Source organism: Leptodactylus fuscus, chromosome 6, assembly GCF_031893055.1.
Source record: "Leptodactylus fuscus isolate aLepFus1 chromosome 6, aLepFus1.hap2, whole genome shotgun sequence".
Classification (NCBI taxonomy): Eukaryota; Metazoa; Chordata; class Amphibia; order Anura; family Leptodactylidae; genus Leptodactylus; species Leptodactylus fuscus.
In genome coordinates, this window is record NC_134270.1 from 150,864,422 (window position 1) to 151,008,600 (window position 144,179).

Sequence of the window (144,179 nt, forward strand, 5' to 3'; positions counted from 1 at the left end):
ATTTTATATTGTAGCACATTTTTTTAGTTATACATAGGATGTGTAAAATACTGCCAAATTTTTGTTCCTTTTTTTTTTTCCTTTTTTATTTTTACAGTATGAAAATGATTTCTATCTGTGCGGAGTCATGAATTTATTCTATTTTTTTTTTTTTTGTCATAATTTCACCTTATTCTAAATTGTTTGACGATAATTTTATTTATGAGAAGAAAAAAAAAAAGATACAAAGCGGATTTCTGATTTAATAATAAAATTGCTTTTTATGTTTTTTTTCGATCTGCACTGAATTCACGTGCGGTCAGAATATTCATTTTGTTTCACAATTGCTTATTTGACTTTTCTTTTTAATAAAAACATTTGAAAAACAGGACAATGATGGCGTTTGTTTCCGATTCTTTAAGTCGTATGTAATGTGTCCTGAGTAGAGATGAGCGAATACTATTCGAAATGGCATGGTCACATAGACGTAAATAGCGCCATACCAACAAAGCTCAGGACTAGAGATGAGCAAATACTATTCGAAACGGCAGTTTCGAATAGCACACTCCCATAGGAATGAATGGGAGCGGCCGGCGCGCAGGGGGTAAAGCGGCCGGACACCAGCGCCGGCTGCGTCCATTCATCCCTATGGGAGCGTGCTATTCGAAACTGCCGTTTCGAATAGTATTCGCTCATCTCTAGTCCTGAGCTTTATTGGTATGGCGCTATTTACGTCTATGTGACCATGCGTGATAAGGTCAAAGCCTTGTTTATGACTAAATGACCAATAATCCTGGGTAAGTCGTCATCCTAATTATTTAGGCTGAGTGCCAGCAGTAAGGAAATGACACCAGGCACACAATGTTGGTACAGGGCAGGGAGGTATGGATGATTTGAAATAACAGTTACACACTCATTTTTCAACGAAACTCAAATTCAATTTTTTCAATGTGTAGCTTGGATGTTGCCATTACAAAAATCAAAGAAAAACAAAAGGAAAAAGAAATTAAAACATTGATTACGGCCGAACATCGAGGGCTGGCTTCAACTGCTTGACGCACCCTTTCGATGTTTTCCGGGGTCCGTACCGTTCAGTCACTTCATCATGCAGTTCTGGGTCTCAAAGAACCTATTCGTTGACGCTCGTGGTGTTCATGTGACCACTGATAGTCCAATCACAGGCCTCAGCTGTGGACGCATGATGTCCCCAGGAGAGAGCCGGATGCCACAAGAAGGCCAAAAATAAAATAACCGATGGTATGAATGTTTTTTTATTTCTGTCGCCTCTCCTGGGCCTTTACTAATATACTATAGGATCCGAAGAAACCCCAGAGTATAATGGGGCAGCCATTTTTATTCATTTGAAGTCAATCCCCATCTGTTCGAATTTGATAAAAACCGAACAATTTGGAATATATAGGTCGAATCTGGTTTGTGACAAGGTGGTATGCTACTCTCTAGTGATGACAAGAACACCAGATGTGAAAGAACATGGTGGGACTATGTGTCCTGATGTGCTGTATTCTCTAGTGGTCCACTGGTTATCACTGACTTGCCTTGCTGACTTTAGTGATCTTTGATTGGGCAAGCTTCCGATCCCTACTCTTGCCACATGCACATTTTTTGCAACTGCTTTATTTGCATTCCCTACTGTACATTAACTTTTGTCATGGTTACATAGTTGTTTAGGAAAGTTCGCAGCTTCCTATTCTTGCTTATCTCACCTTATTTATTGAAATATAAAGTAACCAAATTCTATTTATTGTGCAAGTCATAAAAAAAACCCTAAATTTGGTATCATCATAATTGTGGATTCAGGAAGGATTTTTTTCCCCTGAAATAGGGAAATTGGCTGGAGCCTCATGGGTTTTTTTGCCTTCCCCTGGATCAACACTGTAGGGATTGTAGAGTTATAGGTTGGACTTGATGGACTGATGTCTTTATCCAACCTCATCAAACTATATGTAACTATGTATCAACCCACAGAATAAAGTTTACATTTCATTTATTCTACATAGTGTTTGCCATAAAAAAAATTAAAAAAAATAAAATGCCAATGCTTGAATTTCTATTCTATTTTATCTCATATTCCAAAAAAAAATTGAAAAAAAGCGATCAAAATGTTATCGGTACCCCAAAATGTGACCAATGCAAAGTACAGCTCAACCTGCAAAAAACAAGAACAAAAACACCACCTACAGGTTCTAGTGATGGAGAAATGAAAAAGTTTTGGCTCTCATGGCACAAAATAGAATATATTTATTGTGCAAGTATCAAAAAAAATTAAAAAAAATGTATATAAATTTAGAATTATCACAATCTTGTCAGAGGTTATCATGTGATTCATACTACATGGTGGATGCTGTAAAAAAAAAAGTGAATCACTAAATGGTGAAATGGAAAAATGCAACAAATCCTGCAAAAACATGACCTTATATGGCTACATAAAAAGAAAATTGAAAAAATGAAAAAAAAAAAAAATCTGCACCGTAAAAGACAAAAATGGTGAACTGGGTGACATCAGACATCTACACCAGAGTGTATCTAGGCCTTTACACTATTTGATGTTGATGGATCATTTTCTATCATTGCTTTAAAGGTAAAAAAAAAAAGAAAAAACACACTTATAAACTAATCTTGAAAACCCCTTTATGAGATATCAGTCTAATTTTAGAAGTAATGAAAGAGAAAAGTAAAAACTATGAAAATGAGTAGCAGCTCTAATGTGCTAAGGGAGGACACGTTCCAATCACCTAAAACTACCAGAGACAGAAGTGGGACAGTTATACAGTGTAAACTAAGGGTGGAATGTATCATGAGGGTTATTTTTTTGTCCACTTTTTGTCATTTCATTTTGTTTTGTCTTGCACAAATCTTAGAAAGTGATTCAAGTGGTTTGGCTTATATTTTAGATTAAAAAAAAAACAAAAACTTGTTCTTCGCTGTCTGAAAATACGACAGTTTGCCATGCAGAGCCACACCTCTAATGAGGTGAAGTGAGGAGGCGGCCTCAGGCGGCACTTTGGAGAGGGCGGCAGCCGCGGCAACTTGATTCTTTTTACTTTAATTTTTCTAAATTAGTACAGGACAGGGCCGCTTTGAAAACAACCTGAGCGGCCCTCGCCTGCGCTGGTTTAGATCTCTGCGTCTCAGTGGAGGCGGCGTCATCATGCTGCCTGGGCTGAGACACAGACGTGTTAATGTCGGGTGAAGTGAAGAGGTGGTGGCAGCAGGAGCAGCGGCAAGCTAAGTAGGTAACATACTTAATAGGCCGCTACCTGCTGAAGTATCCCCAGCAGGGAGTAGCCTATTTACCTACCTCCTCGGGCCTGCTCATGTCCACCCCCACTTCCCCTTCTGCTATAGTATGCGGAAGGCGGCCATAAGCAGGCCCAGGCCGTGAACCCCGACTACCTGTCATAGGAATATAACTACAGTATCTATGACCAGCATGAATAGCTAAGTAATGAAAGTCAAATAAACTGTAAGATAGTTGTATCTATGGAGGCTAATAAAATAATTATGGAGGATAATAAAATAATTAAGCATTTAAAAAAAAAAATCTAAAAAAACCAAAAAATTTAAATCACCCCATTTAAAAGATGACTTATGCTTCCCTATGCACAGAAATAGAAAACATTTTTTTTAAAGGGGTGTCAAACGTAAACATAAATAAATCGTACCGACCCTTAGAATATAGGCGACTTGTCACTGACTGCACTGTGAACACCGTGAAAAAAACTAAGCCCGTAAGAAAGTCACACAGTTGCAATATTTCTCCAATTCCACCCCATTCTGATTTTTTTTCAAGCTTTCCAGTACACTCTATGGAATATTAAATGGTGCCAATACAAAGTACAGTTTGTCCCGTAAACATTAAGCCCTCATACGGAAAAAAATGGGGTTTGGAAAACGGGGAGCCAAAATTGAAAAATACCTGTAGCATGGGTGTGGTTGAAAGCCATATATTTTGAATATTCGGGTCAAACCCAGCTTGTGACGAAGTGGTTTGCCCATCTCTATCTGATGCATAAAATATATCACTATTTCAAATGCCACAAGGTGAGTAATGGGGCCCAGGGCTTTAGTGTATTTATACAAAGTTACCAGATAACATGGGTCAAACCAGGTAATAAAATTCGTAACTCTCCCAACCATGAGGTTGGATGGTGTCTGGAGGGCTTAGGGTGCTTACAAAATGCTATTATCTGTAGACACCCCAGGACAAGAATAAACGTTAGGCGGCCAAGAGAGATTTTTTTAAGGTTTTCTCTTTTCTGTTGCTCTTCCTATAACAGGAAACGTGTGGGTTTTGCTTTACAAGAACAATTAATGGGGTTTGAGTTAAAGCTTTCAGTGTGCTACAAAGTTGGAAACCACATTGACACAATCAGATATTTGCACGCATGTTATTAGTTGAATTAACTCTTTTTTGGACTTAAAAAGTCCCAAGGAAATCTAGAAATATTGTATACATTTAGGATTCTTTAAGATACACACCATGCAATAATAATAATAAGGAGGAACCTTCTATTGGATGACACCAAGTGTTCTGAAGTGGAGGTGGTTGCGGTGGTGTGAGGCAGTGGCGGATCCAGGCTTTGCGGGGCCCTGGGCAATTGACTTTGAGGCGTTTTTTTTTAACTAGTTAGCTGTGTTTGACCAACTTATAAAACTGACCTTATTTGTGTACTATTAGCTGCATCGTGAGTGCGCACGCAAGGTCAGCGGCATAGAAGCAATGTCATCTCGCCGCTGGCTTTGCATATGAAACCCCGCCCACCAATTTACGCAAGAAAACCAGGAAGAAAGAAGAGTTTACAGCAGCGAAGACTGGTGTGTAAGGGACATGGGAATACCCCTGGGATTCCACGTGAACACATTCCGTCGCGGCTTTCTGCTCCAGATTAGGCCCAAATGAATGGGCCTAGTCCAAAGGGTGTTGTCGCGAGGTGGACGCCGTGGCTGAATCACTCGCAGAATCCGCCTGAAGAAAGGGCAGCTCACTTCTTTTTTCCTTGAGCGGGAACAAACCACTAGCAGAAAAAAGAATGCTAGCGATCTACATAGACCTCTATTGTGAGGGGGCGGATTTTGAGGTGGATTCCGCCCCCTCTTGCCCCGTGTGAACTAGCCCTTATATGTCTGCCATCATCTCAGTCTACTCCTGGCTTTGACTCAAAAAGCTGCAGGAAAACCTGCAACAACAAGGCCCCACGTTGCGAAAACGCGGCATTTTGGCCGTAGTGGAATCACACATTTGCAATAAAAATCAACGTTTTTGGAAATTACAGCATGTCATTTATACCTATGGAAACGATGGTGTTTTCCATATATTTATAATAGAGGCAGAGATCTGTAGAGGAATATTCTGCAAACTTTCTGTGAAAAGCGCTACGGAAAAACCGTGATGTGTTTCTGCCACGTTTTTTTTTCCATGACACTATATGGCTCAATACGCAGGGCCAAAAGCAGCTTTTGCCTTACTGACAATATCTAAAAAAAAAATAAAATCATTGCATAGATCCAGTATGGAGGAAAAAGAGGAATAAGACCAATAATAAAAAAAATATGACAAATTCATGTATGTTGGTGAATAAAAAATATTCTCGGTCCGGTGATGGAGTCTTGGGTTAGTCTATGCTTTGAGGTGGTATATACAATAAGTTTATAAAATTTATGATAAATTGAAATAATACGACTGCATATACATTAATAAGAATAGAATGGAGAGAGTATGAAATAAGATACTGGTTACCAGTGAACCAGGGAGATCAGTATCAGGCAGCTGCTGCAAAGCCAAATATAATCGCATGACTCATGCAAAGAGATACAGATCTGATGTAAGGTGTCATTGTAAGGGATGTCATTTTCAGCTCCATATAGTTACATAGAAGAGGGGTTGAATAGCCCCTACTAGTCCAGCTGTGGGGGGAGGAAGGGTATTTCGTGGTAGATTTTACGACTAGTCAATATACAGGGGCGAGGGCCAAATGTTCTTCTTTTACTTGCTTGTTGCGATATTATTTTGTTCAATTGTTTAGTATTTTAGTTTCCGGTAAACTAAGCATCAATGTCAGGTGGCTGCTGCAAAAGCAAGCACAATTTTAGGATGGACATAAAGATAGATAGATAGATAGATAGATAGATAGATAGATAGATAGATAGATAGATAGATAGATAAAAATTGTGGATTCCATATGGTGACATAGGAGAGGGGTTGCATTGCACCTGTCGGTCCAGCGGTGGAGGGAGGAGGGGTACATCGGGCTATATTCTGTCTCTACTCAATATTCAGGGTCTAGGGCAGAATTTTCCTATTTTACTTGGGCCTTGCAATAAATTTATTTCAATTGTTTGACATTTTAACAACACATTTGAATATTTTTCTCCACTTCTGAGAAACATTATAAGATCATTTCCGATATGAGTTTCACACGAGGTTTCGTAAGTGAAGGTTTTGAGGTTATTATAAATAGGTTAGTCTCTAAGTGACTTAGCAAACAGTGAACATATTACCATAGGTTATGCAAGGAATTTAGTTCAAAGGAATGAAGGAATCCGTGAAAAGTATGTCAGAATAAGACGGGAAAATGGCGATTTCTCTTTGTTTCTTCTATTGTTGTTTTTGTGTTTTTTCACCAACATATCTAAGGCTGAATTCACAACCAATATGGCTCCTAAGTGCGGTGTTAGACTACGGTTACATGTGAGGTATACAATCTCAGTCGGAGGCTAAGGCCCCACGTTGCGCAAGCGTTGCAGATTTTGTTGTGGTTTTTTGAGCCAAAGCCAAGAATGGTTACAAAAGGAATGGGAAATATATAGGAAGTTCTTATACTTCTGCCTTCTGCTCAATCCATTGCTGGCTTTGGCTCAAAAAACTGCAACAAAATCTGCAACAAAAAAAGCTGCGTTTCCGCAACGTGGGGCTTTAGCCTTACACTACTACATTGCACCTAATGATAGCAAATGCTTTTGCGTAGAAATCTGGCAGGGTTGTATTTATGCCGCCCTGCCATCAACACAACTGCATTCACTAATATAGGCACAATATAGTGTAGCGACTGCGAATACCCCCACCAATCCTGAGAAGGGGGTGCTATACCACATACATCCAGCCTGACGGTGGCCGCCGGCTAGATATAGGCAGGCCCTACATACAGGACACGCTCCCTTTGTACTTTGGCTATCTCTGGTGCTCCTATTAAAGTGAATGAGAGCACAGATGCGTCCTGTCCATGAAGGGTCACACCTTCTGTGGTCAGGATGACTGTATAACCGGGGATAAAGCACCCCTGTTCTCAAGATCGCCACAGATCACGTATTTATCCTCTATTTCTCGTGGTATAACGCCTGTAAAGGAATCCTATCATTGGATACCCTTTTTTCTGACTAACACGTAGGAATAGTCTTAATAAAGTCTATTCTTCTCCTACCTTTAGATGACTTTTCCACGCCGCCGTTCGGTAGAAATCTGGGTTTTCTTCAGTATGCAAATTAGTTCTCTCACAGCACTGGGGGCGTCCCCAATGCTGCAAGAGAACTCTCCAGCGCCGTCTTCATCTTCTTCTGGAACGCTCTCTCCATGTGTCTTCTTCCGCCCTGGGTTTCAATCTTCTAGGCCTCGGGCCTCAAGGCAGAGCTACATGAAAAAGGTCGCTTACTCAGTAAGCTGTGTAAGCGGCCACAACAAAATGGCTTACTGAGTAAGCGACCATTTTCTTGCAGCTGCAGGCATGCGCAGTCACTCTGCCCAAGGCCCAAGGCCTAGAAGATTGAAACCCAGAACGGAAGAAGACACAGGGAGAGAGCGTTCCAGAAGAAAATGGAGGCGACGCTGGAGAGTCCTCTCGCAGCATTGGGGACACCCACAGTGCTGTGACAGAACCCATTTGCATACCAAAGTAAATCAAGATTTATACCAAACGGCGGTGCGGAGAAGACATCTAAAGGTGGGAGAAGAATAGACTTTCTTAAGGCTGTTCGTATGTGTTAGTCAGAAAAAAAGGGTATCCAATGATAGGATCCCTTTAAAATTTTATAATCTCACAACTACATGTCCCCGTGCAGCCCTAACCTAATTCTGGTGAAACCGGCCTAATCTGTAGAGTAAAATGCAATGACAGGAAATAGGAAATCCAGATGTGCTACAATAAGCCAACTCAGCTCTGCTACATCTGACAAACCCAATGCTAAATGTGTCATTCTATTGTTATAAATAAGACGTATTATGCAGCATGGCGGTTACTGAATATAGATACTGGAGACCATTGCTACATGTATATGTCACAGTCCAGGTCCATAGATGTCTGCAGACATGTATAGGTTAATTGCCTCGCTATGGAATTGTGTATAAGTGACAGTCACATGAGAAATAGAATGCAGTGAGATGTACCAATGTGATATTCTGCAGTGCAGAATATCTAATATGTATATATATATATATATATATATATATATATATATATGATAAATCTCTCTCTCTCTCTCTCTCTCTATATATATATATATATACATGTATAGAGAGAGAAAGATACACATATCTATATATAGATACATACATACATATAAACATATATGTATATACTGTATATACATATATAGAGAGAAAGAGAGATATATATGGTGTATATATACTATATATATATATATATATATATATATATATATATATACAGTATATCATATAGCATTGCAGAGATACTATGGAGCGGCATAGAGAGCGGCAGGCTCGGCAAACAATAGGAGCTAAGAAACTAGGGCGTAATATATAGGAACTGCAATGCTATACACTTAACCAGTTAAATGCCAAATAGACCAAGCAATAGGCACAGCAGCAGGTTCCCCTTTAGCCGCCGTGAGAGATTCAGTACATATTTCGGACACAAACCACTTAGATTTCTGTCCTACTCAATATTATCTTCATTGTTATATAGATCTGAATTGTTCCCAGATAACAGTAAAAATCAGGGTTGGGGAGGGAACAGAAATGTAATTATGTTGGTCTCATTTTCCATTTTTACTGATGGAAAGAAGGATTTCTGAGTCTGCAGAAACAATTCAATATACTCTGAAAAAAATGACAAAAAATAAATTAAACAGTAGATGAGAAAAATACTCTGAAAATTAAACAGTGGGATGTGTGTAGCACTAGCTCCCCTTGCAGGTCACAGGGAGAATGGCATGTCAATCAACAGTCATTCAAAAAGTGTGACAGGATGGTTAATGTAGTATCTAGAGACCATAGAAAATCTGCCTTTCTGCCTAATATTTCGTTTCCAATGAACCAACCACATAGAAGCGTAACCTCATGGTGGCGCTATACGTCCTATAGGTTCATGACATGGCTTAAAGGAAAAGTCCAACATGAAAACCTGATCATTTCTGCTGAAAAGGTGGCAATGGGATGGATATTCCTAGTGAATAAGGAACCTTGCCATGAATAAGGAACCTTGCGTTCTGAAACGCGTTGGCGTTTTATAGATGTTCTTTTCTTTTTTCTATTTTTTCTTTCTGTTCACTCAGCTTTATTTTTAACATATGGATTAATGGTTAATTTTTATTGAATGCTTCGGAGAGATGCCGTCCTTCTTCAGTTTTTGAATCTCTTATCATTTTCCTACGAGTCCAGGAATTAGATTGTGCACCCCGAAGCCTCAGCCCAGTGGACATCACGGTGAGCTCCCACACAGCACGTTTTGTAACTTATTACCTTTATTTAGGTGGGAATGTCACTCACCCAGCTCTTTGGGGCTCTATCTGGTCAGGATCCCTGTCAGCTTATGATATGCCATTTCCCATAGGAATGCATTGACCAGCGTTGATTGGCCGAATGCCATACAGAGTACAGCATTCGGCCAATACTAGTCAGCAGTCACATACTAGTGACTTGTTAAAGGGGTTGTGCTATTATGGACACTTATTCCCTATCCACAGGACAAGGGATAAGTGCCCAATCGCTGGGGGCCCAATCACGGAAGGACGGGTTGTGCCATTATGGACACTACGATCGCTTGGGGCATGATCATGGAGTCCCCAGTGATCAGAAATCCCCCTAAAGCCTCCTTGTGAATGGAGCACCAGTGCAGTTGTGTGATTGGCACTCCGTTAACTTGTATGGGTTGCTGGGACTGTAATCTCTAGCATGACCCGCAGTCCCATAGAAGTGAATGGAGCATTGGCGACACTGGTGCTTCATTCACATGGAGGCAATAGGGGAATATCGGTCCCACATCCTCCTGATCTGACCCCTAGCAGTCACTTATTCCCTGTCTCGTGGATAGGACAATCCCTATAACGGGACAACCCCTTTAATAAAGACCAGGATGACTATTGGAAGGCCCCATTCTGCTGAAAAGCTGTATTTTACACAACCAGCATAGGAAATAAGATTTCATCTCATCCACATATGGCTGAAAAAACCACGTGTTTTATAAAAATGTAGAATATTAATTTTAGCTTCGGAATCGCAAACGTTTTCCCTATAGGCTTAATAGGGAAAGTTAAAAACGCAGATCTGAAAATGTCGCAAAAATTCGTGACATGTTTTTGTCTACATCTTTCGCTACCTGGGGCCTTAACCTATAGTGTTTGGGGTTTGTTGTTTTTGGTTTTACTACATTTGCAGCTGTTTTTACACCCAAAAATTCCCAAGTCCTTTCACTCCGCCGCAAGACGTACCAATTCTAAAGGAAGGAACCCGTCTGAATCAACAGAATTGACTATACGAGGAAGTGATGGCGACGTTCCAATAACCGTACCCATAGATCTTGCCAAAAGACGCTTTATTTATACGGATTTTTATTTCATCCTTAGAGAATTCATCTGAATCGCTATCATAGAGAATCAGAAAGGTCAGGCAGTCAAGCGGGGGGCGAGGAAATTTTCACTTTGACCAAACGGTCCTAAGACGATAAAGGAAAAATAATGTTATTGTATTATTTTCCTAAAATTGCCATAAGGGAATGTGAAAGACAGAAAATGGATTTTTGCCTAATGATTTGCGGATCATTAACCCCTTTAGAAATGGTTAAAACGCAATTCGGAGGAAAAAAATGGACACGAGCTTCTTAACATGTCCCGTATCGCCCCACGTAACACATGTTCTTCCTACGGATGATGCAAATTATCTACCATCGCTCCAGATCTGTGTCACCGCCTATTATCCTCAGCGAGACGAAGATTTATTGCGAAATTACAGCCATAATGACACAGAAACACAAACCCGAGACCTTGCTTTGGCGCACCTGCGTAGTTTTTCTAGCATTTTAGCTAAAAATCATGCAACAACAAAAAAAAACCTACTAAAAACAGCGCGAGTAAATCCGCCTTAGGCCGAGCAGTCTACTATAATTTACGAAATTATTAGCATTGTGCATGGAGTTTAGAAATCACTTGCAATTTTTGTATTGAAAGGTAAAGAAAATAACAAATTTATCCAAAATCGTATTTCCTTAGGCATTTGCTTCTATGATTTGACATGACATGTTACTATGACAACAGCACACACAAAAGAGATGGGGATGGGGGATGGGGCCTGTATAGTATAGGGCGCGGATATCATGTTTATAGGTGCTTATTAGGGTAATTATATGCACCCCTCGCTGCCTCCTGGGCTATTTCTGCCGCTATTACAGCCGCTCCTAATGTATTTTGTCTTCAGGCCTCAGTTTCGGTGTCGACATGGCGGCGCCGATCAAAGTAGATTTTACTGTAATTTATCCGAGGCTTTATTATCTCGTTGACAAGAATATCTGACTTTGTTTACCAAGGCAACCAATCACAGCACAGCTTTCATGTTCCAAAGCCAATATATAAAACAAAAGATGTGCTGTGATTGGTTGCGATAAGACAATACATTTGCCCCTGTAGAGCAATAGATGAGGCCAAATAAATCACTACGTAACGGGGCCACACGGTGGCTCAGTGGTTAGCACTGCAGCCTTGCAGCACTGGAGTCCTGGTGTTCAAATCCCGCCAAGGGCAAAAAATGGGTGGGTTTGCAAAGTGTCTGCCCATGAGCGTTTTGTGATCTCCTCAGCGAAACCAATTTTTTTTAACCGGACACAAAGTCGGACTTGCAAGACTTTGTGTCCGGTTAAAAATAAACTGTTTTGCCGCGGAGACCACAAAACACTCACGGGCGGACACTGTCTGCCAGGTTTCCGTCTCCTGTCAGCAGAAGACAGAAACCTGAAAGCCGGGGCGCAGATGTGAATCCACCCTAACATGCGTAAAATTTGTACCCGGGCCCCCCAATTTTTATGTATCGTTTATGGTATTGGTTTCCTCATCCTGGGCCCCCTAAAGCTCCTGGCCCCTCTCTGCACACCCTCAACTTATGTCCTTGCACTGAGCAACAGGAAAGTTTGTGAAAATTTGCTTTTTTAGGTTTCACACCCAGGTTCGGAATCCCACAGTGGGCCCCTGAAACAGGTGGGCCCCAAGCTCACCCTGGTATGGCACAGTAGTCTCACTGTACGTCATATAAATACTGAATGTACAGCATACCACATTAAGGGGGACATTATACTATGGGGGCCACATTATAATGTGAGGGCCATAATTTAGGGGGCAATTATTATAAGGGCTACAAGAGGTTATATTTTGTGGGTACCACATGGGGGCATTATACTGTGTCAGGGCCACTAAATGGGTACTGTACTGTATGGCGACACAAAGGGACATGGATGGGAATGAGTGGAAGTGGGTGGGACTGGAAGCGGAATGTACAACCCTAAAATTCACATGGTCCAAATTTTGTCCCTCATTCAGTCCTTTGAGTGTTGGGTGGTGTGGTTGTCGCCTCCTTAACCCCTTAGATCCTAGGGGCCCCTTATGACTATGGCGAGGCATTGACTCGTAGCATTATATATAACGATGATACTGTGAGTCTGGGTCTCTGGACAGCGTGCAGTCCAGGAAATAAGGTGGATATATGGACCGTGTTTTATGGACCGAAAATAAAACTTGTGTGCAGCTGGACTTCAAAAAATGGCAGGAGTGAGCAGAGAAATGCATTATATTCAATGGGGAAGATGTAAAAATGTCCCACGTAGGCCAAGTAGAATTAAAGGGGCTGTCTAGTTTAAATACCCTGAAATACCCCATTAGGTTAATCTCAAATAACAGAGAAGTTGCTTTGGATACATTCATGTGTTACATCGACAGCCCACTGATTTTAATATCAAATGCGTAATTCTTAATTTCACCTGCGGGAGCGCTGTAGGAAAACTGAGCACAGATTACAACTGATCTGTAATCCTGGTATACTCCACTGGTAAAATATGCCACAAATAGCTATCAACTAGATACTAGAACATCTTGTTAGTAGTGAATTGTAGAGTTCACATCTGTTTGCTGCAAATTTAACAAATACAGTTAAAAATTCTGAAAATGTGAATGCAGCCCAAGACAATATTACTAAATCCTATGCAGACATGTGTCTTTCTATCATAAAGGATATATCTCTAATATATGAATTGGAATTGGACGGCCTTCTTATAGTATAAAGATGAAGATATGTTACCGAGCGCTTTTGGTTGATTCCAGTAGAGATCACGAGGGGTTAACCCCTGTCAGTGATTTCTCCCATTTAGATGAGTTTAATATTTCTGTACCTTTCCGCGGAGCCCGCCCTTCTCCCCCAATCACTTCACTCCGGTTTCCATGACAATGTGATTTTCCATTCTCTGTATAAAACAAAAGATAATATTTTTTCCAGGCCTCTCTAAATAGGAAAATAATAAGCAGATTTACTGATCGTCTACAATAGGCTTCTCCGGAGAAACTTTGCAAGGATCAGGGAAGCATTACAGAGCAGAGACATGGTATATAGAGATTGACCAGTATATACCGGGCCAGCGGCGTCACTTATACTGAGCTTTCCTAGATTAAGCATGAATATATAGACACAATGACACGTCTACCTATAGTACAAATACCGTACGTACAAAGGGGTGAGGGCTACAGGCGGTATATACTCTGCAGCTTCTATAACAGGGGGTCTGTACACGGTCACTTTGGTCCTCAGATCTCCTGATATGTCCATTTTGTATTTCCCATGAAATGACAAAGTTAAAACATCTTTTCTGGGATCTTTTATGTAGTTCCTCTGCGAACTGCAAGGGGTTAAGCGTTGGCTGCCTGCGCCGCGCGGCCGTTCCTATTCATTCCTATGGATCGAGGTATTTGAAATTATAGTTTCGAATACTATTCGCTCATCTCTAGTCAAGAGGAATGGCAACATTCAGCTGTCAATTTATTTTTACCTTTCCAAGAAGAACAACAGAGGGACGGCACCGCACACAATTTTTTATGAAGAATACATGTATTCCTAAAAACTTGATACATGTATTTCCTAAAACTAAGAGATAGCGAACGTTGTAAAGGGGTTGTACAATGAGCACTAAAGCTTACCACTTACATTCAGCCCCCTGGATAAACCTCATTACTAGTATATAAGCGGGTGCCCCGTAGACCCGAGAACTATAGCAGAGGATGTGGGAAGTCTAGGCCTGCAGCCTCCTCTACTGATACTTGGGGTCTCTGTGACGTCACTGACTCTGCTTTACTCCAGCCACTTGTCCATAGAGTAGAGCGGAGTCAGTCATATGACCAATGCCACAGGCAGTAGGGAAGGTAGAGGAACTAGACATGTGGCCTCCCCTGCTGCACTCAACAAAAGTAATACAGTAAAACCCAGTATCCAGTATCCATTGACTGCGGTAAGAGGCAGGCTGTTGTACTCCTGCTTGTCCGAGTTTGCTAAAAAAATAGAACGTTTCCCCGAGGACAGGCAGAAGATGCACACGGGCGGTGACACTTACAAATCCATTCAAGTGAAGGGACTTTAAAACTGACCACCGTGTTTCCATCCCCTGTCCAGTTTTGCTGGGGCTGAAGACAGAAATCCGGCGGAATGCACAAACCGGACACAAGTGTGAACCCTCCCCCCCCCCCCCAACATTTTTTTAAAAATTTTGCTGAATATTTTTTTATTTATTTTCTTTAGTATTTTTTCTAAACAAGGCTACATTCACTTCTGTGTTGGAGTTTTTGATGAAAAGCGGTGAAGGAAAAAGTCCTGTACGGAAGATTTTTCCCTCCACTGTCCTCCATGTGTTACTGCTGCTTTAGAGGCCCGCTTCTCCGTTGTTCAAGTCCATCAGGACCGTACTTGTCTAGAATAAGGACAAAAACATATAAAGATGCCCTAAGGATGAGAGAGGCGGCTGTATCATTCAAAGTTTGAACCTCAACTTTTGGTGTCCATGGTGTGTCTAGTGTATAGAGATGGACGAACCTCACAAGATTCATTTCGATGAATATTTGTGATTCCCCCCAAGTTCATTTCTGAAAGTGTTAGGCTGACTTCACATGGGGTATTCTGGTCAGGATTTTGAGGCAGCCTCCGCCTCAAATTCCGGACCAAAGAACCCTGTGTCAACCTGGCCTTATTATTGTATTTTGGGGTCTCAGTCCCTGGATTATGTCACATGCCCCCGGGTCAAGTCTGAGGCCTGTAAACGCTCCTCAGCCATGAACCGGGAGCGTGTGATGTCACCAAAGGGCTGGAAGAGGCCTGAAGAAGGTGTCGGGGACTGTCAGAAGCTCAGGACAGGTGAGAAATCCATGTTTGTCTTTATACATTATCTTTCACGGACAGAAAAAGCGTGGCCACATAGACAATGGAGTATGAGGTGCTGAAGGTAAAACAAATTCAAAAGTACCGTATGTTATTTGACATCTGTTTTGTGATCCGAGGTCTATGGGGATACTGAGCGACACGTTTTTCTGTGTCAAAACAAGTTTCCTCAGAGTAAATATAAAAGGTAATGTGAACGGTTACTAATATTGGTACAACAACTCCCTTTTTGAGGGACACTGCTCACATAAGAATGTATCTACTTTTATTACATGTTATTATGGATTAAATACACAATACACGAGCCATATATATGTTTGCATTTACCGATCACCATAAATACCGTCATCGCTGTATTGTTCACGTTGTTATGGATACCGCTGCACCTATTAATGTATGTCTAGGTTATGTATTGTTTCGTGATGTTTATTTAATACATTGAATTATTTTTTTTTGTTTATCGTAATTTTTTCATGTTATTTCTAGTAACATAAACTTTACAGAAGAAGGAAATTTTACTTTTAACCTCTTCTGTACCCGGCCAATTTCCTTGGTTCAGGACCAGACACATTTTTGAGTTTTTTCATACAGGTGGTTTTGAGGGCTATAACAAATTTTTTGTTCAGGTTAAACAAATAATTTTTGCTTTTCTTTTGTCGGTGACATATAAGGACTTATTGATATGTAATTTTTATTTCTTTATATACAGAAAAATATAAACAAAAAGGAGGGGAAATGGTTCTTTTTTCAGAAAAATCGAGTGCGCACGCCCACTGGCCACTAGAAAATGGCCGTTTACACAGTATTGTAAGTGGCAATTTTGTTGTGGCAGTCGGTTTTGCCCTAGGCCCAAGGCCTAGAAGTTTGAAGCCAACCCTCGAAGAAGACACGTGAAGAGCCCGCTCCTGAACAAGATGGAGGCAGCACTGGAGAGTTCTCTGGCAGCATTGGGGACGCCCCCAGTGCTGTTTGAGTGCTGAGGACAGCCCCAGTGCTGCGAGAGAACTAATTTGCATACCGGCGAAAACCGGTATTTCTACGGAACGGCGGCGCGGAGAAGACATCTAAAGGTAGGAGAAGAATAGCCTTTCTTAAGGCTATTCCTACGTGTTACTGAGAAAATATTTGATACATACCAACAGAGCACAAGTTTGTAGGAACCCATTTGCAGATCTTGTATTGGTGCCAATGAGCTTCAAGTTATGCCTCTGAGCAAAGTGGAACCAGGGCAACTCCAACTCCAGGGCAATTCCACTCACACCCCAAGTTCATGCCAAGTACACTTCTTTGTCCCCCTCCCAACAGCTACTGACTTGGACTAAACACATTGATCGAGAATCAGCTTCTCCGCTCCTTTGGACCCGACCTTTCCTCATGGGCTTCGATATCGGGACAGCACGAACCAATTTCCACTAAGTCATGACTGTAGTTGAGTCATTCTGAGTTCTCCATGGTGGTCTTTACATTGTGTTTGTTGTCTGTGTCTGCCCCAGTGGAAATCCTTGCACTGGTTCTCTCGGAGGCGACACCATTCATTTATTCCAATAATTATGACCATACGCTGCAATCCATTAATATGCAGGCATCATGAGTAGACTCATAGCTGGGAGCAGTAGTTCATCATTCATTAACGTCACCTCCAGTCCACCAGGGACTGACCTGACAATAGACTATTATGTGGCGTCCCACTGATATTTACAAATCAGATATGTCAAGCCCCGCTGTCCACATGAATAATGTTATCTGTACAGATCCCGACATGTCCTCTAGTAAATAGCCCAAGAAAGAACATGGGCTTATAGTATTATGTGTGTTGTTAAATATCCATACACAGAGTTTAATGGACAATCTGCCGGGTGATGGATCCAGTCCCATGAAATATTGAACAAAGGTATAATTAATAAGGCACAGATGAATCGCAAGAGAAACAGGGGTGAAAGTAATGATGCTTTTCCCTTGCACTGACATGTCCGTAATAGAGAGATAAATGGTCGTCCGCACTCACATGAGACAGTGTATTGATCTACTACAAATACGGATGGCTTATGGGCAGTAAACAGATTTAATCTATAATGCAGTAAGGCAAATAGATTCGGGGCCTTAATGCTCCCAAGCCATAGTGAAGAAGCTATACCAGATACATGTTCATGTATACTAGCTGTATACTGCCCATTGACATCTACTGTATACTGTTTTATTGTCAAGGCCAAACTTCTGGAGTATATGTCAGGTGTCAGCAAATGCTGGATCTGTGCAACAAATATGGCAATAGACACCAGCTTCTGGCCTCAGTGCAAGATCTATAAAGGAGTCCTAGATCTACCTTGTGCCATTTATAATACTCAAGCACAACTTGGGTACAACAGCTAGCTCTGCAATCCTAAAAGCTATGCCCCTCATAGTGCTGGCAAAGCCTTATAGAAAGCCTCAACATCGGAGAGCGTGCCCACTAAAACAGTGGTTACCCATGGACACCCGCAAATGGGGGCAAAGCCTGTACAGTACTCTGCTACATCAGTACATATCAGGTTTATATCCTAATCTATGTAGTATGAAGCAAATGTGCTGTGAATCAGAAGACATGAAATGTCCCACGGTATTTACTATATAAAAGGGCAGATAAGATTTCTCCTGTTCACGAAACACTTCTAACATTCAGGGCACATCTGACCTGTTATTTGCTGGGGAAGAAAATTAGCATTGTCAGGCAATTATGGAAGAAAGAGAATAAATGACACCTGATTATTGGCACAATTTTCTACCAAAATGTGATCGCGACACCTCCGAAATACAAATCTGGAATGAGTATTTGCTGTAAGTCTGTGATATACTCTGATCATGAGCCCAGAAAGAGGTACTGCTGTAAGGGTGTAGAGGTAGCAGACGTGTCTGGTTCCTTGTAGGGGTGTAGAAGTAGCAGATGTGCCTGGCTCCTCGTAGGGGTGTAGGGGTAGCAGATGTGCCTGGCTCCTCATAGGGGTGTAGGGGTAGCAGACTTTCCTGGCTCCTCGTAGGGGTGTAGGGGTAGCAGATGTGCCTGGATCCTCATAGGGGTGTAGGGGTAGCAGACATGCCTGGCTCCTTGTAGGGGTGTAGAGATAGCGGACGTGCCTGGCTCCTCATAGGGGTGTAGGGGTAGCAGATGTGCCTGGCTCCTCGTAGGGGTATAGAGGTAGCAGAGGTTCCTGGCTCCTCATAGGGGTGTAGAAGTAGCAGACATGCCTGGCTCCTCGTAGGGGTGTAGAGGTAGCAGACACTCCTGGCTCCTTGTAGGGTGTAGAGGTAGTAGACGTGCCTGGCTCCTCATAGGGGTGTAGAGGTAGCAGACACTCCTGGCTCCTTGTAGGGTGTAGAGGTAGTAGACGTGCCTGGCTCCTCATAGGGGTGTAGAGGTAGCAGACACTCCTGGCTCCTTGTAGGGTGTAGAGGTAGTAGACGTGCCTGGCTCCTCATAGGGGTGTAGAGGTAGCAGACACTCCTGGCTCCTTGTAGGGTGTAGAGGTAGTAGACGTGCCTGGCTCCTCATAGGGGTGTAGAGGTAGCAGACACTCCTGGCTCCTTGTAGGGTGTAGAGGTAGTAGACGTGCCTGGCTCCTCATAGGGGTGTAGAGGTAGCAGACATGCCTGTTCCTTGTAGGGTGTAGAGGAAGTAGATGTGCCTGGCTCCTTGTAGGGGTGTAGAGGTAGCAGACACTCCTGGCTCCTTGTAGGGTGTAGAGGTAGTAGACGTGCCTGGCTACTCATAGGGGTGTAGAGGTAGCAGACACTCCTGGCTCCTTGTAGGGTATAGAGGAAATAGATGTGTCTGGCTCCTTGTAAGGGTGTAGAGGTAGCAGACATGCCTGGCTCCTTGTAGGGTGTAAAGGTAGTAGACGTGCTTGGCTCCTCTTGCTTCAAAGGGTCAAAAGTAGAGATGAGCGAGTAGTGTTCGATCGAGTAGGTGTTCGATCAAATACTACGGTATTCGAAATACTCATACTCGATCGAACACAAAGTTTAAGGTTCGATGCAGAACCAGCGTTGAATGCTATACATTCTGCCAATCAACGCTGGTTCATCTCTTACCTTTAGAAGTCTTCTCCGTGCAGCGTCTCCGCGGCGTCTTCCGGCTGGAATTCACTCTGCCTAGGCATCCGGCCTAGGCAGAGCCGACTGCGCATGCACAGGCATGCCCTCGCATGTGCAGTCGGCTCTGCTCAGGCGTTGGGCCGGGCAGAGCCGACTGCGCATGTCCGCGCATGACCGCGCATGCGCAGTTGGCTCTGCCTAGGCCCCGATGCCTAGGCAGAGTGAATTCCAGTCGGAAGAAGACGCGGGGACACTGCACCGGGAGAAGACTTCAAGGAGAATCCAGCCCGACCGTCACTCGTGGACTTGGTAAGTATAATTTTATCGAATTTTGCGTACCCCTGAAACGAACTTTTCCCCCCATAGACTATAATGGGGTTCGAAATCCGTTCGAACAGTGTGCGGCTGTTTGAATCGGATTTCGAACCTCGGACATTTTAGTGTTCGCTCATCTCTAGTCAAAAGGCATCTCATATAAGTAGATACTACATGGTGGGTGTGTAGCCTGTTATAGGTTTTGCATTGGTGCCCAAAAATGTTTATTTCATTGTGGGGTGATTCATCACCTCTTTGTTGTTCAGGTTCGGTGAGGGAGCTCACGAACAATTGAGAGGCAGACTGCTAAAACGGGGAACACACAGAGTTCCACAGACCCCACTGACTATGATTGGGGTCCGTTGGGTGTTCGTCATGATAAAATTGAAACCAGTGAACCTGGCCATAGATATTTGCCAATGCCATACACTACGGCAGATTATACACATTAGATAATTATCCAATCCTACTTAGATAATGCAACACTGCTTAAAGGGGATACCTGGTTTCTAACACTATCCTTAGGGTAGGCCATCAATATTAGTTCTGCAGGGGTCCCCCGTAGATCACCAGTGCTGGTAATGGGCAGGTGACAGAAGACCCTGCTGGTGGGAATAGAGCTAACACTTACCTCCAGCCAGGGCATGAGTGTGTACCATGAGGCATGTGCCACACACAGAGATGCCTACCTGGGAGAGTCCTTCACAGGGTGATTTGCAAATGGCAAGTCATGGTAAAAAGTGGCCTTTATAAAAGTTACATATATCCAGACCCCCTATAATAATATTATACCCCAGATTGTTACTGATTAATTAAAATAAACATAATACACAATAAGTATATTATTCAGTTCGTCCATCTCTAGTGCTCCCTATTGACAGCGCCTACAAACTGCACTCACTTGTTGGGCCCCATGAAGTTTGGGAGAAGGGAGACTGTAGATAAATCTGAATATTTAGGTTTGGAGTCGAATGAAATGGAATAAAAAGTTTATGTTTTGGGAACATTGAATAAAACATGTCTGTGAATAATGAACAATAAATTAGAAAACCCCGCCGTGTACGTGGTGAATGGTGCGGTGATTTCAGGTGTTTAGTTCCAGGCTCTTTGGGAGATCTGATCAGTTTCTATTTTGGCGTCTATAATGAGAATGTGAATAGACGGCTTCGTGGATTCTCTGCCACTATATTCATTACAACACTGCCCTCTAGTGCTCTTTTTAGATTTTTACGCGCGTATACGACTTTTGTGTAGGACACAGTTTGGAGAATTTTAGAGTACAATAAAATGAAGGGTTTCTTTATGAACCTGACTGCAAACCCATAACCCGAAGCGTCTCCTTACTAACTCAGCTGCGTTATCTGCTTACACTGTAGGTTCGCCCACATCTGTATACATAGTGAGCAATGATAAAGGCCGGCATGCCATACTGAGAGGGTATGTTATATAATGCAGGGTATGTTAATGCAGTATTTTTTGCATGCATGGAATGTCTCCTGTTGTTTTCGATAGGAATCTGCGCTACAGTTCACATAACATGGAATTTTCAGCGTGTTGATTTTAAGGGTGTGTTCACATAGACATGCCACCTCATTGTATGTACCTTACACAAACTAATGATAGAATGGAGACTTCACTGCCATCCTGGGTTTCAAGCATTGGCCTGCACCTTCAGGCTAAGGCCCCACATTGCAGAAACGCAGCATTAAAGAGGACCTTTCACATCCTCGGGGTACATGCGGTGTAATACACTGTTAGAAATCTGACAGTGCGCTGAATTCAGCACACTATCGGCTTTGCCATTCTGTGCACCTGGTGAAGAGCTATCGGTGCCAGTACCGTAGCTCTTTACTGTCAGAAGGGCGTTTCTGACAGTCTGTGAGGAGCACCCCTCCTGACAGTAGAGTCCATAGTGCTAGTGGCGTAACTACCGCCATAGCAGCAGAGGCAGCTGCCACAGGGCCCGGAACATTAGGGGCCCGGTGACAGCTGCTACCACCAGCCGCTCTTTTCGGACCCCCGATTATAATGATTGGCGGACCGGGAGAGGTAAGAAACATAAACACTGTTACTTACCTCTCCACGATCCTGGCCAGGCCTCCTTCCTATTTGTCTGACATCACATGAACCCAGCCTGCGTCCTGGGTCATGTGACGTCTGACGTCATTGAAGAAGGACAGCAGCGGAAGCCGACAGTGGAGGAGCCGGGGGACAGGTAAGAAACAGTAGTTTCTTTATGTTTTTATTCCCCTGGGTCTCCGATTATTATACTCTGGGGTCTGAAAAGACCCCAGAGTATAATAATTGTTTATGGGTGTCCACAGTGGGACATAATACTGAGTGCAGGGGCCACTATGGGGGATAATACTGTGTGGAGGGGCCACTACAGGGGATAATACTGTGTGCAGGGGCCACTATGGGGGATAATACTGTGTGGAGGGGCCACTACAGGGGATAATACTGTGTGAAAGAGCCACTATGGGGCATAATACTGTGTGTAGGGGCCACTATAGGGCATAACAGAACGTGCAGGAATGCGTAGGAAAGAGTCAGTCGAGGTCATCGGGGGGGGGGGGGGGGCATGTCAAAAGTTCCCCACAGGGCCCCGCCATTCCTAGTTACGCCACTGCATAGTGCTATACTGTGAGAGGGGACATTCCTTACCTCCCAGCCATGACGCTGAGTGGTGAGTAAGCGCCTCCTGAGCGCCGCACCTCCCATGAGGCAACCTGAAGCGACTGCTTCAGGCGGCGCTATGCCAGGGCCACGGGGAAGGGTGGCATTTTTGCTTACCTAAGCCTACAGCTTACCTACAGCTTGTCCTGGACTGGCTTAGCGTCACCGAGCGGTGGATTGGGGAGGCCCTGTGGACGCAGCGCTGCTCCAGCGGCCTCCCCTCACACTCAGGCAGAGAGCAGTTACTCAGGAGATGGGCTGGAGGAGACAGTTGAGAGTTCTGGCTACCATAACAAGTGTTACTGCACCGACTACTATTCTCATGCTGTGGATTGGCTCCAACGGTTACTGTGTATTGAACATGGCCTTTATAAAGGTCAGTGGCATAACTAGTACAGAGATTTAAACCAGGACTTTGTGGAGTGGTGCCAGTGCAGTATCCCAGAACGGGATGTTAACGTTCTGTTTGTCATCATTATGTCACCATATTGTTTGGTATCTTTTCAGGTGGTAATTTCTGATGTCAGCCATTCTTTTTTGTGTGCTGTATATTGTATTCATACCTCCCAACTTTTGAAGAACTGAAAGAGGGACAAAATGTGCGGCACGCATAGCGCGCCGCGGCAAATCTAGCCCCGCCCACTTTTGTGTTGACCCCGCCCACTCGTTAATTTTTCATGTGCCCGCACACAGTATAATCCTCCTACAGTCACCTGTACATTATATGTCCCCCCTCTATCTCTCCCCCAGTTTCATATACACCCTTCATCTGCCCCCAGTTTCATGTCCCTCTTCCATCTCTGCCCCCAGATTCATGTCCCTCCATCTCTCCCCCCAGATTCATGTCCTCTCCATCTCTGCCCCCAGATTCATGTCCCCACATCTCTGCCCCAGATTCATGTCCTCTCCATCTCTGCCCCCAGATTCATGTCCCCACATCTCTGCCCCCAGATTCATGTCCCACATCTCTGCCCCCAGATTCATGTCCCTCCATCTCTGCCCCCAGATTCATGTCCCTCCATCTCTGCCCCCAGATTCATGTCCTCTCCATCTCTGCCCCCAGATTCATGTCCCCACATCTGTGCCCCCAGATTCATGTCCTCTCCATCTCTGCCCCCAGATTCATGTCCCCACATCTCTGCCCCCAGATTCATGTCCCACATCTCTGCCCCCAGATTCATGTCCCCCATCTCTACCCTCAGATTCATGTCCTCTCCATCTCTGCCCCCAGATTCATGTCCCCCATCTCTGCCCCCAGTTTCATGTCCACTCCATCGCTGCCCCCAGATTCATGTCCCTCCATCTCTGCCCCCAGATTCATGTCCCCCCATCTCTGTCTACAGATTCATGTCCCTCCATATCTGCCCCCAGATTCATGTCCTCTCCATCTCTGCCCCCAGATTCATGTCCCCCATCTCTGCCCCCAGTTTCATGTCCACTCCATCGCTGCCCCCAGATTCATGTCCCTCCATCTCTGCCCCCAGATTCATGTCCCCCCATCTCTGTATACAGATTCATGTCCCTCCATCTCTGCCCCCAGATTCATGTCCCCCCATCTCTGTCTACAGATTCATGTCCCTCCATATCTGCCCCCAGATTCATGTCCCCTCCATCTCTGCCCCCAGATTCATGTCCCCTCCATCTCTGCCCCCAGATTCATGTCCCCCATCTCTGCCCTCAGATTCATGTCCTCTCCATCTCTGCCCCCAGATTCATGTCCCCCATCTCTGCCCCCAGTTTCATGTCCACTCCATCGCTGCCCCCAGATTCATGTCCCTCCATCTCTGCCCCCAGACTCATGTCCCCCCATCTCTGTCTACAGATTCATGTCCCTCCATATCTGCCCCCAGATTCATGTCCCCTCCATCTCTGCCCCCAGATTCATGTCCCCTCCATCTCTGCCCCCAGATTCATGTCCCACATCTCTGCCCCCAGATTCATGTCCCACATCTCTGCCCCCAGATTCCTGTACCTCCATCTCTGCCCCCAGATTCATGTCCCACATCTCTGCCCCCAGTTTCATGTCCACTCCATCTCTTCCCCCAGATTGATGTCCCTCCATCTCTGCCCCCAGATTCATGTCCCCCCATCTCTGTCTACAGATTCATGTCCCTCCATATCTGCCCCCAGATTCATGTCCCCTCCATCTCTGCCCCCAGATTCATGTCCCCTCCATCTCTGCCCCCAGATTCATGTCCCACATCTCTGCCCCCAGATTCCTGTCCCACATCTCTGCCCCCAGATTCCTGTCCCTCCATCTCTGCCCCCAGATTCATGTCCCACATCTCTGCCCCCAGATTCATGTCCCCCATCACTGCCCCCAGATTCATGTCCTCTCCATCTCTGCCCCCAGTGCCATGCCATCCTCTCCTTCATCTGCCCCCAGATTCACGTTCCACCTCCACATTAAACTTACCTTCTCCTCCGCTCCCTCGCCGCTCTCTGCCCGCCTCTCTCGCTGACACATGCGGCTGAAGCAAGGAGCTGACACAGGTCAGCTCCTCGCTTCGCCGCTGCCCGCCTCTCTCCCTGACACACGCGGCTGAAGCTGCTCACGTGCTCGCTTCGCCGCTGCGTCTCTCTCTCTCGCTGACACATGCGGCTGAAGCGAGGAGCTGACCTGTGTCAGCTCCTCGCTTCGCTGCTGCCGCCGGCTCCTGGCTTGTACATCGCGTCTACAAGCCAGGAGCCGGCGGCAGCGGCGAAGCGAGGAGCTGACACAGGTCAGCTCCTCGCTTCAGCCGCATGTGTCAGCGAGAGAGAGAGACGCAGCGGCGAAGCGAGCACGTGAGCAGTTTCAGCCGCGTGTGTCAGGGAGAGAGGCGGGCAGCGGCGAAGCGAGGAGCTGACCTGTGTCAGCTCCTTGCTTCAGCCGAATATGTGTTCAACTCAGATCTGCGTCCTCTGGACGCAGATCTGAGTTGAAATCGGGACATACCTCCCTCCAACCGGGACCGCGGGACATGTCACCCAAATCGTGACTGTCCCGCGGAAATCGGGACGGTTGGGAGGTATGTGTATTGTACTGTATTACTTAGCATACACTTAGCATTGTCTGCAGCAGTGTAGAGGTTAACTAGCTTTGCACCTTGTTTTAACTTTGCAAACCCACATGTTTTAGCATCTTGCAACTTCAGTCACATCTTTTGCTCTCAGCCTATAGGAGCACAAGCTGCTTCTAGGGTGAGCTGAGACTTGTCCCAGTCCAGCCCCTGCGTTCACAGTAAGAGGTGACTGCAGAATGGAGTCTAAGCCTGGGCTCCAGCCAGTCCACATGTCTGCCAGCATTGCTCCAGGCTGGTGAGAACCTCACATGGGCTACATACAGCTACCAGTCCATCCCGACTACTGAATTCCTGCTAGTCCATGCCTGGGAGATCATCCTAAAGTCAAATCCTGTCCTATTGGCCTAAGTCAGAGGATTAACCTGTTGGATAAAGAAGTCCTCTGCCTGGATCCACGTTTCTCATGGGTTGTATAGCACTCAGGCCTGTGACACAACCATGACTACTATCCCCATCAGCCCTGGACTTCCACCGCCATCGTGCACCCCTTTGCTCACTACACCAGCGGAACCACCTCAGGATTAATGCTGGGAAGATGGTGGTGGACTTTAGTAAATGGAGAAGTGCTACAAATCTGGTGACTATCCAGGGGACTGGCATTGTGATAGTCAGGACCTATAAGTACCTGGGTGTGATCCTGAATAATTAGCTGGACTGGGCAAATCACCTGGAGGCACTGCACAGAAAGGGCCACAGCAGGCTCTACCTACTCAGGAGGCTGAGGGCCTTCGGAGTTCAGGGGCCACTTCTTAGAGCCTTTTTCAACTCTGTGGTTGCTTCAGCCATCTTCTTTGGCGTGGCCTGCTGGGGAGCAGTATATCAACCAGGGACAGAAATAGACTTGACAGGCTGATCAGGAGGGCCAGCTCTGTCCTGGGGAGCCCCCAGGACCCAGTACAGGTGGTAGGTGACAGAAGGATATGGTCCGTGGTGACCTCCATGCGGGAGAACAAATCTCACCCCATGTATGGGACCTTGATGGGACTTGGCAGCTCTGTAAGTGACCGACTGCTTCACCCCAAGTGAGAGAAGTAGCGCTAACGGAGATCCTTCCTCCTAACTGCGGTCAGGCTACATAATATACATCAGAGAACTAAATGATCCTGAGTCTTTCTTTTCTTTTTAGTTGCTATGACTCCTAGTATCTCTTCTATCTGCTATAAGCTTGTATGTGTTCTTTCTTGAATATATTACTGTATTATCCATGTTGCTGTAACACACTGAATTTCCCCATGGTGGGACAATTAAAGGATTATCCTATCTTATGACTACAATGGGATATTATACAGTGTGGGGCCACATGGCAGCATTATACTGTATGAGGGCTACAAGGGGGCATTATACTGTAGGAGAGATACAAAGATGCAGAAAGATACATTACAAAGAAAGTCATTTCACACAATGGGACTGAGGGCCCTGCTCACAAGAGCTTACAATCTATGAGGTAGAGGGGGTGACACAAGAGGTAGCAGGGGCGGCATTGCTTATACAGAGGTCAGACACTTTTGTAATAGAGGTTACTGTCATTACACAAACATAAAACTTTATGAGCCATCACTAGTCGTGTCCTTTAACATGTGGATGGAGCTTGGACCTATAAAGTTAGCCTGAGATGGCATCATATCATGTGGGGAAATGTGGGAGCGGGGACAGAGGAGGGTTAAATTTTGGGGATTCTAATTATAGTACGGAAGGGTTTACGTTAGAAATTGTGATAGGCCTGTCTGAAAAGATGTGTCTTTAGTTTGCGTTTGAAACTGTAGAAATTGGGAGTTAATCTGATTGTCCGGGGTAGAGCATTCCAGAGAAGTGGTGCAGCTCGGGAGAAGTCTTGTATACGAGCGTGGGAGGTTCTGATAATAGAGGATGTAAGTGTTAGGTCATTGAGTGAACGGAGAGCACAGGTTGGGCGGTAGACAGAGATGAGGGAGGAAATGTAGGGAGGTGCGGCATTATGGAGAGCCTTGTGGATGAGAGTAATAACTTTATATTTTATTCTATAATGAATAGGCAGCCAATGTAGTGACTGGCACAGACCAGAGGCATCGCTGTAGCGTCTAGCCTGATAGATGAGCCTGGCCGCTGCATTCAGAATAGATTGTAGAGGGGAGAGTTTAGTGAGGGGAAGACCGATTAGTAAGGAGTTACAGTAGTCAAAGAGAGAATGAATCAGAGAGACAATAAGTGTCTTTAGTGTATCTCTGGTGAGGAAAGGGCAAATTCTGGAGATGTTTTTGAGGTTGAGGTGACATGAACGTGCGAGTGATTCAACATGAGGGGTGAAGGAAAGGTCTTCGTCAAACATGACCCCGAGGCAGCGGGTATGCTGCCTAGGAGTTATAGGAAGGCCTGAGACTACAAAGGATATATCAGGGACAGATCTATTAGATGGTAGAAAAAGTAGTAGTTCAGTCTTGGAGAGATTTAGTTTCAGATAGAGCAAGGACATGATATTAGAGACAGCAGAAAGACAGTCACTGGTGTTCTGTATGAGTACAGGGGTGATGTCACGGGAAGATGTGTATAATTGGGTTTCATCAGCATAAATATGGTACCTGAAACCAAATCTGGCGATGGTTTGTCCAATAGGGGCTGTGTAGAGAGAAAAGAGCAGGGGGCCTAGGACCGAGCCCTGAGGAACCCCAACAGCAAGGGAAAGAGGGGAGGAAACAGAGAATGATACACTGAAAGTGCGGTCTGAGAGATAAGAGGAGAACCAGGAGAGCGCAGTGTCGTTGAGGCCGACTGAGCGGAGCATAGTGAGGAGGAGTTGATGGTCAACAGTGTCAAAAGCTGCAGAGAGGTCCAGAAGAATAAGAAGAGAGAAGTCACCATTAGATTTAGAGAGAGATCATCAGAGACTTTTGTGAGAGCCGTTTCAGTAGAGTGCAGAGCGCGGAAACCAGATTGTAAGGGGCCAAGCAGAGAGTTAGAGAGATAGCAGATTAAATGAGAATAGACCAGGCGTTCCAAGAGTTTAGAGATGAAGGGGAGGTTAGAGACAGGTTGATAGTTAGCAGCACAGGACGGGTCCAGGGAGGGTTTTTTCAATAACGGGGTTATACAGTCCTATGAAAAAGTTTGGGCACCCCTATTAATCTTAATCATTTTTAGTTCTAAATATTTTGGTGTTTGCAGCAGCCATTTCAGTTTGATATATCTAATAACTGATGGACACAGTAATATTTCAGGATTGAAATGAGGTTTATTGTACTAACAGAAAATGCGCAATATGCATTAAACCAAAATTTGACCGGTGCAAAAATATGGGCACCTCAACAGAAAAGTGACATTAATATTTAGTAGATCCTCCTTTTGCAAAGATAACAGCCTCTAGTCGCTTCCTGTAGCTTTTAATCAGTTCCTGGATCCTGGATGAAGGTATTTTGGACCATTTCTTTCTACAAAACAATTCAAGTTCAGTTAAGTTTGATGGTCGCCGAACATGGACAGCCCGCTCTCAAATGATCTGAAAACAAAGATTGTTCAACATAGTTGTTCAGGGGAAGGATACAAAACGTTGTCTCAGAGATTTAACCTGTCAGTTTCCACTGTGAGGAACATAGTAAGGAAATGGAAAACCACAGGGACAGTTCTTGTTAAGCCCAGAAGTGGCAGGCCAAGAAAAATATCAGAAAGGCAGAGAAGAAGAATGGTGAGAACAGTCAAGGACAATCCACAGACCACCTCCAAAGAGCTGCAGCATCATCTTGCTGCAGATGGTGTCACTGTGCATCGGTAACAATACAGCGCACTTTGCACAAGGAGAAGCTGTCAGGGAGAGTGATGAGAAAGAAGCCGTTTCTGCACGTACGCCACAAATAGAGTTGCCTGAGGTATGCAAAAGCACATTTGGAGAAGCCAACTTCATTTTGGAAACAAAGATTGAGTTGTTTGGTCATACAAAAAGGCGTTATGCATGGCGTCCAAAAAGAAACAGCATTCCAAGAAAAACACTTGCTACCCACTGTAAAATTTGGTGGAGGTTCCATCATGCTTTGGGGCTGTGTGGCCAATGCCGGCACCGGGAATCTTGGTAAAGTTGAGGGTCGCATGGATTCCACTCAGTATCAGCGGATTCTTGAGAATAATGTTCAAGAATCAGTGACGAAGTTGAAGTTACGCCGGGGATGGATATTTCAGCAAGACAATGATCCAAAACACTGCTCCAAATCAACTCAGGCATTCATGCAGAGGAACAAGTACAATGTTCTGGAATGGCCATCCCAGTCCCCAGACCTGAATATCATTGAACATCTGTGGGATCATTTGAAGCGGGCTGTCCATGCTCGGCGACCATCAAACTGAACTGAACGCGAATTGTTTGTCCAAAATACCTTTATCCAGGATCCAGGAACTGATTAAAATCTACAGGAAGCGACTAGAGGCTGTTATCTTTGCAAAAGGAGGATCTACTAAATATTAATGTCACTTTTCTGTTGAGGTGCCCATACTTTTGCACCGGTCAAATTTTGGTTTAATGCATATTGCACATTTTCTGTTAGTACAATAAACCTCATTTCAATCCTGAAATATTACTGTGTCCATCAGTTATTAGATATATCAAACTGAAATGGCTGTAGCAAATACCAAAATATTTAGAACTAAAAATGATTAAGATTAATAGGGGTGCCCAAACTTTTTCATAGGACTGTAACAGCATGCTTGAAGGAGGATGGGAAAATTCCAGAAGAGAGAGAGAGGTAAATATTTTAGTAAGGTAAGTCATGACAGCAGGCGACAGAGATTGGAGAAGGTGTGAGGGGAAGGGGTCACTACTGCAGGTTGTAGGGCGAGATGAAGAAAGTAGCTGGGAGACTTCCTCTTCTGTAACAGGTTCAAAAGATGAGAATGGACAGTCTGAAGTGCGGTTGGTGAGGGGATCAGTACTATGGTAGGTGTGGGAATCAATGCCACCTGGGGCTTGGGCAGTTATTTACTGATGGATCTTATCATGGAAGTAAGTGGCAAGGTCATCGGCACTAAGGTCTGTGAATGGCGTCTGCACCTTGGGTGTGAGTAAGGAGTGAAAAGTTTCAAAAAGCCTTTTAGGGTTGCTGGAGAGAGAAGAGATGAGGGTAGTGAAATAGTCTTGTGGTTAATGAGAGAAACTGTGAGGCAGCTGGGGAGTGAGGGGTGTCAATAGGTATGTTAAAGTCACCCATGATGAGGGTAGGAATGTCACTGGATAGAAAGTGGGGAAGCCAAGAAGCAAAGTGGTCCAAAAATTGGTAGGGTGAGCCAGGTGGATGGTAGATCACAGCTACATGTAAGGAAAGTGGGCGGGAAAGTCTGATAGCATGGACTTCAAATGAGGAGAATGTGAGTGAGGGTACTGGTGGAATGGCCTGAAAAATGCACTGTTGTGACAGAAGTAAGCCTACCCCACCACCCTGCCTGTTGTCAAGCCTAGAGGTATGTGAGAATTGTAGGCCACCATGAGAAAGAGCGGCAGCGGAGGCCATATCTGACTGCTGGATCCAAGTTTCAGTAAGGGCGAGCAGGCTGAGGGATTTACTAAGGAATAAGTCATTAATATATTCTAGTTTGTTACACACTGAGCGGGCATTCCAGAAAGAGCAGTTAAAGGAGACAGGGGAGAGATGAGGGGAAGGAACACGGTAAATATTGATGAGGTTTGTAGGCCTTCTATGTGTGCAGGAAGAAGAGTTAGTGAAGGAAGGAAAGCCGGGGTTAGGAGAGATGTCCCCAGCAGCTAGGAGGAGCAGAATGGACAGAGACAGAAGGTGGTTCAGTGATTTATGTGGGCGCTTATGTTTGGTTTCACTGCTAAAAGAAGTAAAAGGGTGATTAAAGAGACTGAAAAGTGTGTGAGAGCTGTACATGGGAGAGGGAAGTAGAGAGGGACTGACATGGATGGTGTGTACTGGTGGTAGAGATGGAGGAGAGATCTGCAGGAAGACAATGGCTAAGATAGTAAGAGACAGTGCAGCTATAGGATACCATGTGGTAAAGCTTGTTGTTTTAGGTTGTAAGTTACCTGGTGTTCTGCCATGGTTAGCCTGTTCCGTGCCCTGTTCTGTGACATGTATAAGTGCACATTGATGAATCTGCACGTCGGTTAAGATGCAATTTGGTTAAGATGCATGCTGCAAATGAAATGCCCCCTGCATTTGAAATCTATATTGTATGAGGACTACCAGGGGGCATTATACTGCATGAAAACATTATACTATATTGAAGCCAAAAGAAGCATTACACTTGTGAGAGCTCTGAGTGGCCATCATACTTAGGGTATTAAAGGACCATTATATGACAATAAGGTGGATATTATACTAAGTGGGGGCACTAGGGACATTATACTATGTGGGGACACTAAGATGGTATTATACTTCGTATCACTGTGTTTAACTCAAAGCAGGGCACTATTACATATTGTACATGTGCCAGACAGTGGGTGAGATTGGAGGGGTTAAAGAGGCAAGGGTAGAACCACGAAGGGTTAGAGCTATGGTTTATCACATGTAAATTTTCCGATTTTGTCCTTCATTCCGTCCTCTGAAAGCTTGACTTGTATGATAGAAAGAATACAAATAACTAACTAGTTTGCTTAAATTTTTTGCAGGATGGCAGGAGTCCAATGAACCGCGCCAGGGACACTGCTGATCTATAAGCCGACTGTCATGTCTGTGTTAATATCTGAGACTATTAACCCTTCACCTTTTATTTACATGAAATGATTATACGATTTTTGAAAGAAATTCTATACGGTGATGTCTAACAGTCTCCTATAGGGCAGCATTGTATGACATTACTAAGAATAGACGTACAGTTTCCTGGAATCTAAAGAAATAACCAGGATCCGAGCCTGTAAGTCACAGCAACAGGAGATGGGGGTAACTGAAGGGGGTTCCCATCATCCACAGCCACAATCTGACAATTCGACCACAGCAGCACAGCTGTACTTTAATTCCCCCAGAAGTCTTTGCAGAGGAATCTCTTCCGGATCTCGGCTTGTTTGGGAAGGTTCATTCAACTCCCTGCCAGGGACAGAGCAGGTCTCTGAACGGATGCTGGCAGGGCCTATAATACAAAGAGCAACTACTATCTGATAGTAAAAAGTCCAGGACTCATGTCCTCCAATCACACAGGTAGGTACAGGGTGGTCTTTGTTCTCCGTCTCTCCAGATAGATGAATGCATGCTCTGTGAAGAACATTGATGTCCACAGTTCAGTGATATCTCCTCCTGCTGGGATTAATACAGACCTAATAGACTGCAGTATATCAGTATAGAACATCTAATGGTATTATCATGACGGAGTAAAATACAGTATATGTATTTGTTGATTTTTTGCTATATGCTATTTTCATAAATATTAATTAGTTAAATTCTCTAAAAACCCTCGTATTCACCTGTAAAATAAGTATAGCGGATGGTACAGGTCCTCTATCAGTGGCGTAACTAGAAATGGCGGGGCTCCATGGCGAACATTGACATGGCCCCCTCCCCCTTCCTGACCGACATCGAAGACCTTGACCGATCAACCCCCGGCCGCATTTCTGCGCGCTCTATTATCCCCATAGCGGCTCCTGCACACAGTATTATGTCCCCATAGTGACTCCTGCACACAGTATTATGTCCCCATAGTGGCCCCTGCACATAGTATTATGCCCCATAATGAACACCCATGAACGATTATTATACTCTGGGGTCTTTTCAGACCCCAGAGCATAATAATCGAAGACCCGGGGGGATACATACATAAAAAAAAGCACTGTTACTTACCTACCTCCGCTACAGTCCTTGGTGGTGTTGGCCAGCTTTAATTATGTACAGACATCACATGACCTGGGACGTCAGACAACTAGGACCGATGCCTGTATGGCGCGTGGAGAGGTAAATTACACAGTTTGTTATGTTCTCTTACCCCTCCCGGGCCTTCAATCATTATACTCGGGGGTCTGAAAAGACCCCTGAGTATAATAATAGAGCTTTTGGGTCCCACGGCATCATTTACTGATCCCGGCCTCTGCCAGAATGGGTAAGTAAATAGGACCCGTTACCAGCTGGAGTAACTCCAGTTGGTAATGTCCTATTAAGAAAAAAAAAAAACTCCGCAGGGGTATCCGCTGTCCTTGGGCCCCTAATGTCCCAGGCCCTGTGGCAGCCGCTAGTCTGGTATTTACGCCACTGTTCTCTATACAAGTCTAAGTTTTTGGAATTTTTGAAAGCCCAAGATCAGGCTTTGTCTCACCCATGTGCAAAAATAGTTAGAGAAGTGCCACACAAAAAGTGCACAAAGATTTGTTCCATTGCACATTGCGGTCCAGTGCACAAAGATGCGGTCCATCCTAGCCTTCCGAGGCAAAAAGCCCTAAAAAGGTCCGGGACTATAGTTACCCTGCACCAAAACTAAGGAGAACCCACTTGCTCCTGGCCTCCACTTCACCACAGTGTCTTCTAAGGAAGATGACTGTTTGCATCCCCTCTTCACAGAAGCAGAGAGGGGACCAGGGCCCTTTTGATCACAAAACTCCTCTCCATAGACATCGAGAGGGACCCTAAAGGTCATCCGCATTTTATCAATCCTGTGACAAACCAACTATATAAAAAACACAAACTGAAATAAAGGAAGGGTGCCATGAATTACAGCCTAGTCTATAAAAATTCCTCATTGTCAGGCTAGAAAAACAAGCAAATACAGTCCAATCACAAGTTGTGAAAGAGGAAACACAGTGCAATGCACCCGGCTCAATAGGACCCATCCCCAGTGCAGTACTTACTGCATATATTTGGCACCCTTCACATTGGACGTCTTCTTAGTCGGAACCCCCTTTAATTCATAGTTTGTACTATAGGGTAAATCGGAGCACTTTCCAGCATCCAATACAATTTGTGGTCGCACTAATTTGCACTCCCCCCCCCCCCCCCCATTGACCCATTGACACTTTTCTAAGGTCGGTATTTTATCAGTATTTTCCATCAGTATTTGTAAGCCAAAACCAGAAGTGGAACAGAGAAAAAAGTATCATGGAAATTTCGACCTCTTCTGTGTTCTGGAACTACTGGTTTCATCTCACAAATAGTGGCCCTTAAGCCATGTGGGCCACTTTGATGAAAACCAGTAGCCCCCCCCCCCCCCTCCCGAGCTGCATCAAGAGCATCTCAGATGGCTAGCCAATACCAAGCCAAACAAGGACCCCAAAAACAGCTGACTAAAGATGGGTGTCCGGGTTGACTGATATCAAATAGTTCTATTTCTGCTTCCCGTCTTGTAAGTCACCACTAATGTCGTTGTCTCAACAAAGACCTAGCTACTAGTAGCAGGTTTCCATGTGCACCCAAGGTACCCCCGAAATTAGAGACATGTCCATGCCAAGCTTCATGCACCCCCTTTTGTGACATGGGCACAAAATGTGCTGGTCATGCTCTCTTTTTCTGATGCCACCTGCACATAAAGTGCTGATATCACATATAATGTGACCCAGCAGCCCAATCTAGGGGAATTGGCAGGTATAGGTCATATACAGAACCCATTTTCACAAATTTCGTTTTGGGCCACCTCTCTTCTAGATTAGAGGAGTAGTGACATAGCAAATACCTGGCACAGCTTTATTGTCTAGAACATTGCAGGGGTTGCACAGGAGAACAGTCACACATGTGCTTTGGTGCCTGATAAAGCCCAAAAGGCCTTTTTGCCGCATAAGAAGATGCCCTATTATAAATGACTTATTGTAGTAGGATGTCCGTATTAAAGATTTTGCATTGGAGCACAGGAGACTCAAGTTACAACTCTGCAAACATGTATGCAAATCCAGAAATGTACTTAAAGGTTTTGTGCAGGATTAGAAAACATGGCTGATTTCTTCATCTCAGGAAGTGACATCATGTGAAGTGACGTGATGTCACTTCCTTTAAAGGGATCCTACCATTAAACTACCTTTTTTTCTAATTACCACGTCGGAATAGCCTTAAGAAAGGCTATTCGTCTCCTACATTTAGACGTGGTCTCTGCCGCGCTGTTCCATAGAAATACCGGTTTTAACCGGTATGCAAATGAGCTCTCCGCAGCAATGAGGGCGGGCCCCAGCGCTGAAACACCGATGAGTGCGTCCCCATTGCTGCCCAGAGCTCTTTCCTGCGCCGCCTCTTTGTTCTGCAGCAACTCCGCCTCTTCTGGCTTCTCTTGCAGTTCTATACAGGAGCATAGAGAGGCCACCACAAAATGGCCGCCGGCTCCTGTATTGAACTGCAAGAGCGGCTACCCCAAAATGGCCGGTGGCCATTTTAGGGTAGCCGCTCTTGCAGTTCAATACAGGAGCCAGCCGGCGGCCATTTTGGGGTGGCCTCTCTATGCTCCTGTATCGAACTACAAGAGCAAGAGAAGCCAGAAGAGGCGGAGTTGCTGCAGAAGAAGGAGGCGGCGCAGGAAAGAGCTCTGGGCAGCAATGGGGATGCGCTCATCGGTCTTTCAACGCTGGGGCCCGCCCTCATTGCTCCGGAGAGCTCATTTGCATACCGGTTAAAACCGGTATTTCTACGGAACGGCACGGCGGAGACCACGTCTAAAGGTAGGAGACGAATAGCCTTTCTTAAGGCTATTCCGACGTGGTAATTAGAAAAAAAAGGTAGTTTAATGGTAGAATCCCTTTAAAGTCAGAGGTCAAACTCCCACAAACCCTAGGGAATGTATACTGCTGTGTTCACTGTCTACCATGCTAAGTAATGTACTTTTGTATGAGCCTGTGGGTAGGAAGTGATACAATATCTCCTCTGAGTATAATTTAGTCTCATAAGAATGGTTTGTCTGGCAAACTATATCCCTTGAATAGCCTTACACGCTTTAATAAGGACCAGCCACTACTTCTGAGGCATCTGGTTTTGTAGACACCTGCATCCCCCTTTAAGTATCAATTGCGGAACATCTTACAACTTCTTAAAACTATACTGTTCCTCTGTTGCTCCTTCTAAATAAAATTGTTATAAATTGATAACTGTTGCCCTGTATGGGAAAGAGGTTTCTTGGACCCACTCTCCAAAAACTCCTACAAAATAAACCAGATTTGGGTGTATTCCCTTAGAATGTTATTGTGCTAAAGCCTGAGCCTACTGAAGGATCTATTGGTGGGCCAACCCGATACTGGAATTATCATTCCATTTGTCTGACACTGTCCACACTGATTGATCTATGGCATAGTGTGTAGCAACACATCCCCAATTGGTAACACCCATTTGTCAATTTATTTAAAAACTTCACCCAAGATAATCATTGGAACTGCATAAAGCAAAATTATAAGAAAAGATGCTCCAAAATTGATAGGATACATTCCCACAATGGAAAGAGAAGAGAACTTCTACCTTAAGTTCCTCCCCACCTTCCGGCTCTTCGACTTTCTGCTACGGCTTTCACCCACTGATAATACCGCAACACATATGGCCAATGAATTCAAGTGGGTCCCATATATCGTAGATACCTATGAGCATCCTCAGGTATGAGATTACAGAGAATTCTCATATTAAAAAAAAATTCTAAATATACATCTTTATTTGTAAAATTCCGTATTTAAAGTATAATAATGATATTTGACAATATTTTTGACTTATTTTTTTATTTTAGAGATGGATACAGTTAATCGAGTACCGACCTACAAGAAGAGACGGGACTCAACCCTAGCAGAAAAGGTGAAGATTCTAGAACTTCTCCAACAACCTAAGGCATCTCAGTCATCGGTGGCTCGAAACATGGGACTTTCACAGTCAACAATTAGCCGCGTCATGAAAAAAAGGGAAGAAATTTTAGAACGCTGGAACCATAATGAGAACCCAAGCCGTAAACGTAATAGACCATTTAAACATGCCAAGGTGGACGAGGCTCTTCTGGAGTGGCTACTTTTTGCTAAAGCCAATAAGTTGCCCATTTCTGGACCTATACTTATGAGACAGGCTGAAGCAATTGCAAAGGAAATTGGATGCCCACAGTTTAAACCATCAAACGGTTGGTTATGGAGGTGGAAAGAAAGGTATCGACTTTTCTACAGAGCAGAAGTCTTACCAGGGGAGAGGAGGCTTGGGAGTATAGGTCAAGGTAAGTATGTAAAGCTCCTACCTAAGGCTACACAGATGGTAAGACTGGAACTAAACAGTGGAGCAGAAGGAAGAATTACTGGAAGCCACTTCAACTCTAGTGGACGGATTCAAGGAGAAAGGGATGACCATATGATGTCAATGCTTTGTGGCCAAGCTAACCAAGTAGATGTTTTAAGTAGATCTGCATTGCTTGCTCGAATTGCTAAAGATTACCCTTTGGAAGACATTTTCTGTGCTGTAGGGTCTCCGTTTCATTTCAGAATTCTGGCCAAGCAAGGGATGAATACCGAGCCAAAGGAAACCGTCTGCATCTGGTTCTGCTGCAACATAAATGGGACTGAAAGACTTAAATTACTAGTCACTCACAATCTTCCTTCAAGGTCTCTTGGAACTCACTGTCTTTCTCCAGTGTCTCTTAAAGCTAGTGGTAACGGCCATATGACCGATAGTTTGCTCGTAGAGTGGCTTCTCAACTGGGATGCGAAACTTGATAGACAGGAAAGAAAAATTCTTCTGGCCTTTACAGCACATAATACTGGACCAAAAGTTAAACTTAGAAATATCTCATTGTGTATTTTCCCCAAAGAACATGTTTCATCCAACCATCACTTTGGCGAAGAGCTGGTCAACGAATTCAGTATTCTCTACAGAGAACTACTTCTAGAAAGACTGGAAGAAGAAACCACCACCAGTAAAAAGGCTGAGGTATCTCTGCTTCAGAAAATGTGTGAGATATCCCTTGTGGAGGCTAGTTACACCATGAACAAAGCATGGCTACGAGTAACACCTCATACTATAAAGTCCTGCTTCCAAAAACAGGAAGGCATCCGAATTCTTTGCTCGGCCACACATGATCCACCAGAAGCTAGATCTCACGAAGACATGTCATTCCCTATTTTACAAGAAAGCAACAGTAACTCTGCAAATTACACAGCTTTAACAACAGGTCTCATCTCCTACCGAACACTTACTATCAAGGAAGAGGAGGATGAAATACTTGGACTCGAAACCACATGTAAAGGACCACAATATCCAAATCAAAAACAAAGATCTCACATTTCATCCAAAGAGGATCAAGCCTCGTACAGTGGTTTAGAGTCTTATCCAAAACTAGCTGGCACTGAGGAAATATCCACAGTGGTGGTTAAGTCTGAAGACCCAAGACAGTGCGTGAGTGTTGAGGAGATCAGAGAAGCTTGTGATATAATCCAGCGGTTTTTGTGCAATGAAAACCAAGATATGAGTATTTTTTGTGCATTGCAAAGTCAAATCGAGAGATGTCTGACCAATCCAAGTATGGCAATATCTTGTAATAAATGATGTGATGACTAAATAGTGCAAGGAGACACATATGGGTTCCATCTTCTTCTACGCTCAAGCCTGGTGGACATTTGAGTCTATAATTTGATGGAAAGGGTAACCTTCAAAAACCATAAACTTTAAAGATGTATGCATGGACTATACAAAGATAAGACGTTGCAAGGAGAATAGGACATAATATGGAATAATGTGTTACCAGCTGGACTTCACTTTCAAGCTGCGGTGTAACGACGCCATTCATCCAAAACTTTTGTAAAAAGTTATTGTCCTTTTTTTAACACAATAGTGCTGCACTTGCTAAAGAAGAATCTTTCACTAGAAGATCCCCAGAATGTCAAGTGTTCTTCCTTTATAAGTTGGGAACGGAAGAGGTTGTAAAGCAGCTCACTGCACGGTGCACTTCAGCTTTAGGGACCGCCTTAGGTGCACTTGTATTTCAAAATAATGCTGATACTACAGCCATTTCTATAGGTATGCATAAAAATCTCTCTTAGCGCTGTCAGGAGGTTTGCAGAGTCTTTGGGGGGAATTTATCACCGGGGCAATTTTTGAAGTCGGTTTTGCCAGAGCAGGCACTGGCGTCATTTGCCCCAAATTTGTCAAATGTCATATAATGCTTGATAAATTTGTCCTTAGACTTCATTCCACTTTCTACGCCTCCCCATTACAGAAGTAAGATTGCAACTATTTTTGCAACTTTTTGAAAAGTGGTATCTGATAAATCTGGTGTATATGCAAGTAGATGGGCCTATTGTTCCACCAACTTTTCAAGGGAGGACCTTATTAAGACCAGAGCATTGTACTCTGGTCTTAATATCGTGAACCCTGGCTGCAGATGCATTAGAATTATTAAGAGGACCGGGTCCTAATAGGTTTCGTACACCACGGGAGGTCTGGTGGAACTCTATGTCAATCTATGTTGGTTAGGGACTGGTGTAGACTTCAGCTATAAGGCTGAGTTCACATTGGGTATTTTGGTCAGGATTTTGAGATCGTATCTGCTTCAAAATCCTGACCAAAAAGACGGCTCCCATTGATTTCATTAGTCAGTTCGTTTTCCCGGGAGCTGTTTGTTCCGGCTCCCGGAAAAAAAGAAGTAAGATGCTCATTCTTCAGGCGGAGTCGCCTCGCGAAGCCCCCTTTAGACACTCCTTCCCCACTAGGACCATTCATTGGACCTAATCCGGAGCGGAGAGTGCGACTGGGTGCTGGTGCACTGCACCAGCATCCAGTCGCAGCTACCTTTTTTTTTGGTCCGGAAACTGACGCGGCCTCTGCCTCAGTTTCCAGACCAAAAAACCCTGTGTGAAACCAGCCTGAGGGCCCCTTCACACGGAGTTAGGGTGCATTCACACGGAGTAACGTGCCGCGTGACATGGCACGTATACGCCGTGTGAAATTTTGAGCGCCGTATACGCTCCCATTGATTTCAATGGGAGTTAGTCTCGTATATGCTGCGTTATTTTGCGGCCGTGATTTTGCGGCGTATACGAGACTAACTCCCATTGAAATCAATGGGAGCGTATATGGCACTCAAAATCTCACATGGCGTATACGTGCCAGGTCACATGGCACATTACTCCGTGTGAATGCACCCTAAACGCACGTGTATTTTGGCAAAATACACGTGTAAAAATCAGACTCCCATTGACTTCTTCGGCATTTTTTTCACACGTGTAAAAAAACACGTCAAAATATACATCAAAATACACGCGCGTTTACTCCGTGTGAAGAGGCCCTAACTCAGCTTCGGTTTTTAGCATGAGTTAGATTAAATCCCTTGGGTACAGGCATCCATTACCCATTTTGATCCCCACCTTGGTCCGGTAACGTTATTGAATTCATAAAATGAACAAATAAGCCCAAAAAGTAAAAAAAAAAAAAAATCAACTTTTTTCTATGAATTGTGGAGCACGGGGCTTGATAAATTCCCTCCTTTGTTAGCTGCTAATAGTAGAACAGGAAAGCCTTGTAACAAAAAGACAATTGTAAAAAGAAATATTCAGTGTCAGGGAACTCTGTATTTCCGCATTTCCTGCTCATGTATCCGGCTTCTATCTGGTCATTTTTTTTATGGGTCATATTATTAATACTGCCAATATGACTGTGTTTTACTGCCTTCTTATTGCCCAGTATTGTCACTAATGGCTTTGTATTACAATATATCGCATTATTATTACGTTAGAGCTGCTGTACATAGAGACTTTGTATTCAGTTGACATTCCTTGTTCTTCTTCCTTACTGTTGGAATAAAATCTCCTTTGTTGTGGAGCTGCAAGTATTAAAGAGCATTCTAATATGGAAGCCTATGTGGTCAAGAGCGAGCGTTACCAACATGAATCCTACCACACAGACTGGCGTCACCGACATCAGTCCATCATTGGTTTACTGTCACTTACTGCCACTCAGTGGCGTAACTACCGTCATAGCAGCAGAGGCAGTTGCCATAGGGCCCGGGACATTAGGGGCCCGGTGACAGCCGCTTCCGCTGCTATCATTATACTCAGGGGGTCTTTTCGGACCCCCAAGTATAATGATTGGCGGACCAGGAGAGGTAAGAAACTAGACCTCCTTCCTAGTTGTCTGACGTCACATGAACCCGGCCTGCGTCCCGGGTCATGTGACGTCCGACGTCATTGAAGAAGGACGGCAGCGGAGGCCAACAGCGTAGGAGCCGGGGGACAGGTAAGAAACAGTAGTTTTTTATGTTTTTATTTCCCTGGGTCTCCGATTATTATACTCTGGGGTCTGAAAAGACTTCAGAGTATAATAATTGTTTATGGGTGTCCACTATGGGCTATAATGCTGTGTGCAGGGGCCACTAATGGACATAATACTGTGTGCAGGGGCCACTAATGCACATAATACTGTGTGCAGGGACCACTAATGGACATAATACTGTGTGCAGGGGCCACTATGGGGCATAATACTGTGTGCAGGGGCCACTATGGGGGATAATACTGTGTGCAGGAGCCACTATGGGGAATAATACTGTGTGCAGGGGCCACTAATGGACATAATACTGTGTGCAGGAGCTACTATGGAGAATAATACTGTGTGCAGGGGCCACTATGGGGAATAATACTGTGTGCAGGGGCCCCTATGGGGAATAATACTGTGTGCAGGGGCCACTATGGGGGATAATACTGTGTGCAGGGGCCACTATGGGGAATAATACTGTGTGCAGGGGCCCCTATGGGGAATAATACTGTGTGCAGGGGCCACTATGGGGGATAATACTGTGTACTGGGGCCACTAAGGGACATAATACTGTGTGCAGGGGCCACTATGGGGGATAATACTGTGTACTGGGGCCACTAAGGGACATAATACTGTGTGCAGGGGCCACTAAGGGACATAATACTGTGTGCAGGGGCCACTATGGGGACATAATACTGTGTACTGGGGCCACTATGGGGACATAATACTGTGTACTGAGGCCACATGGTGAAGTCAATGGAGAGAGGTGAATATGGGTTGCTACCACTATGGCAGCAGTGGTTACGTGGCTCCTGTTCTGGTACGTAGGTCCCAGATATTTATGGGATAAAACTGCTAGGTATAGGGAACAAAATGGATACAGGGAATACAAGAATTGAGTAAAAAAAAAACATAGTCTAGAATACGAACAGGTGCTCTTTAAGGTGCAACATACCCATCTTAATTTAACGGACCATTTATCATGGCTGTCATAAAAACCTGTTTTATGCCTGTTAAAAAATGGATTAGGGGGTTGGATCAAAAAGAACAGCCTAATGAAATTCAACTTTTTTTTTATAAAAATGGATGACTCTTGGCCATCAGAATCAGACAAATGGAACAAAACGGATACAAAAACGGACATGCACAAGCCAAATCTTCAAGGCCGCGGGCCCCATGAATAATGGACATGTAACATTTAACATCAATTAAAAATCAGGTCAATTCTTGTCGCTTGTTCCGGCCTGATGGATTCAATACAAGTCTGTGAGTCAGATTTTAACATCCCATTGTGGGTAATGTATCAGATTCATTGATGTTAAAAATGGATGAGTGGGTCAGGTAAAAAAAAAAAAATGCAAACAAAAACTAAGGCTGGACTCCACTGCACCTAAAATTGGCAGAGGACTTTGCAAGGAGGACTCTTCTCACCGCCGGTTTTATACTGAAACCTGGCGGAAACCTTGAGGACTCCATTATGGTCTATGGGGTCAGCGGGTTTTCACGTGTAAACCTTTTTAAGCAAATAGGGTCTCCGTCTTTCGGGTTCCCATGCAGACCTGAAGAACAGAAGCTCAAACACTAGTGTGAACCTAGAGGAGCAGTTAAAGATGGAAGACAAACGGGTGCAAGACGGACGTAAAAAATAGTTTTGCACCTCGGTCGTGTGAATCTAGTCTTAGTGCACTGTCACATGGATAAGGCCTTAGTCACTAGCCCACTGACCCATTATTTTCTTATGTCCCCATACACACATCTATATATTATCACGCATCCATGTTGGAGACTATGAGCCTAGTCCAGGCTCCTTAATAAAATGAATGAGTCCCTGCACAGTGTTCAGATATAGGCACACCTTCAGTCCTGCAAAATTTTCACATATTTTAGGAAAGGGGGGGGTATATAAAGCCACAAAAACACCCCATGTGTACTAAGGCTTATCTAGCCCATGTTTTTGTCCCCCTATAATCCACTATGCTTTGTATAAAATTCAAATAAACTTAATGAGAAAAAAAAAAATCTTAAATATTAAACAAAATTTTGGAAACAATTTTTATTATTGGCTTATTTATAATTATAACAAACCAGAGAAAATAGTTATTGTGCGGTTAACAACGGGTTTAGAATTTATAACATCAGAATAGAGCCGTGAGCAATGGACAGTATAATGTGACAGCCTCTTTCCATATCCTCTGTAGCGCTGTGTATATATATATATATATATATATATATATATATATATATACTTATTGCTTTATGACACTTATAATAATACAGCGCAATTCTTACACCTTTATACTTTTTCTGTAGGAGTTGTATACATGTAGGCCTCGTGAGCACAGCAAAGGTTTGTAGGGGACCCAAGTATATGACCTCCTAGTGAGTACCGTACCTATATAGCCTCTATTTTTTTTGTTGCACGACACTTCATAAAAGTTTGAAAACCATCACAAATAATCTCTGTACGTCTTAAGATGGTCCAACTTACTTGAATAGCTGCATGGTCATGGCAGGGATACAGGTGGGCCCCCAATGGGCATCATATTAAGAATGTCATAATACAGCTGTATACATGAGGCCTAAAGGTGAGTCCTAACTCCATGAAAAACCTACCATCATTCTGACAGGTCTCCAAGACGCTAAGATCTATGATGTTGTTTGTAGGTTCTAACATGGACAGTAGGTTGGCAAAATAGAGACATCCTTTTCAACTCTTCTGAGCCATAACTTTCTTAAAGGGATACTATCATTAAAAGGCATTTTTTTGTCCCTAACATGTTGGAATAGTCTTAAGAAAAGCTAATCTTCTCCTACCGTTAGATGTCTTCTCTGCGGCGCCATTCGGTATATAATCTGGTTTTCTTCGGTATGCAAATGAGTTCTCTCACAACACTGGGGCGGGCCCCAACACTCAAAAAGCACTGGGGGCGTCCCCAATGCTGCGAGAGAACTCTCCAGCGCCGCCTCCATCTTCTTCAGGAATGGCCTCTCCCTGTGTCTATTGTAAGTGGCCATTTTCTTGTGTCCGCCAGGCATGGGCAGTCGGCTTTGCCCTAGGCCCTAAGCCTAGAAGTTTGAAGCCAACACCGGAAGAAGACGTGAAGAAGACCCGTTCCAGAAGAAGATGGAGGCGGAGCTGGAGAGTTCTCTCGCAGCATTGGGGATGCCCCCAGTGCTGCGAGAGAACTCATTTGCATACCGATGAAAACCGGATTATATACCGAACGGCAGCCTGGAGAAGACATCTAAAGGTAGGAGAAGAATAGCCTTTCTTAAGGCTATTCCTACGTGTTAGGGACAAAAAAAGTACTTTTAATGATAGGATCTCTTTAAGCAAGAAAAAGAAATTTGCCCATGACCAGACTGTTACAAAGATAATCTCAGCATCCTGGATCAGGTTGGCATTTGAGTGAAGATAGGCCTTAAAGAGGTTGCTCAGGATTACAAAAAGAGTCTGTTTTTCCCTAGATATTGACCCACTCCAGCCCATGAGCTCTTTCTGGTATAGGAACTCAATGCTGTTCACTTAAAGGGAACCTGTCACTTGAAAAATTCTGTACAATCTACAGGCATCATGTTATAGAGCAGGAGGAGCCGAGCGGATTGATATATAGGTTTATGGGAAAAGATTCAGTATAACCTGTCATTTATCCATTGAAATCTTTGGGGGCGGTTCTTTCACTGACTGTGCGTACAGAGATAGGTGTCAATCACTGAAAGGACCGCCCCTTAGACTTCTCAACCTAGAAATGGCGGAGATTTCAACCAATAAAGCACAAGTTATACTGAATCTTTTCCCATAAACCTATATATCAATCTGCTCGGCTCCTCCTGTTCTATAACATGATGCCTACAGACTGAACATAATTTTTCATGCGACAGGTTCCCTTTAAATAGAGCTAAACTGCAATACAAAGGGAGTCCCATCATCGAAAGTCTTAACATTATATTTTAATATTCTCTATATTCTTAAATTTTGATTCTGCCCCCAAAATGGCTGCCTTGACTGCCCATCATGTGCTGATCATCAAGACCCCTTTATACATGACCAATACGAATATATGGCAAGCAAATCCTGCCAGCCAGTAGAAAGCTGCCACCTCATATGGACCAAAGATTTATTGGACTATTCAATCTTGTCAAACGCAGAGTTTTGACTGTAATAAAAATTAAATATATCTGCTCTGAACTCTGTATGGATATACATATATATATCTTTATATATACTTAGAATAAAAACCACAAATCGAGTCAAGAGTGAAAATAAGATTCCGGCATAGACTACTATGTATTCCTGCAGCTTGTGCCGAGGACACTTGGTTGTAAGATTCGGCTGAAGGCACGGACAGTTCGGTCTCCTCCGGGCGAGAACATCTCTCTTTACAAAAGTGGACATCAAACTCAAACTAGGCATAAGGCACTATATTGCTGGGAGAGAAGTTCACGCACCACGTAGCCATCTTCCACGGAGTGGTTAGTACGGTAACCTGTAGCTATACCACCATCCACAGTTACATAGCCTATCGGTCAATCTCTTCTTCTTTCAGGTTGGGTTAGTGCATGGACCACGTCATCCTCTCCAGACTCTTCCATTTAAGATAAAAGACCAAGACGAGATATCTTGGCTGACAGAAAAGAGTGAATGATGAAGACGATGGTTTTGGGACAAGAATGAAGGTCCAGTTGCTAGAAGAAAAAAGAAACAAACCAAAATAAATCCCTAATAAATGCATGCATATGAGTTATAGGATAAGTCAAGGGAGTATAAGGAACACTAGAAGGATCAATGCAATGCAATACTGATGAATTCCGCACTTTACGTACAATTTCTCCTTCCGGTTTGCCAAAGTCCAGATACAACATTCTGGTTCCATCGTCAGAAGACATCCGAAGTCTCTCAAAGGGTTTGTGGAGATGGATGACCCTGTTTAGTCCAGGTTCTTCAGTGAACAGAGTGAATCCTTGGTCAATGTGTATGGAAAGCGCGCACTCTTTACCTCCCCATGTACACGCTGGGAACAGACAAGAAGAATCAGGGTGAAGGTGCAGTTTTTGGCCACATGTTCATGGTTATTCAACTGCCTGGACATAGCTGCTGAACTATGAGAGTCATTTATGAAATCCAATATGGAGGCCCTACCTTCATACTGTAGATCAGGGATAGGGAACCTTTGGCTCTCCAGCTGCGATGAAACTACAACTCCCAACATGTTCCATTCATTTCCATGAGAGTTCCAAGAACAGCAGAGCCAGTATGCATGCTGGGAGTTGTAGTTTTGCAACAGCTGGAGAGCCGTACGTTCCCTACCCCTGCTGTAGATAAACTACCAAACCCTTTACGTCTTTTAGCCTTTGATATAAAAGCATTTTATAGGATTAGAACATTTGGCTGCTAGCTAATCCAAGCTGGCATTGTAGTTCAGTCCCATTCACTTAAATGGAGACGTGCTGCAATACCCGACACAACCAGTAACAGATGTGGCGCTGTTCTTGCACCAAATTATTGCCTGTTCTATATGTTGGAATCTTATATTTAAAGGGGTTGTCCCATCACAAGGATCCTATCTATACTGCTGGTTAATGTGGATGTAAGACTTTTCCTAAATACACTGCTTCAGCAAAACTGCTTTGTTTGTCCATATCTTACTTTATTCATTTTTTTGGGACACATCCCTTGACTTATCTGGTCATAAGTCAAGTGATGTATCTGCTGCTCTCAGGGGGGAGGGAGGAGTGGCTAAGTGCAGGGAGCGAGCCTGGATGGGGGGGGGGGGTAGTTTACCCTTTGGGGGGAAGGGGCCACCAATACAGACCCGGCATCCGCTGTAATAGAGAGGCGGATGCCAGGGAGGGTTAGACGCCGGCACAGATGCCTGCAACATCGCTATGCTCCTGCCAGCAGCGGCAGGAGCGATGCTGCTATTCCGGGGAGGGGGAGCGGAGTAGCAGCATTGCTCCTGCCGCTGCTGGCTTCATGCAGAGCAGGAGCATAGCGATGTTGCAGGCATCTGTGCCGGCGTCTAACCCTCCCCGGCATCCACCTCTCTATTACAGCCTTCTGTATTGGCATTGTGAAGGCTAGACTGGTCTCACCATCTATGAGCACGCACGCAGGGCCGGCGGCATCTCGCCGCTGGCTTTGCATATGTAACACCTCCCACCAATGACGCAACAAAGCCGGAAGAAAGAAGATTTTACAGCAACGAAGACTGGTGAGTATGCGACGTGGGAATACCCCTTTAAGGACAAAGTAGAAATGTCCTTACAAAAGAGGGACACTCTTTTTGTAGGAAGATCTGTACAACCGTATCCCACCCCTTTAAGAATATCCATATCACACCTACCTGTGGTCACCTCTTGTATGAGTTCTGCCGCATTGTGACATCCATCTACTAAAGCCCGTGTCCACTCCGCCAGCTCTCGCTGGGTCTCCACACTGAACAAATGTGTCTCTACCCCCTTCTGGGTACCGGAGCGGAGGGCAAAGGTCAGCTCTGTGTTGTACAATGAGGTGCTTTTTGGAGGCCCAGAATGTACAAGTCTATGGGAGCAGAATAAAGCAGATTATGAAACCCCTAAAACCCATAAGAATATACCATAATGCAGTAGCCTAATCCAGTCACTAGGTGGCAGTATATTCACACAATCCTAGCCCAAATTTTTTTTCATGGTGAAAATATGAAATTCTAGAAACTGTTTATGTTTTTATTCCAGTTTCCTACAAGCGATGAGAAAACTGAAATTCTCCCAAATATAAATTTCTGTTCACTGCAAATCTCAGAAAATGTTTCTCTTGGAGTGTTTTATTATTCCGTGTGGGAGACTTTCCTGTTTTTCACCAGTTCTCTGAGATGGTCATCTGGTAGTCCAGGAATATGGGATTATATTATGGAAGCAGTGGCGTAACTACCGCCATAGCAGCAGAGGCAGCTAGCTACCACAGGGCCCGGGACATTAGGGGCCCGGTGACAGCCGTTACCGCTGCTATCATTATACTCGGGGGTCTTTTCGGACGAGTATAATGATTGGCGAACTGGCAGAGTTAAGAAACATAAAAAACACTGTTACTTACCTCTCCACGATCCTGCTAGGCCTCCTTCCTTGCTGTCTGACGTCTCTGACGTCACATGAACCCAGCCTGTATCCCGGGTCATGTGACATCCGACGTCATTGCAGAAGGACGACAGCAGAGGCCGACAGCGTAGGAGCCGGAGGACAGGTAAGTAACAGTAGTTTTTTATGTTTTTATTCCCCCGGGTCTCTGATTACTATACTCTGGGGTCTGAAAAGACCCCAGAGTATAATAATTGTTTATGGGTGTCCACAGTGGGACGTAATACTGTGTGCAGGGGACACTATGGGGGATAATACTGTGTGTAGGGGCCACTATGGGGGATAATACTGTGTGCAGGGGCCACTATGGGGGATAATACTGTGTGCAGGGGCCACTATGGGGGATAACAATGTGTGCAGGGGCCACTATGGGGCATAATACTGTGTGCAGGGGCAACTATGGGGGATAATACTGTGTGCAGGGGCCACTATGGGGCATAATACTGTGTGCAGGGGCAACTATGGGGGATAACACTGTGTGCAGGGGCCACTATGGGGCATAATACTGTGTGCAGGGGCAACTATGGGACATAATACTGTGTGTAGGGCCCACTATGGGGATAATAGAACAAACAGGAATGCGTAGGAGGGGGGACGGTCGAGGTCTTCAGTCGAGGTCGGGGGGCATGTCAAAAGTTCGCCACGGGGCCCCGCCATTCCTAGTTATGCCACTGAATGGAAGATTATCCATATTATTATACAGATTATTAGGAGTAGAAATCAAGTAATCTGCAGAATGGGCTTCAGATTCCAGAATACAGGCTGTCATAAAACAGCCAGTAATCTGCTGACCATGCTGCAGAAAAGCTGCAGGAAATGTGAAATGCTCAGTAGCCCTGCAAAATATTAGGAAGCCCCATTATATCTATAAAAAATGACTTAAAGGGGCTTTACTTCCACTTGGGAATCTCTTCCCTGCCACATGCTGACCTGGACCCACAGGCTAGTGTTTTACCGTGTCATGACAACTCTGTTTGGACAACCCCATTGAAGGTGCGCTCTCTTTTGTTTAGTCCATTCTTATGGTCATTCGCAGGACCAGAGGAATGGAAAAAACAGTCTACAACAGATCCCAAGACCCTACTGTCTATAATAGGATCCACTGAGTATCTGTTATCTCACAGGCAAAAAAGTCTCAGTCGGATTCTGTGCCAGATGCAAATGTATCCGAACCTGTCCAAAGGATGTAATGTGCCAACAATTTCTGAACGGCTCCGAACTGCCCCCTACAGGGCACAAACACTTTGTGTGCCAGAGAACAGCGCAGAATACAATGCAACTAATCCACAATAGTAACCTGACGATTGTTCTCAGCAGGTTACATTCGTGTTAGACCAAGTTCACATCTGCTTTCGGTTTCCGTTGACCTCCGGAACGGACACCTATACACAATAAAAAGCGGTTACCTAAGGAAACCACATGGACCCCATAGACTGTAATGGGGTCCGTGTGGTTTCCGCTTGAATCATGCAGAAAAAGGTGCTGCTTACAAGACTTCTCTCTCCGCATGTTTCATGCAGAAACCACATGGACCCATTATAGTCTATGGGGTCTGCGGGTTTCCCAGGTAACCGCTTTTTAATGCGCATAGGTTTCCATTTTGGGGGTCCCCAAGTGGACTCCCAAACGCACATGGAATAGGGCCTTAGATCTTCACATTAGCATTGGCGTTTTTCCCTTACCTGGTGGCGATCAGCGGGTGGCAGAATACAGGTTTACTGAAGCCGTCCCTGGTGTGGGGAAGACTACTGTACAATAAAAGATCTTTCTCTGTAAGAACTGCCAAGAGTTTCTGTTTTTCACCGTTTGGCAGCTGAAAAAAAAGAAAGAAAGAATAATTTCATCTATAAAGGAGAGATCGTCCAACTCCTGTACCTGGTGATAAGCCCCGCACGTCACACAGGAGCCGTACCTGCTCTGTCAGCCAACCCATGTGCTTAACATCTTTGCCCACAAGCTGTTTGACATCATCTCGGACCCGTGGTATCAAAGCATTGACATTGGCATGAATGGCACTAAACCAGGACTGGGCCGTACCCTCATCTTTTGCTCGGAGGAAAAGAACATCTCTTCCATCTGCTGAGCAGATCTCCAGATATCTACAGAAAATACACACAGGAAAGGAAACCATTATAGTTATAGGGATAGTAGAGGAATAATGTGCACAGTCATGTCATAGTATAGGGATTATACACACAGTGATGTCATAGTATAGGGATTATACACACAGTGATGTCACAGTACAGAGCTCAGCTTCTCCCCCTCTATCATATAACCCTATATCACAGAGCTCAGCTTCATATAAACCTATATATCAGCGATCAGCTTAAATGATTAATTGAAGAGATGAAATGAAAAGACGATCTGCAAACGCTCCAGAGCCTTTAAAACATTCAATCCTTTATTCCATATTAGTTAAAAACGAAAGTTCTCAAAAAAGGGTGTCCGTCAGAAATCACACATGGTGCGTTAAAAAGAGACGTCTCTTTTTAACGCACCATGTGTGATTTCTGACGGACACCCTTTTTTGTGAACTTTCGTTTTTAACTAATATGGAATAAAGGATTGAATGTTTTAAAGGCTGTGGAGCGTTTGCAGATCGTCTTATCATTTCATCTCTTCAACTGAATTCACCTCATGGTCCGGAGGATAGATCTTGTACCTCCACGAAAAGCCCTACAAAGTGGTAAGACACAGCCCTGATTTCTTTTTTTCTTTAAATGATTAATGACCTAAGACTTTTGCCTCTATGTATAAACATTAAGCGAAGCTACTGAAAATATCAGAGTCTGCCAGCATATACTAACACGTATGGGTAGCTCATAGGATATGCCATTTATCCCCTCTAAAGAGCACTGGATGGATTATATCCTCATTCCTCTTGTGCTGTGAACTGCAACAATATTTGGCTTCCTAACCAGGTAACAGGAGAGATCCCATGACAGGGACCTGATAAAAAATAGGATGGAAATTGATGAAAACCACATAGGTATTATTTCTGGAAATTTTTGTGGAATATAATAAGAAATATATTTTTTTTTAAATGTGCTTCATGCAGTAGATTTACAGTCAGAAGGTGATGGTTACACATGATCCAAGGACATATGTATCACAACCAAGGTGCCTGCTATAGGGCCCTTAGAAGAAGCGGTCCAGTTCAGGGTGGTCCAATAATCCTTGGCCATGGACAGTGCGGACCTGCACAATGCTTCCCTATGCACAAGTGCAGCAACATATCACCCAGCTTTCCCAGATGGTAATATTTGTCTATTCCTACAGATACAGAGCCACATACTGACCTAACTAGATACTAGAATGCCACCACCTGAAAGACTACAGCCCCCTATGCTCTCCTGAAGCAGACCTTGACATGGACAGAATGGCTTTTTATTATTGTTGGGGCATGTATGGGTTAATATGGCTTATTAGAATCTGTCATACTATACATGATATAAAGTTTAGGCAGCAAGTCGCAGCTCGTCCTTCCAGGGGCCAAGATCTGTGCACAGAAAGGAATGTGCTCTGCATCTGCAGGTAAAGGGGCGTAGGGCTGTAAGGGTTAATAGTCCTTACCTCTTATCACAACCAAGTAATACCAGAGTGTGTGAGTATATATATATATATATATATATATATATATACTGTATATACAGTATATACAGAGGTATAACTAGAAAAGACAGGAACCCCATGGCAAGATTTTGACTAGGATATACGCCGTTTTCTGGCCCCCACACAGTATAAGAGGGCGTTCACACGTTGTAACGCGGCACTGATTCTTGCACGGTAACTCACGTAAGGATCTGCGCTGCAAAACAGAATCCCATTGACTTCAATGGGTTCCGTTTAATGCATGTAACACATTGATCACTGGGAGGCCTTTCATTGATGTGCCATGATCTGTCCAGTCTGCTTTACCTCTGTCCACATTGTGTCTCATACGTGCTCTCTTTGGGTCACTAAATACTGTATGTGTACACGTCTCTATATATTTCTATGTACTAGAGAGATTTCTGCAAGCAGTGTAAATCTATGTAGTAAGTATCTTTATAAGCAGTATGTATAAGGTGTGGGTACTGTAGATAAATATATGTATGTGTGTATATACATATGTATACATACCATTATAACCATAACGCTATAGCCACATCATACCAAACCACATTACAGTACAGCACGTGTCATAAAATATAGTGCAAGACACACAAATCACCTTAAAACATCAAGGCCCCTGCGTGGGCTGATATGTGGCTACTAGAGATGAGCGAGTACGAGTATTTTGAATACCTAATCGATCGAATACTACTCGCTCATCTCTAGTGGCCACCTATATATTGCTCCATGCTTTAAAAATTCAGGGAACTTTTGTACTTAGTTTATTATGAAATAAGTTCCTGTATACAGTATGTATAATAGGTGCCTGTATTGTATATACGTATATAATATAAAGATATCATATATGTACCAATATATGTAAATAATGTCACTTCTGTATATACGGTATGTGTCAGGTTTGTGTTCAGTTGGTATTACGCTCTGGAGGTCGGTGCGAGTATTTCATTTCGACCAGCCATATTAAATGCCAGTCATTTTTAGGAAATTTTATTTACAGGAAGGGGGAGATTGGTTTGCCAGTCCCGATCATATCTGGATGGGTTCCCTATGTGTATCCAGCTCTACCTCAAATTTAGGGAAAATGAACCAAGTTGGTGTCAGAGGACTACGAGACATCTCTCTTTTTTTGTTTTCTTGATGCTTGAAGTGTTGTCTACAGGATTGTACGTTATTGGGCTACCCAAGAAGCCCCATCCCACTATTACATTGTGTAAGCCGATGGCCGGCCAGGTAATGGAGGGGGTGTACATCTCACCCAGACTATTAAGGTGAGTGAGATGAGAAAACTCCAGAAAGAACGTTTCTCAGCAGATAACTATTGTCTGCTGTGGGTTATTTCAAAGTTCCGGTTACTGGGCTGGATTTTTAGGAATGGCAGGTAGGTTGGTAGTGGGACCTGTCATTCCACCCCCCTCCAGTCCACACTTTGGGGATGTTCTGGCAGCGACTCAGCTGTTGAGAGTCTCCTCCTCAAGGAGGCTTAAGAAGCTAGCTCCAGCAGCAGACTGGGGGCAGAGTTTGGCTGGGAAGCCAAAGAAATGGGTCATATTTTTGGAGCTGTGTCCTGAATGATTCTACTGGCTTTTGGATTTCTGTGATTCTAGGTGAGGTAACCTATTCTGTGTTTAGTTAGAGCCTAGCCGGGCAGGTATTTATTTCTGTATTGTTCCCTTTTGTTGCTGCACTACCTTTTTGAGTGAAAATAAACTCTACCTTTGTTTTGGACTAAAGAATCTGGACTTTTGTGTCTATTCCACCCCACCTAGCAACCCCAGACCCTGGCAATTGTCAGATCCTTGGAGTCACCCATATCCTCATCACCTCATCCTGTACCCACACCCACAAAACCATACCTGCTTTTACCCATATAAACGTGACCATTATTTTTGGTTGGTTTAAAAGAGTTGCAACCCTATGAGGTATCAACCAGCATCATCAAGGGTCCCCTTACTATTCAGGATCTATGTATGCTCCGCATAGGGTTACTTATTTCTCTCCTCACCTGGGCTCGGGATCGGCAGGTAAGAATGTGCGGGATACATAACACATCTTCAGTGGTATGCTCTTCCCATCCTTTATATCTCGAGGAGGCAAGGCTGGGGAGCTTTTCTTGAGAGGAGTAGGTGGTGCACTGCCATCCCAGCTCACTGGTGCACTGGAGGTGGAGCCTTTGAAGAAGGGAGATATCTCCTTCATATACTTCACTGTGGATAAGGATAAATAAGTAGTATGTTAACAATGTGATGTGCCATACACCAAGTATAGAGTCACTCAGCTGCAGCTCCAAGCCTGTACGGTATAAATAATAGGTCTGCCTTGGCGGTGACATCATCGGTTCAGGTCATGGAGATGGTTGTTCTTGTCTCATCGTGACATTAATATACATAATCCAAAATATTGAGGGCATTCACTTTTATATCTATACCAGGTCCTGCTGTAGATGGGGGTAGATATTGCACATCTTTTGTGCAAAGCCTTTTTAAACCAAAGATGAGCCACTTTGCTTTGTCTTAAGACCTCAGAGTATAATAAATGGACTCCCCAGGGAGGTGTGGAAAGATAACAAACACTTATACTCACCTCCCCTCTTCCGAGTTTTTCCAGCTTCTTGGGTGATGTCATGCACCTTAGGTCAAACCTGAGACCTGTAAATGATGCTTGTGTTAAAGTGCCATGATGACCATTGAAGCCCAATAACAGCCCTCAATGGTGACCCTGAGGAGCATGACAACACCCAGGAGGATTGAAGAGGTGCGAAGAAGACCCGGAGGGAGTGTCGGGCACTACAAGAATGCCCAGGAGAGGTGAGGAAAGGTGAACATAACAGTTTCCATACTCTCTTGGACCTCCAGATATTATACTCTGAGATCTGAAGTGACCCCAGAGTATAATAATAGCACTTCTGCTTCATGATGATCGTATTTGACCCCAAAACAACCCACTAAAGAAAACAAATCTTCATGGCTTTGCCTATCTCCACTCTATACATCTCACACCCGGAGGCGTATGGATTAAGACTGGCATAGAAACACCAGTGTTAGTACATTTCCCAACTCTGCCTAATCCTCATATACATAGATCATATCTAGGGCGACATTTTTTTTACCACATAAGTTCCTTTGTGTCGGTGGTGATATCAGCATTGTCTTATGACAGTATTTCAGAATGTGCACATTGTCTATAGGTAATACATGGTACAGACCTATCATGGAGAATCTTATACCATACAGAGAGAACTCTATAATGTAAAAGACCCCCAGAGCAGCCTTGCTTGGGGGTCTCATGGCGCCATAGTACCAATAAAAATTATATTTTATGAATGACACTTTATGTTTCCTCAGGTTTTGAATAGTCAGTCAGATTAGTATATTTCAATTTTGAGTATAAATTAAGCGCCAATTGGCTGTTTCTGGGCATTTCGTCAAGATCTTCAATCAAGCTAGAAGATGGAAGACCTGCTTCGTCAGCTCCTGTGGAAGGCGGAGAGTGCCGGCGGGGAAGAATGGCTGAGGCGCTGTCTCAGCGATACGCCGGCACCAGTGGCAGCAGCAGAGGCTTCGGCAGAAGAAGCGGCGCCAGCGGATGTCCTGTCGATTGGAGTTCCGGCAGAAGAAGAGGAAGAGCTGCTGCGAGAGGCCGGCACTGAGGCGGAGAAGAGAAGCGGGAGTGGAGGTGTGTCTCCTGCATGGCAAAAGAGCAAGAAAGAGCTGGAGATCATACACGCCCCCTCCGCCCTCTCTGAAGCGCAGCAGGTGTAGCGGCGGCCAGCGAGCAGCTTCTTCTGTGAACCGCAGGTCAGAGGAGGCAGGCCTAGCTGAGCGTTGGTCGGAGCGGGCAGCGGCTGAAGCGGGGCCGGAGCATCGGGGGGACTGTTGGCAGGAGGGAGCGTGGCGAGCTGGCATCATAGCGCTGGTCCAGTCGGTGCCGGCCCCCTGCAAACACAGAGGCCTGAAAGGAACAGGTACAAGCTGTCCAGCTGCAGGGATCGACACACAGCCGCGTCATTGGCAGCAGAGCTCCAAGGCAGCAGGTCCAGCGTTGGCAGCGGTGAACGGAATGGAGGTGAACCAGTCTACTGCAGCGGGTGAGAACATCCTTGTTTCGTCCGTCCCTAATAATAATGATTTTGTTTCACAGTTTTTTACATTAATGTCACATTGTATGAAAATGGCTAAATCGGATAATCCGTTAGCGAAAGCCTGGTGTCCTGACGCATCGGTGTCGGCCACTCCTGCGCCCACTTTAGTTAATCTCCCACTGTCGAAGAAGTGCAGTGGAGTGGCGGAGACATAATACAGTTAAGGAAAAAATATGGAAGAACAAACTTATCGATTTATTGTCTTTGCTGCCTTCTGCGAGAGAAACTATCTTGCGGAGTGACAGGAAAGAGGATAAAGAGGACGAGCGTAAACGTATCGTACCTCGCTCCTTCAATAACTGGCTGCAGGCCTTTTGTGTCTATGCAACAGTGTTGGGGGATAAGTTTCCTAGTAAATGTAGCGGTCTTTTCCAACACGTTGATATAGTCTTAGAGGCTTACAGAAATTTGTGGGGCACTGCATGGTTTGCTTACGATGAACTGTTTCGTCAAAAGATGGCAGTGCATCCAAATTTGCGTTGGGGTGTAAAAGATGTTGGTCTGTGGATTAATTTAATGATGCCACAGCGCTCTGCACTAGCTAGACAATCAACTGCAAATCAGACTCCTTTTAAAAAGGGTGTCTGTTTCGCTTATAATGATTCTATCTCTAAATGGTTACAACATTGTAGATACCAACACAAGTGTTCCTTTTGTTCCGGAGCACACCCGGTATCACGATGCTTTAAGAGAGCAACAGGGCAGCAACAGCCTAGTACTAAGGAGTTGTCGGCAAAAAGTATTGACTCCGGTGAGGGTATTAAACATGCTTCCATGGTTAAACAGGTTCCCAGACAAACAGAAGGCTGAGTTGCTATTTGAAGGGTTTTTAGTGCCAGAATTTAAAGGCACGGGTTGTATTTGTTATAGGAATTTGAAGTCGGTTGAATGTTATAAAGAAATTGTTAGGGATAAGTTGTTTAAAGGAGTCCAAATAGGAAGGATAGCGGGGCCTTTTGCATCCCCGCCCTTTTTGAATTTCAGGATTTTCCCTTTAAGGATAGTCCCAAAGAAAGAAGAAGGAGCCTTTAGGCTCATTCATCACTTGTCTTATCCGCCTGGCAATTCATTCGTTGCTTCAGTTCAGTATACGTCTTTTGACAATGTAATACCAGGTTTGAAGTGCTTTGGAGAAGGTGCATTGCTAGCTAAGGTGGACATAAAATCTGCTTTTTGGTTGCTGCCGGTCCACCCGACAGGTGATAATTCGCTGGGTATGCAGTTTGAAGGGTTTTACCTTTATGATAGAATGTTACTAGAGATGAGCGAACACTGTTCGGATCAGCCATTCCGAACAGCAGGCTCCCATAGAAATGAATGGAAGCACCTGGCACGGCGACCGTCGGCCGGCAAAGTGTACGTGCCAGCTGCTTCCATTCATTTCTATGGGAGCGTGCTGTTCAGAACGGCTGATCCAAACATTGATCGCTCATCTCTAAATGTTACCAATGGGTTTTTCCTTGTCTTGTTTTTATTTTGAGTCTTTTTCTAGTTTCCTGCAGTGGGTTATAGAAGATTGTTTGCCGGATTGTTGTATATTTCATTATTTGGCCGATTTTTTATTTATTGGAGATGCAGAATCGCAATTGTGTTATAATTCATTGTTAAAGTTTATGGAGATATGTGAGTTGTTTAACGTTCCTTTAGCTTTAGATATACGGTTTTTCCTTGTAGTGAGTTCGAGTTTTTAGGTATAGTCATAGAGTCCATTAAGTTTGAATTTCGGTTGCCAGAAGAGAAATGAAATAAGATTAAGGCGTGTTTGGTAGAGATGTTAGCAAAGAATAACACTACATTAAAGGAAATGCAATCGCTGTTAGGTCTTTTAAAGTCACTTAAAGTCTCCTAGGAGTCATATTAGGTTGACTCGTTCATTAAAGGATGATTTGGACTTATGGCTGGAATTCATTGAGCAATTTTATGGCAAAAGTTGTGTACAAGATGATTTTAAAGATGCGGATGCGTTAAATCTATTTACGGATGCAGCAGGGAGCGTGGGATATGGAGCATTTTATAATAATCAGTAGTCAGCAAAACGCTGGCCTGAATCCTGGGTTATGAACAGAGTAACGAAGAAGATTGTGGTATTAGAATTGTGTTGGTGGTGATTGTCATTTGGAGCGACGTCCTTCTCCACAGCAGCGCCTATAGCGCTGTACAGTGTGAGCGGGGAGGAACTTCCAGTGCTCGTACATAGACAAGTATTATCAGTAGGGGAGAGGGGCGTTCCTCCCCGCACGCACTGTACAGCGCGATAGGCGCTGCTGTGGAGAAGGACGTACCTGACACCGATAGCGCTTTAACCGGGGCACAGATCGGGAAAGCCGACAGTGCAATGGATTCAGCGCACTGTCAGCTTTCCAGCAGTATATAGAACTGCCTGTGCCCCAAACCATGAAAGGTCCTCTTTAAGAAATTGGAGTTCTTAACCAAATTTATGATGATGTAACAATGTAGCAATTATTCCCATACACTTAATGTATATCACTGTATCCCATAAATCTTGCATTGACTCACATGTGTGTCATCCAATGCACTCTTAGAAAACCAGCATTGGCATCTTCTCTATGGAACATAAGCAAACATTCGAATGCGCATCAGATGTGAGGCATAATGCAGTCAGATGACACTCGGACAGACATCCAAGTGCATTCTGTGATGCCTTCACATCTACAGGGGTTTCCAATCTATTCGGATGACACGGAGCAGGATCGGATCTTCTATCCTGCTCCATTTGATCGGAATGGATCGGAAGACCCCATAGTTGTGAATGCATCACAGAATATACTCGGATGTCACTCTGAGCGTCATCCGACAGCAATCTGCCACCTCACATCAGATGCTCAGTCGTGTGCAAGGCATAGTAAATCTCCCAGTCTGTGACATCTGTATGGCGTGTCCGTGAGATCTTGTGGTTGGACCACCAAAGTGTGTGGCCGCACAACAGATGTAAATCCATATACCAATCATACACATACATAAAGCTACATACATACAATAATAGCAAACTTGTAATGGATTTCTGCCTAAGTGAGACATATTGGATCCCTTTTCCCCTCAGTCCTGTGCGCTCCTATCCCTGCATAAATAATTGAAAAAGTGAATCTAGAAAGTCACTTTGAAAAAACAGCTCAGGGCGTAACATGAAGTGTGTTGTGAACAGCGGACAGCTGGATCCCTGTGGCACACACACAATCTGGATGCAATAACTACACTTACTCATCGCACAACTATTTTATTTGGAAAGTTCAAAGTACAATCTGACTTTACAGATCCGCAATATACAGAGGAAGGAAAGGGAAAAGAGCACATGAAAAACACTGTAAGGCTATGTTCACATCTGCAGCATGGTCTCTGTTCTACCGGTGCTGCAACATTCTGTCTTATGGTGGAAAACAACAGATCCCAAGGAGCTCCATTGATTAGAATGGGGTCCACTGGTCGTACTTTAATTTTTCCCGGACGTAGCTGGACATAAAAAACTGGGCTTGCAGGATTCTGTACCGAAGACTCCAAATAGAGAATTCGGAGCAAACATAGCCTGACACATATTATGTGATTGCATCAGCCCAGGGCCCCACAAGTATTTTAAATGACCCATAGTAGGTCCTCTTACAAATTTTCAATTCGGGCTTAGGAGCCTCACTCTACACCCTGTGCACTTACAGTACTATAGGGACAATGTATTAACTACTTCCAGACCACCCATTGACTTTTTACATCCAAGTTGTCCACTCTTAACCCTGCAATGATAGAAGGGCCGGCTGTTCCTTTTATAGGGGAGGCAGGGGTAAGGACGGTTTATTACCGTCCCTGCCTTCCCAATCACCATATACACAGTTCTCAATGAGCCCCACAGCTACGGGAGCCGCCATGATGTGTCATTACCTCCAGCCCTATCGTCACATGAGCACCAGGGGCCAATTACCGCACGAGATGCTGGGTTATGATTGTAGGAGTTATGCCATATGAAACATGTATTCTCTGTCAAAAGTGGTCCCAAAGAGCTGATCCATGCAGAGGTTGCCCACTTTTAGTCTATCCTGAGGATAGGCTGTCAGTTAAAATTCCTGCCCCACCCCTTTAATAAGAACATGTGTAAAATACGGTACAGAGGCTACATAGGAGAGTGGAAAACATGCCGATGATGAGTGGTACTGAGCTGTAGGGGGTCTGCGCAGACCCCGTGCACATGGCATCATATATACTAGGGGCACGGATGGGGTTCCATTTGCACTTTTTATATCCCATATACCTAAACCACAGATTTCGGCCATCCAGTTCTCCCATATTGAGGCTCCCATATCTCTTCGATGTCTTATATGAAGGTTTTGGGTTTACTCTAACTTTATTTAGTTCTCATAAAACTCCTCTGCAGAATATTGCTTTTGGACTCGCTCTCTTCAGCTAAGGGAACGTTCTGATATTATTTCTGCGCTGCCTTCAAATTTCACATTCCCCGTGCCGCCCCTGTCCTATTTTTGGATAATCTCTACAGGGGATTGGAGTAATTGCTTTTTACTGTTTCCCCTGATGTGATAATGTGTATAGTAAGTGATAAAATGTGGGTCTGGTGTCCATTGGTGTAGATTCCCTATGACGTGGCCTTCCTTACCTTTCCTACTTGCTTAAGATATATGAGTATAAATGATTAGCAAGAGGTCAGCAGCAATGAAAAGAAAAACTTTTACATTACATAAAATGGCTGACTGAGTAATGCATTTTTTTTTCTTAGCTGGTCATTTTTTATCACTCATCTCCGCATATCATGAACTAAGGCTAAGGTAACATCAGTAACTGATGTGCTTCACTTTATCATCTGGTGTTTTCATTTTAAAAGAACAGACACCCAACAGATCCCATTATAATCATTTGAAACTGTTGATATTTGCTATTTTAGCAGTCTGTCTGTCCGTTGTTCTGGTTCTCCAATATACCCACTGGCATAGGTGTGAACTTCCAAACCCTCAGCACCTCCTGCCACCTCAAACTCAAGAACATCCATAAAATCCGCTCCTTCCTCAACTAATGGTCTACAAAGGTGCTAGTCAATGCCCTCTTAATCTCCCGCTTAGATTACTGTAAAACCCTTCTCCATGGCCTCCCAGCTAACACCCTCGCCCCCCTCCAGTCCACCTTAAACTGCGCTGCTCGCTTAATTAACCTTGGCCCCAGTTCTTCATCAGCTGCTCCCCTCTGCCAGTCCCTCCTCTAGCTACCCATTGCCCAGTGAATTGAGTTCAAGTTACTAACACTGACATACAAAGCCATCCACAACCTGTCCCCCCCATATATCTCTGACCTAATCTCCCACTACCTGCCCACACGTAACCTCAGATCCTCCAATGACCTCCTACTCCGCTCTGCTCTCATCCGCTCCTCACACAACCGTCTCCAAGATTTCTCCTGTGCATCCCCCATACTCTGGAACTCCTTACCACGACACATAAGACTGATCCCCACAATCACAGGCTTCAAGAAGGCCCTGAAGACTCTCCTATTCAGGAAGGCCTACACCCCCCCCCCCCCCCCAATAACACTATCACCGCACGGCCATCTGTACAGTCTCCCCCTCTCCTTCTGTCTCTATCCCTCATAGATTGTAAGCCCTCGTGGGCAGGGCCCTCTACCCCACTATAGTGATAGTGATGGCGCTAGTTGGTGCTGGTGCTCCATTCAAAAGGAAGCTTTTGGTGGACTTTTGGTCCCCCATACTCTTGATCACTGTGGGACCTGGTGATCGACCTCTAGAAAGCAGACACTTATCCCCTGTTCTGTGTATAGGGGATAAGTGTCCATAATGGCACAACCTTTTTAAAGGGGTTATCCAGCAGCATAAAATCGCCAGATGTTTGGAAAATTAATAAAACTTACTAATCCATTTTTAGTAATAGTTTGCGATAAATTAAATAAAGGAAGTTAAAAGCATTGAGCATATACAACCGCACAATGTGTTATGACAGAACATTGTCTACAAGTGAAATGGGTCATAATGAAAAGTATGAATTAAAATTTTCCATAAGCAAAAAAATACTAAGAAGAAATGGAGAATGGGTCTGCAAGGACACCTAGAGATGACTGATGATGGAAGGACAGAAATGACAGTGGTGAAGTTAGTTTAGTCCCCTGAATAGTTAACTCTCGGCCTCCGCCAGTCATGCAATTCTCTAGGCTCTTCCAGGCTCAGTCAGATCATTAAGCCGTTCACAGCTCACTGGACAAGAGTGTCACGGCTCCCGCGCTCCCACAGTCACAGCTTTATATGGCGGGAGTTAATACGAGGTAAATGATGGTTTTGTTATATCTACTAACCTCATTACATAGGGACTTAACCCAAGAAGGTCATTAAAAATGGGTTCCGTGGTTTATACTAAAAGTACTAAAAAAAACTAAACACACGGGAATCACAAAATCCTAATATTCTTAAAATGCACAAGGAACCAATAATGGGCCCCAAAGGCTCTTGAGTGGTGATGAGAGAAGAGGCCACTGCCAGGGGGTTCTTATCTTACTGAGAACAAAAGGAAGGGGCAATTACAATCCAACTGCTTGATTCTTATCTTCCCACCAGCTGTCATTGGGGTGGAAAGTTGGAAGACCCCCATACAAATTGGATAGTTGGTCAGTGCAACCAAAATTGGCAAGATCAGCCAATAAAAGGTATGACCTTAAAATGAACAGTGTTAGATTGGGTTGGGTTCTTCTTGCACTGTCTGAACACTGCCCTATTCTTTCACCTTGATAATTGATTTTCCACCACACCCATCTCCTTCACCTTCAGTTTTCTCTGCTCCTCTAATGGTTAATCTGGCCTTGCCCTGTGATTGACAGCCGCCTTCCTGTCAATTCCATGGGCGGGTTCTTCTTCCCTGTTTAGCCTTGGCTCGCATTCACACCAGTGCTTGCTATTGCCTTGTGTGTACCTGCTCCTTACTGTCACTATTTTTGCTTGCATTCTAATCCTTGACCTCTGGCTTTCCCTACTGACTATTCTTTGGACTCCGATTTGGCACTGCATCACACGACTGTTACTGACCCCTGGCTAGCTGACCTCTCTTTGTTGTTGTCCGTCTTGTCTGCGTTTTGTGTCTCACATATCCAGGAAGGGACTGTCTTCGTGGTTGCCGCCTATTACGTAGGATAGGGCCTGGCAATAGGAAGGGTCAGTTGGGGGCTTCAGCTTAGGGCTCACTGTCTCTTGTGTCCCGTCCCAGGGTTCAACAGCTACCGGGGAATTGCTGTCCTAGCAATTCCCTAACAATAAATGAGAAATATATAGAAGGTTCTTATACTTGTAGGGGTCCATCCTCCAACATCCCCTTGGAAATAGACCATAGAACCCTTTAAAAATTGGTTGTCCTCTGATGGAGGTTTAGTGTGTTAGGGTCTGGTTCTATTGGAGAATTCTCTAATACTTAGGTGAGCTAGTCCAACACTGAAAGTAAACATACACATATTCTTTACAGATGAAGAGTGGGTCGTGAGAGTTCTTTGGTGGGTCTACCGTCCCAGTTGATACTGCTGGGCCATATGACAAAAAGAGGCCTATATAGATTCCTATGGATATTCCCATGGGCTCATCATGAATTATCAAAAATTCTAGATTATCTTACTTTCATAAAAAAAAGTATAAAAAAAGGCTAAATACGTCCTATCCAACTGGTGGAAGTTCTGAAAAAGCTGACAACTAATAAGACAAGTGTAGCAAGTGTAGCTCCTACTAGGGTTCTTACCAGCTTCTGAGAGTTCAGAAGTAATCCTAGCATCCAGCAGAAGAGGACAACGTATATTTATTGGAGATTGGTTCTGGAAAGAACTGACCTGTAAAATATGTCCCTATTTTTATCACACTTTACTACTAAATGGGGCTGACCTTTAAATAGGTCACTGTTCTAGTATGTTGAGGCTAACCAACATGCCACTGACACTAGAAGATCTTGGTGTCATCTAAACGTTCTCTCTAATGAGAATATGACCACGGTCTATAAAAGAGGACCTGTCACCAAGTACGAAATGCTAAATGACGTTCATCATATGATAGCCACTACGATGGCTGAATAGACCACAGAGTATAATAATTTACTGCAATAATTTACTTACTTCCACAGTAAGTAAGCGGCCATTTTCTTGTGGCCTGTGGGCATGCACAGTCGGCTCTGCCCGAGGCCTAGAAGTTTGAACCCAGCTCCGGAAGAAGATGCAAAGAGAGGCCATTCCTGAAGAAGATGGAGGTGGCGCTGGAGATTTCTCTCGCAGCATTGGGTATGCCCCCAGTGCTGTTTGAGCACTGAGGACCACCCCCAGTGCTGCGAGAGAACTCATTTGCATACAGATGAAAACCGGGATTTCTACGGAACGGAGAAGACATCTAAAGTTAGGAGAAGAATAGCCTTTCTTAAGGCTATTCCTACGTGTTCTTGAGAAAAAATGTGATTTTAATAGTAGAATCCCTTTAAGGTTGAGGCCACACATTGCACAAAAGCTACTTTTTTTGTTGCAAATTTTGCTGCGGTTTTTTGAGCCAAAGCCAAGAGTGATTACAATATAAATGAGAACTATATAGGAGGTTCTTATACTTGTACCTTTTGCTCAATATACTCCTGACTTTGGCTCAAAAAATTGCAGCAAAATCTGCAACAAAAAAGCTGCATTTCCGCAACATGGGGCCTCAGCCTTGAGTGGTCTTCTAGAGGGTGGTGGCCTTCTCCAAGAAGATGGCCCGTATGCATAACATGACAGGACTGAAAATTGGTGACAGTACTGCATATCTGGTTTGGATTAAAGGGTGGTCTTGTCACTGAGGTGGTCCTTTGGTGCGGTCATATACAGATATGCTAGGGGACTTGTGGGAATCCAAAAAAATAGATGATTTCTATGGAAAAAAACTTCAGTCACACCAAAATATATCCCTGACCTCTGCTCTAATGATATGCTGTAACTTAGCATGGAGGGCGAACCCTTTTAATCTGATGTTCCATCATTTTATGATGCACCAATAACTCAGCTCTATGAGTCAGGTAGTGTTAGTCAGAGCTGGACACCCATGAAAGAAAGCAGAAGTACTCTCAACCATTTCCCCATCTCCGTCACTATACACACAGCACTCATTGTTAGCTTTGCCAGCGCTGTTTCCTCTTATATCCAGGTTATCCTGTGTACCAGCTTTAAGTACCCTTCAGCATATAAGAGCCACTGAGTCATAAGTATCCAAAAATATCATTGTCTGAAATCAATGTTTTTGATTGTTCTACCGATTATTGGCCGTCATTGTGTGCAAACACGCCAGATCCAAGTTCTGCGATGACGTAGTCAGGCTGGAGGTTCATGACTTTAGACCAAGGAAAACGTTTGTTTTTGTACCGTGTTAGCCAGTGAGTATGAAATATACACGTGTCCGAGCACGGTGCTTCAAAACAGAGCCCATTGATTTCAGTGGGTGCCGATATACGTGCGCTACCCATTGAAATCAATAGGTGCAGCCCCCTGCTGTACTTAACATAGACATGTGCATGGTTGTAAATGTGACAGTGGATGAGCAACTGGCCATCCATCCGTCAGCCAGTTAGCTCATGACTATGGCCAACTATAAAACTGGTGACATTGACTTCGTTTGTCATGTGATAAAAATCATAATATCGTCCTGCAACTCCTTCACCAATGTATGAGAATGGAGTCACATTGAGACCACGAGGGTGCGGCGACTGCAATCTCTAGTTGTATAATAATTCAGCAATGCCTGATCAAATAGAGACGAGAGGTTACAAAAAGACTTCATTCTCTTACATCGGACCACGAAAATGGATAGTCGAAGCAGCACAACAGCGGTCACATACAGGACCCAATGGACCCCATTAATTATAACGGGGTCCATCAGGTATCTGTTCTTTTTAACTGAATTTGCCAAACAAAATACTCAGACTTCTTTGTCCGGTTATTGTTTGATGCACACTGCTATGGAATCTCCAAACGGATACTCCTAACATAGCGTGATCATAGCCTGATCTTTGGTCAGTGGCAAAGTTGCCGTGTAGCCCTAGCCTTAGACAAGGCATAACATGGAGTGTGACAAATGGTTATTTACCCCTTTAATTGGAGCTACTATTATATAGCTTTCCATATACTTATCATAGCTATGATTTGACATATAGGGGGGAATTCATCATTCCCTCTATGCCGGTTTTCTGGCATATACGGATGATATTGTGGCACACATTTAGCACAATGCCCTTTGCGTCACCAGAACCAGCATACCAACCCAGTCCTGCAGATAGATAGGTTAGGATTACCAGAACCAGCATATCAACCCAGCCCTGCAGATAGATAGGTTAGGATCACCAGAACCCAGCAGGTCAACCCAGCCCTGCAGATAGATACTGTAGGTTAAGGTCACCAGAGTCAAATGATGTTTTCACCTTGTGAATCAATGTCTCCGTTACAAATATATCATTGTTTTTGTCTATATGCAAATTAGCTCTTTGGAGCAATGGGTTGATATGTTGGGTTCTGGTGACCCTAACCTATCTACCTGTGGGACTGGGGTGATATACTGGGTTCTGGTGACCCTAACCTATCTATCTGTGGGACTGGGGTGATATACTGGATTCTGGTGACCCTAACCTATCTACCTGTGGGACTGGGGTGATATACTGGGTTCTGGTGACCCTAACCTATCTGTGGGACTGGGGTGATATACTGGGTTCTGGTGACCCTAACCTATCTGTGGGACTGGAGTGATATGCTGGGATCTGGTGACACACTCCCTTTAAACTTATCCGAACAGGTGGATTTTGTTGTAGATCCTCTGGAAAGTAGCATTTGCTGCCAGGCCATGGACCCACAGAGGGGCACAAAAGTCCCTTTGCCACGTAAAATAAACCTCTATGGTAAATGGCGCAAAGTGGGGGGGTTCCCATTACAGATTTTGCATTTAGGTCCAGGAGCCTCACATTTTAATATTTAGCAAACTACCTAGTTTCTTATATAAAGCATTATGTCGCTGAGATTATATCTAGAGAGGAAGTCATCTGGACCCCTATCCTCTCCCCTGGGCCCCGTCTCCTTTACTGTCCCTGCAGAGCCCCTATCACTACTCACCATGCTCACAAATCTAACTGGGTCCTAGTCTAAGGCAAAAGCAAGTCAGCAGGCTATTGAGAGGGCCACAGGGCCACGTTGAGAGGAAGGTAATATTTGCATTAATGTGTATAGCGGGCCCCAGCATGAATGCTACAGGTGGGCCCTATTCACGCCAGTCTGACACTGTATCTTCCCATGTATAAATCCGGGTCCCAGCACTTTGCGTTTCAGTTCTGAGCCTCCCACGTTCCCCTCCCATCATCCCAGGAATGTGCAAGTTCTCTTAACAGCTGTGAGGGAATCATCAGAGTCAGGAGGAATTCCTGGCCACAACATAGCAGCGGGGGGAGTAAAACTACAACCAAATATCCAATTCTCACGCCGCTTTAAATATCTCTTCTTATTTCTACCCATTGCACCCATTTCTTAGCATTGTCCCTATTCCCACAATCATTGCCTTGGGCCCATGGACTGAATGGACACTTACCTTCCAGCACCACCTCTCTGCCGGTCTTCTTGAGAGCTTGGACGGCATCATCATGGGTGGCTTCAGATAAGTCGGCTCCATTCACAGACAGGATGGCATCGCCCACGTAAAGAGCACCTGTCAAGTCAGCAGCCAGGCCCTTGAATATCTTGGAGATGAGAATTGGCATCTTATTTTCCCGGCCACCTGCATTACAAAATGAGATAATTATTCCATAAGTAAGATGTGTCTTACACAACGTAGCCTGATTTGTTATTCAGATGTGTATCATGTGTCACCCGTGTATCGGGTAGGTTGGGCAATGTTGCATGTTGATAGAGTCATTATGAGGGTGAAGCAAAGGGCAGATCTCCACCTTCACACCTTGTTATGTGATATAATAGGGAATGGTTAATCCCTAATATATTATTTTTACACACAGGATTTTCATCGACATGAACGTTGAGTCAAATGCTGAATTTGTTAGACCTGAAATACCCATAAGCCATGTATATTATAATTAGAAGCTCTCATAGCTATGGGGACATTATAGTATGGGATGTTACTTATGCAATTCCCTATGGAGTTTCTGGCTTAGGAAACGCATATTCACATACTCATTTAGGACCGCCATCAACTAACTAGAGTGGAAAGTGACTGCAAAGAGTCTCGAGAGCCCAGTATGTCCATGAATTATATGATCAGCTGAATTTACTTTAGTAGGTATCGGGCAATGCCTCAAATTCATATCGCCATCCAAATGTGGCAGAAGCATCAGTGATGTCATCAGATAAGGGTCACAGTATCTACTCGGTGCACTTGTGATGTCACTGATGCCATTGTAGAAGGGGTGAAGGCCAAGCTTTCTGGGTAACAACTAGGGATGAGCGAACCAAATCAGATGAAACCAGATTCTCAAAAAGTCTCCCACTTTTCTCCCAATATTTTGTCCCCCCACACAATATTATTATACTCTGAGTTCTCCTCAGACCCCAGAGTATAATAAATGGAGTTGAGTAACTACAACAAACAGTTCTATTCACCTTACTGCTTTCGGGCGTCCGATGGTTCCCTGGCATCCTCTTCAGCCTCTGGCTGATTTCATGACACTGGGTCAAACTGTCGTGATGTCATCAAACCCCACCTAAAGCCTATGATTGGGCCTAGGTGGTGACCTAAGGGAGCATGACGTCATTCGAAGGCTTTAAGACGCCAGTTAAGGATGCAGGAGGGTCCGCCAGGGACCACAAGGATGATCAGGTCATCAGGAAGTGATGTGTGGGGGTCCGACACCCGCACCCTGCACAGATCAGCTGGTCAGCTAGCGTCTGGTTGTCGGAAGTTACAGCAGTGAATGGGCAGTGTGTGCAGGCTCTCCTATGTAATGCTTAGCGATGGATCTGGAGTAGTGTGGCACCGCTCCTGTAGATTTGGGGCCACAACAGTCAGAAACTCTGCCGCCCCTGTCCATAGACTGTATCTTGAATTACACCACCGCCCATTGCAAAGAATAAGAATAATCTGCAATACCAGACCCGACCCATGAACCACAGAGGTGCTGTTTTTGTTAAAAAGTAGTCTGTTTTTGTATTCCTATGGGATCCTCTAGGTTGAAACCTGTTGAACTTGAAAAACGACAGTATTCTGCTTTAACCCTATGTCTACGCTGGCAGATGTAGATCAGTATTTTATAGGGTTATATTTTTTTGTCTTTAGTCTTTTTTAACCAGTCGCTAAATATTCCACTTAAAGTAAGAAGAGGATTTGTACACAATACCCAGGGCAGAGCCAGAGCTAAATATATCCATGTAGGCAAAAGTCCCTTAAAAGGCTGTAACTGCCCTCCTGAAAAATGCAGAGCAAATTAAAGATATTTGATAGGAAAGCATTTTTTCTATATTAATATTTAAGGACGCCATTAATATTTAAGACACTAAAGGCACAAAGACACATAGTATGCCCAGATTTACATCGGCCTGGATTCTGGCTGACATTTATTAGGCATGTCACAAGTATCACAGCACAATGGCGCTTACACCGACAAACCACTTACACTGCAGATCTCACAGTCACGTTTAGTATGACAAGCGGCTCTGCAGAGCAAATGACTTCCGAGGCATGTCACTGCCATTTAAGAGCAGCTGACCTCTGGAAATGTCAGGCTCAGTAGTTCACCGTGGTCTCAGATCCAGAGAAATGCTTTTCCTATGTTGTTAGGGTCTTTCACTTTAAGGCAGCTACGGGGGGTCCACATCCCAGTCGGTACCCTTCAAAAAAACTTATTGCACATTCTGGGTTTTGCACATGAATTCCAAAATTTCTTATTTGTTATTTTCAATTTAGGCCAGATTAGTGGAGTATATCATCCGAGGGGCGTAACTTGAGCGGGTGCAGAGGGTGCAGTTGCACTGGGGCCCAGGAGCCTTAGGGGGCCCCATAAGCACTGGCATCAGTATTGAGGTGGCAGCTTCCATCTGGCCCATAAGCCAAGGAGACCCACAGATCCCCTCACCACACTAAGGTGGATTATTCTCCTTAATACCCGTAACCATCACTATCAAGAATTTGCTGTAGGGATAAGGTAGGACAAAAGATTGCATCGGGGCCCACAAAGCTATCGTCACGCCACTGTATCATCCCTACAAGCTGGGGTAGATTTCATTGCAGGCACACATAGCAGAAGAGCTATGGGCCCACATCCCGGTCGGTGCCGCTAAAGGGGGAGTGGCAGCGGCAGGGGGCAGGAACAAGGATTGGTAATAAGGGCCGCGGCACTGAGAGTATTGTTGGGCGAATCTCGTGAGAATCATCTCCCAAGGTTCATATTAGTGATGTAACCTTTCAAGTATTGCATCCTCCTATGGAACGAACAACTATATATATATTCCCGCAGTAATGTTAGACCTTGTTCCTCCGCCTGCCAGTATGTCTGGGTTGTGGCTGGCACAGTTATGGGTTCAAGGGTCGAAGCGTTTTGGTGGCATGACCTATCTAGTAAGAGAATGGGCATATGTAATTTTGCATGTAAAATGCATCACATATCATCTCCCTCTGAGATAAATTTGCATCGTGTCTAAGGACCCCAGCCCAGGAAAATACCAAAGGATAGCCCAAAGGACCCAGGCACATACATGATCTGTATACATGGAGGTGGGCTCCTAGAATCAATCAAGTATGTTTAAGCGGTGTTGGGGCGGAGGGGGCGACTTATGAAACCTTTGCGCTGGGCCCACCTCTGTATAGGGTTAACATTATAACGTGGACCAACCCCATGAAATATCAGTCTGGCTGACTATCTGTAAGAAAGGACTGAACCATAGAGTAACGGAAGGGTCAGGACAATTATTTTTTTGTCACAGTCGCTCCCTCCATCACCCCTCACTCTCTCTTTTGCGCTGTCAGTCTCACGCTCTCTATATATGTATATGACAAGGATGACCTATTTTACGGTAAGAACATTTCCTGCTTCCATCCATATTTCTCGTAGTGTGTAAAACACGGTAATCGAGCATAAAAACGGACAATGAAAAGCTTTCTGGATGCAGCGCCCATTACACCCCAACTGAATGACCCCAGAATTATCTTATTAACTCTTTACTACAGTTATCTCTTATTAGTAGATATTATGTACAGGACACTAAAGCTCCAATTGGGAAAAATTATTGGGAAATTGCATAGTGCCGGGGGCAAACAGTCTCAGTGCCCAAAAGAGGTGTCTCAGCATGTACCATAACCAATAACACTCCCCTCCCTACAACATCACCTCTACATGTAGGGGCTGTTCACATGTATCACTGAATTTGAGTCGAAATCTGCCTCAAAATGTGCCTCAAATTCCAACCTGAAATCTGCCTTCCGTTCATTTGAATGGTAGGCAGTAGCTGATTTTTCATGGAAAAAATAAGGTGGAATTCTCTTGACAACTCCCTCTGAAATGATTGGCTAATGGAAAATACACATTTCCAATCGGTATGGAATTTGACATGGAATTGGATGTGGAATTTGGCTCCGCCTAAAATTCAGCATCAAAATCCTCTTCAAATTTAGTGTCAAAGTCCTCATCGGTTTCTAAAGCAGAAATTTTCTGCTTGACAAGATCAGTGTGAAATTTCTACATGTCAACAGGTCCTTAGGCCGAGGCCCCACGTTGCAAAAATCCCTGCGTTTTACATTAACTGCAAAGTGGATGGGATTGTGGCTATTAGTAGTAGCAGTAGATAGAGTAACTGGGTACACTGAGCACCCTTGAAATAGAGAAACCCGATTTCATTGTGGCAGGCACTGTCTACTACAGGGACCCCGAGCATTGAAACCCCTGGGACGTGCAATAGGAGGTGGGAAGATTGATATACAGATGTAGCAGAGACAACCTGAACTTTTGCAATTGGTTAAACTGCTGCAGAATGAAAGTTATTGGAAAAACATTTAGCATTTACTTTTCATTGGTTTTTGTTGTCTTCTGTGATAAGATATCGCACTGCAGAAGTTTAACCAGTTGCAGAAGTTCAGGTTAACTCTGCTATATATGTACATAGAGGAATATACCAAAATAATTTGTCGATTTCTAGGGGCAGCAAGGTGAAGATAAAGACAGGTTTGGGTAGGGGTCATCTTGTTCTATCAGATTTACCACAAAACTGGCATGGGTTATACCTGAAGTCTATGCCAGAGCCCAGAGGCAACAGGTTTATTAAAGGAAAAAACCCCACAAAGATCCACTGATGTGGCTACCACAGCAATGGATGGGAGACAATGCAGTCTGCTCCTAGTCAAGTAAGGGTCGGTTCACACTAGCTTATGTTTTCCATCCAAAAGGAGTCCGCATGAGGACCCCCCTGGACGGAATACAAGCTCAACTGCAAGCGCTGTGCAGTTAAAGCGCATGGACCCCATAGACTATAATGGGGTTCGTGTACTTTAACTGCACAGTGCTAATGCATCAGTGCCCTAATATAAGAATAGCTTCAGCGCCATCCGTCATATAGTGGTGGCACCAGGGAATTGCAGCTCTACTCCTACTTAAAGAGGACATCTCACTACGGAGATGTGCGGTATTATATACCGCCAGAAAGCTGAATTCAACCCAAGAGCACAGTAAATTGAAGAGTACTGTTGAGGGGGCGTTCCTCACTGCCCAGCGACGACACTAGGCTGTAAGGCCCGCCCTTCTGACAGTGGAGAGCTATCGGTGCCAAAATTAACGACATCTATATCTCCAGCACTGAGGCGCATGCCGACAGAGAGCTTTCTAGCGGTATATATTATTTGTCTTCCTTAAATAGGAGCATAGCTGTTTACGTGTCCCATCCATAGCTACTGGTACCTGAAGGCAGCCAGGTCAGGGGACATGTGTGGGGTACGGGGGTATTGGACCCCAACAGATTAGTATTAATAATGTATTTGGGGCTGGAAAAACCCTTTCAGACGCCAAACCCTACCACTAATTCTGGCAGATCTGCCGCCAGCGCTCTCAACAACGAACCACAATTAATAAATAGGTTTGAGCCGAACTTGAGATTTCAGGATTGATTTTACAATCTGATTTCCAATCATCTTCCAGCTGATCTTGATCGTGAAATTTGCTCGATTGCCGATTGAAATCCGATCTTTTCCGATCCCGATCACTCAACCCTAGTCAATGCTTCTCTATGGGAAAAGTCACTTTTAGGGTTCAGCCGAGATTTCAAAATTCGATTTCTGATCATTTTCCAGACAATCCCGATTGTGAAATTTTCTCGATCACCGATCAGGATCCGATCTTTTCTGATCCTGATCGCTCAACCCTATTACTAAACCTTCCCCATAGTTTTTTTTTTTTTCGTGGGGAGGTTAAATTTAATGTATCTTGTACTTTATTGACATCTCTGCTTTTGCTATGCTTAGGAGTCCAGTGGGCGGTCCTATTTACTGCTATCACCATTTAGCAAACATTCACATTCACTTATCATAAGCCCTTCACCAAAATAGCAAATGACCCCTTGAGTCCTGTACTGTACGGTCCACAGGTACAGGTCATACTATAATTCCCATAAATCTAATAATTTTGTAGATTTTTTATACTTTTTATGTTTTGCTTATTATATTAATACATTATTAGACTGTTTTTCTATTCTGTATTATTATTTCACAATCTTGATACATTTTCCAGTTCTGTATGTTGTATGTAATGTATTTTGTTGTGTATTTTATACTCTATAATCCAGCCCGCAGCTATCTGGCTGGTCGCTCTCTAGAGCTATGGCGAATTTCTCCTGTCTTGAAGTGATCATATATTATAGATGTCACAGGCCCGGGAATACTTTGGTCCTGGGAGGGACTCCTGCCCTCTTGAAGCATGCCTCAGAACCATTTAGAAGGACAGCGACAGACTTCAACTAAATTCGACATGCAAGCTTGTGCTATTTTGGGCACAGTAGTTCTGTGACAGGCTGAAGAGAGCGGCCAGATTGACAGAAGCTCACAGTGGTGGAGAATACAACTGGTATAAACACGCCCGGGGTTACTGCTCACAATCTCATGGCAGACGTGACATTGTGTACACATTTTAGTCGCCATAATGGTGGCTCCTTGATGATAAAATCTCACGTTGTGGTTGTGACATCCTCCATCTTTAATGATCGCCATCTCCCGCAGTGTAATAACACCTTCACACACAAGCAATGGGTTTGGTGACCACAACAGATATGTGTTTGTCTCCTGCCTGAAAGAATGACTCAGTGTTAACAGGAATTTTCATGGAACATTCTGTTAAGTTCTCTGATTTTGAGGAGGATATTCACATGACTGAGCCTTTTTGATAGTCTGCAAAAAATATAACATGTCCTATTTTTCTCCATTTTCATGGATCGCTCAATATAATGATGATGGATAATGGATCGGCAAAAAGGGGGCGTACTTGGGTGCAGAACATGGACATTTATCTGCTATGTTATTGTGTTGAATGCTGCTTTTCCTTGCAGGTGTAAAGTTTAAGGCAGGGCCATGGTGGCGCCTAAGGTTTGGTTCACATCTGTGTTCAGTATTCCGTTCAAGGAGTCCACTTGGGGACCCCACCATACGGAAAACCTATACGCATTAAAAAGCGGTTAGCTAAGAAACCACACAGACCCCTAAATGGGGTCCGTGTGGTTTCCACATGAAACATGTGGAGAGGAAAGCGATACCTCTAGTACTTTTATCTCCACATGATTCGTGCGGACACCGAGCAGAAACCACACGGACCCCATTATAGTCTATGGGGCCGTGTGGTTTATTAGCTAACTGCCAGATTGGAATAGGGAAGGAATTTTTCCACTGAAATGGGGCAATTGGCATGAGCCTCATGGGGTTTTTTGCCTTCCCCTGGATCAACACTGTAGGGATTGTAGGGTTATAGGTTGGACTTGATGGACTGATGTCTTTATCCAACCTCATCTACTATGTAACTGCTGTTTATTGTATTTAGGTTTGCATTTGGGGGGGGGGGGTCCCCAAGTGCACCCCGAACAGAACATCGAACTCAGATGTGAACTGGGCCTAACTGTTGTAGTATGGGAAGATTTTGCAGCAATTCCCATGTTGTGATGTTTAGATTACATCATAGCTAGGGCGCTCTCTCTGTGTGTGTATATATATATATATATATATATATATATATATATATATATATATATATATATATATACAGTCCTATGAAAAAGTTTGGGCACCCCTATTAATCTTAATCATTTTTAGTTCTAAATATTTTGGTGTTTGCAACAGCCATTTCAGTTTGATATATCTAATAACTGATGGACACAGTAATATTTCAGGATTGAAATGAGGTTTATTGTACTAACAGAAAATGTGCAATATGCATTAAACCAAAATTTGACCGGTGCAAAAGTATGGGCACCTCAACAGAAAAGTGACATTAATATTTAGTAGATCCTCCTTTTGCAAAGATAACATCCTCTAGTCGCTTCCTGTAGCTTTTAATCAGTTCCTGGATCCTGGATAAAGGTATTTTGGACAAACAATTCAAGTTCAGTTAAGTTAGATGGTCGCCGAGCATGGACAGCCCGCTTCAAATCATCCCACAGATGTTCAATGATATTCAGGTCTGGGGACTGGGATGGCCATTCCAGAACATTGTAATTGTTCCTCTGCATGAATGCCTGAGGATTTGGAGCGGTGTTTTGGATCATTGTCTTGCTGAAATATCCATCCCCGGCGTAACTTCAACTTCGTCACTGATTCTTGAACATTATTCTCAAGAATCTGCTGATACTGAGTGGAATCCATGCGACCCTCAACTTTAACAAGATTCCCGGTGCCAGCATTGACCACACAGCCCCAAAGCATGATGGAACCTCCACCAAATTTTACAGTGGGTAGCAAGTGTTTTTCTTGGAATGCTGTTTCTTTTTGGACACCATGCATAACGCCTTTTTTTATAACCAAACAACTCAATCTTTGTTTCCAAAATGAAGTTGGCTTCTCCAAATGTGCTTTTGCATACCTCAGGCAACTCTATTTGTGGCGTACGTGCAGAAACGGCTTCTTTCTCATCACTCTCCCATACAGCTTCTCCTTGTGCAAAGTGCGCTGTATTGTTACCGATGCACAGTGACACCATCTGCAGCAAGATGATGCTGCAGCTCTTTGGAGGTGGTCTGTGGATTGTCCTTGACTGTTCTCACCATTCTTCTTCTCTGCCTTTCTGATATTTTTCTTGGCCTGCCACTTCTGGGCTTAACAAGAACTGTCCCTGTGGTCTTCCATTTCCTTACTATGTTCCTCACAGTGGAAACTGACAGGTTAAATCTCTGAGACAACTTTTTGTATCCTTCCCCTGAACAACTATGTTGAACAATCTTTGTTTTCAGATCATTTGAGAGCGGGCTGTCCATGTTCGGCGACCATCAAACTTAACTGAACTTGAATTGTTTTGTAGAAAGAAATGGTCCAAAATACCTTCATCCAGGATCCAGGAACTGATTAAAAGCTACAGGAAGCGACTAGAGGCTGTTATCTTTGCAAAAGGAGGATCTACTAAATATTAATTTCACTTTTCTGTTGAGGTGCCCATACTTTTGCACCAGTCAAATTTTGGTTTAATGCATATTGCGCATTTTCTGTTAGTACAATAAACCTCATTTCAATCCTGAAATATTACTGTGTCCATCAGTTATTAGATATATCAAAGTGAAATGGCTGCTGCAAACACCAAAATATTTAGAACTAAAAATGATTAAGATTAATAGGGGTGCCCAAACTTTTTCATAGGACTGTATATATATATATAGAGTCGCCTTCGCACTTTCACAAAGATTTAGGCGTCCAGCCCCATGATGTTACTGTCTGGCCTGTGTGATTCCAGAAAACAGCATATGGCGTCACAAAATACCAGAGGCCTGAGTCGCTTGAGCGCAAGTGGGAGCGATGCTTATGAAGACAGGTAACTTGGAATTTCTGTATATGAAGCACTGTGACGTTTTGTGTATGCTTGCTGTGTACTTCAGACTACAGTCAAGCTCAGTAAAATTTTGGCTCCGATATTGGAACATCTGGTGCTTTCTCACTGTCACGACTACACTACAGCACCAATGCGGGGGACATAGCTGAAGCACTATATGGAGGCAATGCCTTATGCTGGCTGTTTGGCTATCAGCTATCTTGCCCGACTTTGCCATACACATTTACTACTTCTGCTAAGTGGTGCCTGTATACCGAACTTCAAGAGGGAAGAAAGCCATGGCAGAAGCTTATCTGCCCAAGAACAAAAGGATCAGGCAGTAGAAACCCAAATGCCCAATACTTATATTCCCTGAATGTGCCGTCAGGAGGCCTCCATACTCATCAGATGTCCAGCCAGTCGTGTTGTAGTCAGCCGGTTTGGCTGATACAAATATAATGTCTGGGGGCGGTTTTAGATCTTCTAATCTAAGACAGATTCCCTGGAATTAAAAAACCCTGCATACTTAATCCTTGTCTCCCAAGTGGTGGATGTCAATGGAACATGATGAATATTGATCTCTAGAAGCAGAATACATTTCAGTGGTGCAGAAATGACAAAACTTCTGCAAATTGTGACCACAACTTCTTACCATTGACAAGCTGCATGGCTGTTGGGATACTGAGGTTTGCTATGTGACTGATAAATCCTCAGATAGCCGGCACTCCGCGGACTAAAATATTCAACTTTATTCATCCAAACAGTGAAAAACTGCAGCATCACAGACGACTACATAGCGTCCTCTGCTACATTTCTGACTCACCAAGAGTCTTTAGCCATTGCTATATGACCACCTGAATATTACTCATACCTCTGGGGGCACAGGACTTCTAGAGGGGTGAAGGCCAATCTCTCCATCTCCTCTCTAATGTAACCTAAGGTAGGTGACCATTGACCACCAAATACTGTGTCCTAGAGATGGTCTAAACCACAAGTGCTGTTATTATATTCTGGGGTCTCTTCAGACTCCAGAGTTTAGTAAATGGAGACCTAATGGAGGTGCAGAAACACTGACACTCACCTTCCCTCGCCTCCCCTGAGTTACCTTGTAGTCCTTTTCAGTCCTCTTTTGGCCCTTTCCAGCCTCCTGTCCGACATCATTGGCCCCTGAGGACCCCTGAGGCTGAATCTCACGTGGGGCATGTTCACAGTATGATGTTTTGAGAACCCAGAGACTCAAGAGTATAATAGTGAGTTATAGGTGGTGACCCCAAAAATTTGGAGTTCAGCCGAACCAAAAATTTTTCTAAAATTCATAACGGAACTTGGCTTGTTTTGACCCAGTTCCTCTCTAATGTGTCCCTACCCAAGACGGGTCACAACCCCCTGTTTACCTGGGGTTAATATTGTTCTATTGACCGACCGTTGTTGGACTGTTGTGCCATGTTCTGAAGTACCGTGTTATCTTTTGGTGATGTAATGTGTTGGCTGACGTCTTCTTTTAATGTAGAAGTAGAAAGAGAACTGTGGTTACACCTGAGTGTTCAGTCATCTAGATATGTCTATCCTAACATAAAATAAGGGCGCACTATATGGACCATGTTTTCTTTTTCTACCACCAGTCTTCTGTGTTTCTATGTGTTGTACCATAGGGGAAGTTATTTGGTACATACCATGGTATGACCCTGCACTGGCTGCTGTATGACATTTACGTTACGTCATCGTGAGGACTGATTATATTCACGTAGTTCAGAGTTCCAGCCGTGTGTGGTTTCTGTCCAGTCTCTGTCATCCCAGAGAGCAGCCTAGCACATCATGAAGCACCAGGGAACTGAGTCCATGAGTGCAAGCGGGAGTGTCACCTGGGGGAACAGAAGCGTCACCTGTCACCGCTGCTCTGAAGTTCTGTTCTGCTTTCTAGACCAGTAAAATACGGTTTCCAGTATACGAGTTGTTGGCTGGTTCTTTTCTACACGACTACTCTTCATCACCAGCCTGTGCAGATATTACACACTTATAGAGATGAGCGAGTACTGTTCGGATCAGCCGATCCGAACAGCACGCTCGCATAGAAATGAATGGACGTAGCCGGCACGCGGGGGGTTAAGCGGCTGGTCGCCGTCAAAGCGGAAGTACCAGGTGCATCCATTCATTTCTATGGAGCGTGCTGTTCGGATCAGCTGATCCGAACAGTACTCGCTCATCTCTACACACTTACAATCCTAAAGACAGCAGCAGGTACACTGTCTACCAATACGTATTTGGCCACCTGTGGTAGAATAGAAAATAATATTTATTCCTACTCAATAGTTGGTAGACCCCAGCAGATGCTTCCTTACAGATGGTATTGAGCGACACAATACTCCCGGATGCCTGGTGAAACTCCTGGTGTATGTGAGCCATCGGTTGGGTGCGGTTTCTCTGGCCAGCACTTGTCGGTCTCTATCTCCCAGTTTCGGGGGTCTGCCGACTCGGGGCACATTCCGACAATCACACCTTCAACATCATAATCACATAGGCCACTGTCGATTTTGGGTAATTCAGTTCGCTTGCTATGTCCCTTAAGGTTCGACCATTTCTGTGGTACCCCACAATTACCCCTTTCTCGAAATCGGACAACTCTGCACTTGGTGGCATCTTGCATGTGACTAATGCCAATGCTGTTTCCTATTTAATGGTGGAAGGCGTGACATACATCACAACCGCAGATATCTTCCTTTGCATGGGTGTCCAAATACTTATTGGTAGACAGTGTATACAAGATTATACTTCATAATATTTAACTATAATATTTTTCAGCCTTCCATAAATGCAGAAGTTATTACGCCACGGTGCTGCCTAACCCTACAAGGATTAACTCTCACACTGCTGTGGTAATGTAAGAAGAAGCAACCGATCTTCATCCAATAGGTCTCTGAAATGAAAAGGGCTAAATGTGGGTTCCTAATTTGTACCCAGCACTACAGTATTCAGAGCATACGGCCGGCCTCTTGGAATAATGCTATCACTGGGGTACCCTCAAGGATACGGCATGCCAAGTAATGGAGGAGGAGGAGGAGGGAGTGCTGCTGAACATGAGAAGAGCGACCAGTTTTTTAGCAATCACAGCGCCACACCTCCCAAGATACCCAATATCACAGTGTGGGAAGTTCCCTGACCAACCAGAAAGACAGAGAGCACTTCTCCCCAGCACAGAGTGATCTAATAGAGAAGACCAAATGCCACCTCTGTGACTTTTACATGTATGGTAACCACAGCTATGAAAGTCACGACTCTCTCTATTGTCTACAAACTGCGATTGTGACGGGAACAGCTGACAGTGAACGACCTTACTTGTCATTCTGTCACCGTCACCTTGAGAGCTGGTTAGTAAGTGCACCAGCCAAGTATGTAATAGTCGTGTTTATCGGAGTTAAGATCGCCCCCTCCACTCCAAAAACAGCAACAGATTTATCAAGAAGCATAGCCCTTTCTCCACCCTTCCCCTTGGGAGGCCTTATAAACAGCAGCCTTGTGATAGTGACTGGACGGCTCCTCGCAGTGCAGGAATGTGCTCTTAATGTTCTACTTTCTGTCTTTATTTATTCATAGGCTTTGCCCCAGGAGAAAACTTTACTCCATAAGCTGGGCATACATGGCACAATACTTCAGTCTGGTAGGATAGTCATGACGAGAGCTACAAACCATGGACCGGCTTTGATACGAAGAAAAAATCTCCATACGATGATACAATTCTTCACTTGTGGCCGTCCACATTAGTAAAAAGGATCGGGCATATTGAATTTTAACGCTTGATCTTTTTGTTCTCAGGAGAGATAAGTGTCTGACTTCCCATCACTCCCCTCTCCTTTTTAGGAACACAAGCAATCCACAAACCTAGTGTGCATGTCTGGGGAGGGGGGATTCGTAGGGGTACGGCCTGGATAGGGGTCAGTGAGGCCGCCAACCTGCTGAGGATATAAGAATGAAAAGCTATCCATTGTCAGAGCTAGAGATGGGCCAACTTCCCAAGGTTTGCTCGAGTCCCTGATTTATTTCACATCGAACAAGTTTGGTCTAAATCGGAAGTGAGATTATTATATTCCGGGGTCTCTTCAGACCCCAAAATATAATAGGTGGAGGCCCGGGGGAGGTGTAAAAAATATTTATACTTCTCTTCCGTCACCTCTCTTGTGCCTACTCGCAGACTCTCCCAGTCTCCTTAATGATGTCATACACTCGGAGGCCTGTGATTGGTAACCCTTAGGTGCGTGACATCATCAGGAGATAGAAAGCCTAAAACACGTAAGACAAGGTGGCATAAATGTTTTTAAATTTTTACACCTCCTCTGGGCCTCCACTCTGGGGTCTGAATATACAGTAATGTTGCGAAGGCCATTTTAGTTCATCCGAGAAGAATCTCCAGTTATCTGAACAATTTGGGATATTCGGATCAAACCCAGTTTGTAAAGAAGCGGTTCGTCATTCCCTAGCTTTTCGGAATATATCAGTGTGATTGTCTAACAACAATCTTTTTATTACTTTTATGATCTGTCTGGCCAATGTGACCCAATAGCTTATGGAATCCGCATTCTTGGATGAAAAACAGGACAAAAACATGTTGTGCCTCTATAGAGTGATCTGTAGTGAGTGATAATAATGTGTCCTGTAAACAGACACCAACTTGGCAAATTTTCACCCCATACACATTACAGAAAAGTTGCCAAAACCAGCTTATTTGGCAGGACCAACTCCCCTGACAACACACGCATGCTTGGCTTTGTCGAGTATGCATGTGTATGGGGCAGTTAGATGGAATAGCTGTCAGATGAACGGATATTTGGCGGACAGTTTATTAGCACCTTGTAATTTATCAATTCTATTGCAGTCTTTGCCAGATTTTAGAAAAAGAACACAGCAGGACTGTCTTGTATGTCCTCAGTAGAGTAGGCACAATGGGGCAAATGTATTATTATTTTACGCCAATTTTCTGTAGTAAAAACATCAAAAACCTCAGATTCGCAACCATTTAAGTTATCGCAACTGCATGTTTTTGCTCTGCCCATGCCATTTTCCCAAAAAGGGGGTTTGGTGAGAGCGTGCTGGGGGCAGGGAAAGAAAATTGTCGTAAATGATGCTGGCAATCTATGCCAGGGTGCGAGAGTGCACCTTTTTTTTGAGGAGGCATGCGTCTCGGAATAGTTGGCGCAGAGGATATGCAACGCCAGTCTTCATAAATCTTGGCCAATGGAATTCGTAACATATATATATATATATATATATATATATATATATATATATAGTATTCCAGTATTCATCCCCCGACCGACTGCAGCCAGTATGTTATATTAGCACTGGCGTCCTCACATCGGCTCACTTCTATAAAATGTCTCTGCTCTAAAGTTAAGTCTAATAAAAGTCTGGATGTCTTGGGACACGAGCTGTCATGAGACGCGTACAGTACACATGCAGATTTTGGAGCAATCCGACTACTATTCCTTATTGGGACAATCCTCTGATCTGTCAATTTACACACAGGTATATCTGTTCAGAACAGGAACAATATTTAAAGGGTATTTATATCTATTTCCAGAAAGCAGCCCCCCTTATAGATCATACTGGGGTCTTTTCAGCAATCTCCTCACATTTCACAATTATACGAGTGGGACCAAACCTTTTCGATCTGATTGTTTCGGATATTGTCTTGTATATATCGCATTGTTGCAGATAAGTTAACGCAACAATATTTCCATTTTATTTCTGAAATGTCACCGAAATCAATAGATGAGATAGACTTAAGACTTAGGAGACAGTTCCTAACTACAGTCCATGCATCCAAGTGACAGATGGCACTTACCCTTGATGCTGACGCCCAATCCCCCCGCGTCCTGCTTGACGACCCTCACTGTCCGGCGCAGGTTGATAATTGATTCCGGGACTCCCCCTGTGGATTCGCCCCCATTTACTGCTCTCTCCTCTGGGGCCCCAGGCTCTGGCTCTGGAGTGAAGCTCAGAGTCTCTTCTCCAAGCAGTAGAAGTATCCTGAGCCATCGTTCCCCAGCACTTCTGAGCTCCAGCAGCCCACTTCTGTGAGCCCTGGCAGGGGACGCCATGGTCACTGTGCCCGGAGAAGACTGCTGGAAGAAGAGAAGCAGGAGGGAAACCTCTCCTGCTTGGGAGAGGGGAGGGAGGGGGGACATGAGGAAGACCTCCCCGGCTGGTGCTACACATTGCTGGAACCGCCCTGCTATCCTCCCATACCCAAATACTGCCACCCACACCCACACACACACTGACAGTGCTGGAGTTGACTTCTTATTCAGCCAGTTTTCTTATTCGCATGTGACGCTGGTATCTTTATTCTGTTTCTTAGTCACATAAACTATCAGTCGTGAAGGAGAATAAAGACAAAAAGTGGATCAAAAAACACAACCTGGCACCGGGCACAGAATGGGCAACGAGCCGGCTACGGCGTCTCCTATATTTATCCGGGTTACTATTTTCAGACCACTATTTTTGCACTTCTGCTGTACAGAACGCAGAGATATCCATAGTGCTTTAATGTGGCATCAAACTGGGCAGACAGGATATAATCGGTGGTAAGGGGCTTTTTCCGTGCCAGTCGCCTGGTGTAAATTTCCAGCATCACACCAAATCTGGGGCACCTAGCAAGCCCACGCCACCCCTCTCTTTCAAGAAAGTGGCCTGGGCGGTGCAAAAACACCAGTTATAAAAATTTATGTCGCATCTAACACCTAAAAAGTTACAAACTTGAGCCAGAAAGCAATAGAATGATAATAAATCTGCCCCCCTGTGCACCGATTTAATACCGTGCCTACTTGCGACAAGACGCCTTCATAGAATTCAGCTGCGCGCAGCCTTGCCCACGTTGCTTCTGTGTGAGCAAACTGGCATCAATATGGGCGATGGCTATTTTTAGCTGTTCAGCTCATTAACTGGTGTTTTCAAAGAGTTAATTGAGTTTGGGATAAAAATATTTTTTAAAAAGTACAAAAAACCCCAAAGAGAACTATTTCCAACCCCAGGAAAGGGTTAAATGACCTTGGTCCGCTGACTCCTCGCTATACATACACATGAAGGAGAACCCTGCATAGAATACTGATGATGTCAGCCAGGCCCAAAGAGCCTGAGAGACTGGAAACTGACATCGAAGGGGGCAATAAGGATATCGGGGAGGGGGATTTATGAAAACTGGACCCACGTAGTGAGATGCAGTTGAAAACCGCCGTGGAAAAAACGCAGCTAAAACATTTTCGATTTTTTTTTTCTGTGTTTTCCTCCATACTTTTCATCCTGTCTGAAACATATGTATACGGAAAACGTTTGCGAAATAAACACGCTGTGGTTTTCGAAAACGTAACTTTTCCACAGCGTTTTGCCGCAGTTTGTGGACGAGATGAAATAAAATGTCATTCCCATTCCTGGTACTGTAAGGCCGGGTTCACACGATGTATTTTGGCACTTAATGTGGCACGTAGATGCCGCGGGATCTTTTGCGGGCCGTATACGCTTCCATTGTTTTCAATGGGAGCCGGTACCGTATACATACCTCCCAACCGTCCCGATTTCCGCGGGACAGTCACGATTTGGGTGACATGTCCCGTGGTCCCGGTTGGAGGGAGGAATGTCCCGATTTCAACTCAGATCTGCGTCCAGTGGATCTGAGTTGAACACATATGCGGCTGAAGCAAGGAGCTGACACAGGTCAGCTCCTCGCTTCGCCGCTGCCCGCCTCTCTCCCTGACACATGCGGCTGAAGCTGCTGGCGTGCTCACTTCGCCGCTGCGTCTCTCTCTCGCTGACACATGCGGCTGAAGCGAGGAGCTGACCTGTGTCAGCTCCTCGCTTCGCTGCTGCCGCCGGCTCCTGGCTTGTAGATGTAGAAGCCAGGAGCCGGCGGCAGCAGCGAAGCGAGGAGCTGACACAGGTCAGCTCCTCGCTTCAGCCGCATGTGTCAGCGAGAGAGAGACGCAGCGGCGAAGCGAGCACGCCAGCAGCTTCAGCCGCATGTGTCAGCGAGAGAGGCGGGCAGAGAGCGGCGAGGGAGCGGAGGAGAAGGTAAGTTTAATGTGGAGGTGGAACGTGAATCTGGGGGCAGATGAAGGAGAGGACGGCATGACACTGGGGGCAGAGATGGAGAGGACATGAATCTGGGGGCAGAGATGGAGGGGACATGAATCTGGGGGCTGAGATGGAGTGGACATGAAACTGGGGGCAGAGATGGGGGACATGAATCTGGGGGCAGAGATGGAGAGGACATGAATCTGAGGGCAGAGATGGGGGAAATGAATCTGGGGGCAGAGATGGAGGGACATGAATCTGGGGGCAGAGATGGGGGACATGAATTTGGGGGCAGAGATGGAGGGACATGAATCTGGGGGCAGAGATGGAGGGACATGAATCTGGGGGCAGAGATGTGGGACATGAATCTGGGGCAGAGATGGAGAGGACATGAATCTGGGGGCAGAGATGGAGGGACATGAATCTGGGGGCAGAGATGTGGGGACATGAATCTGGGGGCAGAGATGGAGAGGACATGAATCTGAGGGCAGAGATGGGGGACATGAATCTGGGGGCAGAGATGGGGGGACATGAATCTGGGGACAAAGATGGAAGAGGGACATGAAACTGGGGGCAGATGAAGGGTGTATATGAAGCTGGGGGAGAGATAGAGGGGGGACATATAATTTACGGGTGACTGTAGGAGGATTATACTGTGTGCGGGCACATGAAAAATTAACGAGTGGGCGGAGTCAACACAAAAGTGGGCGGGGCTAAATTTGCCGCATTTTGTCCCTCTTTCGGTTCTTCAAAAGTTGGGAGGTATGCGTATACGCGGCGCTATTTTGCGGCAAAATACGGTACCGCATTTACGCAACATGAGGCCTTAGCCTAAAGAAGAACTTTTAGTTGCCCATAACAACCAATAACAGCACAGCTTTCATTTCTTATAGTGCTTATGGAAATTGAAAGATGTGCTGTGATTGGTTGCTAAAGGCCCCTTTATGCAAGGCAATGATTGTACAGATTTTTGGGAAGAAACGTTTCTAGGAAAGCTCGCCCCCACTATCTGACCCGTACGTGTCTATGTAGATATGTTCGTCTGACCAATAGTCCAAACATTCGATCGCAATTATTGCTGACAAATGCAAACTGTACGGGGGATGAACGAAACGGGGACATCGAAATACACTTTTCAGAAGAATATCCATTCCAGATCATTACGGCTGGGTCGGACAATTTAAAGGGGCCTTAAAGGGGATATCCATTTTCTAACATTGATGGCCCATCCTTAGGATAGGTCATCAATATTAGATCTGCAGGGGTCCAACACCCGAGAGCCCCATAGGTCACCAGTACCGAGAAAGTGCAGTTTGCATTATTGTTTACATACCGCCAGCCGCGCTGCTCACTCGTCCTACAAACTGTAGTGGCAAGTGTAGGTACTGCAGCACAGCAGCATAGATTTCAGTGAAACCAGATGACCCTTTCAGGCCAGGGCCCCACATGGTGTAAATGGAAAAAAATCGCTGCGTTTTACAGTCAGAGCAAAGTGGATGGGATTCTAGAGAATCTCATGCCCACTTTGCGGTAAAAACTACACCTGTGGACACACCGTGATTTCCAAAATCGACCCGGTTTTGAAAATCGCAGCATGTCAATGATACCTACGGAAACGACGACGGTTTCCCCATAGGTGTAATTGAAACAGAAAGGCCGCAGAGGAAACCTCTGCAAACTTTCTGGCTAACGCACGGTGGGAAGAACCATGAGGCGTGGGGTCATAGCCTCAAGATAGCCTTTCTTCAAGACAGTTTTCATTAAAGGGGTTTTCCAGCCCCTAAACAAATTTCCATACTAATGACTTTTCCTATCCTATACTGCTAGTTTATGGTGGACTTTTGAGGTCACTGCTTTTTTTTATCATTGACTTGATTTAAGGTGCTAAGGTGAAACTCCAACGTTTACTATTGACGGGGGAGGGGGCACACTGACTGTTGCTTGGTTTCACCCCCTCAGTGTCACTTTTAAAGGGGTTGTCCCATCTCAAGGATCCTATCTATACTGGTAGATTATGTAAATTGAAGCCTTTTCCTAAATATATTGCTTTAGAAATTCTGCTTTGTTTGCCTGCAATGTGACCTTATTCCTCCCATTGTTTACACAGCATTGCTATAACCATGGACCTGGGAGATAGGACAAGTGACGTCACTTACTCAGTGCTGGCAGGACAATCCGTTCAGCTAATTGCACTTTGCGAATAAAAGCGAGCCTGTTATCTCTCTATGTAAACACACAGATAACACTGAGTCCACTCTGTACAAGCATCTGTATATTATTTGATCTGCAGAAGGATTGTGTGTCCCGTTCTATGGGGGGGGGGGTGAGAGAAATACAGGATGTGAGAAGCAGCCACTGCAGGCAGCCTGGCTGATACACTGAGATGGGAAAACCCCTTTAAGGAGAAACTTTGGCTATAGCAGCTTAAGGATCAACACTGTCCCTGAGGGTCTATACGGGCGGTTATAGGGGTGCTGTCAGCTGTTTTTGCCTTGAGGAACTGTCACTGTTTAAGGGAAGTCTGTCAACAGAATACATGTTCTGTGAATCGCTGCCTCTGTTGCTGAGATATTACAATGTTTTACATTTTGTCAATATGAAAATGAGCTCTTTGGAGCAATGAGGGCATAGCAGTTGCTTCAAATAAGAATGTAGTAACACCATTATTGCTCCAAAGAGCTCATTTGCATATTGACAAAAACAGCAATAAAGGCAGAAATTCACAATGGATATATCACAATGGTGATATATTGGGTCCTGATGACACTTACCTATCTATCTGTAGGGCTGGGTTGATATATTGGGTCCTGGTGACACTAATCTACCTATCTGCAGGGCTGGGGTGATATATTGGGTCCTGGTGACACTAACCTATCTATCTGTAGAGCTGGGGTGATATATTGGGTCCTGGTGACACTAACCTATCTATCAGCAGGACTGGGTTGATATATTGGGTCCTGGTGACACTAACCTATCTATCTGTAGGGCTGGGGTGATATATTGGGTCCTGGTGACACTAACCTACCTATCTGCAGGGCTGGATTGATATATTGGGTCCTGATGACACTTACCTATCTATCTGTAGGGCTGGGTTGATATATTGGGTCCTGGTGACACTAATCTACCTATCTGCAGGGCTGGGGTGATATATTGGGTCCTGGTGACACTAACCTATCTATCTGTAGAGCTGAGGTGATATATTGGGTCCTGGTGACACTAACCTATCTATCTGTAGAGCTGGGGTGATATATTGGGTCCTGGTGACACTAACCTACCTATCTGCAGGGCTGGATTGATATATTGGGTCCTGATGACACTTACCTATCTATCTGTAGGGCTGGGGTGATATATTGGGTCCTGGTGACACTAACCTACCTATCTGCAGGGCTGGATTGATATATTGGGTCCTGATGACACTTACCTATCTATCTGTAGGGCTGGGTTGATATATTGGGTCCTGGTGACACTTACCTATCTATCTGTAGGGCTGAGTTGATATATTGGGTCCTGGTGACACTAATCTACCTATCTGCAAGGCTGGGGTGATATATTGGGTCCTGGTGACACTAATCTATCTATCTGTAGAGCTGAGGTGATATATTGGGTCCTGGTGACACTAACCTATCTATCTGTAGAGCTGGGGTGATATATTGGGTCCTGGTGACACTAACCTATCTATCAGCAGGACTGGGTTGATATATTGGGTCCTGGTGACACTAACCTATCTATCTGTAGGGCTGGGGTGATATATTGGGTCCTGGTGACACTAACCTACCTATCTGCAGGGCTGGATTGATATATTGGGTCCTGATGACACTTACCTATCTATCTGTAGGGCTGGGTTGATATATTGGGTCCTGGTGACACTAATCTACCTATCTGCAAGGCTGGGGTGATATATTGGGTCCTGGTGACACTAATCTATCTATCTGTAGAGCTGAGGTGATATATTGGGTCCTGGTGACACTAACCTATCTATCTGTAGAGCTGGGGTGATATATTGGGTCCTGGTGACACTAACCTATCTATCTGCAGGACTGGGTTGATATATTGGGTCCTGGTGACACTAACCTATCTATCTGTAGGGCTGGGGTGATATATTGGGTCCTGGTGACACTAACCTACCTATCTGCAAGGCTGGATTGATATATTGGGTCCTGCTGACACTTACCTATCTATCTGTAGGGCTGGGGTGATATATTGGGTCCTGGTGACCCTAACCTATCTATCTGTAGAGCTGGGTTTATATATTGGGTCCTAGTGAACCTAACCTATCTATCTGTAGAGCTGAGGTGATATATTGGGTCCTGGTGACACTAACCTATCTATCTGTAGAGCTGGGGTGATATATTGGGTCCTGGTGACACTAACCTATCTATCTGTAGGGCTGGGGTGATATATTGGGTCCTGGTGACACTAACCTACCTATCTGCAAGGCTGGATTGATATATTGGGTCCTGCTGACACTTACCTATCTATCTGTAGGGCTGGGGTGATATATTGGGTCCTGGTGACCCTAACCTATCTATCTGTAGAGCTGGGTTTATATATTGGGTCCTAGTGAACCTAACCTATCTATCTGTAGAGCTGAGGTGATATATTGGGTCCTGGTGACACTAACCTATCTATCTGTAGAGCTGGGGTGATATATTGGGTCCTGGTGACACTAACCTATCTATCTGTAGGGCTGGGGTGATATATTGGGTCCTGGTGACACTAACCTACCTATCTGCAGGGCTGGATTGATATATTGGGTCCTGATGACACTTACCTATCTATCTGCAGGGCTGGGGTGATATATTGGGTCCTGGTGACACTAACCTATCTATCTGTAGAGCTGGGGTGATATATTGGGTCCTGGTGACACTAACCTATCTATCTGCAGGACTGGGTTGATATATTGGGTCCTGGTGACACTAACCTATCTATCTGTAGGGCTGGGGTGATATATTGGGTCCTGGTGACACTAACCTACCTATCTGCAGGACTGGATTGATATATTGGGTCCTGCTGACACTTACCTATCTATCTGTAGGGCTGGGGTGATATATTGGGTCCTGGTGACCCTAACCTATCTATCTGTAGAGCTGGGTTTATATATTGGGTCCTAGTGAACCTAACCTATCTATTTGTAGGGCTGGGGTGATATATTGGGTCCTGGTGACAGGCTCTTTTAAGTGCGAACACTGACTATTCCTGGTGTTTATAGGGGAACTCTTCCAATGAGATGAGTCAGCTGTCAGTTACTGTCATGCTATTCATAGATCTGATAGATCTGTTGGAGAATTCTCCTAATATCAGTAATGAACCGCCGGGACATTTTGTCTATGGCTGTACAAGATCCCAATTCATACGGTAGCCTTCTGCACACAGATATGCCCTAACTATTTTTCTCCAGGTTTCTCAGCAATAACCACTTTGATTCAGATTGCTTTCAACCTAAGGGGTTTCCAGTTTATTTCAATGATATTTCCCAGGGCACAGAATGGTGGCCATAACCTACTCACCATCCCCGATGTCCATGCCAGCCCGTTTCTAAACCTGCTTGGGTCCTGCTGGTCTCTTCTTCCCGCTGCCCTCATCCCACAGGAAATGCCTGCTTAGCCTGTCACTGTCAGTACAGGCGATTGGATAAGCAAAACATTGTCACAAAAGACCAGAAAGTAGAGACCAGCAGGGAGCCAGGCAGCATCAGAACCGTGGACCGGTCAGCATAAGTACCATATGTATGTAGATCCCCCATTCTGAGCCCTGTGAAATATATTTTGTAATTTTCTGGAACACCCCTTACATTTTTTTTACCTGTCTACATGCAATAAGAAATCAGTGGTCAATTCTGGTTAGAAACCTCTATATATAGTAACATAAAACATGCCCCATGGCTCTGTATCTGCCTGTCCTATATATGTATACTACTAAACATATTAGCTGCTCACACCCATAAGATGTACTAACACCCACACACTCCAGGTCTCTACACCTAATGGGGCATATCAGCTACTGTACTACTGTATTACAAATGTATAACACCTCCTCACAGTACTCAACCATATACAGTAATATAGAATACCGCACCACTTCAGCTCAGCCCTAAAGCCTGTCCTATACATACCATATCCATACCATACTGATACAGTGTATATTATACAGCACTAATACACCTGTATACTGCCATCACACCATCAAAACCTCCATGACTACATACTCCATGACTGCAAACTACAACGCTTAGTCCTTCAGACGATTCAGTGTTAACCATAACATTAACTATAATGGGGTCCGTCAAGTATCTGTTGCCTCGCTGGACAAAAAAGTCATTCTCATTCATGTTCCACACAGATGTGAATGTAGTCTAAGAAAGTTCTTCACCTCTTGTTAGACTTCATAACCAAATAAAGTTGCCTCAGTTGAGAACTTTGTAACCATCAAGCTTGTTGCCTCCCTGTGCGTAGCGTTCCACCGTTCATTGGAGATCCATAAGCACCACTCTGGTAAGGTTTGACCGCCCTTGCAGTAAATCTACAGTACAGCAATGGGGGATTACATAGTCTTCTGTCAGTACTGATGTGTCACATATCCAGCTAGTCCAGGAGGAAATCATGTGCTCAGAGTAATTGACTCACAATGCCATGCTGAAGTCAGCAAAATAACCGGAGGAAAGAAAGCCTGAAGTCAGACGGCCCCTCCTCAAGAGGGGACTTAGATAAAGGCAACCTGTTCTTGGAGAAGCAGAGTAGTCAGCTCCATTACCCCACTGTCCAGGCTCCGTTACGGTGCCACAGTCTTGCCCTCTGGCCAGCATATTACTAGCCTTTCAATGGTGGCTGTGGAATGAAATTACCATAGGCATATACAGCAAATCTGAATTTTTCGAGGAATTGCAGTAACCTACTGTATGTGGGGGCTGGGCAGCTGTACAATAGATAGAAAAATATTTTATACTCAAAAAATATACTCACCTGTTTCCAGCGTCCTGTTATCCACCATCAGTTTCCATTGCCATTGCATTGATGCCGGAAGTTCTCAGCCTCATGTGACCAATGAGCGGCCTCAGTATTAGCTGGTAAGGAAAGTACTGTATGTGAGTGATCCCGCTGGTCCATCTCCAGCGACTTCTAAGGCCAATGATTTGTCTCAGTGGTCATATGAGGTTAAAGGGGTATTCCCATGACACTTGTTCACTAACCTGCAGGCTGTTGTGCTCTCTTCACTTCCTGCTTTTCTCAGCACATAGGTGGGCGGGGTTTCACTTGCATGGGATTGGTTGTAAATAAATTACTACAGTGTGAAGCTGATGTAGCAGGGCTGGATTTGAGTCAGTTTGCATTACATACAGAGGTAAGGGACTCCCTATCTCAGCCCTTATCAGCCAAATTCAATTAAACTGACTGATAAGAGCTCAGAAATGCTTGAGCTCTCTGATAAGCTCCGATACTTAAAAGACACAAACAGCTCAGAGCTGCTCCCAGCCCCTCCCTCCCCCCTGAGAGCAGGCAGCTACATCACTTGACAAATGAGCAGATAATCCCAAGGGCCATTGAAATGGAGTGTAAACAATGAAGTGAATAAATTAAGATAGTGGCCAAACAAAGCAGTTTTGATAAAGCAATGCATTTAGGAAAAGTCTTAAATCCACATAAACTAGCAGTATAGATAGGATCCTTGTGATGGGACAACCCCTTTAAGGACTTACATCATTGATGCACTGACATGAGACAGAAGAGACACCGGCAGAGGACAATGGAGCACTGAAGACAGGTAATTTTTATTTTACATCTCCACTGGCCTCCAACTGGGTTTCTCCAATTACTGGACAACCCCTTTAAGGCTAAGGCCTAACATAGCAAGCCGCGTCAGAAAAGTATGTTTTTTCCCACAGCGCTTTTCACTGAAAGTCTGCAGAGTTTTCCTCTATGGACGTTCTGCTTCCATTTTTTGTTGCAGATTTTACTGTGGCTTTTGGAGCCAAAGCCAGGAGTGGATTGATCAAAAAGGAGAAGTATCAAAGTTACTATATATGTCCCATTCCTTTTATAACAATCTGACGGTCTGATGAAGGTCCGTCTTGGACTGAAACGTTACGCTTTCTAATTCTGGATTGCATCGCAATAACCTACTGTACTGAATATCAATTGAATCATCACTTGAGTCTAGTATATCAATATAAAGGAGTTGTCAGCTCCCTTTGCGGTAATTCATTAGGGTTACTTGTAGTGATCATGTAAAATTACCGATACCTATTAGATCTCTGTTTTTTTGTGTGTTTTTCATGCCGTTTTATGTAATCAATGTTCCTGGTGTAGCACGGTGTGTCACTTAAAGGACCTGCAGATGGCGTTGCTCCATGACAACACGTATACAGCTGAAGTTTGTTCTTGGTATAATGGCTTCTGACATCTATACATGTTTATTTGTTTATTATGGCAATAAATTATACGTCCCTTTGTTACATGAAAAGGCGACACAGTGGGATGGAAGGGCAAAGAGGGTCAATAATCAGTATCATCTCTATATATGTGAATACTTTCTCAGTTACTAAGGGCACTTTGAGTTTATTAAGGTAGAGAAGTGCCATATACCAGTATACGGTACAGGCTAGAAGGTCGTGTATATGTATACACTATACACAATAGTTCTTATCCTTGTGACTGATTCCTGCTTAGGAATTATCCTGGAAGTGGAAAGATACATATAAGATTGCTGATAATAATCCCATAACCTCCACCAAATGATGGTACGTAGTCTATGGAAAGTGTAACGGTTTCCCCGCGGAGAGGCTGCATACAGACACCGGCGGTTTGTGGGTTTTAAAACTGACTCCCGAGAAGCCGTCCCCTATCCAGTTTCCCCGGGAAATAGGATGGAGACCCGGCGGGTAGACATGCGTGTAAACGTGAACGCCCCCTTATAGGGATTTTTAGGATATGTGCCCATGGAATTTTGCACTGAATTTAAAGGGATTCTACCACTAAAACACTTTTTTTTCTAGTTACCACGTCGGAATAGCCTTTAAAAAGACTATTCGTCTCTTACCTGTGGAAGTGCTCTCCGCCGCGCCGTTCGTTCAAAATACCGGTTTGTACCGGTATGCTAATGAGTTCTCTCGCAGCGATGGGGGCGTCCCCATCGCAGGAGCAGCGATGGGGGCGTCCCCATTGCAGCTCGAAAACTCACCGCAGCGCTGCCTCTCCGGTCTTCGGTGTCCTCCCCTTGCTTCTTCAGCGTACTGTCAGACGCCTGCGCAGTACGCTCTGTTCGACGAAGATTGCCGAACGTACTGCGCATGCGCGAAATAGCGGTCCCAGCCATAGTGCGGGCACCGCACTTTCGCGCATGCGCAGTATGTTCGGCAATCTTCGCCGAACAGAGAGCATACTGCGCAGGCGTCCGACAGACGCTGAAGAGGCAAGGGGAGGACACCGAAGACCGGAGAGGCGGCGCTGCGGTGAGTTTTCGAGCTGCAATGGGGACGCCCCCATCGCTGCGAGAGAACTCATTAGCATACCGGTACAAACCGGTATTTTGAACGAACGGCGCGGCGGAGAGCACTTCCACAGGTAAGAGACGAATAGCCTTTTTAAAGGCTATTCCGACGTGGTAACTAGAAAAAAAAGTGTTTTAGTGGTAGAATCCCTTTAAGGTGGATTCAGCCTCAAAAAACAAATTAAAATTTTTCTCAATACGAGTCAATACCAGTTTTTTTCTACAGCTGATTTTTTTTTTTTAGCTAGAGGAAAAAAGTAGCAACATGATCTATCCTCATGTGGAGTCCACCTTGAAAAACCCATTGAAATCAATGGGAGGCGGGAAAAAAAGTGACGCATCAATAATTAAAAGTCGCCATTTACACCTCACAAATGGATATTAAAAAATAAAATAATAAATCTACACATACTCTGTAGCTCCACAACCGGTGACAACCTGAAATAAAACGCTACCGTATTATGTTATTTAACCCAGCTGTATACCATATATAGCTTCTTGTGGCCGAGGATAGCCGGATCAGCTGATCGGTGCAGGGTCTGGTTGATGGGCCCCTACCAGACATATACTGATTACTGATGATTTACCCTATGGATAGACATCAGTATCCAATGCACATGGGATCTCAGACAACTCTTTATACAGTAAACAGATGACGCTCCCTCTAGTGGACAACAGTGGGAAACGCTAAAATATATTTTACCATTTCCTGAAATCTGAAAAGCAAATCCTAAAATAATAAATATTAATTTACATTAATAAAAAGGGTTTCTTTTGGTGACACATTTTAAGAGCACTCTAAGTGGGTGGTAGAAGATTTACAACGTATAATACAGGTGACGGGTTGCCTTTAAATTCATGACAACTGTTAGAAGTGTTCTCAAACAAATCAGGTGCACATGTACCGATAATCCACAAATATTATACCGACCACTAGACCTAAAAATGATGAAATGTGCTTTGGATGACCCTCACCATTCAGATGTCTATGGCCTATCCTAAAGATAAAAAAAAAATTGCAGTAACCCCTTTAAAAGTATAGTGTTAAAGGGGTGGCTTCCACCAGCTCATACAAGCATCGTATATTTTCCTAGGAAAGAGAAGATACATTAGGGTATGTTCACACAAGAAAGCTATTGGAAGCCCAGTAGTCACCAGAGGATCACTATGTAAGGACTGAGCATGTGCGTCCTCCAGTAGTTAGATCAATAGGTGGTCATGCACATCACTATATACTTTGAACACCAGGTGGCGTCATCCTATGCATGTCATAACTCGCTGAATCATTTTTGATACCATGTAAATAGGAAAAAAAAACACGCCCCTTTTACAGTATGAGTGTGTGTTGGGCGAATCTTGCGATATTTGTTTCATGCGGTTCGCCCGAGCTTTTGCGGCCAGTATGCCAGGGACTGACTTCCTTATCTCTTGTGTAAGGTTTGGGTCAAGTGGTGCTCTGCACTTCAATGTGATCAATGGTGACAGATGATAGAGGTCCCATGTACAGGACAATGTACATAAATAGGAATTCTTCTTCTGTGACAGGTTCTCCTTAATGGGATCCAAGTCAATGAACGCTACTTGACATTGTACTAACATGGCTGCTTGCCATTTCTCTTCCATCTGGCATGGCCCATCTTTAGGGCCTATTCACACGTGCATTTACGTGGTGCTAAGGCGACCGCAAACATGCACCGTCAAAATCGCGGCGCAAACGTCCCGTAAACGCGGCACGCAATGTTTACTCCGTGTGAACAAGCCCCCCCAGTACTAGTCTATGGACGAGTACAGTCAGGAGGGGTGTTCCTCAAAACCCAGCTAGACTGTCAGGAACGCCTTCCTGACAGTGGGCAGACATTGGTAACGGCACCAATATCTCCAGCCCCAGGGCATACTGCATGTGCCCGAGGACATGAAAGTTCCTCTTTAAAGGGATTCTACCATTGAAACCCTTTTTTTTGTAGCTAAGACGTCGGAATAGCCTTTAGAAAGACTATTCGTCTCTTACCTGTAGATGTGATCTCCGCCGCGCCGTTCCTTAGAAATACCGGTTTTTACCGGTATGCAAATTAGTTCTCTCGCAGTGATGGGGCGGCGGAGATCACATCTAAAGGTAAGAGACGACTAGCCTTTCTAAAGGCTATTCCGACGTTTTATGTACAAAAAAAAGGGTTTTAATGGTAGAATCCCTTTAATCTACCAGAGGTCTGGGGACCTCCAGTCAAAGGATCAGTGTCAGATCTTAGGGTCTAATCCCCATTACTTATGTACCTTATCCATACCTATTACCTGCTGTGTAACTGAAATGATAGACATTCCTTTATCACCTTGTCCGTTTAGCTCAGACCACCATGATCACTTCTTCCACCCATGCAAAGTTTGTCCTACAGACGTCTTAGGTTCCTCACTTTTCCATCATACCACCCTGGTACCCTAACTGCATCAACCTGCTGCTATTGCTTATGTTGTACTAAATACTGTACAGCAGAAATAATACAGCCATATAGATAATCCCCAGGAAAATATTACTAGCACACTGATATTACTGAAGGGGGTACTAAGTTTTCCAGATAGTGCCCTACACACAGCGGTCACCCCTAGTTATCGGCGCCATGTTGACTGGTTTTACTATAGTCTACCAACCCCATAGCACAGGTAACCGCATATAAACATGGTAGAGGAAGGAGTAGGCGAAGAAACACAGGGGATGGGTGCTGGTTACAATCACGTGTCCTGAGGTTTGGAACCAGCCCAGAAACCATAATACAGCATCTAAAATCCCCCCCAGAGGAAGTCAGTCTAAATACTCTCTGGAGAGTCCTCTTAATACACTGGCTAGTTATGCCCTGATTCTCCCGGCCAATATGGCGGTCTCTGCAGGGTTATCTTTAGAGCAGACAAGCATTCCCAACCCTCTGATACATAGATCTTTCACCCTGATGTAATTTTCTTTGCCTGGAGACAATGGAAGGAATATGTTTAAGGTATATGAGCCTTGAAAAGCTTCCACTGAGGATCATGTTGGGTTTGAGGTGGGGGGCCGATATCTCACGACCCGCTCTGGAAGAGTAAGGACATGTGGAGAACAGTAAAATAGCGCCACCCAGTGCTCAAACACCTAAAGGCTTTCTAACATTGCAGATAGTGGAGGGTGATATTTACAGTAGCATTTCAGTTACCCCGCTTGTAATGTGCTATATCTGTAGCCCATATTGTATACCTGTTATATGGGGGCTATTGGGATGTCAAAGAAATTGAGTCATGCGGGAAAGATGCAAAACTCTCACCAAGAGGAAAGTGAAGGACTGACAGCGACAGCTGCAGAGAGACAGCGCTATAGTGTAAGAGACAGACTCCAGCATGGAGGGGAAGTCTCTCCTGTCTCCTCCCCCTGCGCCCCTTTCACCTGCCAAATGCACCCAGAATATTCCCACCAATAACTTTTCCGTCATGTTTTTTTTAAAAAAAAAAAAAAATCCTATCCTACTATTATAAATGTGAAAGTTTGTATGTTTGTCCCTCAATCACGCAAAAATGGCTGAATGGATTTGGATGAAATTTGGCACATAGGTTGTTTGTAACCTGGATTAACACATAGGCTACTTTCTATCCCAGTAAATGACATGGCTTCATGACTGTTATGAATTTATGTTCATATACTATATTACACTGCTCTTGCAGCACCTTATCTCACTAACTGCCTGCCTTTATCTCGCTATGTAAACACACAGCTAACTCTGAGTCCATTGTACATTCATTTGCATATTATCTGATCTGCTCTAGCAGTGTTCTCACAAACCTCTTTAATCCAAATTGGCAGTTTGCCAATTTTAAACATGGGAGGGGGAAAAAATCTAATTTGTCGCAAAATTCTAAAACAATGAGAGCTATGAAGGTACCAGAAGTCACAGAGTTCTCCTCAAGCAGAGCTCAGGGGGGATCATCGACGCTAACAACGCGCTCATTATATGGCTTCCCAGTGAGCTGCTGAGATGCCAGAACAATCACAAGCACGGTGCGAGGAGCAAGTTCAGCGGCAGGCCGGCTTGAGAGCTGCTGAAACGCCGAAGCAGGTGTTTCATCGACGCCAACAGCACAATCATTATATGGCATCCCAGTGAGCTGCTGGAACAATCACGGGCACGGTGCGAGGAACGAGTTCAGCGGCAAGCCAGCTTGACAGCTTCTGAAACGCCAGAGCAAGTGGATTATCAACGCCAACAACACACTCATTATATGGCGTTCCAGCCAGGTGAGATGCCGAAACAATCACAGGCACGGCACGAGGACTGAGTTGAGCAGCAGGACAGCTTGGGAGCTGCCGAAACACCGGAGCAGGCGAACCATTGACGGCAGTAATTTGCTGAATATAGGCGGATCATCGATGCCAATAACAGACGACGTCACAGGCAGAGGCTAGTAAAAATTACATATATTTTCCTGGGCTTTTTACTAAAGAATACATATACATACATATACACATACATACACAGCTCCGCAGCAGACACATTTGGCGCATGCTTATTGTGCAGTCCTTTCCTGGTGACATACCGGACTCCTCCTCCCAAAAAAGCAGAAGACGGAAACCTGAGTACGGAGACTGAACGCTGGTGTGAACTCAGCATTACTGTGAGTATAAGGAGTACTGGTGTAATACAGAGAAGCTGAAGGAGTCACGTCAAATACTTATATCTCATAAAACTGAGGATCTGTGGTGTGGAGGAGATTCTATTCTCTCATGTGACACTAAGATCACAGTTCTAGCTGGATTATTTCCGAGACATCTCCACTCTCATATGACACCAGATCCACGCTCTGTTTTATAATGGCTGAGATATAAATGTTTGCAGCGCCCCCTTTCTTTCAACCTGTGCATGCACATTACATACAACCCTACTGTGTGCACATTACATACACACATTATGTATATACACATTACATACACACACACACACATTACATTACATACACACATTATACTGTATATATATATATATATATATATATATATATACATACACACACATTACATACACATACTGTACATACACAGCTCCGCAGCAGACACATTTGGCGCATGCTTACTGTGCAGTCTCTTCCTGGTCTCATCCCTGACTCCTCCCCCTCCCGTGACGTCACCGCGGATGTTGAGCCCAGTGCTGGCAGGTTGCAGTATGGCCGCGCTGTGGCTGCCGCTGCTGCTCCTTCCTCTGCTGTCATTCCCGGGAGGTGACGCCACTGAGCGGCGGGCACATGGAGACTCCTTCCAGGAAGAGCTGCTCCTCACCCCGCTGCGCTCCGGGGACATCGCCGCCACCTTCCAGTTCCGGACCCGCCTGGACTCAGACTTCAGGCAGGAGAAAGGTGAGAGCAGGGCCGGGCAGGGGGCTGTGCGGTACTTATAGGTGGCTGTCTACATGGTGCGGTGTCACACTGCGGAGATGTGGTATACTCTATATATACACACTATAAGGACATGTTTACATAGGAGACCCCCTAATAAAATAGATGTCTGTACTGTAGGGGGCGCTGACCTCAGTGTGTTACTGGGATGTCTGTACTATAGGGGGCGCTGACCTCAGTGTGTTACTGGGATGTCTGTACTATAGGGGGCGCTGACCTCAGTGTGTTACCTGGATGTCTGTACTATAGGGGGCGCTGACCTCAGTGTGTTACTGGGATGTCTGTACTATAGGGGGCGCTGACCTCAGTGTGTTACCGGGATATCTGTACTATAGGGGGCTCTGACCTCAGTGTGTTACCCGGATGTCTGTACTATAGGGGGCGCTGACCTCAGTGTGTTACCCGGATGTCTGTACTATAGGGGGCGCTGACCTCAGTGTGTTACCCGGATGTCTGTACTATAGGGGGCGCTGACCTCAGTGTGTTACCCGGATGTCTGTACTGTAGGGGGCGCTGACCTCAGTGTGTTACCCGGATGTCTGTACTATAGGGGGCGCTGACCTCAGTGTGTTACCCGGATGTCTGTACTATAGGGGGCGCTGACCTCAGTGTGTTACCCGGATGTCTGTACTATAGGGGGCGCTGACCTCAGTGTGTTACTGGGATGTCTGTACTATAGGGGGCGCTGACCTCAGTGTGTTACCCGGATGTCTGTACTATAGGGGGCGCTGACCTCAGTGTGTTACCCGGATGTCTGTACTATAGGGGGCGCTGACCTCAGTGTGTTACCCGGATGTCTGTACTATAGGGGGCGCTGACCTCAGTGTGTTACCCGGATGTCTGTACTATAGGGGGCGCTGACCTCAGTGTGTTACTGGGATGTCTGTACTATAGGGGGCGCTGACCTCAGTGTGTTACCCGGATGTCTGTACTATAGGGGGCGCTGACCTCAGTGTGTTACTGACATGTCTGTACTATAGGGGGCGCTGACCTCAGTGTGTTACTGGGATGTCTGTACTATAGGGGGCGCTGACCTCAGTGTGTTACCCGGATGTCTGTACTATAGGGGGCGCTGACCTCAGTGTGTTACTGGGATGTCTGTACTATAGGGGGCGCTGACCTCAGTGTGTTACCCGGATGTCTGTACTATAGGGGGCGCTGACCTCAGTGTGTTACTGGGATGTCTGTACTATAGGGGGCGCTGACCTCAGTGTGTTACCCGGATGTCTGTACTATAGGGGGCGCTGACCTCAGTGTGTTACCCGGATGTCTGTACTATAGGGGGCGCTGACCTCAGTGTGTTACCCGGATGTCTGTACTGTAGGGGGCGCTGACCTCAGTGTGTTACCCGGATGTCTGTACTATAGGGGGCGCTGACCTCAGTGTGTTACCCGGATGTCTGTACTATAGGGGGCGCTGACCTCAGTGTGTTACCCGGATGTCTGTACTATAGGGGGCGCTGACCTCAGTGTGTTACTGGGATGTCTGTACTATAGGGGGCGCTGACCTCAGTGTGTTACCCGGATGTCTGTACTATAGGGGGCGCTGACCTCAGTGTGTTACTGGGATGTCTGTACTATAGGGGGCGCTGACCTCAGTGTGTTACCCGGATGTCTGTACTATAGGGGGCGCTGACCTCAGTGTGTTACTGGGATGTCTGTACTATAGGGGGCGCTGACCTCGGTGTGTTACTGCGATGTCTGTACTATAGGGGGCGCTGACCTCGGTGTGTTACTGGGATGTCTGTACTATAGGGGGCGCTGACCTCGGTGTGTTACTGGGATGTCTGTACTATAGGGGGCGCTGACCTCGGTGTGTTACTGGGATGTCTGTACTATAGGGGGCGCTGACCTCAGTGTGTTACTGGGATGTCTGTACTATAGGGGGCGCTGACCTCAGTGTGTTACCTGGATGTCTGTACTATAGGGGGCGCTGACCTCAGTGTTTTACCTGGATGTCTGTACTATAGGGGGCGCTGACCTCAGTGTGTTACCTGGATGTCTGTACTATAGGGGGCGCTGACCTCAGTGTGTTACCTGGATGTCTGTACTATAGGGGGCGCTGACCTCAGTGTTTTACCTGGATGTCTGTACTATAGGGGGCGCTGACCTCAGTGTGTTACCTGGATGTCTGTACTATAGGGGGCGCTGACCTCAGTGTTTTACCTGGATGTCTGTACTATAGGGGGCGCTGACCTCAGTGTGTTACCTGGATGTCTGTACTATAGGGGGCGCTGACCTCAGTTTGTTACCTGGATCTTTGTATAATGTGGGGAAGGGGGGGACATGAGATTATCCAACATGTCTGTCAAATATAGGGGGTTGCTGACCCCTGCCGCAGCTAGTCATGACTTCAGCTTCTGTGTTTCTAAAGTCTCTTCTTTGTCTCAGTCTCTCACTACAGGTTGTTCCCTAAGGTTCTGGGCCAAATGATCTCGAAATACTCCATCCAGGAGCTGCACCTCTCCTTCACTCAGGGGTTCTGGCGCACAAGATCATGGGGGCAGCCCCTTCTGCAGGCGCCCGCTGGGGCTGAGCTGTGGGTCTGGTTTCAGGAATCTGTACAAGAGTAAGTGTTGGGTATAAAGCTTAGGACCCCCATGTCCTGGAGGAGGGATTAGGATCTGTCTGGTTAGGGCGCAAAGACAACATAGAGAGGCCACCGAAAGGGAATTGGTGAAAAAAAAAAAAAATCAGTGATGCCCCTTGAATCCCCTTGTGATCAGTCTCCGCTGCTCGCTGTCTACTGACAGGGCTCAGTGTCTAAAGACCTGACATCTGCTGTATACGTGTCACATAGGGGTTAATGCATATCGATGTGTCGGCCATGTCACTTTTTATCGATGCGGTTTCATTTGTAATTTTAGTGTGGACAAAAATTGGAAGATGCTGACTAACATCCTCTCGGGAATCTTCTGCGCCTCGCTAAACTTCATAGACTCCACTAACACCGTGACCCCAACGGCGTCCTTCAAGCCTCTGGGATTGGCCAATGGTCAGTGTATTACCAGCCTGTGGGTATATAGTAGTCTCTGGTCATTATATATGGGAGGTGTCTGTGGATGTAACGCTTCACCTTTAAGGGTAAGTTCACATGGGATTTTTTTGGTCAGGATGTTGAGGCCGTATCCACCTCAAAATCCTGACCAAAAAGATGGCTCCCATTGAAATCAATGGGAGCCGGAACAAACGGCAAGATGCTCATTCTTTCAGGTGGATTCGCCTCACAATTCGGCATGAAGACACTCCCTCCCCACTAGGACCATTCATTTTGGCCTAATCCGGAGCAGAGTGCGCGACATGCCAGGACACTGCACCGTCATCCAGTCACAGTTACCCGCATTTTGGACCAGAACCTGAGATGGCCTCCGCCTCAGTTTCCGGACCAAAAAACCCCGTGTGAACTTACCCTAACACTTCCCTGCATGTCTGTTCTATAATATTCGGGGGTGATAAATGTGGGGTGTAATCCTATTCTCCATATTTCCTGTCCAGTTACAGACCACCACCTCCTGAGATATGCCACATTACCCAGGGAGATCGTGTGCACTGAAAATCTCACCCCATGGAAGAAGCTTCTGCCCTGTGGCTCCAAGGTGGCGACCTATAAGTACTATAACACTATGGGGTGATAGAAGGGATTGCAGACCATACATCATCTATCTTCCCATCACAGGTCGGCCTGGCGTCTCTGTTAGAAGCCGAACGTCTGTATCACAGCAGTTACCACTCCCAGTCTGTGCACATCCGGCCCGTGTGTAAGGTAAGTCCTATATAACACTCTAACCTTCCCGACCACTATCCATCCCGAGCCAGAAGTGGAGAGGCGTACATGACCACTGAGACCAATCGCTGTCCTGGTTACTGGTGAGGAATCGGTGATGTATGTGAGTGACATCACTGCTTCACCACCGGTGATTGGTTTGTGAATCGGTCCTATGAGTTCTCCGCTTCCAGGCCAACAAATCTTGACTAATACTTCTTGTACATCTTAGGTTGACCTAGCTTATCTTTTCTTTTTCTTAAGGACGCAGGATGCTCCGCAGTCTCCTGGGAGTTGAGACAGACATTAACGGTGGTGTTTGACATGTATACCAACGGAATGGGGAAAAGAGGTATATACAATTCTTATAATGGTCATGACTCAGGCATCTCATACATATTAGATGAACGTCGGCCGAACCCACACATTTCTATAGACATGGCTGCAGTCTATCATGTATGGGTGGAGGGGAGAGTGCGGACATCAGGCGTCTGGAGTTGTGAGGTCTAATGTGTATGGCCATCTTAATTTGCTATATATGTAATGTCCTGAATCTTATTAGGCATCTGTTCCCTATCTAATAGCATGAGACTATGAAAACTAATGACTGTGATATGCGTATTACTTGTAATAGCCAAGATTCACTATGGTCTTGGCTTTATTTTTGACAGATTTATATTCATTGCTACCATACCTTCCGTAAATATATAAATCTAATTTGTCACAAAATTCTAAAACAAGGAGAGCTATGAAGGTAGCCAGAAGTCATAGAGTTCTTCTCAAGCGGAGCTGTGGAGGATTGAACAAGCTAGGTGTCAAGCAGCTCTTAGATCAGCCGAAACACCAGAGCAGGCGTATCATCAACGCCAACAACACGCTCATTATATGGTGTCCCAGCGAGATGCTGAGATGCTGGAACAATCACAGGCACGGTGCGAGGAACAAGTTCAGAGGCAGGCCAGCTTGAGAGCTGGGAGCCTTCACAAGACTCCCGGTTGTCATTCCAACCTGACTCTGGCCCCAGAGTTTGCTCTGGGTGCCGGCAAAATGGTTATGGGCATGTGCCACTGGTAAAATGGTGCCTCGGTTAACTTTGACCAAGGCACCAGAAGGGTTAATACCAGTGATCAGTGCGGGCACCGATCGCAGACATTAGCACTGGGTGTCTGCTGTATAAAACGGCAGACTCCTGGCAGCTGCCTGGCTCCTGAGCGGCTGCTATATTTAAACACCTGGCATGTCGGGAAGGGGTTAATGTTGCCCCAAGTTTAATGTTCCCTCCGTCTGCCCCCAGTTTAATGCCCCCTCCATCCATCTCACTACTGACCTGACTAGAATGGAGTTGCTGCAGGTAGATTCATGGTCTTGGTGCTTTCTGTGAAAGTCAGGATAGGGTCTATGTCTTAACAATAAGACCCAGACAATATATATGCAGCAGCCCCCCCATAGACCGGTCTTCCTCCAGCACACAGGCGCCAGCACCCCAGGGACTGGAGGCCCTCCTCCCACCCCCAAAGCACACCGGTGGCAGCCCTCCTCCTCCCAACACATAGGTGGCAAGACCCCATGGACCAATACACTGGTCGCACCCTAGGGACCACCACCAGCAACCCCCATACACAGGCAACACCGTAGGAACCCCCCACTTACATGAAGGTAGTACCCCAGGGACCCACACACCACATGCACACAGGTGGAAGTACCCAAGGGACCACCTCCAGAGCACCTCTTACACAAGCAATACCCCATTAATCCCCCATACAAAATCAATGCTCCAGGAATCCCACACAGGCACATGCAGCAGCCCCCCAGGAACCCGTGTCTCCAGCCCTTTTAGTTGCCAGAAGCGCACCAGGGACCACTGCCCCTTATCCATGCCAGCAGCATTCTCCATAGATGCCAACAGCACCCCAAGGACCCATGCCCCGCTTAAAATGCCAGAAGCAGTACACCAAAGACCCCTGTCTTCCCCATTAGATGCCAGCAGTGCCACAAGGACCTCTGCCTCCACCTACACACTTTGGATGCCAGCAGGACCCAAAGGACCCTGTATCCCTCTATGCCAATGGCACCCCAAGGACTCCAATCCTCCAGACCCTCCAGGATACAGTCCCTTGTAAACCATCGCTCTTTCTTTAATTCCTCAACATGCAGTCCCTTATAAATACATCACTCCCTCCCCTCAGCCTCCTCCAACATGCAGTCCCATGTAGAACAATCCTATCACTCCCCTTCAATCATACAGCCCCACAAAACACCTTAATGTTGTCTGTTTTCCATCTACACGTGCTCCACTCCTGCTTCCTCTATATAACACAGAGCTATGATGAAATAGACCCCGCCCCCCTCAGAGAGGCCCCGCCTCTTCCAATGACATCATACCTTCCAGGAGATCCTCCGTTCTGGACAGAACTGAGCACAGAGGCACAGTGGTGAGGCGGGGGATGTCCGCTCATGCTTCACCACTGTATTCAACTCATCTGCGTCTGGTCTGGATGCAGATGGGTTGAATCCGGAACATACCTCCCACCATCCGGGACTGTCCCGCAGAATCCGGGACGGTTGGAAGGTATGTGTAGTGGCTTATGAGCTACTTACTAGTAGAGAAGAAAGCAAGAGGCTTCCTCCTCTACTATGCACTTCAAGTGTCATGCCGACACTGATGCAGTTAATATGTAAAATGTGTTGCGGCTCCCCCGAGGTTGGGCCCCCCAGTGTCAGTGGGCACTTTGCCCCCCTGCTAGCTACACCTCTGCTTCTGTTATTTCATCCCTACCACTTTGTTCTTCCAGATTGGTCTCTGTTTAAGATGTTTTCCCGAACTGTGACAGAGCCTTGTCCTCTGGCAACGCAAAGCAAAATCTACGTGGACTCGGGATATGACAAGGTAATAACCCTAAAAACCGTTTTCGTTTTCTAAACTAGACTGAAAGAGACGAGGGACAAGGATAGATGCAATAGGGATTTGTTTGGCCAGATTTTCAGGTGGAAAATCTGCGTATTGCAGTACAAGTGTATCTTCACAAATCTTATTCACACAATGAAGAAATTGATATGTGGTAAAGATATTAAAGATGACCTTTCACGGCCTCATCGATGTGCGGTATTATACTGCTGGAAAGCTCAGCACACTGTCTGCCTTCCCGGTAGTCCCCAGTGCTGGAGAGATCAGACAGAGTCTTCTAGAAGAATGAGCAGGGCGCACATTGAAACGTCTGTCTCCCATTGAAATTAATGGAAGGAGGAATATTTGCAACAGAGTCTGCTGCAAAAATTCTGCCCTAAGAGTTCAATTATTTTGCAGGATGGGGCGGGTTCACACCTGCGCCTGGTCTCCGCTTTGCAGGTTTCCGTCTTCTGCCGGAGAAACTGGACAGGAGACGGAAACTGCCAGTCAGTTTTCAAACCCATTCATTTGAATGGGTTTCAGTGTCCGCCTGTGAGCGTCTTCTGGTCTCTGCGGCGAAACAGAGGTTTTTTTTAACAAGACACAAAGTCGGACATGCAGGACTTTTGTCTGGTTTCGCCGCGGAGACCAGAAGACGCTCACAGGCGGACACTTTGAAACCCAATCAAATGAATGGGTTTGAAAACTGACTGCCGGTTTGCATCTCCTGTCCAGTTTCTCGAGCAGAAGACTGAAACCTGCAAAGCGGAGACCGGGCGCAGGTGTGAACCCGCCCTTACATGTAGTCAGTGCTGTCACAGCCAGGAAGTGGCCTAGTCATTTCCAATTTATACCATAATGCATGTGATTGCCCTCATGCATATGGGGCCCCTATAGAGACAAAATCCTAAATTTCTGCATACCGTTCATAGCGCTGGACAGTGATGCTTGTGTCCACAATGTAATATTACCTACATAACTTTCTCTCCTTTATACAGAAAGAGATTGACCTGTTTGAAGTGACGCCACCTTCAGCTCTGGACATCGAGGTCCCTGTCCATGGAGACCAGAGGGTTTATACCTTATATGACCTTCTAGAACCAGGACTTTTCAACACCTCAAGAAACTTGAATGTGGCACTAAAATGGAAAGGAGGATCGGACTCGGGTGAGGAATACAAGATGTCATATACAATGTGGGAATCACTGGGATTCATTTACTAAGGCTATTTGCACACGGACATGTGCTGGCCACCAGTCGTGATTGACTTGAACGGCACACGGCAGCAATGAATAGGTCAGTGTGCTATTGGGGAAAAATACAGCACACTGACCTACCCCACAGTCGTGTGGAAGGGGCCTAATACTCAGCGTGCCCTCAGACTAGACCGTCTTAACCCATTTGTACCGGAGGTTATATATTTTTTTTGAGTAAGTGAGTAACTCAACCAACCTGGAGGTGACTGGAGCAAATAAGTTTATTGCATTTAGCAGGATTTCTCAATTTCTCATGCATTTTGATTTCATCAGTCCCATTTCTTTCCTTCATTGAAATGTTGTATATGACACTTTTGATAAATCTCCCCCCTGCTTATTTTATTATTGATATACATGTATGACTATAACCGTATCTCATCTGCAAAGGTATAGCATTAATGTGTTTGTCTCTTAGGTCACCCCCAGTCCCCCGTCTTCCATGCTGAGCGTTATGTCAGTGGCTATGGTCTACAGACCGGCGTGATCAATACCATGATTTACAACAACCATCCATACAGAGCCTTTCCCGTCATGTTTCTGGAGACTGTCCCTTGGTACCTCCGTCTATACGTCCACACACTGACTATAACTACCAAGGGCAAGGACAACAAACCCAGTAAGTAGGTGAGAGGCCGGGAGTCTGTCACAGCTAAATCTGCTGACGTCACTTGTACAGGCCATTGGCCGGGAATTCAGAAAGTAGCCAGAAGTTTGGGATGTGTACACCTTCATATCATTAAAATCCAGAATCTGAGCTCTGTATAGTACTGTAGGTCCAATATTTGGGACACAAAATATTCTGCTCCCATGTATCTGTAAGAGGAGGGTTAAAGATAACACAGCCTGTTATTGCTATCTGTCCCCTGTAATGACCTCAAGGTCAGGGATCTGAGAATGTTCTATATAAAGGTGCAAGCCACCCTTCTAATGTTGGTGCCCTATCCTTAGGAGAGGCCATTAGTTTTTGGATCAACAGCCACAAATCCTGCAAATCGGCTCTTTTTTTTTTGTTTTAAAAAACCCTCAATTTTGGTGTTCAGGTAGACTAAGGCCAGGGCCCCACCTTGCGGAAATGCAGCCTTTTTTTGTTGCGTTTTTTTGAGCCAAAACCAGGACTAGATTGAGCAGAAGTTAGAAGAATAAAGACTTCCTATATATTTCCATTTGTAGCCATTCTTGGCTTTGGCTCAAAAAACCACAACAAAATCTGTAACAAAAAAAGCTGCGTTTCCATTTTTTTTGTTGCAGATTTCGTTGCAGTTTTATGAGCCATAGCCAGGAGTGGATTAAGCAGAAGGGAGAAGTATAAGACCTTTCTATATATTTTTCCCATTTCCTCTGTAGCCAATCTTGGCCTTGGCTCAAAAAAAAAAACCGCAGCAAAATCTGCCACAAAAGAAGCTGCGTTTCCGCAATGTGGGGCCTCAGCCTTCGGCATAGGTGGCATGCTACAAGCTCTGTATGTTTTGTACTGTTGTTTTTAGTAGGTTTTGTACTGTTATTTTTAGTAGGTTTTGTACATCTGCATTTCGGCTTGGGTCAGACTCACATGGGGGTATACATTTTGGGAAATCGTTGCCTTCGCTATCCTGTACTGTGTATACTATGGGACAGTAGTCATGTTGGGAGCAGTCATGTTGCACAGAGTTCAGGTCTCTAGATTGAGTAGGGGTCAGGAAAATCTACCAATGAACAGATGTATTCCTTTGTGAAAATCCATTATTATCCATTATCACAGCAGGGTCGGCCTTCCACCTTTTGTAGTGCTAAAGTGTGAACACTGGCCATTAGAGGGAGGGTTACTAATGTCTGTACTGTAGGGGCTGAATATGGAAGTTTTAATTTATGACTTGACAAACAACATGAATTAGAATATGGCGACTGGTGTGGAGCAGTAGTAGGGGGGTCACATACTTTCTAGGTGTTTGGTCAGTCTTGCTGGTATCTGACATAGACTCTGTTCACATCACAATTGTGTTGTTCTGGTGTGTATATGAACATTAAACTATACACAAGTCCATCAGAAGCTAAAATATGCCCCTGTTGGCCTCTCTGTCTAGTACAATACAGGGTTCAGGGGATGTTGTCACTCCTTAGGGAGAGACCACCATATAGGTGTGTGGAGACTTAACTACATCAGGGAAGACAGGCTTGCACATTCCAGTGAGCGCCCTCTATTGGTTTGCAATACTGAGGCAGCAACTGACTTCTTAATTACATCATGGAAGGCAGATTTGCATATTCTTCCTATAGTACAATACATGGAGTCCAGGGGCAACACGGCTCAGTGGTTAGCACTGCAGTCTTGCAGCGCTGGAGTCCTGGGTTTGAATCCCGCCAGGAACAACAAGTGCAAGGAGTTTGTATGTTCTCCCCGTGTTTTGTGGATTTCCTCCCATTCTACAAAGACATACTGATAGGAGAAATGTACATTGTGATCCCTATATGGGGCTCACAATCTACATAAAAAAAAAAAAAATACATGGAGTCCATAAACATGAAGTGAAGTCTTAATTTGTCCTCTATTTTTCCCTCTCCAGGTTATATCCACTATGTGCCAGCCAAGGACCGCCAGCGCCCCCATCTGTTGGAGATGTTAATCCAGCTGCCTCCTAATTCAGTGACTAAGATTAGCATCCAGTTTGAGAGGGCGCTGCTGAAGTGGACGGAGTACCCTCCTGACCCTAACCATGGATTCTATATCAGGTAATGTACCCACATAATATTTGGGGTAGTGATTGGATTCCCAGCTTTCCTCTTTTCTAGTATATGGCTGTTACATGTTTTTTTTTTTTTTTTTTAATACCACTCTTTACTTGCTGATATCCCACATTGAAAAACCTAATGAACGATCTATTACTCTTCATGTTTGTGTATGCCTATAACATGCCTAATATCCTAACATGTCTCCCTATATAGTCCTTCCGTACTCAGTGTCCTGATCCCGAGTATAAGGAATGTGAAGACCGATGAGTTGGACACCAGCCCGCTCTTCTCCACACTGTGAGTATTACTATCCGGACACCCTGTTACTGCCAGAACTAGTGTCAGTGACCAGGAATCGCGCTCCATGGTCACAGGGAGTCCTGTCATGGATATTACTATACAGAGGGTGGAAGATTCTGTAAGAAATGGGCCGAATGTAATAATGGAAGCCATAAGAGCGACCATTATATATCTCGTATGAGAATATTGTCATCCTACTGGTTGTGGGGGAAAGGCTGGAACTACTAGGAGGGGGGGCACCTAGAAAGGAAGACAAGGAGATGCAAAATCTCTAAACAAAAACATGTCCTGTTAATTAAAAGGGGTTTCCAACCTCAGGTTTCATCGACAGCTGGACCCACACAGATCAGCAGTGACATAATAGGTGCAATGCTTCAACCCCGTCCATTGTATAGCGGTGGTGCTGGAGTACTGCAGCCAGAACAGCTGATATGTGCAGGGTCTGGTCCTGAATCCCGGAAGTCCTGCACCCCATGTGACCCTGAGAGCAAAAGGTAACCTCAGCGGTTCCTGTAGATGGATGGATGACTTCCCTCACATATCACTGGTTCCTTACTGGTGACCTTTGATTGGTCTCAGTGATCACGTGGGACACAGGACTTCAGGCCCCAATGTGAGACCATACGCCTTATTTTCATCTTGCCTTACAAGTGGGTGTTAAATGGGTTGTCCAGGCTAAGCTATTATTTTTTTAATTAGACCTTTATTTGCCTGTTCCCTGTGCTCCGGTGTCCACCCAGCATGGATCCGGCTGCTCAGCTAGCTTTTTTTGGGGTGCCTGCCAGTTGTGATATCCCCGGGTTGCTCATTGCCGACATGTGCAGCAGGGACTTCCTCCAGATGAAAACGACTCTGCAGGACCGGATTGTGTTTTGTGGCCTCCTTAAGCTGTGTCTCAGTTTATTCTGTCTTTGGACAGAAGTTCACAAGCACTCTACACTCACCGGCCACTTTATTAGGTACACCATGCTAGTAACGGGTTGGACCCCCTTTTGCCTTCAGAACTGCCTCAATTCTTCGTGGCATAGATACAACAAGGTGCTGGAAGCATTCCTTAGAGATTTTGGTCCATATTGACATGATGGCATCACACAGTTGCCGCAGATTTGTCGGCTGCACATCCATGATGCGAATCTCCCGTTCCACCACATCCCAAAGATGCTCTATTGGATTGAGATCTGGTGACTGTGGAGGCCATTGGAGTACAGTGAACTCATTGTCATGTTCAAGAAACCAGTCTGAGATGATTCCAGCTTTATGACATGGCATTGCATTATCCTGCTGAAAGTAGCCATCAGATGTTGGGTACATTGTGGTCATAAAGGGATGGACATGGTCAGCAACAATACTCAGGTAGGCTTTGGCGTTGCAACGATGCTCAATTGGTACCAAGGGGCCCAAAGAGTGCCAAGAAAATATTCCCCACACCATGACACCACCACCACCAGCCTGAACCGTTGATACAAGGCAGGATGGATCCATGCTTTCATGTTGTTGACGCCAAATTCTGACCCTACCATCCGAATGTCGCAGCAGAAATCGAGACTCATCAGACCAGGCAACGTTTTTCCAATCTTCAATTGTCCAATTTCGATGAGCTTGTGCAAATTGTAGCCTCAGTTTCCTGTTCTTAGCTGAAAGGAGTGGCACCCGGTGTGGTCTTCTGCTGCTGTAGCCCATCTGCCTCAAAGTTCGACGTACTGTGCGTTCAGAGATGCTCTTCTGGCTACCTTGGTTGTAACGGGTGGCTATTTGAGTCACTGTTGCCTTTCTATCAGCTCGAACCAGTCTGGCCATTCTCCTCTGACCTCTGGCATCAACAACGTATTTCCGCCCACAGAACTGCCGCTCACTGGATGTTTTTTCTTTTTCGGACCATTCTCTGTAAACCCTAGAGATGGTTGTGCGTGAAAATCCCAGTAGATCAGCAGTTTCTGAAATACTCAGACCAGCCCTTCTGGCACCAACAACCATGCCACGTTCAAAGGCACTCAGATCACCTTTCTTCCCCATACTGATGCTCGGTTTGAACTGCAGGAGATTGTCTTGACCATGTCTACATGCCTAAATGCACTGAGTTGCCGCCATGTGATTGGCTGATTAGAAATTAAGTGTTAACGAGCAGTTGGACAGGTGTACCTAATAAAGTGGCTGGTGAGTGTATATAGCTGAGGAGTGCCTGTGGGGGTCACCAATATCTATGTGTGGGGTTGGGGAACACTATTATCTATTGGGGAATAATTAGGGCACTATTACTTATGGGGGACGACAACATCCAGCCAGAAAACCAAATAGGTAAGCATTTTTACAAAACAGTTTTGTGTTATTTAGCCATATGTTATCGTCAGTATTATGGCCATATAAGTGTAAGCACTCCTACATTTATATAGTCACAGAATTACTGGCCGTTGAAGACATCCATAAGGCTGATGTGGCCCTCGGCGAAAATGAGTTTGACACCACTTGTATAAAGTATTATACCATTAGGACAAGGCTTATCCATGTACGCTATACAGGCATATGGGCATGATGGGGGAAGGGGACCCTGATCTGGGCTACCAACTGTTTGTTAGAGCCTCCCATTTGAAGGCGTGCCAGGTTATGCCACATTACATGGATGCCATGAGGTTTCAGCTGCCAGACACGAGAAACAGCTGTTTGCAAACAAGTCCCTTATAGAATGGGACAGCCACTTTCCATAAAATCCTGACATGGGACTATATAACAATACTGTGTCCGTCCTGGTGCTTTTACTACATCTCTGTAATGTTCAGAAATGACTAGTAATGTCTGACTGTACAATGTCCTGTCCCAATTCTCTCTCCTCTTACTGTCCTTTCTGTCTTTTCCAGGTTCCCGTCCTCGGATGGTTCCAGTTACTTCATGCGGCTGTACACGGAGCCCCTACTGGTGAACCTGCCCACCCCTGACTTCAGCATGCCCTACAATGTCATCTGCCTGACGTGTACGGTGGTGGCCGTGGGCTACGGCTCTTTCTACAACCTTCTCACAAGGACTTTTCAAGTGGAGGACAACAGGAAGGGCGGACTGGTCAAGAAGCTGGCCAATATCATACGCAGATTACGCGGTGTTGCGCCTCTATGATGATAGGCCGGAACTTGCTTTAAAAAAGACAATTGTATTTCTTCGGTCATCTTTCTGCCAAACCATCAGTCACATAGCGCCCATCAGTATCTCGGCGACTGTAGACATGAAGGTTTGGCTGTCATATTAAGTGTTTTACAGGTTTAGAAAAACATGGCGGCTTTGTTTTAGAAACAGCACCACTCCTGTCCGCAGGCTGTGTCTGGTATTGCAGTTGAGGTCCATTTATTTTAATGGAGCTGAACTGCAACACTGGACACAACCAGTGGACAGGTGGGGGGCGGCGCTGTATCTGGTAGACGGGCACCATGGTTTTCTACTCTAGTGTGACTCTTAATATGTTCCCTTTCCATGATCTGTGTGTTGGGTGGAGGAGGATGCTATATTATGTCGCTCCACGTGTGAGCAGGATATTGCATGTGGTGGTTTGTGAATGAGGGGCTTAATAAAATTCTTAAAGGCGTTATGCTGGGAAAATAAAGTTTCCCGGTGCACTAGATGAACTTTACTAATGTATAAGCTGGTTCCCCGGTGCACTGATGATTACACAGCAGCGGGGGATGGGGGGCCTTGTTCCACTGCTGACTTGTCGACTCCCAGTCACATGACCTACTCCACTCTATTCTATTGACATGCAGCAGGAGTAGTGCAGAGTCAGTGACGTCACAGTGTGGGAGTATCAGTGACTTCTGGCACCCCGCTTTCTGCACATGTAATCTTTGGGGGGGCCTGTTTATAAATTAGTCCTAAAGCTCGTCCACTGCAGGGAATACACTGGAAAGCTTTAATCCTTGCGTAACCCCTTTAAAAGGAATATGGAGTCCTGATTTCTGCCGGGAGGAGTTATGGTACTTATATGGGTATTTATTTACATGGTCTCTAACTATTCGACAAACTTTCCATAAATCAGAACCTATGAATGGGAGAAAATTTGTAATATTTCAGAAAAAAAAAAGAAAAAGCTGCTTTCTCCATGTATCTGGCTTTTGGTTGTCCCTCGGCTGGTGCAGGAAGATGACAGAGCATTGGATGGAGCTTGCAGAAGGGAAACAGAAAATATGATATTGTAAATAAAAAGTTTAACAAAAAAAAAATTGTCTTTGTACAACTTGATTAATGGACCGTGGATAAACCAGTCATCATAGTGCTGATCGAGAGTGGAGCTTGGGTGCGGTAGGTTTTTGGAATTTCTTTGTTCTTTAGCATGTCTTCACGGGTAATTGATCAGTTACACAAACTTAGTATTGACAACTGATGTTTGTTACCTGAATGGGGTTGTTTTTGCAGCAGTTGTGTAGTTTTCTACAAGCCCTATTCTGATTGTACTTTGTTTCAAGTACTTCTTTTTGGGCTTGGCCTTTCCTACTGTGGCACTTTACTGCCTAGGCTTTGCAGCCCGCCTACTTAAGGAGATTGTCTAGAGAGTATTAAATTACTTACCTGGTCGTGTTCATGGGTCGCTCTGTCCCTCCTGCTTTCCCCATAGCACAAGTAATAATTACATGTAAGACGGTGGGAGGAAAACACTGTCTTGGGTTACCTGATCCAGGTGTCCATCAAAAGCATGCCTGGGACCGGGTAAGTAGATTAATACTCCCGGGGCAACCCTTGTATGGTAACTGTAAAAATGTCATAGGTAAAAAGAAGAGTTTGGGTTCCTTGGGAATTGGGCTGATGCCTCTTTTGGGTACATGCTGTATATTCATGGAGGTGTACATGTGCCGGGGTTAAAAAGAAAAATAAATGGTTAGACGGCTCGAGGAACTTTTAGACTACGATCTGGCTGGAAGGATTGTAGTCCTTACCGTATATCAGTGGTGTAACTAGGCATGTCCCTCAGTGGCCCCTGCACACAGTATTATGCTCCTCAGTGGCCCCTGCACACAGTATTATGCCCCTCAGTGGCCCCTGCACACAGTATTATGCCCCTCAGTGGCCCCTGCACACAGTATTATGCCCCTCAGTGGCCCCTGCACACAGTATTATGCCCCCACTGTGGCCCCTGCACACAGTATTATGCCCCCACTGTGGCCCCTGCACACAGTATTATGCCCCACTGTGGACACTCATAAGCAATTATTATACTCTGGGGTCTTTTCAGACCCCAGAATATAATAATTGGAGACCCAGGGGGATAAAAAACAAACAAACAAAAAAACCACTGTTACTCGCCTATCTCCCAGCTCTGCTGCAGTCCTCCGCTGTAGTCCATCTTCTATGACGTCAGACATCACATGACTCTGGATGCAGGCCAGGGTCATGTGACATCAGACGACTATGCCTGAAGCCTGCCCGGATTGTGGAGAGGTAAGTAACAGTGTTTTTTATGTTTCTTACCTATCCCTGGCCTCCGATCATTATACTTGGGGGTCTGAAAAGACCCCCGAGTATAATGATAGTTTTTGTGGGGCCCGTGGCGTCACTTACTGATCCCAGCCCTGCCAGGATCGGTAAGTAAATAGGGCCCGTTACCGGTTGGAGTAACTCCAGCCGGTAACGGCCTATTAAGGGGGGAAAAAAAAAAAACGCAGCGGTAGCGGCTGTCACCGGGCCCTGTGTCAGCTGCCTCTGCTGCTATGGCAGTAGTTACGCCACTGCCGTATATGATGTGGCAGATGCAAACATAGGCTATGTCTATAAAGAGAGATTTGGCGCCGATTTTGAGTTGGTTTCTGTCCCTAAATTGCTTAACGTTGTATTCAATGGGAGGCACAGACCAAAGCAGAAAAAAAAAGGCCATCTTAGGGACGGGCAAGCCTATTTATTTAGAACTGGATTCCACTATGAAATTTGTAAGTTTCATGTTAGTCACACATGAAATCCTAGACTACTTTGGGGTCTCCTCAGCCAGGGTGGACGAGCTGTATTATGGTACTACAAGTCTCAGCCCGCCCACTGACCCCTCCCCAGCCCCGTTATAATAACACTGGACTTTTAACTCTCTCAGGAGACTACAACTCCCATCATGCAGTTCGCCGTGCGCCCCGTATCCATCCGCCACACAGAATAATTCCTTCTTTCCTCCTAGTTTCTTCTCCTGTATATCCCTCACTCCCTCCATAATGGCCGGTGACAGGTTTGTGGACAAGGACTTGTATTCCGGGACCATGAGGACCGGTTTATGTCCCGGCGGAGGGATACACCTGCACAGTGAGGAAGTGAGTGGCAGTTTTCGCGCCTTTTTCGCGGCGCACGGACTTGTGGGAGAGAGGCTCGGGGTACGGAGAGGAGAGTGCGGGGCATTGGGGTACTTGTCACAGCCATGGAGAGGGACCAGGCGGACCCGGAGTCCTCCAACTCGTCAGACGGAGGCCCCGGAGAGCTGGTGCGGGAGCAGCTGGACAGTCTGTGCCGGGAGCTCAACTTAGACCAGGAGACGGCGGCCGAGACTATGAGCAACTTCACCAAGACCTGGAGCACGTACAGCCTGGAGGTGAGGAGAGGGGCAGCCGGGGGTGACGGGGCAGCACTGGGGGTAGTAGTGCACCGACATACGGATGAGGGGAGTCTGGGGCTGTAGTTATAGGCTGCAGCCTGGGAGGTGATTGGAGAAATGCTGATTGGGGTGGGGGTGGTCTGGTGATGGGGGTGGGGCATTGGGAGGGCAGGTGATGGGGTGCTCTGTGTGCGGGTCATGGGGTGCTGGGGGGGCAGTGCAAGTAATGGGGTGCTCTGTGTGTGGGGAGGGGGCAGTGCGGATGATGGGGTGCTCTGTGTGTGGGGGGGCAGTGTAAGTGATGGGGTGCTCTGTGTGCGGGTCATGGGGTGCTTTGGGGGGTCAGTGATGGTGACGGGGTGCTGTGGATGATGGGGGGCAGTGCGGGTGATAGGTGCTCTGTGTGGGCGGACAGTGTAAGTGATGGGGTGCTCTGTGTGTGTGGGGGGGGCAGTGCGGGTGATGGGGTGCTCTGTGTGGGGGGGGGCAGTGCGGGTGATGGGGTGCTCTATGTGGGGGGGGGGGCAGTGCGGGTGATGGGGTGCTCTGTGTGGGGGGGGGCAGTGCGGGTGATGGGGTGCTCTGTGTGTGGGGGGGGGGCAGTGCGGGTGATGGGGTGCTCTGTGTGGGGGGGGGCAGTGCGGGTGATGGGGTGCTCTGTGTGGGGGGGGGCAGTGCGGGTGATGGGGTGCTCTGTGGGGGGGGGGCAGTGCGGGTGATGGGGTGCTCTGTGTGGGGGGGGGGCAGTGCGGGTGATGGGGTGCTCTGTGTGGGGGGGGGGCAGTGCGGGTGATGGGGTGCTCTGTGTGGGGGGGGCAGTGCGGGTGATGGGGTGCTCTGTGTGGGGGGGGCAGTGCGGGTGATGGGGTGCTCTGTGTGGGGGGGGGCAGTGCGGGTGATGGGGTGCTCTGTGTGGGGGGGGGCAGTGCGGGTGATGGGGTGCTCTGTGTGGGGGGGGCAGTGCGGGTGATGGGGTGCTCTGTGTGGGGGGGGCAGTGCGGGTGATGGGGTGCTCTGTGTGGGGGGGGGCAGTGCGGGTGATGGGGTGCTCTGTGTGGGGGGGGGCAGTGCGGGTGATGGGGTGCTCTGTGTGGGGGGGGGGGCAGTGCGGGTGATGGGGTGCTCTGTGTGGGGGGGGCAGTGCGGGTGATGGGGTGCTCTGTGGGGGGGGGGCAGTGCGGGTGATGGGGTGCTCTGTGGGGGGGGGCAGTGCGGGTGATGGGGTGCTCTGTGGGGGGGGCAGTGCGGGTGATGGGGTGCTCTGTGGGGGGGGGCAGTGCGGGTGATGGGGTGCTCTGTGGGGGGGGCAGTGCGGGTGATGGGGTGCTCTGTGTGGGTCATGGGGTGCTGTGGGGGCAGTGCGGGTGATGGGGTGCTCTGTGTGGGGGGCAGTGCGGGTGATGGGGTGCTCTGTGTGGGGGGCAGTGCGGGTGATGGGGTGCTCTGTGTGGGGGGCAGTGCGGGTGATGGGGTGCTCTGTGTGGGTCATGGGGTGCTGTGGGGGCAGTGCGGGTGATGGGGTGCTCTGTGTGGGGGGGGCAGTGCGGGTGATGGGGTGCTCTGTGTGGGGGGCAGTGCGGGTGATGGGGTGCTCTGTGTGGGTCATGGGGTGCTGTGGGGGCAGTGCGGGTGATGGGGTGCTCTGTGTGGGGGGGGCAGTGCGGGTGATGGGGTGCTCTGTGTGGGGGGGGCAGTGCGGGTGATGGGGTGCTCTGTGTGGGGGGGCAGTGCGGGTGATGGGGTGCTCTGTGTGTGGGGGGCAGTGCGGGTGATGGGGTGCTCTGTGTGGGTCATGGGGTGCTGTGGGGGCAGTGCGGGTGATGGGGTGCTCTGTGTGGGGGGGGCAGTGTGGGTGATGGGGTGCTCTGTGTGGGGGGGCAGTGCGGGTGATGGGGTGCTCTGTGTGGGGGGGCAGTGCGGGTGATGGGGTGCTCTGTGGGGGGGGCAGTGCGGGTGATGGGGTGCTCTGTGGGGGGGCAGTGTAAGTGATGAGGTGCTCTGTGGGGGGGCAGTGTAAGTGATGGGGTGTTGGGGGGGCAGTGCGGGTGATGGGGTGCTCTGTGTGTGTGTGTGTGTGTGGCAGTGTAAGTGATGGGGTGCTGGAGTACTGTGTGCGGGTGACGGTACTATAGAGCTCTTGTCACACTGCCACCCTTGAGGCTCATGTATTTATCAGACGTGTCGCTTGTAGGGATCCATGTTACAAGCTGTATACCTTTTATTTCTTCACCCCTTGCCTCCTCCTATAGCCCCCGGGCGCTTCTCTTAGCCCCTGTCAGTGTGATTATACATGTAAGGCTAAGTTCACATCTACGTTTGAGGACCCCCCCTAAACAGAAAACTAATCTGCTTTTAAAAAGCGGTTACACACGGAAAGCCCCAGACCCCCCATAGACTATAACGGGGTCCATGTGGTTTCTACCTGAAAAGCGCTGCTTGCATTTTTCATGCGGAGAGGGGAATGGAATCCCCGAATGTAGAACCAGCTCTGGTGTGATCTCTGTGTAAGGCTGTGTTCACATCTGCTTCTGAGCCTCAGTCATATATTCCGTCTATATAGCCTCACGCTGTGTTATTTTTGTCTGGCACAATGACGACCGCCATGACAGGACCCCGGCAGATCTCATTGTGCTCAGTGTGGCACCTTGGCCACCATTGGTATCAGTCGTACATTTCTGACGCTTTAGTTATTTTTGTTGTTTTCTGCTGTAACAAATAATACATTGCAGATATAATACCCTAATGTGTGTGTTATTGGGGTCTTCTCATATTACATCCGGGACCCCCTCAGATTAGCTGCTTGAAGAGTCTGTGGCTTTCAGGATCTCAGCGGCCTCTTTACTTTTCCAGTGAGGTCATATCCATAGGCCACGTGCTACAGTATCAGCTCATTCCCATTGAAGTGAATGGGGCCGAGTCACACTACCAAGCCCAGTCCCTACATAACCTTGTGCTTGGTATTCAGTGAAGAGTCTGTAGCACTTACCTGCAGCTGATCTGTGGGGGTCCTGGGTGTCGGTTCCTCATCAATCACATATTAATGACCTATCCTAAGAATCAGTTCATTAGTAACTTTCAGCTTATTTTGCTAACTTGTAACTTGTTTCCTCTTAGGGTGAAGTAAAGCACTGGTTGGCTTGTGCTCTGTACGCTGCTTGTCGGAAAGGTTTCATCCCAACCGTCGGAAGAGGCGTCATGGAGGGTAACGGGGTGTCTCTGACCCGTATTCTCCGATCTGCTAAGTTGAGGTTAGTTGCCCTCATGACCACAATTTTATTCCTGTCTCTTTTATGCTACTGGGTTAATATTGGATATCTGTGCCCGCAGTCTGATCCAGTTCTTTAATAAAATGAAGAAATGGATGGACATGTCTAACCTCCCCCAAGAGTTCAGGACGCGAGTGGAAAGGCTGGAGAGAAACTTTGAAGTCTCGACAGTGATATTCAAGAAGTTTGAGCCGATATTCATGGATATATTTCTCAACCCCCGTGAAGAGCCCCCAAGACTGCCCAGGAGCAGGAAGCAAAGGTAACTACACAAGTCCCCGAAAGTCAGAAACGCCGAGGTACCATCTGGTTTCATCCAGACACGTATTTTATAACTAGCATCTGCCCGCGACTTTGTCTGCGGGTTGGTGTTGGCGCTCAGCCACGTAGAGGTAGCCAAGTGCTGTAGGCTATGTTTGTCAGCATGCGCCCCCCGGTGCCGTCCCCCTGCGTGCCTCCGCTCCCTTTTCCCCCCTACTTGCTCCCAGGGGCTCCGTATCTACTGCTTGTCCCCCGGAGCTCCTGCTCCTTCCCCCTCCCCCTCCCTCGCGCCACAGGCCCCCTTAGCCAATTCCCTCTTTCTCCTTTTAACACCCTCATGGGCCCAACCATCCTCCCACGGGGCTCTTATCCCATGCACCCTCTCGTCTCGGGACCCCAGTGGTAAGTTCTTACCATCCTGTGACTGTAGGAGAGACCCTTCTGAATATAGGATTGCATTTTACATGTATAAATAAATAATATAATTTTTTTTTTCTTCAGGAAATTGCAGTGTAACGTTAAAGATCTCTTTAACTTCTGCTGGACCTTGTTTGTGTATACCAAAGGTGAGTATGGTTTCCCGTTATTTCAGCCTCTGGCCTACCACCCGTTGGGAGATATTGGTGGGACTTTAGTAGTTTGGACGTTTTTATATAGAGAAGCTTTATTTTTTATTTATTTATTTTTAGGCAATTTCAGCCTGATCGGGGACGACTTGGTTAATTCTTACCACTTGCTTTTGTGTTGTTTGGATTTGGTATATTCCCACAGCTTGCGGTGTCCCCATAAAGATGACTTGCTCAATCCATCATTCATAGGTAAGCGGCTTCTGGTCTGATCACTATCACAGTTCATTCTTTTTTTCCTTTGACACATGGCCCTATGAAATCTGTCTGTGTGTACTTCCGTCTGTGTAGCCTCATGTCATCTCTAACTTATAAGGTAAAACACGTCCTAGTTAAAGGGGCATTTTATTGGTATGATCGCGTACAGTATATTTCCTAGTGTTGGCAGGTGTCTGGAGAAAGAAGGATCAGACATGATGGATTCTACGTCCAGTGAACTAAACTTCCAAGCAAATGACTTGATGTGTCTTCCAGTTTCCAATGACTTTCTTGCTCTAATCCTTCCCCCATCTTGTTTTCTTGTTCAAACAGAAAAGCTGTCGACTTCTGATGATGGTGATGAAGATCCTCCTTGTATTATCAACGTATTATGTGACCATTATGATGGCCTCACAGTAGAAGCTAAAGGAATAAAGCAGCATTACTTCAAGCCTTACATATCTAAACTGTACGACAGAAAGGTATTGCTTCCAAGTGCAAACTATTAAACATCAAATCTGACTTTAAAACAACAGTGTTACCCCTCATTCACATCTGCGCTTGGTATTCTGTTCGGCGGAGTCCACATGGGGACCCTGCCGAACGGACTACCGAACGCACTTGCAAGCGCTCTACAGTAAAAGCACAAGGACCCCATAGACTGTAATGGTGTCCGTGTGCTTGTCGCCAGATCTCCGCAGGGAACATGTGGACAGGAACGTAGTTCGCAATCTACTTTTCTGACTGCATGACTCGTGCGGATATCTCGCAGCAAACACATGGACCCCATTATAGTCTATGGGGTCCTTGTGCTTTTACTGCACAGCACTTGCAAATGTGTTTGGTATTCCGTTCGGAAGAGTCCGCAAGGGAATGCAAACACAGATGTGAACGAGGGGTTATAGGCTGAATGACCTGTTAATGGGGTTGTCCAGGTATGACAGGTTTCTGCAAGGAGTTCGGGGAAGGTGAAAAAAAAACAAAACACATTCTCGCCTGTCCCTGGTGCTCCAGTGTGCCACACTGTCCTCAGGTCCCGCAGTACCCTGGGGCATGTTCTGGTGGCGGTCCTTGGCGCTCTTGACCGCTGAGGCCAATCAGCAAAAAGAACCAGGATGTCCCAGGTCTTTTGCTGAGGCAGCTGATTGACCTCAGCAATCGCGAGCTGCGAGGACTGCCGCTGCATCGGACAGTGGAGGAGCACACAGAGAACAGGTGAATGTGGGGTTGGTTTGTTTTATTTTTCAACTTCCCTGGCCTCCTTGCAGAAACATGTAATTCCTTAACACCTTTTAAGGACCGTCCATATTGGCAGCGGCTACTTTGTAACATTCTAAAATCCCAATAATTTTACAAACTATAAATCTAAACAAATGTGTATAAAAATAGTCAAAGAAATGAAAGCACTATTTGTTGTAAATATTACTTAGTGCCATCCCATTGGGCCTATTCGTGCACCTCCCCTCCCCCCCGCCCCCCCCCCAAAAAAAAGTTAATAAATGACGTGCCACAAAATGATGAATAATAATAATAGTAAGTTTTTATAGCTTGTCGAAAATATCAAAATTAGGTGATCGGCTTATTTATTAAAGGGTTAATCTGTTCAGCTGTCCTTTAGTTGTGGATATTTTTTTGCACGTGTGGGGGTATTGCCTGGCTTTTTTTCTTGCTCTCAAATATTTGCTGCTTTGGCTTTTTGGAAAGGTCATTGACGACCTCTGAGACATTCAGTGTTGCCATGTTAGCTGTTACCCAGGTATTCCAGACACCACTATAATGGCCAGTGTATACTGTATAGTTTTATTTGTGAATGAGGTGGACTTATTTCTATTATTTGTTTATTATTATTATTATTATTATTATTATTTATTTGGTATTTCTTCTCTTTTCCAGATCATAAAAGGAGACTGCATGCTGGATATTTCAAGTTTTACAGACAACAAGTGTGTACATATAATGGTTTAATATTACTTGCCTTCTGCACCATCCCTAATATGCGGAGTTGCATATTACATAGTTGTAAAGTACTTACTATAACATAAGTATGTTGTGAAGTAACCTGCCCATGTTATAGTTCTCTACATTATACTGTAGCTCCACTTTGGTAGGGAAAATGATTATAGGCAGGACTTGTCACAATAATCCTTTAGGCTGGGGCCCCACAGGACGTAAACACAACGATTTGCCCTCGGCGTAGACGCTGCGGGAAAAATTGCAGCGTTATACAGTGCAGGCACTTTGAGGAAAAGATCGCTGTGCGGACACCCTGCGATTTGTAAAGCTGTTGCGGCTTTGCAAATCGCAGCATGTCAATTATATCTACGGAAATGCCGGCAGCTTTCCCATAGATATAATGTTAAGAGAAAGTCTGCAGAGGAAAACTCAGCGAACTTTCTGTTGAGAACGCTGCGGAAAGAACTGCAATGCGTTCATGCCACGGTTCTCCCCGCAGCACTTTAGCGCTGCGATTACGGCCCGTGGGGCCTTAGGTAGTTTTGTTGCACTTGCCAGCTGCAGCATCCTTCTGTGCTAGTTCCTATCTTCAGGTCGGCTGCCATTTCTATAGAATCTGTATAGTGCGGTCTCCCACACTGAAGACTGTATGACCAGCAAACGGTCTTTGGAACATGGACTTTGGCCAGTCAGTGCTGTGGGTAATGGAATAATTGCCTAATACAGTGAATTAGAAAAATATTCAAGTCTTGCACAAGTCCTGTATGTATGACGAGGGCTGGGCAATGATGACTTAACTCAAAATCATTATTCATTGAACGTTTTTACTCAATCACAATTAATGCTGATTATTTTAGGACGCTCCCCTTTTTATATGCCACACCCCTATTTATATGGCACATTATGCCACTAAATTGTGGTTTCAGTTAGTCACATACCAGCGTTCCTAACTGGATAGTGTACAGTTAGGGACGTGTCCTTTAGCCAATGGCAGTGTGAGACCGGATGCAGAATAATTGAAATAATGGATGTGACAAGTTCACATCTGTTAATTGAATCCCTGTTCTTGATATAGATGATCATTAATGGCATAACCTTGGGTTTTCTGGTACTAAAATATTTACAACCTAGGAGAGGTCCTCCGTATGACATCAGTGATTGTCTGACACCTCGCTCCCCCCCCCAATCAGCTGTATAAATTAAACGTGGCCTCATGAAGGGACTAAGCTGCAAATAGTCCATGTGACCGGTGAATGTGACGTCGCTCATCTTGTAAAGTGGAAGTGGTACTCAATGTAGTGTCACTGCTGCTTCAAACATCTGATCTGTAGGGATCTTGGGTGTCAACCATGCACTGATCTAATATTGATGATCTATCCTTTAGTCCTGGAAAATCCCGTTTAAAGGGAACCTGTCACTTAGAAAATGCAGTGCAATCTGCAGGAAGTATGTTATTGAGAAGGTTTATATATAGGTTTTTGGCATAAGATTCAATATAACCTGTCATTTATTCATTGAAATCTCTGCTCTTTCTGTACGGAGAAGTCCAGGAGGCGGAGCTATCAGTGATTGACAGCTATTATTGTATGTACAGGCATAGAGAGGAGGCTGCCAATCACTGATTGCTCCACCTCTTGGGCTTCTCAACATAGACAGTGCAGAAATTTCAGTGGCTAAATGAAAGGTTATACTGAATTTTTTATTTTTTTCCCCCACAATCCTATATATCAACCTGTTCAACGCCTCCTGCTCTGTAATATACCCGCTGCCTCGAGGTCATGTTTGACTCAGACTTTTCCTTCACTCCCCATATTGAATCACTCGCACGCTCATGTCACCTCCACCTCAAAAATATCTCCAGAATACACCCTTTCCTTACCAGAGATACACTAAAGACACTTATCGTCTTTCTGATTCATTCTCGCCTTGACTACTGTAACTCCTTACTAATCAGTCTTCCCCTCACTAAACTCTCCCCTCTACAATCTATTCTGAATGCAGCAGCCAGGCTCATCTATCAGGCTAGATGCTACAGTGATGCCTCTGGTCTGTGCCAGTCACTACATTGGCTGCCTATTCATTATAGAATAAAATATAAAGTTATCACTCTCATCCACAAGGCTCTCCATAATGCCGCACCTCCCTACATTTCCTTCCTCATCTCTGTCTATCGCCCAACCCGTATTCTCCATTCCACCACACAACCCGTGTTATCAGAACCTCCCACGCTCGTATACAAGACTTCTGCCGAGTTGCACCACTTCTCTGGAATGCTCTACCCCAGATAATCAGATTAACGCAAACTAAAGACGCATCTTTTTAGACAAGCCTATCACAATTTCTAACGTAAATCCTTCCATACTATAATTAGAATCCCCAAAATTTAACCCTCCTCTGTCCCCGCTCCCACATTTCCCCACATGATATGATGCCATTTCAGGCTAACTTTATCTGTCCAAGCTCCATCCACATGTCACACGGACACGACTGGTGACGGCTCATAAAGTTTTATGTTTGTGTAATGAGTCACCTCTATTACATAAGTGTCTGACCTCTGCATAAGCAATGCCGCCCCTGCTACCTCTTGTGTCACCCCCTCTACCTCATAGATTGTAAGCTCTTGCGAGCAGGGCCCTCAGTCCCATTGTGTGAAATTACTTTCTTTGTAATGTATCTGTCTGTCTGTATTTGAACCCTACAATTTGTACAGTGCTGCGGAATATGTTGGCGCTATATAAATAAAATATATTATATTATATTGCAATTGCATTGCATCCATATAAGAGGTTCCCTTTAAGTTCTCTTATGACTCCATTTCGTTTTTGTGCATTTCCATGAGGGTTGATAGAAAATTCTTCTTTTCTTTCTTTCTCTTACAGTAAAGCAGTAAATAAGGAGTACGAGGAGTATGTCCTTACAGTGGGAGACTTTGATGAGCGAGTGTTTTTGGGAGATGATGCAGATGAGGAAATTGGGACCCCCAGGAAATTTTTGACCGAGTTTCCCATAAGCAACTGTACGCCAAGGAAGAATCTGGAGTCCAGCTTGCAGCAGCACTTTGAGAAGGTAGACCCCCACACGGCAGATGTAAGGGTCCTGCACAAGGACGTAATACAAAGCACCTGACGCTGAGAGCTGATCATGAAATCTTCTCATCAGTACCTGGTGATAATGTGCATCAAATTTTGGGATTGACACCACATGACCTCGGCATTAATATATTGCAACTTTATGTAGACTAAAGACTTTTTACCTAGTTAGATATTACTGGTATAGTAACGTATTGAAGAAGTAACATTGTGCATTATTCCACAGAAGAGATCATTTGCACCGTCCACTCCATTAACTGGTAGACGATACCTGAAGGAGAAGGAAGCGGTGGTGACCCCGGTCTCTTCAGCAACACAATGTGTGACCAAGCTGCAGAGCATGGTGGCGGGACTCCGCAATACTCCCAGTGAACAGCTTATTAATATATTTAAGTATGTCTCAGGTATACCAACTTCTTATTGTGCTGCTTTAATAGCAGGCTAGAGGTCTCACATGGTTTGTTTTGCTATAGGTCATGTGCTCGCAATCCCATGGAAAGTATACAGAACACGGTGAACGACGTTCAGAAACGGTTCTGTCATCATTACACTCAGCCATCAGGAGATCAGCCTGGTTCTCTTATTGGTAAGTTATATATATATACCATTTACTTGGTGTGCTGTGCTTTCAGCTTTGCCAGTAACGGTTCTGCAAAAGCTTAGGATAGTGGCATAAATGGGATGGATTGTAATTGTGACATAGTAACCATTTAACAGGGTTACGTGGGTAGAAAGAGAGCCTTTTACAGCAGGGGTCGGGAACCTTCGGCTCTCCAGCTGTTGCAAAACTACAACTCCCAGCATGCATAACTGCTCTGCTGTTCTTGGAACTCCCATGGAAGTGAATGGAGCATGCTGGGAGTTGTAGTTTCACAGCAGCTGGAGAGCCAAAGGTTCCCTGTATGTTCACTGCACTAGATAAACCTCCTTACTTTATAGAAGAGGCTCCTCCAACACCCCAGTTATTAGCATTGCAGGACACAGCGAGGGGGCAGAAGTCTCTGTGCTCAGCTTCCTCTGCTGCCACTTGCCTCTTTGACATAAGGCAGTAGAGATGAAGTCTAAAAATAAAAATATTTCAATTATATTATATATTTATTATTATCATTATTTTACCATTACGTACATAGTTATACATATTTATGATCACATGAATTCAATCACAATTTAATGTGCATGTCAAGGGATCAGAGGAGGTTTAACCAGATTTCCTATTATATACTTCTAAGACCTTCTATCCTAAGGGTCTGTTCAGAGTTTTTTGCAGGTGGATTTTGATGCAGAATCCACCTCAAAATCCGCCAGCATAAAAGGCTCCCATTCATTTCAATGGGAGCTGCTCGCTTTTTTTTTTTTTTTTTTTTCCCCTGCTAGCTTCTTGTTTTTGTTTTTTTTTGTTTGTTTGCTTTTTTCAGCTAGCAAGAAAAAGAAGTGACATGCCCTAACTTCTGCAGAGTCTGCGACGTGAGACTCACTCTCGATTAGGCCCATTCATTCGGGCTTCATCAGAAGTGGGATTTCCGTAGCGAAAAAAATCACATGGCAGAAAAGGTTTCCGCTGTGTGAACTAGGCCTAAGTGGTCTGCAGAGTCCGTAGATAATTGATGAAATGTCTAGTGTCCTGTAGAAACTTACAGCACAAAAAAGAAAAAGGGAAAACATGGCAGGAATACAGTGTTTACAAGGAGGGGGGGAATAATCCCGAGACTACGTGTAGATGGTTTAGTGGTATGTAACATTAGGTAACAGTTAAGATGAGGGACAGAAGCAATGCATAGCCCACTCTTGGTAATACATACATTATACCCTTGCCTAGGCTTATGACTACAGAAGTTGCACAGCCAGGGACCATTCTCAGACTTTGCTGAAGCATTATGTTTGGTATATACCTCCTCCTTCATCCAAATAAGGGAGTTTAATCCGCCACTCAGTTCCTTATGGGGCACCCCCTGTTGGAACCAATGGAAATAACTTTTGTGCTTGAAATAAAATACGAAATATACTTAAATTAAATTCGGTGGTATGGTCCATATTGGCCTCCAACAGTCCTAAAATGCACACTCTAGGGTTGGGGGTCCAATCAGACACTGTAAACCTTTCTGATCATGTGCATCAAGCCAGTAGGGTCTGAAGTTCTCCTAACCAGTTTAATGAAAATTTAGTGAAGTTAACGTTTTCTATGCAAAATCTCCATTATGTCTCTTAGTAAATTAGAAAATTCTGTCTTTTCTTGTCAGATTTTGCTATTAATCGTTGGAAACTTGCAGAGATTTTATACTATAAGGTTTTAGAGTCCATTGTTTCTCAAGAAATCAGGAGACTTGCTGGGAAAGACTTGACGGTAAGATGAACCTCTACGTAACCTTTGTGGATTTAATACAGGCTAATGCATTGCAATGTGTTCACACCTGATGCTCGGAACAGGCACAATTATACAGACGGAGCTGTGTATGCTCAGCCAGCAGTAGGGGGTCAGGTGCACCCCCCCCCCCCCCCCCATCCATTCACAATATCGGAAAGCCCTTAGACAACAGACCCCAAAAATTTTATCTAGGTCACACAGTTCGACCCTTGTAAACCTTTCCTATCACGATGTATGTTAAGAAACTGATTTCTTCTAAACAATACTGCAAAACCAGTCTCACTCTCCAGGCACATTGGTATAGGGTGTTTGCATGGTGTTTGAAGACCATTCACCTATCTTTAAGCCCACTTTGTACTTCATCCACAGAGTTGCGAGGTGCAGAAGAGAACCAGTGCATGTGCAAGTTAACCTTTTAATGACCATGATTTATCCACAAAAAAAAAAGCTGGGCGTGTATTGCACAACGCCAGACTTTGTGGCACGAAAGATGTAGAAAGTATCTTCTAGGTCCATCATCAGACTTTGGGCTGGCTCAGCTGCATACTTGGATGGTCTGGTAACTCTCTGTGGACACAAAGGGTCCAAACTACATTTGAAGGAGTTCTTGGAATACCTGTTTAAGCAAGTTATTCCATAAGCCCCTGTTCTCCTAATGAGTGGGGGTCTGAGTGGTTGGACCCCCAGCAGGTTATTCCCTATACCTTAACAATAATCATAGTTGCTCCTCCTCCATCATGGAGGTTAGAACAAGTCATCTGGTAGCTTTAGTTGTCTGGAATAGCGCGTGTTTTTGAAATAGAAACAAAATTAGAGATTGTGGACATAGGATGATGGGAATAAAGAGAGAGGATTAGGAACAACCATAACCATCAAGAGTAAATACCTAATATTAATATTCGAGAACCTTTCAGTGACCAGCAACATTTAGTGATCTCCTGTCTGCCTGTCCCATACTAGCGTGTGTGCATATTACATCTATTATCTATATTCTATCTGTTTGTTGCAGGCACTGCTGGAGCAAGAGATTTTTCACCAGTCACTACTGGCCTGCTGCCTTGAAATCGTGCTGTTTGCTTACAGTTCTCCCCGAAAATTTCCTTGGACCATTGAAGTCCTCAGCTTGAGTCCTTTCTACTTCTATAAGGTAAATGTAATGTCTGTTGCGTGACAGTGTAAAATGAAAAAAATAATAGATAACTATGAGAAATGATCTGTGTAATGCTGCAATAGGTTTCCTGGTTTTACACAGATAAATCTACATCCCTATGGAAATGAAAATTTTCTTATTTATTTTTTTTAAACCGTTTTTCAATTCCTAAACATTTTCAAGTGATTTGTTTGGTTTTCAAGATGTTGGTATACTTGCAGATAAACCCATACCTAGCTAGCACAGTTGTATCCAGTCTGGACATTGCTCTCTGACGTTAGGGTCACACTACCGTGTTTCCCTGAAAATAAGACATCCCCCGAAAGTAAGACTTGAAAGAGGTTTTGTTAAATTGCCTAATATAAGGCAACCCCACGAAAATAAGGCATCCCCCAAAAAACACTTCAGCCGGCTGCAATGCCCACAATGTGAGACTCTCCAGCGCAACCGCCGGAAACCTCACTACCGTAATCTCCGCTAAGCCCTGCCCACCACTTCCGACGCGAACAACAGCAGCACCAGCGCTGCTACGAAGATGGGGAAGGTAAGTAGCATACCTCCCCCCTTCACCTCCTGGACCACCTACAAGCGGCAGTCGGCGCTCTGCTAAGTAAGCACCGACATGACTGCCGATTGTCCCCCGCACCAGCCGCTGCATAAGACCTCCCCTGAAAACAATACAGGTCATATATTTCGGAAGAGAATTTAATGTAAGACACTGTCTTATTTTGGGGAAAGACGGTAGTGCTGCCTCTCTGTTATTCAGATCAGTCAGGGGACTTGAGCAATAGAGAGGCAGACTGCTAAAACAACAGATAACACACAGGGCCCAGCGGACCACATTGACTATAGTCTGGTCCATTGGGGTAATTTTTAACCTGAAACTGGCGGTGGAGAAAATGTCCTCTGTGCAGGGCTTTTTCCCTCTGCTGATTTTCGGTGGGTACTGCAATGTTACAGATGTGAATATAGCCTGAGCTAGGCATCCTGTGAGAAAGACTAATACATTGTAGAAAAAAGGCCTATGTACATTGTGTATTTTGCTCTTAGCCTAATGTCTTGACCAGTTGTAAAATAAAGGGATATTTCAGTCAGAGCAAGTTATCCCGTATCCAAAAAATAGGAGGTGATTTTGATGATCCATGGGGTCCAACTACTGGGACCTTCACCAATCACAAGAACTGGGGTAGTTTGCAGCCAACTCTTGAATGGGAGGACAGCCGCTGCACCCTTCTCCATTCATTTCAATAGGCCCATCAGAGATAGCCGAAACTCTGCACTCGGCTATCACCAGCAGTCCCATCGGAATGAATGGAGCAGCATCCTATTTGTCCTGCGGCTCCGATCAAAACTCGGGTGCAAAGCCTAAAAAACTTATGTACATGATGTGATATTGTCACCTCATGTTTTTATAAGTACAGGTAATCCTAAAACATCTTACACTAAAGTCCTGTTACTTAGACTCAGACATAATGCTGCAAGCTACATAAGAAATGGAAGAGGTAAACTAAAGTCAGCTAAACAGTCAGTGTTTACTCATAGGAGAGCCTGGAGGGATGGGCACATGTGACATCAGTAGTGTGGGTCCGAGAGTGCAAACATGGAAACCACATGGAACAATTGACAGCAGACCGGCTTGGTGCATAAGAGACAATACATTAGCTGGTGGAGTGGTATATGTGGAATAGGAGAGGTCTGTGGGGGGTCTGAATCTTGGAGCCCCCTGTAGACAGGAGTTCCACTTTACAGGATAGGATAGGATAGGTCATCTGTTGTAAAAATCCAGGGCCCCCGTGACGTTAGTTCATCCTCATCGGTCACGCTGGCTGATCACAGTTCGGTCCCTTTCAAGTGGATGGGCTAAGCTGTCGAGCTTGGCAAGTACTGCAATGTAAGATGCAACACTCCTGAATCTTTATATAGACTGTACCACTTCCAGCATGTTTTGAAGAATGAATTACACAGAAACATTGAATTAAAATGCTGAGTTTATTCTTTAGGTCATAGAAGTGTTCATCCGCTCAGAGGAAGGCTTGTCACGAGACATGGTGAAACACCTTAACAGCATTGAAGAACAGATCTTGGAGGAGCGAGCCTGGGCAAGCAACTCTGTTTTGTGGGAGCTACTTCAGGCATCGGAGACTGTGCCAACCTGTGAGGAAGTAGGTACCATGTACACATTGTATACTTGTCACTGTATATAGTGTCTGTGCTTGGTGTCTCACAGGTTTCCTTTCGTTTTCAGGTTATAATTCCAAGCAACTTTGAAACTGGCAATGAAGCAAGTTTAGGACATCTCCCTATGATGCCAGTATCACCTATTATACATCCTCGTTTGAAGGAAGTCCGCACTGATTTTGGGGGCTCTGGCAGAAGAGGTATACTTACTTTTGATTTATTTGCTTCAGTTGAAGGGATCCATGTGTTTGTGTGTTGTTGTTTTTTTGTTTGTTTTGGGAATAGCCATATGGGAAGTATCTGCATCCTCCCAGTATTGTCAGTATAAGGGTAGGACGGTATATAGGCTTTATGGCAACTGAAATAGATGGAAGTTAAAGGGGTAATCCGGTTTCTAAGATTAATGGCTTATCAATATTAGATCTGTAGGGGTCTCACTCCCAGAACCCCCTCAAATCACTGGTATCAAGGCAGTTCGGGAGAGACTATAGTTGCTGCAGTTGCCGCTACAGTTTGTGCGGTGAGTGAGCAGCGAGGCGCTCCTGCCCTGCTTCCGTACTGCTGTTCTGTGGGTGTCCCCGGTGTCAGTGCCCTGCAGGTCTTGTATTTAATGCATACAGTTGTGTATACACATTCAGTTATGTTAATGACCAGTTGAAAAAATCATGGTCATTGGAATACAAAGACCTAAAGTGACGCTACATATAACTGTGGGGTATAGGACCAGCCACTAGGAGACCGACACTAGGTATGTAAAAACATGTTACATTAGCATTTGGGTTCAACCCTTCATGGCAACCCTGTCCGCGTAAAAGGCTACAAAGGAAAACTGTGGACCCCATAGACTATAATTGGGTTCGCCAGCTTCCCTGACTGTTTTATCCTGAAACTGGCAGAGAAAAGCCCTGCTACAGAATTTACCGAAAATCACCGGAGAGTCCAACTCCAGTGTGAATCCAGCCTTAGCTGTATCCTCTCCACAGACACTAGCAGTTTTGCTGTTTTGTTTTATTTCTTCTCACTGCCTCTAAACACTATGTACATATTTGCTCTCGCCATACTTGTACTGTTTTTAGCATATGAGCAGAGTGCCTGCAGTGGGTACAACAAATGTGGTTGACACCACATACTCAACCCCCACCCATCTGCAGCAGAAAAAAAAATAAAAGTAGACCTGCTCATGTCTGCCTTCTATAAGAGAGAGCTATCATCCTTTAATAGCCCCAGAGTGGGGAAATTTCAGCATGTTACAGCAGCATAGTAATACAGATACAGGATAATACACAGTAATATATTACAGACATAGACACATATAAGCCGAGAAGAGAAGATATACTAGGAGTCCATAGCAGCTAAGGAACAGAAGAAGAAAGAAGACTTCAGGGTCACTTAGTTCTCTGTGCGGAGTGATCTTCGCTTGGTCTCATGTAGATTATGTAGCCTGTTGGAAGGAAGGTCTTGCGATAGCTATGGACTCTAGGCTAAAAACTGTTTAGCGTATTGATCAAGGAGAGGCTACAGCCGATGGGTTAATCTAATTTACATATGCCATCTCTAATCTCTGGTTGTGTTCTTACTCCTATTCCTGACCATTCCACAGAGTCTCAGCCGCTGTCACCGCTTTCTGTTCACGAACGCTACAACTCTCCCACTGCTGGCAGCGCCAAGAGGAGACTGTTTGGAGATGATGGTCCAAAAGAGTCGCCAGTGGAGAGACTACATACCACTCCAGAGATTACCAGAATAAGAATTGTGCCGTGCCAGCCCACTGAGCAGATGTGTATATCTCCCGATAAAACTCTGTCTGGGCTGAAGGTGAATGTAACAGGTAATCGCTGAACGTCCTGCGCGGGGATTGTTTTGGCTCATTTAGATATCCAGAACGTAACGCCTTTATTTTGCCCTTGACTATTATCTAAGGTGTCCAGAATGACATCGGCAAACCTTCTGCCTGTCCTCAGCCTCAAAATGAGAACGGCATTCAGGTCCCATTGACTGCACAAGCCTTGCTCAGCCCTAAGAGTCATGGTTTCCGAAACCAAGAACTTTACCCCACATCAGCAAACAAGCCAAAGAGAACAGGGTCTCTGGCGCTCTTCTTCAGGAAGGTATGACCTTTACACATTTTCTTGGGTGATTAGTTTGTTTTTGTTTTTTTTTTGTATTTTGTAATTTTTTTTTCCAGATATCATTTCAGTTTCAAATCCTACCTTGTCCCCTCATTTCTAGGTCTACCATTTGGCCAGTGTTCGTCTCAGGGACTTGTGCTTGAAGCTTGACTTGTCTAATGATTTGAGACGCAAGATCTGGACGTTGTTTGAGTACTCGCTGGTTCACTGCACCGATATGATGAAAGACAGACACATCGATCAGCTTCTGTTATGTGGAGTCTACATTATGGCAAAGGTACGGCTTTACTATACAACAGCTGCTAACAAATGCGTCACCAGAAAATGACCTGATTTATGTTTAAACATATTTGTAAAGAATTTTAAAACTTTTTCTATGTTATTATCGGCAAAACGAAGAAGAGAAAAAGATAAACACAACACTCAACATAATATGAAAAAATTAAAAAAGAATTTTTATTAAAATATATTAAAAAGATGAACACACATAAACACAGGAAAATTTTCCCAAAGGGTCGACACGAAGTGGATGATCAGTTCCAATAATCGTAATAAATCTAGCATTCACAATTAGAAGGATACATAACATCATGACTTGATAAATACAAAATACTCATAAGTTTATGCCTGAAAAAAGTCAATAACAACCTCATCAAAAATTTCGATTAACCACAAGAGGGCAGTATAACTATAGCAACAAAAATATCTCCCTGTCAATAAGGATGTCAATGAAGATGTCCTACAAACATGTTCCACGTTATCAGGTTTAAACAATTCCTAAAAATCCTGCAGTTTTAGCCACTAAGCCAAATAATATGCTGAGACATCTTGTTTTCTGTAGGAGATATCTTTGCAGCAGTCACCTAACTTACAGCACACTGATGATCACAGGTATAATGTATATGTATATAAGACACAGAATCCAACAGGTGATTTCACAGCTTATCTGCTCACCCCTTTGTAGAGCTGTGACATCTGGACAGTGTGGTGGCTCAGTGGTTAGCACTTTTTGCCTCCTAGGTTCGAGTCGAAACAAGGAGAACATCTGCAAGGAGTTTGTATGTTCTCCCCACGTTTGCATGGGTTTCCTCTGGGTACTCCAGTTTCCTCCCACACTCCAAGGACACAATGATGGGGAACTTTTAAGATTGTGAGCCTTATATGTCCATAACGCGCTACAAAATATGTTGTCGCTATACCAGTAGCAAAATTAATAAATAGAGCAGCATAGAAAACTCTTCCATACAAGTCAGTAAGTTCTGCTCCAGACCACTGTGGTTATGGCCCATGGTCCATCTACAGGAAACAGGAAGTCACAAAGTATTTTAGGCTTAGTAGCAAGAGTTGGTATTTTAAGATATTATTAATTTTTTTTTATTTTTAAGTAGTATAGATAATAACATTGAGAATTAAAAACCTCATCAAAATTCGTATTTGATTGATTCGTATTAATTGAATTTGTTTACTATAAAATGTGATTTAAACCATAGGTTATTTCCTATCAAACTTTTCCTTTAGGTTGCAGTAAAACTCTTCTTATTTTTCCGGGTGATGTGACGTTCTGCCTACATCTACATTTCTTCCTCTTTGCCACTTTTACACCGCAGGACTTTGTGTCAGTATTTTCAAGCCAGAACTTATAAATGGGGCAGATCTTTCCATTCCACCTGTTCGCTCTGTAGGTTCCACATCTGGTTTTGCCTTGCAAATAGAGATACAAAGTGAAAGTGGCCTCTATACTTATTAAAGGGGTGATGGGTTATTAAAACTGTCCCTAAACTGATTAGATAATTCTTTGTTAATAGAGGGTGATCCTGCTCTGGAGGACACAGCGCACCCTTGTAATAAATGGACAGTCCATTGATATCAGTTGGAACTGTGTAAGCCTAGTCACATGACCAAACTCAGTCTGTGTGTTGGCCTGATTTCTCAGCAATAAACATTATGCTGGGAGGAGGATAGTTATTTATGATGCGAGGAGTCTAACATTATTTTTAATTCACATAATAAAATACATGAAATGGTAAGCAGATGCTATGGGGGGGGTCCATAGAAGCTCCATAGTATCAGATCTGCACAGCCAGTGGTGCAGTAATAAGGAGGTTTAATAATACCACATTCTGCCCCACAATAGCAAACCATAATATAATAAGCTCAGAGCTTACCCACAGACATGCCGGACACGTGGAAACCCCCAAGATAGAATATGCAGCAATATACAGGGGTGTTGCAGGGGTCATTTTTTTTTGTAACTGTGTTGTCAGAGGTGGGGCTAGAACCTGTCAGGTGGATATTTTTCTCTATTTATTTGTACATGTTGTAAGGTAGGCAGGGCCCTCTATTCCACTGCACCATGTCATGAATTAGTCTGTTGTTCTTGTGTATTTTCTATGGAAACCCTCTTGAAATGTGAAGCACCGTGGAATCAATAGTGCTCTAAAAAATATAGTCAATGGCTAATTAGCATCTAGTTAAGAAACAGCGCCATACTTGTGCATGGGTTGCCTGTGGTATTGCAGGTCAGTGCACTTGTGTTGTATGGTACAGCTTCCGTACAGAATACAGCTACGTGTAGACTGGACAATAGGAGATCACCCGAAGATTTAGTCGTTGTCATCGAATCCTTCTAACAAAAAGACTTGTCCAAAGTGGCTAAAATTTTTTCTTAGACTGAGTCGTAAACTCTGCTTTTAATTTTACCAAAAAATGTCTCTCCTGCTCAAATTGTCCATAACTTTGTATCTGGCAGTCGACGGTCTGTGGATTATAAGAAGAGCAAATATCTCCCTCTCCTTACAGCTTTACCTTACTGTAGTAACACTGCACAGCAAGGTCTACAGAAATAAGCATTAAGGTCTTGATCAAGGTGAATAATCTCACTAGTCACATTGTGGAGACCCCCACTCTATTGGACGTGGCACCTCCTGCCCACCGACCACAACACAACTGTGTCCTCCATAAGTTTGCAACGGCTTGATTTAACAAAGAATACAACAAGGTCTGATAACAAATGATCCGTCCTCTTCGACTACTAACCTCATCTTGTAACTTTTCTCCTCTATAGTTTGTGGTGGGGCACAGGTCATCGAACTAATAATCCAAAACGCAGCCCCCGCCACTCCCGAGCAATAAGTGCTGTTAGTTCTTGGTCCCTGATATGCTATTTCGGCTCTGTACTGTCAGGCAGGAGCAGACAAGGGGTGTGATTCTGTGCTCGGACAATGGCTGACTCTGACTCGCGTCCCCCTGCCTGATGGTGAAGAAACGAAATAGCATATTGGGCAACAAAAAAATAACAGCATTGATTGTTAGGGAACAATAGGGACTAGGAATATATTTTATGGTGCCTATTAACAGAAACTAAGATCTGGAGTTGGTGGAGGGGGTGAAAGGTCCTTTTTAAAGAAAATCTGTCACAAAAGTACATGCCATGGTCATGCAGTGTGCACTCCTGTCACTCGGGAACTCTTGCAAAGGACAGTAGAGGGGCCCGGGGGTTTAACAACTGAACAGTTGTGGCCCATAGGCAAATAATTTTCGATAGATAACATATTTTGCATAGCATTTGCATCTATCAGATTTTACACTTAATGCCCTAGTGTAGAGATTAATACATGTATTATGTAGTTATCCCCTCTCTGTTGGTAAGGAGATCTGCTGATCACCAGAATAAGGGGTCACTTGTCTCCTGGAGGTTTAGAGCGGCAGCCTTCTCATGCGTACTGCCACTCCATTCATCTCAGTGAGTATGGAACTCTTTATATCTGGTGATCCCATTGAATTGAAGGGAGCCAGGGGTGCGGGGGGGGGACACATAGAGCTCCTCTAGCGATTCTATCCTATTTAGTGAATAGAGGTAACTTGTAATTCCCAGAGTACAGGAGCTCTGGAGGCAGAGTTGCGCCCACATGACTGCTTCAGTCTGGACCTTTTGTGACAGCTTCTCTTTAATGTACTTATTTCCAGAGTGATGGAAGCGCGAGTGTGGACGATGCCATGAAAAGCTTTAAGAGCTTCTTTCACTGGCGTGGTTTCATAGAAGACAGTGAAATAGAAGGGGTACGTTCATGGTTTTTACTCCTATATTCCTGTACAAATCAAGATCATGGGTCTAGCACAGACTACGGCTGTCACTGTTCTTTTATTTACTGCAATAGCCATGTGTGTTCTCATCTTATTCACAACGTGGCTTCAGTTTGACTTTTCACCTTAACTTTTCTACCTGTATTTTATATTGCTTGAATTTGTGCAGTTGCTTCTATAGAGTATGATCTGCTCTTAGGAGTGTCTTAAGAATCACTCAGTTTAATATGTAATTCCAGCCAAGAAAAAGTGAACTGAACTGACCCCCCTCCATCTCCCTCCAAGCCCCCTTTTTGAAGAAAGGGGTGTAGGGTGCAAAATCTAAAACTTGCAATTTTTGCACAAAAATTTTGACTTGACAAAAATTGCTACTTTTTTTCATGGCTTGTACAATAGTTATTTACTATGTGCTAGCCATGAATAGTTACAGACTAGAGAAGGACGTTCAGGGGATCTCTGGCATTGCTCAATCTGGTTAGGGAGGTTTTCCAGGACTGTGATATTGGTGTCCTATACTTGGTGAGGGTCCCACGGTTCGCACCCCACCGATCAACTTGGGTTAACGCCGCTTCCTCTTTTCAGGCCAGTGACCATTTAATTCAATGGCCTGCACAACCTCTTCGTCTACAAGGTGGTGTTCTTATGTCTTGTGTCACTATTCCACAGGTAACTAAGGAAGAGGCGATGTTTCATGACATCATGAAGTGTTACAGGAATCAGCCCCAAGCAGAAAGTCGGGTGAGTAAATTCGGAATGAATCTGGTTCTGTCCGTTTTGACTGTTATATATGTCAGCATCTCCTATTTGCTTTATGGTTGTGTCTTAGGTGTACAGGCATGTGTTACTGAAAAAACTGCCCGAAGTGCAACAAAGTGACACTGGATCCAACCAAGATGTGGAAATGCTCGATTGTGGTAAGAAAAGACTTCAGTGTCTTCGGATAAAGACTCTCCTCTTTGAGTCAGGTGTTTGCTTTATAGCCAAGTGGCCTTAGTCTACAGATTTTTTATTTTTTTTTCCAGTTGGGTAAATTTAGTCTGAGTTTTTAGACCAGTTACCCCCCCCCCCCCCCCCCCATTGGTACAAAGCTACATTTCCAACATACCAGACAGCGATTTGTAATTTGCGGCCTCTGGAGAGTTAATGGTTAATGTTAGAGACTTTACATTACTATAGGGGTTTTCGTGGGCTTTATTGCTGAGTATACATGATCAGATGAAGTTCAGCAAAGGGCCCAGAACCCGAGACCCCTATGGATCACCTCTTTTAAGATGCACAGACCGTATGATATCACATTCATCAGTCAAATGGCCTAGATGCAGCTCCGATCTGTGATACTAAGCACAGCCACTATACAATGCACATCACTCCCCTGACTGCTGCAGCCTCTTCATACAGCTGATCAGTAGGGGACCTGGGTGCAGGATCCTTGCCAGTCTTCAATAGACCTATCCTAAATATAGGCCATCCATTTCTTATGCCTGGAAAATCCCTTTGATTGCATTCTGTAACCTCCAACAAGCCGTCCTCTGTATTATGTATTCTTCTTGTTCACAGACTCCAATGACTCTCACTCAGACACGAAACAAGCGGCCGGTGACCAGGAAAGAGGAGACTTAATCACCTTCTATAACAACGTCTACGTGGAACGAGTGCAACTCTTTGCCCTTAAATATGCAGTCAGCACTAGTGACAATCTGGTAGGAGCTTCACTATAAAGAGGGGAGATACCATGGATGTATGTGACGGGGGCAACATTGGTTATAAAGCTATTGCCCAATAGAATGATCAGTGGGGTTGCCGCATGTTCTGGGGAAAGGAAAAATACATGTTTCTGCCGTGTTCAGACTTTGCTTCCCAGTGGACAAGTTCAGCTTGTGCATTGAACTTACATTGTACAGTGTGAACACTGTTTAACCCTTTTAAAAGGAACCTGTCTTTTATAACCTGTCTCATTATAACGTTCAAGTGGCTCATTTGGCTTAGTAGTAAGTTTAGTCCAGCGGCTTGTGGCTCTCTAAGTCTTCTTCTTCCACAACGATTGACATCCCCCTTACCTGTAGACATCAACGCCAAGAGGTCGTCAGTCACTTTGGAATGGGCTAGCCTCCCACCATTGACTAGGCAGAAGATTTATGAAGAATGGTGTTTTCAACGCCAGGCCTCATATCTTCCGAGCCAGCGAGGGCCCCACACAGCCTGTCAATAATCAGGCACATCCTTCGCTGGGTTGTGTACATGCATTGAAATCTTTCCAGCTCATAGCCAGAAGAGATAACAGGCATTTTTTTACACCAGGTAACCTGTGCAAATTATCATAAATCTGGTGGACCTGGAAGCCAAACTCACACCATGTCAGGCAAATGGCGTAAAAGAGAAAAAAAATGTTGCAATTTTTTTTTTTTATTATTAAAATAGGATTTGTTTATTTATTAATTATTATTTATTATCTTATTTATTATTTAATTATTTTATTTTTTCTTACTGATAAATCTGCCCCTGTGACTCTTGCAGCACCATCACAATGACATCAGGGGTACTATTAGTAGTAAATGTAATATTCTGTAAAATAGGACACTTAAAGGGAACCAGTTTTGGGTTTTTTTAAGACTATCTTTACAACCTCTAGCAATGTGACAGCTGTTACAACAATAAGCCAAATGTGGCTTTTTTTGTGCTGCCACAAAGAGTGATCAGCTGATATCCTTAGGAGACCTTGTGGGTTACCACACACCTCACCAGCAGGAACTTCTGCGCATTACACAACATCCTTTCAAATCAATGGAAGACCTATGTAATATACGTTTACATAAAATTCTTTAGACTGGGACTCCTGTAAGAATACTAAAGCTGATATCTATAGGATTCGGTTTCAGGTCTCCAACACACTTTTGACTGCCAATGTCCGTGAAGTGAGGTTCAGGGGGTTCTGGTCGCAGCTCTCTTCCCTCTTCGTGTTCAGTGCAGCTGAGTGTGTACAGGAATGTCTGTCAAGATAGCTGTGGACTATTTGGCCGTCATCTATGGAAAGTGTATAGACTGCTTAAGCCGACCTGAGTCTTAGCCTGAACTTAGAAGACTGCATTAATAACTGACTGGCTAATGGATTGTCCTAATGCTTTTCTCTTTCTTCTGTAGACGGCAGCTCCTCCATTATCCCCATTCCCCAGCATCCGACAACAGGCCGTCTCTCCACGTCGCGTGTCTCAGCAGCATTGCATCTATGTGTCTCCACATAAGAATACAAGTTGTCTCACCCCACGCACCGCACTTCTGTACAAGTTTAATGGCAGTCCTTCCAAGGTAAGTCCACTATTAGTATTCGGATATTCCTATCCTCTAGTGCTTTTATACTTTCTACTAGAAGTTAAAACACCAGAAGCATTGTAACAAGCTAAGGTCTAAAAACAATGTGGCCGATCATTAAAGAGATTCTCTAGGAATTTGTAAAAATAAAAAAGGCGTCCCTACCCGGATGGCTATCTGCATGCTCTTGGTATGATGCAGGAGCTCATTTTGTAACCGCCAGCATGCTGCGATTTACAAAAACGTAAGTGTTCTTGAAGTCGCAGCATTTCCGCTGCAATTTTTTTCTCTGATGTGTGGATGGGATTAGCCAGAATCCCATTCACTTTGCAGGTACTGTAATATGTAGCGTTTTTTTCCGCACTGCGTGAGGGCCTGGCATTCATCTAGCCCTTATTGATGGCGTTTACTGATCCCGGCTTCATTCTTGTAATTGTAGAGCTTGGAAGATATCAACAGCATGATTAAACAAGACCATAGGAGCCGCAAGCGAGCAATAACCATTGACAGTGACTCCGAATCACCTGCGAAGAGGATGTGCGTGGAGAATGACGACGTATTGTTAAAACGCCTTCAGGATGTCGTGAGCGAGAGGGCGATCCGTTAGCCGAAGTCTCTGTGTCTTTTCCATGTATATTGCACTGTTCAATAGCAGCGTGCTCTGTTGGGTTACTCTTGTTCAGTTTGTGCAATCTGTTTTTATGCAGCATTGTAGCAATTTTAATGTTTTATTTCTCTGGTAACTACTTTTTACAGGTTCTACCCCCAGCAGTGATGTCTTTATATAACCCGTTTTAAAGGGATGTTTAATATGCAGTGCATCATGTAGAGGTCCAGGAGAGGACGCCACATCCTGCTAACCGCATTACATCCTTGCTGAGATCTGCATTTTAAAGCTTATTGACAGCTTGTACCCTGACTTAACTCTGTAATATAGCATTATAGAAAACATTAAAGGTGTTTTCCAGGCCCCCACCAGTTGTTTCCTTATGGATTGGAGGGGATCTGACATCATCTTCCAGAACCATGTACAGTATAGCAGTGATGCCAGGGCATTGGAGATCTGCTCCTATTACTTAGATAAGAGTAGGGCTACATCTGACTCCATCCATCACTATAGCTTCCGGATTGGCTGATCAGTGCAGGGTTCAGTTGTCATACCCCATCATTCGGATATTGGTGACTTATCCTGTAGAGAGGTCTTCTGTATTAAAACCCACTAGGGAACCAGCCCCTTTTAAAGGGATCCTATCATTGGATACCCTTTTTTTTTCTCCCTAACATGTAGGGATAGCCATAAGAGAGGTTATTCTTCTCCTACCTTTAGATGTCTTCTCCGCGCCGCCTTTCAGTAGAAATCCCGCTTTTCGTCTGTATGCAAATTCGTTCTCTCGCAGCACTGGGGGTGGCTCCAATGTTGCGAGAGAACTCTCCATCTTCTTCAGGAACCGTCTGTCTGTGAGTCTTCTTCCGGAGCTGGGTTCAAACTTCTAGGCCTCAGGCAGAGCCAACTGCGCATGCCCGTGTCACTTAT

The 144,179-nt window shown here is 45.0% G+C and overlaps 3 protein-coding genes across 4 annotated transcripts in view; 2 read left to right on the top strand and 1 right to left on the bottom strand.

Annotated features, from left to right (window-relative positions):
• Window positions 1-43,860: 43,860 nt before the first annotated feature.
• On the bottom strand, window positions 43,861-83,778 carry SNTA1 (syntrophin alpha 1). The gene is made up of 8 exons (XM_075277566.1): window positions 83,482-83,778; window positions 68,252-68,437; window positions 54,553-54,754; window positions 50,848-51,034; window positions 50,618-50,748; window positions 48,167-48,363; window positions 46,647-46,834; window positions 43,861-46,508 (listed from the first exon to the last, which is right to left on the bottom strand). The coding sequence occupies exons 1-8, from the start codon at window positions 83,735-83,737 to the stop codon at window positions 46,416-46,418; spliced, it is 1,440 nt and encodes a 479-aa protein (XP_075133667.1). The 5' UTR covers window positions 83,738-83,778; the 3' UTR covers window positions 43,861-46,415.
• Window positions 83,779-100,341: 16,563 nt separating this feature from the next.
• On the top strand, window positions 100,342-115,663 carry PIGT (phosphatidylinositol glycan anchor biosynthesis class T). The gene is made up of 12 exons (XM_075277559.1): window positions 100,342-100,553; window positions 102,983-103,160; window positions 103,459-103,586; window positions 104,087-104,187; window positions 104,268-104,354; window positions 104,619-104,706; window positions 107,147-107,241; window positions 108,240-108,408; window positions 108,913-109,113; window positions 111,038-111,203; window positions 111,417-111,500; window positions 114,356-115,663. The coding sequence occupies exons 1-12, from the start codon at window positions 100,364-100,366 to the stop codon at window positions 114,606-114,608; spliced, it is 1,740 nt and encodes a 579-aa protein (XP_075133660.1). The 5' UTR covers window positions 100,342-100,363; the 3' UTR covers window positions 114,609-115,663.
• Window positions 115,664-117,811: 2,148 nt separating this feature from the next.
• Window positions 117,812-144,179, top strand: part of RBL1 (RB transcriptional corepressor like 1) — a 27,587-nt gene continuing 1,219 nt past the window's right edge. Inside the window, exons 1-23 of one of the 2 annotated variants that reach the window (XM_075277608.1) lie at window positions 117,812-118,041; window positions 121,159-121,292; window positions 121,372-121,572; window positions 122,073-122,137; window positions 122,261-122,389; window positions 122,729-122,877; window positions 124,289-124,338; window positions 127,228-127,414; window positions 127,664-127,830; window positions 127,911-128,023; window positions 129,675-129,778; window positions 130,809-130,946; window positions 132,950-133,111; window positions 133,195-133,327; window positions 134,728-134,955; window positions 135,048-135,235; window positions 135,357-135,533; window positions 139,223-139,315; window positions 140,006-140,077; window positions 140,166-140,253; window positions 140,897-141,039; window positions 142,478-142,642; window positions 143,085-144,179. The exon at window positions 143,085-144,179 is cut by the window's right edge and continues 1,219 nt beyond it. In XM_075277608.1, coding sequence (XP_075133709.1) covers window positions 117,871-118,041; window positions 121,159-121,292; window positions 121,372-121,572; window positions 122,073-122,137; window positions 122,261-122,389; window positions 122,729-122,877; window positions 124,289-124,338; window positions 127,228-127,414; window positions 127,664-127,830; window positions 127,911-128,023; window positions 129,675-129,778; window positions 130,809-130,946; window positions 132,950-133,111; window positions 133,195-133,327; window positions 134,728-134,955; window positions 135,048-135,235; window positions 135,357-135,533; window positions 139,223-139,315; window positions 140,006-140,077; window positions 140,166-140,253; window positions 140,897-141,039; window positions 142,478-142,642; window positions 143,085-143,252 — 3,225 coding nt within the window. In that variant the 5' untranslated portion in view covers window positions 117,812-117,870 and the 3' untranslated portion in view covers window positions 143,253-144,179. The remainder of the gene's footprint in view (window positions 118,042-121,158; window positions 121,293-121,371; window positions 121,573-122,072; window positions 122,138-122,260; window positions 122,390-122,728; window positions 122,878-124,288; window positions 124,339-127,227; window positions 127,415-127,663; window positions 127,831-127,910; window positions 128,024-129,674; window positions 129,779-130,808; window positions 130,947-132,949; window positions 133,112-133,194; window positions 133,328-134,727; window positions 134,956-135,047; window positions 135,236-135,356; window positions 135,534-139,222; window positions 139,316-140,005; window positions 140,078-140,165; window positions 140,254-140,896; window positions 141,040-142,477; window positions 142,643-143,084) is intronic. The other variant, XM_075277607.1, reaches the window with a different exon arrangement.

Excerpts from the sequence above, each read along its gene's own strand:
- SNTA1 (XM_075277566.1), bottom strand. The coding sequence starts at position 83,737 with ATGGCGTCCCCTGCCAGGGCTCACAGAAGTGGGCTGCTGGAGCTCAGA. Across the intron at positions 68,438-83,481 it reads ATTGGGCGTCAGCATCAAGG|GTGGCCGGGAAAATAAGATG; the intron begins GTAAGTGCCATC and ends TTTGTAATGCAG. Across the intron at positions 46,509-46,646 it reads GCAAACCGGAAGGAGAAATT|CAACTGGACCTTCATTCTTG; the intron begins GTACGTAAAGTG and ends TTTTTCTTCTAG.
- PIGT (XM_075277559.1), top strand. The coding sequence starts at position 100,364 with ATGGCCGCGCTGTGGCTGCCGCTGCTGCTCCTTCCTCTGCTGTCATTC. Across the intron at positions 104,188-104,267 it reads TTCTGCCCTGTGGCTCCAAG|GTCGGCCTGGCGTCTCTGTT; the intron begins GTGGCGACCTAT and ends TTCCCATCACAG. Across the intron at positions 107,242-108,239 it reads TGGACTCGGGATATGACAAG|AAAGAGATTGACCTGTTTGA; the intron begins GTAATAACCCTA and ends TCCTTTATACAG.